We start from the raw sequence: 103,812 nt of genomic DNA, 5'->3' as shown, positions 1-103,812 counted from the left end.
CCAGCAAATATATAAACATGTATGCAAAATAGTCATCAAAGAAAGGCAAATGAAGCACAATGACAATGAACTGGATGGTGCCTGCTTAATATTACTGAATGTCCTGTATGGGAAACCTTGATCAAAAGAGGGGACGTGTAAAACAGAATTTCAAATTTTCATTAAATCCATACTTCTTAGAACCACTGAAGTGGAAGGAACTCCCCGAAACTATTGCCCTGGGATAATCTTTCAACTTACAACCAAAAAGTGTTCCTGGAGTCAGCGCTAAACCCAACAATAGTTTTGCTTAGTTAATAAAGAATGCCTACCTGGAACACTATGCTGTTGTTGTTGTTGTTTTCAAGTCACCCAGATGGAATTCAGTTGGCAAAGTCAACTTCTTCTAAAATAATAGCACCACAGATTTCCTTTGGAAACTCCCATCAGTTTCAGAAGAAGTATTTCAAATAGAATGTGACCCCCTACCCCACCTCCAGTAGTCAGAAGCAGACTCACAATGGTGACTTTGGGATGGGTAGAAAGCCCAAGCATGGGAACAATGGTGAGGGTGGCACAGGACATGGCAGAGTTAGGTCCACGGCACCTAACAACAACAACAAGCCAAGAAGAGGCATTCTTGGAACATTTGTGGAATTGGACAGGATACTGACGAGCAGGCCTTTCACTGTGACCAAGCTGGCTGCACAATCACCTTAAAAGCTTGAAGTTACAGGAGTGTCCTCTGTGACCACTGCTTGGTGGATGCTGCCTGGAAATGAAGCCAGTGCATAAGGCAGAACCAAGAGATGGAGAGGAATGGAGTTTTTGCCCCGAGCATGTATGCTCCTGGATCCAGCTGTGCCTGATGCCCGTGCAGTTCAAGGCTTTTCAAATGAATAACCGAGCATTCTCTCTTTTTCACTTAACCTGATTTGCATTTGATTTCTATCACCTGCAACTGGAGAGCCCTGAATAAGGCGGAAGAGAAGCAGAGGCCAAATCATGAAGCGCTTGAATGTGAGACCCATACTTGTATGTTTGGACCTTATTTGGGGGCAACTAGAAGCTAGTACCATGTTGTGCAGTTTTGTTTTAAAGTGTAACACATTTTTTCGTGTGGTAAATATAACCACCAAAAATTTTTTTTAACCCTTTTAAGGGTACAATTCAGTCACATTCACTACATTCATGGTGCACTTCCTTGACCACTATCCATTTCCAAAAGGTTTTCATCACCCCAAAGAGAAACCTTTAGAAGTAACTCCCCATGCCCCACCTTCACCCTCTGCCCTATGTAAATATGAATACAGTTTAGCCTCTCTGCACTTGCCTATTCTAGATATGGCAAATAGGTGGGTTCATACATTTTTTGCAACTGCTATATTCCACATCATCTCATGATACAATCATGTTACAGCATGTACCAGAATTTCACTTCTCTTTATAGCTGGATACCGTTTTTTTTTGTTTTGGTTTTGTTTTTTAACAATTTATTGGGGCTCATACAATTCTTATCACAGTTCATACATATACATACATCAATTGTATAAAGCACTTCTGTACAGTCTTTGCCCTAATCATTTTTTTCGCTGGATACCGTTTTATGACATGGATAGCCCACATGTTATTTATCCACTCATCTCCTGATGGGCACTTGAGTGGTCTCCACCTTTTGACTTTGAGGAATGATGTGACATTGAACACTGGTATCTATTGGAGTCTCTCCTTTGCATTGTGCTGTGTATTCAACCGAGAGTGGCGTTCTTAGAGGTCATACCACAATTCTCTGTCTTAAGGAACCACTGAATTTTGCACAGTGGCCGCACCATTTTGCATTCCAACCCAAGAAGGGTTTAATCAGGTGAAGACCTGAATAAAGGTCTACAGTGTGGGCACTGTTGTGGAATTTGAGGAACCAGTTCCTGTGTCCCTGGATAGACCCAAGTCAGACCCACCACATCTCATTTGGTTTGAAGCAGAACAGAACATCAGCCCCACCATTATCAACTTTATCAGAAGGAGACTAAGTCAAAAGAATTTAATGAGATTTCATACCCTATCCTTAACAGTACACAGAGCACGTATGGATTTATGTGGCACAAAGCAGCCCAGAGGGTGCTGTTGATTCGGCATTAGGTTATTAAGTGCACTGTCAGTGGTTCAAACCCACCAACCTCTGCACTGGAGAAAAATAGACGGTCTCTTAAGCCCTCTATAGGGTCTCTGAGTCAATTCCACAATCAATGCTCATGGAAACAGCAGTCAAGAAATCAAAGGACACATTATGTTAGGTCAATCTGCTGGACAAGACCTCTTTCATGTGTTGAAGAGCAAGGATGTTACTTTGAGGGCTGAGGTGTGGCTGATGCAAGCCATGGTATTTTCTATTGCCTCAGAGGCATGTAAAAGTTGGACATTGAATCAAGAAGACTGAAGAAAAATTGATGCATTTGAAGTGTGGTGCTGGAGAAGAATACGCTAAGTACCACGGACTGTCAAAAGAACAACCAAATCTGTCAACCACCAAATCTGTCAACCACCAAACCTGTCAACCACCAAATCTGTCAACCACCAAATCTGTCAACCACCAAATCTGTCAACCACCAAATCTGTCAACCACCAAATCTGTCAACCACCAAATCTGTCAACCACCAAATCTGTCAACCACCAAATCTGTCAACCACCAAACCTGTCAACCACCAAATCTGTCAACCACCAAACCTGTCAACCACCAAATCTGTCCTGCAAGAATTACGGACGGCAAGATAATAATAAATTATAAATGATCAGGGGTTCCTGAGGGAGGGAGGGGGAAAATGAGGAGCTGATACCAAGGGCTCAAGTAGAAAGAAAATGTTTTGAGAACGATGATGGCAACAAATGTACTAATGTGCTTGACACAATGGATAGATGTATGGACTATGGTAAGAGTTGTACGAGCCCTCAATAAAATGATAAAAAATAAATAAATAAGTATGGCCAAAGTGCTTCAAATCTTACAGGCAAGGATGGTGAGACTTCATCTTCCATACTTTGGATAATGTCACCAGGATAGACCAGTCCCTGGGGAAGGACCTCATGCTTGGTAGAGAGGAGGGAAAATGAGGAAGCCCCTCAAGGAGGTGGATTGGCACAGTAGATGCACCCATGGGCTCAAGCCTAAGAACAATTGTGAGCAAGTCAGAGGACCATGCATTGTTTGCTTCTATTGTGCATAGGCTCGTCATGCGTCATGACTCACAGACACCCAACAACACATGCGGATGAAACAAGCTTGCTTTGCTGAAAGTGAGGAGGACTTGAGGCACTTGTTGACAGAGATCATGGATGGTAGCCTGCAGTACGAATCACAAGTCAATGTCAAGAAGACCCAAGCTCCACCCCTGCAATCTGTTTAGGGAAAGACTAGGACCAAGAGAACCCTATGGCGCACGGCTCTCCGCGGACTCCCATGCGACCGCCATGATTTCGCGGTCATGTCAGGTTTCCGCGATGGTTTTCTCGGGTTCTTGCTTCTCAACGCTCAAAATTCGGCAGAAGCACGTTTTGTAAGTACCAGCAACCTTGATGAGGGAAAGGGAAGTGTCCGGTAGGACAGTCTCGGTACACGATAGTCTCCCAGGTAAGTGTGCAAGGCCTCATGGGGGAGGGGAGGAGTTCGAGAACGAAAATGGCTTGGTGGGGGCGGGGTGGGGTACAGAAAAAGCACGTGGAAAAGGACCGGAAAGAGGAGTCCAGAGACCCAAAACAGGCGTCCAGCCCTCAGTCTCTGCGGGTTGGCCCCGCCCACCCCGTGCGAGGGGGCGTGGTTGAGGACACTGGCCGTTCTTAGTGGCTGAGATCAGGACCATGGGTGACGTAGTGTGCGTGCCCAGGTAGGTGACCTTGGTCTGCGCATGCGCAGCTTTGGATGGGCCCCATAGGTGTCTAATGTGTGCCTGCTTTCTTTCCAACCCCTTTATTGCGGCATGGGCAGCGAATCTTTGTTTAGCATAGCAGGCGGGGGAGACAACCTCCGTTATCCCTCATCTTCCTGTCAGTAATTATGGAGAGGGGAATGTTTTTGTTGTGGCTACTTACTTTCAAAACGGTTCTTTGACTTTTTTGAAATAGGCAGTGGTTGACCAAGTCCCACAGTGCGGGGAGCAGCAGGCCCCTAAGCTTCCTTCACTCTTCTAACGGCGTTGAAATTGGCTGCCCTCCCACCCCTGCTCCTTGCTGGGGGTCCTAGAGGCCTTTCATGCCCCCTAGGGGACAGCCTGGGCTGCCCGGAAACGAGCATCTGAGGACTTCCGGCTGAAGGCCAGGACCCAGCTCTAGGCACAGGATGCAGGAAGGAACCCAGAAGCAAAGCCTCCTCCTGAAAGGGGTGGAGTCTTCCTTAGGAAAAGACCTTGGGAAAAGAGGAGTCCCCTTGGAGACTTGGCATGAGCTGGGTGAACCTGAGGGCAGGCAGGCAGGGCCAGAGGAGAAGCACCCATTAGAATGGCCTCCTTGTGAACGCTGGAGCCCCCATGTTTTTCCCACTTAAGACACTAGGGAATGTCTAAATGAACAGGAAGTGTAGCCTCTGGGCCCCTTTTAACGCAAATCCCTTCTAAGAACACTCTAAATCGGTGACACTAGCCTGAACGTTGTGTAAATTGCCCTCAAGAATATCCCGTCTGTGCAGAATAGAACGACTCCATAGAATTTTCAAGCCTGTGTCTCGGACTTGCCTTCAGAGGGACCTCTGGGTGGGTTCAAACAGCCAACCTTTCCAGCTACCGCACAGGAACCCCTCTTGGCATGCGCAGGAATCATCGATTGTGCTCCTTACAAGTACAGATTACTGGAACCTTCTAGGGATTCTGATTCAGTCGCAGAGTGGCCAGGTGTTACTGGCTTTGCAATTCAAAATAATTACCCCCTTAGCCTACTATTTTATCAATTCAGAGGAAGATACCTCTTCTTTTGGTATGCGTTTTGGAATGAGTTGTGCCCTGCTGGGGCCCCAAAATGTATGTTGGAAACCCAACCCCTCTCTTTGGGGATACAAGCTCCCCTTGGTGACCCAGGGGTTAAGCATTTACTTGTTAGCAGCTAGGTTGGAGGTTCTAACCCACTCAGTGCCTTTAAGGGAGAAGACCTGGCATTGTCTTCCTTAATGACTAGCTCAGAAAGCCTCCTGGGGTTGATCCACTCACTATGTCACCTGGGAGCACGGAGCATCATGGCCACTAAGGGCACCAACAGGCCTATGGATGTATCCACTGGGCCTACTGAGCTAGGGTCTGAGGGTCTTATTGTTATGTTAATGAACCAGGCTCAGTATAGGGTGTCCCTTCAAGGGCACCACCTTTGAGAAGCTGATCCAGCACAACAAACAAGAAAGCACAAATGGAAGGAAACAGGTGTCTGGTGGAGATACCGCCAAGGGGCAAAGAGAGAGCAACAGAAGCTGACATAAAGATATACCACCACCATCACACACACACACACACACACACACACACACACACACAGAGCAGGTGCTCTGACTTTAACTTCTGAACTGTAAGAATAAATTGCAGATCTCTAAAGTCATCTACATGTCTACATATGATCTACATGTGAAACCAGCACCAGGAACCTAAGATGGTACCTTTGAGAAACTCCCTCACTGCCACCCAGCCTTTTCTGACTCCTGTTGCTGCTGTTCGGTGCCCTCTAGTTGGTTCCGACTCACAGCAACCGTTTGTGAGACAAATTGAAACACCACCCAGTCCTGCACCATCCTCACAATTGAAGCCATTCGTGCAGCCACGGTGTGAATCCATTTTATGGAGTTCTTTCTTGTTTCGCTGCCCTTCTACTTTATCAAGCAGGATGTCCTTCTCCAGGGACTGGTCTCTCCAACAACACGTCCAAAGTACTTGAGATGGAGTCTCATCATTCTTGCTTCTGAGGAGCATTCTGGTTGTACTTCTTCCAAGACAGATTGGTCGGTTCTTTTGGTACTTTTAATATTCTTCGCCAAGGCCATAATTCAAATGCATCAACTCTTCATCAGTCTTCTTTGTTCAGTGTCCAACTGTCGCAGGCATACAAGTTTTGGGTCAGGCACACCGTAGTCCAAAGTCACAGCCTTGCTGTTCAATCAGCAGATTGACTCAATAGAATGTGTCCTTTCATATCTTGACTACTGCTTCCATTGATTGTGGATCCAAGCAAGAAAATGTCCTTGACAATTTCAGCATCTTCATTGATCATGATGTTACCTATTGGTCCAGTTGTGAGGATTGTGGTCTTCTTTACATTGAGTCGTCATCCAGACTGAAGGCTGCAATCTTTGCTCTTCATCAGCAAGCACTTCAAATGCTCCTCACCTTCAGGGAGCAAGGTTGTGTCATCTGCATACAGAGCATTGTTAATAAGCCTTCTTCCAATCCTGATACCAAAATTTTCCTCATATAATCCAGCTTCTCTGACTATTGGCTCAGGATGCAGATTAAATAAGTATTGTGAGAGGATACAACCCAGACGCTCACCTTTCATGATTTGGAAGTATCCCCTGGATCTGTTTGAATGACTGCCTCTTGGTCCATGCACAGGTTCTACCTGAGCACAACGAGGGGGGAAACAACTCACTGCCATTGAGTTAATGCCGACTCATAGAGACCCCGTGAGACAGGGGAGAACTTCTCTTGTGGGTTTCCAGGACTGTGACTCTTTACAGGTGTAGGAAGACCAGACTTCCTCCCTTGGAATGACTGATAGTTTCAAACTACAGACCTTGAGGATGGAAGCCCAATGCATAACCTCTATGCCACCAGGGCTCCTTGAAGTGCTGTGGAATTCCTATTCTTCTCAAGGTTACCCATGGCCTATTGTGGTCCACACAGTCGAATGTCTTTGCATATTTAATAAAATACAAGTAAACATCTTCCCTGTGTTCTCTGCTGTCAGCCAAGAGCCATCTGACATCAGCAATGCTATATCCCTTTTTCCACATGCTCTTCTGAGTCCGGCCTGAATGTCTGGCAGCTTCCTGCCAATGTACTGTTGAAACGACTGTTGGCTGATCTTCCATGAAGTTTTACAATTACATTGATATTAATGATATTATTCTATAACTTGAACACTCTGTTGGGTCACCTTTCTTTGGAATGAGTCAGTTGGCCAAGTAGCTGCCTTCCAAATTTCGTGGCATAGTTGAGTGAGGGCTTGCTGCTGCATCCGTTGGTTGAAACATTTCAGTTGGCATTCTACCAGTTCCTGGAGCTTGCCTTCAGGGCAGCTTGAACTTCTTCCTTCAATTCCATTGATTCTTGCTCGTATGCCACCTCTTGATATGGTTGAGTGTTGACTCGTTCTTTTTGGTACAGTGACTCTGTGCTTTCTTCTGGTCTTTTGATGCTTCCTGCATCGCTTACTATTTTGCCCACAAAATCTTACAGTATGACAACTCAAGGTTTGAATTGTTCCTTTAATTCTTTAAGCTATGCCGAGTGTACTCTTCCTTTCGGGTTTCTAACTCTAGGTCTTTGCACATTTCAGCATAACCTTTTCGTTGGTCTTCTTGATCTTCCCTTCGGAGTGTTCTGTTCAGCTTTGACTTCATCATCTTCCATGCTTAGTTATTCTACCATGAAGAGCAAATTTCAGAGCTTCTTCTAACATCCATTTTGATCTTTCCTTCCTGTCTTGATGTCTTCCCACAGCTCGCCAGTGTTCACCATCCGAGTCCAATGGTCAGATTTGTTCTTTTTTTTTTTTTTTTACATTTTATTAGGGGCTCATACAACTCTTATCACAATCCATACATATACATACATCAATTGTATAAAGCACATCCGTACATTCTTTGCCCTAATCATTTTCAAAGCATTTGCTCTCCACTTAAGCCCTTTGCATCAGGTCCTCTAGATTTGTTCTTGAGAATCAGGTGAGACAGACGCTGTGTTGTCTTCTGGCTCTCGTGGGCTTGTGTTAATCTTCAGCGTCACAAAAGAATTCAAGGAATTAGAGATGTCCCTTATCTTCCTCTTCTGTCCCGATGCTCAACTTCCCTCACCTACAGTGAGCATTTTGCTTGCCCGAGGTAAAGAAAACACCACAAATAAGTGTCAGAGTTCATTGAAGTAGAAACCCACGACACGATGCTTGTGTCTGGAGTTTGTACTTTAATCACCACATGAACCTATGGGACAGCATTGAGATACATTTCAAGGTAGGGAGCCTCCAGGTTCGAAGTCCCTGGATGCTGCACAGGGTTAAGCGCTCAGCTTAACCAGAAAAGTCGGTGGTGGGAATCTAACCCGAGGTGCCTTGGAAGAAAGAGCTGGCAAACGACTCTGGAAAGATCACAGCCGCTCGAAGCCCAGGAGGCACAGTTCTCCGGAACACGGAGACCACCACGAGTTGGAATCGGCTGGATAGCCACACACCTTGTTTTTAGCATCTACGTTGCGAGAGAATGTCAGGACCGATTAGACAGATGTGCCAGGGACAAGGGGATCAGGAAATGCAACCTGAAAAGTGTAAGCCACAAGCACAAAGAGTAGGGAAACTGGACCACATCAGGATTAAATGTGTTTGTGCTGCTGCCGATCCCATCAGGCAAGAGGGAAAAAACCAACCCAGATGAAGTAAGGGCAACCCACAGAATGGAAGACAAAATTTTCTGAGAGTTTTGTATCCAGAATATAAAGAACTCTTGACAACTCACTAATAAAAAGACCAAGATCCAAGTTTTGTTATGAGCAATGGATTTGAGTAGATATATTTCCAAAGGAGGTATACAAATGGCCAAGTGAGCACATGAAAAGATGTTTAGCATCAGTAGTAAATTAAGAAGATGCAAATAAAAATTAGTATGCCCTATTACTACTACACACCCACTTGTTATTGCTCGGTTCCGGGATAAGATGACTGTTTATGAGCTTTTTTTTTTTAATTGTATTCTTTTTGCTTATGAGCTTTTCAGACCCCTGGCATTTCTCACTGGAGTAGCATGTAGAAAATATTGTCTTTAGGAACTGTGTCATGCCAATTGACCTTGCTGTGCCCAGAAAATATCACCTTGAGCCCCAGGTCCAAAGATTCATTGTCTCAAGATGTTTGGTTATGATTTTTTTTTTTGGTTATGATTTTTAAAAAATTCCTAATAGCAGGTATGAAGAAGGCAAGCGGTCCCTGAAAACACAAGAAAGGAAGTAAAAAGCAACAGGATGTTGACCCCACCATCTGGCTGGAAGGAATCTGCTGGCCTCAACCAAGACCTAAGGACCAGGTGAGCTTGAGGGTTACGCAGCCTGTGGGAGGCACTTCTGGGTTCCTAATGAGTGTCTGAACTCAGGCATCTGACTGCTTGGAACTCTGGTGGCAGCTGTGGCAGATGCCAAAGCTCCAGCCTGCTCTCCAGCAGCCAGGGGTAGAGCCAGGGGTAGAGCCAGCCACAACTGCCTGCCCCCACCAACTGACAGGAATTTCCATCCTTCTCAAGGTTACCCATAGTGTGTTAGGATCCACATCGTCAAGTGCCTTGGCATAGTCAATTGAACATAAGTAAACATCTTTCTGGAATCCCTTGTTCAAGCCAAGATCCATGTGACATTGGCAAGGATCTCCCTGGTTCCGTGTCCTCTTGTGAATGCAGCCTGAACCCTGGGCAGCTCCCTGCCAAAGTTACTGCTGCAACTGTTGTTGGATAATCTTCTGCAAAAATTTTACTTGCAAGTAATCTTGTTCTATAGTTTGAGCTTCTGTTGAGTCAATCTTCTGTGGAATGGGTACAAATCTAGATTTCTTTCTTTTTTTTCAAAATCTTGACCCTGTTTATTGATCATTTTTTCTTCTTTTTAAAATCATTATATTTGGGGCTCATACAGTTCTTATTGCAATGCATACATGCATCCATTGTGTCAAGCACATTTGTACATTTGTTGTCATCGTTTTCTTTCTCTCTTTTTAAAAATCATTTTATTGAGGGCTCGTACAACTCTTATTACAATCCATCCATACAGCCACTGTGTCGAGTACATTTGTACATTGGTTGCCACCATCATTCTCCAAACATTTGCCTTCTGCTTGAGCCCTTGGTATCAGCTCCTGATACAAATCTGGATTTCTTGCACTTGGTTGGCCAAGTAGCTGTCTTCCAAATTTCCTGTCAGAGATGAGTCAGTGCTTCCAGCGCTTCATCAGCTTGTTGACACATTTCAGTTGGTGTTCCATCAGTCCTTGGAGCCTTGCTTTTGGCGAATGCTTTCACTGCAGCTTGAACTGTTTCCTTTAGCACCACTGGTTTTTTGTTTGTTTGTTTCTCAAATAGATTTATTTTTGGAAAGGAAAGGATTGTGAGGAAAGAAGAAAACATGAGGTGAGGCAAAGCGCGGAATAGAAAATGCATCCAAATGTAAGCCGTTTTGCTAATTCTATTGCTGTCCCTATAGGCTCATCAATCCTAGGTTTCAGCCGCTTATACTGAAAAACAGAAAACATATAATAAAAATTCAAGAGGGTGACCCCCCAAGGACATGACACATCATGATAAACTCCAATATGAACAAAAATAAAAAATACCAATATTGGTGAAAGCCAGATCAGGCCTAACATGCATCAGAGTGGGGGTCAACTGACAAGGTTTTAACCATTCAAGTCTGGTTTATTATTTTGATCTCTAGTCATATCTCCAGTACACTCTACTTCATAGCCACTTTTCTCCCATCCCTCTGATATGGCCAGAGGTAAGCCACAGGAGGATCATTTCCTGTGTAGATTCCACAATGGTATCTTGGGCTCCCACTGTCATCCAGATTCTCACAATTTAGGTTCTGATACTATTCCCTTGTTCAGCTTCAGAGTTTATGACTTACAATCCTTGGGTCACTGATATTGGTGTGCTTCTTTCATGTGGATTTAGTTGACGCCTCACTTAGATGACTGCTCGTTTGGAAACAAGCCTTTAAGGCCCCAGATACTATTTAATCTGATAGCTGGGCACCATCTAATTTCTTCACCACACTTTTTTTTTCCCACCACACTTTTCTATAGCACTCATATCTTCTGTGCTCCCTTCCTGAGGGGGAGTATTGAGCAGGGACATGAAGTAAGAATTAATTGTTCTAAAATTGGAGCTAGGATTTCATGAGCGCCCCAAACCCATTCCTGGACCTATGTTTGTTTGCCTTGGCTCCCTTTCACATCCTCCTTGTTGATTTATGGTAGAGAGTCTTATCGGATCATCCCTGGGGCATAAAGATCTTCCATTAATATTGTCTTTTATTAGACCCTGGCACTAATTTTTCAATGCACCGTTGAGAGAAGGATATTGGGCCAATGTTGACTAATTCCATATCGCAGTATCTGAATTATTCACTTGTACAGAATCAATCTAATAACACTATTGGTTCTTGCTCATATGCTACCTGAAAGGGGTGGAATGTGGACTGGTTCTTTTTGGCACGGTGACTCTGTATTCGTGCCATCTTCTTTGGATGCTTCTTGCATCATCCAATAGTTTGCACATAGAATCTTCCAATATTGCAGCTTGAAACTTCAGTTATTTTTCTTGACTTCAGTTTAAGATATGCTGAGCGTGTTCTTCCCTTTTGTTTTGTTGTTTTTTTAACTCTCGGTTTTTGCACATTTCATTATAGTTTTTGGCTTTGTCTCCTCGAGCAGCCCTTTGGAATTTTCTATTCAGCTCTTTGACTTCATCATTTCTCCCATTTGCTTTAGATACTCTGTGATCAAGGTCAAGTTTCCAGGTTTCTTCTGACATCTATTTGATCTTTTCTTTCTTGCCTGTCTTTTTAATGACCTCTTATTTTCTTCATGAATTATTGGTCTTGATGTCCTCCAACAGCTTATCAAATTTTCAGTCATTAGTGATCTCTGCGTCAAATCTGTTCTTCAATTTAAGTGGGACAGACTCAAGGTCATACTTTGGCTCCTGTGGATTTGTTTTAATTTTCTTCAGCTTTCTTCTGAATTTACGTATGAACAATGGCCTCTTCCACAGTTGGCTCCTGGCCTGGTTTTAGCTGCTGATATTGAGCTTCTCCAAGGTCTCTTCTCACAGAGGCAGTTAATTTGATGTCTCTGGATTCCATCTGGAGACGTCCATGTGAATAGTCGCCTTTGTGTTACTAAAAAAACGTATTTGCCGCGAGCAAGTCCTTGATTTTGTAAAAGTCTATCTCGAGCCTTATTTCTATCACCAAGGCCATTTTTTTCCAGTTACTGTTCCTTCAGCTTTGTTTTCCACTTTCGCATTCCAGTCACCAATAATTATCAATGCAAAAAAAAAAATAATTATCAATGCATCTTGATTGCATGTTTGACCAATTTCAGACAGAAGTCGTTGGTAGGATTATTCGATTTCTTCATCACTAGCTTTTGTGGTTAGAGCATAACTTTGAATAATAGTTGTATTTATTAGATTTCCTTGAAGATGGATATAACCCTCTCACAGACATCATTGCACTTTATGATGGATTTTGCAATGCGCTTTTTGACAATAAATGTCACACTATCTTGACCAGGGGTCCTCAAACTGTTTAAACAGGGGGCCAGTCCACTGTCCCTCAGACCTGTTGGAGGGCCAGCCTACAGTTAAAAAAAAAACTATGAACAAATTCCTATGCACACTGCACATATCTTATTTTGAATAAAAAACAAAACGGGGCAAAAACACCTGGCAGGCCAGATAAATGTCCTCAGCGGGCCACATGTGGCCCATTGGCCATAGTTTGAGGACCCCTCCTCTTGATGGTGTTATTCTGGGCATAGTAAATCATGATTCTTAAAATTCAAAATGGCCAATACCAGTTAATTTCCAGCTCACTAATGCCTAGGCTATTGATCTTTCTGCATGCCATTTCAATTTTGACCACTTCCAATTTTCCTAGATTCATACTGTGCACATTGGGAGTTCCCATCATTAGCAGAAGTTTGCAGCTGTTTCTCCTGACCTAGAGTTTTGCTCCTCAGCGAATGAAGACCTGGAAGGCTAGACTCCCGCAGGCTTTAGCCGACTCACATCACTGAAGTGGACAGCCAAGTCCTTCTCCATGAAATCTGTTCACATAGGGTGACCCTGCTGGCATTTGAAATACCAGTGGCATAGCTTCCAGCATCACAGCAACACACAGCCACCACGGTATGACAAGCTAGTGGTGCCTATTTTATGGTAATATGCCATTATCCTCCTTTTTATTTGCTGTGAGTTCCCTAGCCTGTATATGTTAAGGAAGCATTATTAGTGTTGGGTGTATCTGGGGTCACAACCATACCAGAGAGCATGACTCAAGTCACAACCTTAGTCAAGTCATACCCTCACCTTACTCTGATGTAAAAGAAGTTTCCTTTAAAGGGGGATATGCTTCCCATATAGAGAGATGTTCTGGCAAGACTCTCCCTTGCTTTGGATTTGGATTCAGCACCTGGCTCATCATCATCTGACCTCCAGTTCTTGGAGTTGCTAACAACCCATCGGACCTACCAGTTCTACAACTTGTCAACTTATGCAGCCCTGTGAGCCAGTAGCCTGCCATCTCAACTACCGGTTGTTGGGACTGGCCAACTTCTGAAACCCTGGGAGCCAATATTCTATTGTCTGTCTGGCTGACTGTGGCTTTTTCAGCTCCTGCCACCACATGTTTCAGAAGAAGCCTCCAGTTTAACATCTGACACACAGATGACTTGATAGCCTTCACAACCAGGTGATCCAGTTCCTTAAGAAATCCTTCTCTCTGTATCTATGTAGTGTGATAGCATGGGTTGTCCAGGGAAACAAAACCAGTGACAGGCATCTATGTGTAAGAAAAAACTTAATATCAGGAAGTAATTTTATGTCAAGAAGGCATCTCAGCCCCGTTCAAGTCCATGGGCCTGGTTCTAGTTGGAACTCTCTTTAAGACTCATGTAACAGCAGGCAGATGACAAAGCAGGGAAGTGGGAAGCAGGGAGAGCAGCGTCTGGTGGGTGGAGTCATGTAGATTCAAAGTAGGTGGGAGCATGGCAGGGCTCCAACAGTTCAGTCAGCTGTCAGCGGCCCACATGACTACACCTGGAGGCAGACACAGAATCCAAGCAAGGAACATGGAGAGGGCAAGAGAGAGGGGTTCCCAGTATGTCTCTTGTAAAAAGCCACATTCCCAAGGAAGCTGGTGGATAGGTTGGAAGCCATTCCTACTTCCAAAGAGACTCAAGTTGACAAAATCTAACCATCACATATATCTATATATAATATGTGCATACATATGTACACTAGCTTTGCTTCTCTGAAAAATACCACCCTAAGATAATAGTGTTCATTCTTTATTTTCTCTGTGAGTATAAACACAGAAACAAAAAATAAAGCACGACAATTATAAGCAATCAAAAAATTCATGAAAGTGGAATTAAAAGATAATGAATTGGGGAGAGGATAAAGAGGAACTGATAGAAAAGATTTCAAGATGAAAGAAAATGTTTGGAAACTTATTGTGGTAGCAACTGCACAATTATGCTTGTTCTAATTGAACCATGGAATGTTATATCTGTAAGAGCTCCCAATAAAATGATATTTTTTAAAAGAGAAAGAAATGAACAAAAAGATGGAATTTTTCCCATGAACTGTTTAGAAGTCCTCTCATGTTTGTGTTTCTATATTTAACATCTCAGAAAATGTTTACAGTTAATCGTCTTTATATCTCTTTTTTATGCTGCCCCCCCCCACACACACCATCATTTAATTATCCAGTTCATGCTGTCACATTGGTTATGTGAGGTGTTTGTTTCTACAATTTGTTCACTACGAGACTTCTGCTAGCTTTCGAGTAGCTATCAGTTCTCCATCTTTTCCACCAGGTACCGTGGATTACGGGCTGCTACCTCACCAGCCATTGCGTGGGAGACGATGAGATTGTGTCTGCTTCCTTAGTCTTGGAAACTACACTTTAACTCCATCTTATGTAGTGTGGCTGAGTTAGAATTTACTTGATGGCAGTGGGTTCGGGTTTCCTTTTATCACCATTCCCTCCTTCCTGTGAGGTGGAGTGAGCCAGGACACTCAAGTGAAGGAGAAACTGAATGGAGACTCTTGCCCATAAGCTTGGGTTTAGCGGTTGTCTTAGGTTTTTGGTGCTGCTGTTATCAAGAATACCACAAATATGTGGCTTTAACGAACAGAAATGTCTTTTCCTCCAGTTTCAAAGGCTAGATGCCTGGGCAAAGGAACCTCGCGGTTGACCTCTTTGGGAGACTCCATCATGGCGGTAAAAGCTCGCACATGAGGGGAACTGGGCTTGGGCTTCCAAGAGCTTGCTGTGTGACCTTGGGTAGGTCACAGGCTCTCTGCTCTTAAGTTCAGAGCCGGTCCTTATCGCAATTATGACTCACTCCGTAGCTCTTCCTCTTCGCATGGCCTTGTCCCGAAGGCTCTGCGATATTTTTTTGAAAGAATGGATGGGCCAGGCTAACGGCCTGACCAAACGTAACGAGCCCAAGGTCACAGGACAGGTAAACTAGAAAGAACCCAAACTCCTTTTTTTCCACGGCAAAGCCCCTCTTCGTTCTTCACACCGGACTCATTTCCCATCCTGCGCATTTTCCCACGGCGGAAGGATCCCTCCGGGAAACCGCTAGAAGCAACTCCGACCAAAATCCTGGTGGAGCTACAAGCGTTTTCAAGGCCAGCAAACAGGCCTAACTTGGTAACTCCGAGAAGGGCGCCCCGCCGGCTCTCGACACCCCACTCTCGGGGAAGGCTGGCGGTTCTTCTCCCTCATCGAGGAGTCGTGGCCAGAAGTCCTCCAGGAACCTTCCCGCCTCAGGCTGGTCCCGGGGATTCTAACGGAGTTGCCCTACGGGGGCGGAGCCAGGCCGAGGCGATGCACGATTGGCCAGGCCCAGTCGGGGGCGTGGCCTTCAAAGTGCAGGGGGCGGGGTTGGAAGTCGGCGACGTCCCATTGGCCGCGTGGGTTCGGGGGCGGGCCCGGGGCGGGCCGCCGGCGGGCGCCGACACGAGCCTCCATAAAAGGAAGCGGCGGGGGGCTGGGGCCCCGGATTGAGCCCTCCCCGCCCGGGGTCTCGGCGCGCCGCGGTCTCTGGAAGGCCTGGACGCGCTCGCCACAGGCCGGGCCGCCGAGCGGCCGCCGCGCTGAGGAGCCTGCGCGGGCGGGAGGCGGCGGCGAGGCCTGCACGCCCTCCTGCAGCGGCCCGTCCGCGCGCTCCCGGCCGCACCATGGCCCTGAAGGCCGACGGCGCCGCGCTCGACTGCTTCGAGGTGACGCTCAAGTGCGAGGACGGGGAGGACGAGGCGGAGGCCACGGTGGTGGCGGTCATCCCGCGGCCCGAGCCCATGCTCCGAGGTAAGAAAGGGGGAACCCCACTTCCGCGTCAGGGGCCGGGGCCCGGCCTTCCTCTTGCTCCGCCCCTACTGGGGTTTGGAATCTCGGGCCTCCCTGGGTCCTCCCTGCCCCCACGCGCGCCAGTCAGGAGCCTGTGTTCCTCACCCCGGATCTTCCGGTGCCCAGCGCCCCCACCCCGGTCCCAGCCCCGGAGCCAGGCTCCTGGGTGCCCGCTGCAGGCAGGGGGCCCGGCAGGGTGTGGGGCCGAGGGACCCCGAGGCCCACAGGTCCGAGACTGGGTGCGGCATGCAGGTGTGCGGAGCGCTCGGTGGATCTGAGGATGGTTTGTGCGGGCGCCTGGGGCTTCCCCTGCCTGGGCGTTGAGCTTCCTCAAGCCACAGGTGTCGGGTTCTACTGCCTTGGGGCGAATGGAACGGTGCACCTCCTCTGCGTGGTGAGGTGCTTCCCGGCGGGGGCCTCGGCCACCCACGGAGGATGGCCTTGGGAGAGACTCCAGGAACCATCTGGAAATCCTAGCTTTCCCCTCCCCCCTGCCCTTCACCATTTCTTTGGACCCCGGGCTCTTGAGAACCAGAAGCAAACAAAGGGCATCCTTTGGGGGAAGACTTAATCGCTATAAAAATGCAAATAGCTTGATATTGTCCACTTACCTTTTCCCTTAGGGGGTATAGTACCTAAATGGGAGCCGCGCCTTGGAACAGTGGGAAGGCTGAGAGGGACACCACCGGTTCATTCATGTATATATTCCTTTAACCTCAGCCTGGCACTGTGGCCTGCCGACCCTGGACTGCCTTTCCATTCTTTTTGGAATCTAGCCTTATAAGCTATATGGGGTAGCACTGTGGGCAAAACATTGGGCTTCTAACCACAAGGTCAGTGGTTCAAACCTACCGGCCACGCTTGGAGAGAAAGCTGAGGCTGGCTACCCCCAGAAAGATTGCCAGTCCCAGAAACGACATAGGGTGACTGAGTCAAAACTGAGTGGGTGGCAGGCGGTCTGATATTGATTTCCATCTACATCCCAGCAGCCCAGAGGGGAAGCACTTGACTCCTAGCCTAAAGGTTTGAACCAACCCAGGGATGGGATGTCTGTGCGGAAAGGTTTGGTGATGGGACCTGGTACAAGGTCACAGCTTTGAAAACCCAGTGGAGCAGTTCCACTCCTCCGCAAACTCAGGGACACCGGGCGTTGGCATCATTCAATGGCATGGTTCTTCTCTTGCTTAAAAATAAAAGGACGCTATACCAGGCTGTTTGAGATGGGATGCATGCTAATGGCAACAACCCAAGTAGACAAGACCTTTCTCGGAAGCAGGGGTCAGACAGGGTTTTCTCCACACACCAGCCTTCCCTCCCTGGGTACCGGCCTTCAGTGATTGGTTTGCTAATCTGCTGCAATAGCCAGAGAACTCAACTGAACAATGCTTAGGACTGTGGAATCTTTTAGGGAAGTTCACAGCTTACAATTCAGGATGGGAAACAGCCTTCAGGGCTCTGCTCTCTCTGCGGCCAAGGCCCAGGCAAGTGTTTACAAAGCTGCTATCTCCCCACCAGCAAACCAATTCCCATCTTGTAAGCCTGGGTAGAAGTGCCCCTGTGGGTGTCTGAGACGAACTCTTTACCTGAAAAAGAAGCCTAGTCTTTGTCCTGGGGTGCAGCTGGTGGTTTCGGCTGCTGGTCTTGGCGGTTAGTATCAGTGAGTCACCACTGTGCTAGCCTGGGTCCCTGTTCACAGCTCCTTGTAGTTCTGCTGATAAATGTCCAAGGGCACACCACTCTGCCATAAGCCTCGGCACACAGGCTCTCGATAAAGGGTGGGTACCTGGGGGCAACCTACTCTGCTAGGCAGGGATCTTTAAGCTCTGCTCTGTGCCCTTGGTGCCACTGCTTCTCCATCACTTCTCCCTGGTTCACCATCTTTGGTGCCCCAGCTCTGTCTTCTGGACCGAGGAGATTCCGTGCAGGGATCTCGGGGTCCAAAGGACATGCTTCACTTCTGGCTCGCTCTTGATGGTGATCAGTTCCCCCATCCTGCTTCTGAGGCGGCTCAATTTAAGCCTAGCAGCGTGGCAGAACTGACGACTTGCCTCATTAAAGTCCCGTCCACCCTCAGAGCCAGTCCTTTGGTGGAAGTGGCAAAGACTGACTCAAGAGTGATGCAATGCGCTGCGTGAACCGTGGGAAAGGTGACTGCGACTTGTCACGGGAAGTGGAGGAAAGCCCAAGGAAGGTGGTACTCTGGAAGCCAGTGGAATGGGCCATCAAGTGAGGGAGTTTGTGAGCTGACCACACTGGGGTGAGCATCCGTGGCCCTGCTGTGAATTGGGAGGGGTGGGGAGGGGACAAAAGCCTGGCTGGAACTGGAAGGCCGGCCTCACAGACCATGGTCACAGAGTGAGTACGTAGAACGTAAGTTGGACCTAGATCTTTGGATGCCAAGCTACTACTTGCATCCATATCACATGCCACCTCTTCCATGCAGCCTTCCCAACTCCTCCCAATGGAAAGCGAGCCCTGCTCCCAGATTTTGAGCAAAGGGGCTTAAAATCAGTGGAGAAATGGGATTAAGAGAAACTGCCATCTTTTCGAGGAAGGGCTCCTGGTGGCATAGTGGTTATGTGGTTATGCATCAGGTCACTCACTAACTGCAAGGTTAGCACTTTGAAACTACCAGCTGCCGTGGTAGGTCAGCCATGGGGGCCATCACCTGGAAGGTGTCTTGGGCCAAGCCATGAAAGAAGGGGAGGACCCTTACAGGGGTGCCTGCACTGACTGCCTGTGCGTGACAGCTGGAGGCAAGCAGGATCACCTCCCGCAACTGCTGTCGAGTCGACTACGACTCAGAGCAACACTGCAGGACAGAGTCACTGCCCCTGTGCATGCTTTTCTGAGGCTGTTTGCCTTTAAGTAGAAAGCCTCATTTTTTCTCCTGAGGAGCGGCTGCCGATTTCAAACTGCTGACCTGTGGTTATTAGCTCAGCACAACACCACTCCGCCACCAGGCTCCTTCCTTCCGTAAGAGAGATTTGTCTAAGGGAAAGAAAAACCCAGCATCTCGCTGTGGTCCTGGCCTTGATGGAGAGATGTACGGGTGTGGGCTGGGGCTGCTCTCCACGAGGCCAAGGCCAGCACTGCAAGGCCATCAGTGGCTCCCAGGGAGAGAGATGCCAAGTCTTATTCTTTTGAAGAAGCAGTTTAACCCTGTGCTACAGGGTCCCTATTAGTCGGAACATAGCTCTGGTGGTATAGTGCTTACGCATTGGGCTGCGATCCACACGGTCGGCAGTTCAAAATTACCAACAGCTTCCTCAGGAGAAAGACTGGGTTTCTACTCCCCCAAACAAGTGCCATTTCAGAAACCTCCAGGGGGTCCTGCATTGACTTCCATGTCAGTGAGTGAGTGAGTAGTCAGAAGGACTCAGTGCAGAAGCTAATCAAAAGGTTGGCAGTTCAAACCCAGTGACCTGTAAAGATAACTGCCCCGAAACCCCCATGGGGCGGGTCCTGTCTCGTCACTTGGGTGGTTATGAGTCTGGGCGGAGTTGGGGCGCACTGCCGCCCCAGCAGGAGGGAAAGACTGCACAAGGATGGGCCGTTCCCCTAACAACACACACACCCTGCCCAGCTTGAGGGGTTGTGTTGTAATCCTCAGCTGAGGACACCTCTCCTGATACCGCCCCTCCTGTCCTCACCCTCCACAGTGGCCCAGCAGGAGAAGACCCCGCTGCCTAGGCCAGGCTTTCTGGATGCCATCAGAGATGTCGCTGAGGAGCCCAACCAGCAGATGTCCTGGGAGCAGGAGTTCCTGGTGGGGAACAGCCCTGGGGGCAGTGGCCGGGCGCTGTGCATGGTGTGTGGGGCTGAGATCCGCCACCCCTCTGCGGACACGGCACGCGCCCACATCATGGAACAGCATCCCCACACCCTGGACCTGAGCCGGGCTGAGAAGAGCAACATCCTGGAGGCCTGGAGTGAGGGCCTGGCCTTCTTGCATGAAGTCCACGAGGTGCAGCCTTCTCCAGCCCACTCAGGTAGTTGGGTCTGGGGGGAGGTCAGGTGCGGCAGTGGGTACTGGAGGACTACCAGGCTCAGGGGCACTTGTCCCTTTTCATGTTTAGGCCGGGATATGGATGTAGACCCGGATCTTAACCCAGACCCTGCCAGGGTACCAGCTGAGATTGTTGTTCTCCTGGACTCTGAGGATAACCCCTCCCTCTCAACCTTCCCTAAAAGGATCCGGCCCAGGGGACTCCGCCCCCTTGATATTCCAGGTCAGTCTCCTGGGAAGTTGGGTTCCTGTGGCTGGGTGGCAATCGGAATAGAGCCTTGGGCGTGGGGTGGAGAAAGGCTGCAGGGCAGATACCTGCAGAAGTCCTGGAGGGTCCATGTTCCCACCTGGCTCCAGTCTCCGTGTTTCTGATTGCAGCTGTCCCCGCCACGGAACCAGCAAGTAGGAAATCCCGTGGTCAGAGGTGGAAGGAGCCCCCTGAGGAAGAGCCTGTTAGAAAGAAAAAGGGCAAATTTATGACCAAAAACGTAGACCCCATCCCAGGTAAGGGGGGTAATCTGGGCAGAAGCCATGGTACTTGGAACCCTCCTGAGGCTGGGTTCTCACCCCAGTGTGGTTGAGGGGCCCAGGCTCCTACCCTCACACTTCTTTTAACTCTCCCCCTTTCCAGATCCCCCGTTGTCGTTGTCACCTGACTTGCCCACGGAAACTTTTGAAGCCCCACCCGAGGTGCGCAGCTTCACTGATGGCAGCTTCCCCCCAGGCTTTGTCCTCCAGCTCTTCTCCCACACCCGGCTCAGGGCCTCCAAGAGCAGAGGCTCGCCCACAGAAGGTGACCCCACAAGAGACCTCAGCCAGCTGAAGAGCCCCTCTGCAGGTGAGCTCTCCCAAGGTCCCATCCCAGGACTCCATCCCTCTGAACCCTCCTCCCCAAAAGGGCTCAGGAGACTTCACATTCCTGGGCCCAACCTCAGCAAGGCTGCTCAAGGTGGGTGTCCAGGTCCCTGGGAGACAGGCAAGGCAAAGGAGCTTTTGTGAGACTTGTTAGGGAGTATCTTTGCATGGTTCATTAGGCTGGGCTGGGCCTTGGCTTCCCAAAAGCCTGCCATCTAGCTCCACCCACAGCCTGAGAGGCCCCTGCTTGGTGGGGGGGGGGGAGCACACCATTGATCTGTATTGAGAGTAGACCAATGAAGATCAGGAACCAAGCCCTCCTGGAGCTTGCTAATAAGGCACCTAGGGAAAGCAGGAGTGGCTTGTCTGTCTTTCCTGCCTTGTGCTACTGAATAGAATACACAGTTCATTTGGTCCTCAGGCGTACAGTTTTAAAAATAAAGACAGTAGCGTGTCAGAGTAGAACTGTACACCATAGGGAAACTACATATGCACATACGTGTATGAGTACACATGGGTTGTGCTCAAAAGCCCAAGGCAGGACTAGCCATCCAATTCATTTGGGTTGCAAACACAATCACACGCAACACTTGAAGACTAGTTTTATTTGTAAGCCATATACAGGCAGAGATTTGAGGTGAATTGGGCCCCTCTTCCCTACAGAGTCCTTAATGTCTCAAAGCAACCCAGTATGAGCCCAAATTTGTAAAATACACGTGAACCGGAATAATAGCCGGAACAGGAAGATCTGTCTGCCTTAGAATACGAGGGCAACCCTGTGTGCTCCAGGGAAGTGGAACCTCTTGAGCAGCCGGGTCAGAATCAGTGGGACCTGGTTCTGAAATGGTAGCTGCCCCCCCTTTGTATAACCACTCCTACAGTCTACCAATAATACAGCCTCCCCTGTGTTCCCGTAGGGGCTCCCTTCGCCTCCCAAGCCAGACCTTCAACCCATAATCCTTCCCCTCCCCCCTCTGGAGAGTATTCTGCTTTATTTGGATTTTTTAAAATTGGGGTCTGTTCCAAGTTTGCTATGGCTGGTGCAAACCCTCCTTCGTTTTCTTTTTCTTCTAAACAGTTTTTTTGGCTCTTAATCCACATAACACAATTCCATAGTTTCATCATAACAAGAAGAGTTGTACAACCGTTACACAATCAACTTTATGTTTTTAAATTTATTTTTGGATCTGTTTGGTGTTTTTATTTTTTAAACATTTACTTTTAAAAATAATGTCATGATTTCATCCAGTAGAATCGTGATTATAATGTCTGAGAGTAAAGCTGCTCAAGGCCCTGGCCTGTGGCTAGAGGGGATCTGCTGGCATCTTAATATGACTACCGTAGATGCTCTGCAGATAGGTTTGGGGCGCCCGCTGCCCCCCACAGCCTTCTACAAATTGTGTGTGGGCCATTTGGACTCTTGATACCTTTCCCTTTGTCCTTCTTGAATTTGGTTACTGTCGTCTTTGGATCACTCAAGCTTCTTCCATGAGGACTTAGTTGACTCCTTGCTTAGATGGCTGCTTGTTTGAATACTAGCCTTTAAGATACCAGACACTATTTCAATTGGTAGCTGAAAACTCTCCCTCTGGACAGCTTTTCTTGGCTAGGTCTGTCCCTGGTGCTTGCTGGTCCAGCTGTCAACCAGCAGCTTTGGGTCAGTTCTTGGCCAGCGCCAGGGTTAAGCCAGAGTTATGACAGCTCTCAAGGGCAAACTGTTTTAATGGGCACCCTCTCAGCCTTAGAGTTAAAGCTCTTACTTAGCACAGCTGGGGCAGCTGCCGTTGCCAAAGGCCAGCTGTGCCCCAGGCTGCCACTTGGTCTGTGACTACTTCCCCTTTATGGGGCAACCTGTTCTGATGGGGACCTCCTGTCTGGAGGACCCCAAGTCTACCACATGGGTTGACTGTTCACTCACTGCCACCCCCATCATCTCTGGGGCCCTACTTACCCATGGCCATTGTCGCTGGTCTTGTAGCTCCTCAGCCTCCATCACCTCCCCTGTTTGCTGTGCTGTCTTGGTCTTCAGTGTTCCCAGCTCTCCCCGGGGCTTAGGAGGTTCTGAGCATGGACACCCTGATTTCAGAAACACTCTCCTCCAAGCCCCTGGTGATCCCTCAGTCATCTGAGACTGACCCCTTAGACTGGGCAACTCCTTGTCAGTCTCAATTCATGCCTTTCTTAAACTGACCAATCCCTTAGGTCAACTGTCAACTAGGCAATCGTGGTGAGTGAAGTGCAAACCAATTATGTAGACAGCAAACTGGTCAGTCATTGAAGCCTCTGGGTTGCGAACCAGCTGATCCTCTGGCAGATTGGGGCTCAAGCAATCATTTTGGGAGGATTACAAACCCAGAAAGGCCACATAGAAGAAAGTTAATGTTTTCAGCGGGCCTCTCTTTGAAATGCCTTAGGGTAGACTTGAACTCCCAGCCGGTCAGTTAACAGCCAAAAGAGCATTCCTTTGCTCCATCCATGCACACCCTTCAAACCCTGCCTTATAACAACTAGGGGAAAGCCCCATAGTCTCACCACCATGGACCTGATTCCAACAGTCTTGTGCCCATCCTGGGACCAGAAGGTGTCCCACAGGCAGAAGCTGAGCCTGGCCCTTCCTTGAATGCTGCTGACCGCAGCCCAGGGCTTCGGGAAGGAATGAGTGAGAGACCTGGGGGCGCCTGTTTTCTGTCCCAGCGCACCTACATCGAGCATTGGGGTTCGGGGCCCCATAGAAACAGGGCAGGGCTCTTGCGTGAAGGCAGGGGGGTTGATAAGGAGCCCCTCTGATCCGAATCAACCCACCAGTCTTCACAGAAGACTTCCTACAAAGCTCTTCTTCTTTTTAAATCATTTTATTGAGGACTTGTACAACTCTTTCATCACAATCCATACATACATCCACTGTGTCAAGCACATTTGTACATTTGTGCCATCATCACTCTCAAAATACTTGATTTCTACTTGAGCCCTTGGTATCAACTCCTCATTTTCCCCCTCCCTCCCTGTCCCCCTCATGAGCCCTTGATAATTTTATAAATTGTTATTATTTTGTCACGTCTACACTATCTGACATCTCCCTTCACTCACTTTTCTGTTGTCTGTCCCCCAGGGAGTGGGTTATATGTAGATCCTTGTAAACGGTTCCCCCTTTCTACCCCACCTTCCCTCCACCCTCCTGATATAACCACTCTCACCACTGGTCCTGAAGGGTTCATCTGTCCTGGATTCCCTGTGTTTCCAGCTCTTATCTGTACCAATGTACATCCTCTGGTCCAGTCAGATTTGTAAGGTAGAATTGGGATTATGATAGTGGGGGGCAGGGGAAGCATTAAAAAACTTGAGGAAAATTGTATGTTTCATCGTTGCTACCCTGCACCCCGACTGGCTCGTCTTCTCCCCGCGTATGAGCAACCCCTCTTGAGATTTTGTCTTCCCACAGTGGCCTCTGCTTTTCTACTCCGCAACCAAGCGCCACCCGCTGCCTCTGAGCCCAGATTGAACCCACTGAGTATCTGCATATGTGGCCTCCTCTTCCCTCCCCCACACCCGCCATCTCCCGAGGGGGTCTGTGTTTGGCAGGGACTTGAGTATTTCCTGAGGCGCCTCATCCCCTGCTCTAGATGGCCGGCCCCTTCCGCTGTTCAGTGCAGGGGCGGGGAACATTTTTATGCCAAGGGCGGTTTGGACATTCATAACTTCATTTGTGGGCCCTACTGGCCACACAGTGAATTAACTCAGCCCTAGTGTGGCTGGAACTGCTGGCTGAGGGGGGCGTGTGATGTGAGCTGCTATTGACGATGTCCGCCCCTGCGTGAGTGGGTCTGCTGCTCCCGTTTTGGGAAGGGAACCTTCATTCTGAGGTCTGAGCCCTGTGCCCGAGCTCCCGGACCTGGCGCCCTCGGGAGATGAGACGCTGGGCGGGTTTGGAGTGAGTGGGTGAGAACGAGTTGGCTGGGTGGAGGGGAGCCTTCTGAGCAGAGTTGGGACTTAGCCTTTGTGGAGCTGGCCTGGAAGACTGCAGGAGACCCCAGACGATCCAGCAGCCCCCAGTGTCCCTGAGGGAAGCAGTGCAGAACATTAAGCTAAGGCAGCTGTAGTCTCCAAGATGCCCATGGAGGACAGGTCAGTTAGGCGGTGAAGCAAATGAAGGGTGGAGGGGCAGAGCCTGGGCTCTAGGCCAGTGCTCTGCCTAGTTCAAGAACCCACATTTGAGCAAGGGCTTCAGAAGCCTCCTCACCTCCCTCAACTCTTGCCAGGATGCCCAGATCTTGTCACTGTACGGTGAGAAGTCAAGTCGGGATGTCTTAAATAGGAAGGAGACAGCTTCCCCCCAAAATGTTAAAGGCCCGGGGTTTAGAAGTTGTAAACCGTCAGTCCAGGTGAGAGGCAATGAGGGAAGTCTCGTAGAACTTTGTACGGGCCTCGCAGCATGAGAGTGGAGGAAGGGGGTCCTGGGCTGGGAGAGGTGTGTCCTAAGGGCCCCCTCACGAACGTTGAGAACAACAACTACTATCTCCCTGGGGCTGCAGTAGAGTCGGCCCCAGAGACCTGGCATGGGTCCTTGACCAGGCCCAGGCTGTTCCCACAAAGGGTGCGTTTGCCCGCATGCCGCTTCCAGTCTGTCTGTCCCCTGCTGTGCAGTCAATGTCCAGCATCCTCAGTGAGGACCGATTGGAATGGCGGGTGACTAGTAGCTGCCTTCACTGGTCTCTTTCCTGGTGACCTCCTAGCCCTTCCTCTGACGCAGGTCTTGGGGAAAAGGGGCGGTGGTCTCCATCTACCCCAGCTGCAGAAGGACCAGTGAACTTACATGTGGTAGGAAGGAGGCTGTTGCCTGGGCAAGGACACACCCACTGGGCCAGGGCTCTGGCCTCCTCACGGTCGGTGGTCCCGTTTCACAGATGCACCTCAGATAGCTCAGGAAGCCTGGGCGTGTCCACCTGCTGGGGGCCCCCAAACTGGTTGGCCACCAGAGACCAGCCTTCAGCCCTCTCGCTGGAGTCCCTTCCCCCTGTGAACACTGGACATTGCAGATCTTTCGTATCCACTTTCTCATGGCTTTTCTTTCTCTCTTTGGCCCCTTCCCCTTCTCTAGCCACCATTCCACTTGTCCCCTGGACCCTGTCAGCTCAGGGGGAGAGCGCTTCTATACCAACTGTCTCCGATTTCTCTGGAATCTGCTTGAGTCAGACGTTGCCCTTGCCCCCATGCTGAAATTGCTGTGGTCGATGTGCAGTCCCTTCCCCGCTGGATCTGGCAGTTGGGGTGGACCTCCCCAGGGACGCACTGCCTTTGGCCACCTTGCTGGGTGATTATTCCTGCCCTCCTGGCCCCTGCTTTCCCCATTCTCCTAGGTCACGAGCACAGTCACAGATGGCCCCACTAGTTGGAAGTATCTGGCTTCCACGGTTTGCAGTGTGAACCCCTTTGGGTTGAGTCAGGAGGGGAGCTTGTCCCTTTTACTGCCTCATCCCCGACCCCAGCACAAGTGTCTGGCCCCAGTGGATGCTGCTTAAGGGGCAGGCTCAGCATTGGGCTGCTCACTGCAGCTGTACCTTGGGAGAAAGACGGTAATCTCAAAGACAGCCCAGAAACCCTGCAGAGCCGTTCTGCTCTGTCCTGCAGGGTCGGCTTGAGTCAGTGGGTTCTGACTGGGTTCACCGAGCTGGATGAAGGCGTGGGTGAGTCCCTTGCCTGCCGCGGGCCAGGCCCATCCTCCTTCCCGGGTGGGCACATCCTGAGTCACAGTTGCAGTGCCTTGGGTGCGTTTCCCAGCCTCGTAGACAGTCTCCTCGGCCCTCAGTGTCGGAAGTGGAATCACCCGGCATGGGGGGAGGGAACTCGGTACTGGGCATTGTCTTCTGTGTGAGGAGCTGTGAGCCCGACATCTTGGGTGTGGTGACCCTGACTCTGCTCTCTCCCCCACCCCTGCCCAGCTCCCCCTCCGGGGCTCCGCGGGACACTGGACCTCCAGGTTATTCGGGTGCGGATGGAGCAGCCTATTCAAATGCAGAAGGAACAGCCACCAGCCACTGCTGTCAGCTTCCTGCGGGACTGGCCTGCAGTCCTAACAGAATCTAGCACCCTGGGGCTTGGGGAGCCCAAGGCCAAGGGTGGGGTGTAGGTGCTGCTGTCTTGGGAGAGAGAGAGAAGGCGGCATCCTCTTTGGATTCAAGTTTGGAGCTACCCCGCTTGGCTGCCTGGTGCAGAGTGAAAGGTGCCTGGGCAGGGGTGGCTGGAGCAGTCAGAGCTGGGCGTTGGGTGGGTTGAGAACATCCAGTAATCCTTTTGTGTACCCAGACCTCCCTCTGTCCCAGTCATGCCCTCTGCCCCTGTAGACCCCCACCAGAAATTCTCCCTTGGCACAGTGCCTTACAGAAGAGGTGGTCTCGGGGTTTGAACTGAATTCCACTACCTCGAAGGACGCCTCTTTCCCCTCTCGGGTAGGCTCCATTACCTCTTCCCACTTCATCCCAGCAGGAAGTGAAGACCCGCCCCCTGGGCTCCCCTCACTCCCCTCCTGAGCTCCCCCTCAGTCCCTTCACTCCCATTGTATATATCTTCTTTGTTGACAATAAATTATTTTTTTTTTATTAAGAGCTCGCGATGGACCCTCCTTGGGAAGGAGTTTGGGACAGAAGAGTTGCGTGTGCCGTTGCTCGGGGGAGGGTGGAATAGGGTAGATGGGCTGGTAGCTCCCCTGGAGCCACTAGCAGGGAGAAACAGCAGCGGGACTTAGCCTGGCACACCTGGGCCTGTCTCCAGGAGAGAGCTCCAGGGGTGCTCACACCAAGGTGCCAAGAAGGAATGGATCCTTCGAAGTGAAATGTTTGCACTGCTTCACTGTCAGTTTGTGGTACTGTGATCACTTGCGAATTGCTGTGAAGCTGGAAGCTGTGTCACTGGTATTTGAAATACTGGCAAGGTCACCCAAGGTGAACAGGTTTCAGCAGTGCTTCCAGACTAAACAGTGTGGAGGAATGGGCTGTGCAGGTCTGAGGAGTGAACGCATCATTTTTTTTTTCCATTTCTTTTTAAATTTTTTTTTATTTTAACAATTTATTAGGGGCTCATACAATTCTTATCACAGTTCATACATATACATACATCAATTGTATAAAGCACATCTTTACAGTCTTTGCCCTAATCACTTTTTTCTCCTCTTTTCTTTTTTTACATTTTATTAGGGACTCATACAACTCTTATCACCACCCATACATATACATACATCAATTGTATAAAGCACATCCATACATTCCCTGCCCCATGAACACATCATTTTAAGGACAGTAGAACCTTGTCAGATACTGAAAACCTAACACCAAAATTCTCACACCTGGAGCAGCATCCCACATGATGAAGGGAGAAGAGAGATTGTCCAGCATTTGATCTTGCGGGATCCACCATCCGCGAGAACAACGTAAGAACAATCGGGAGGCCAGAGGACCTGTTGCATTAGGTTAGCCTGCGGCACAAGGTCCCTTTTACTGTGTCCATGAGCAACGCTATCACTTTGAAGACGAAGGTGCTCCTGGTCCGAGCCGTGGTGTTTTCGATCTCATCTGCGTGTGACAGTCATTGAATGCAGAGGCCCGAAGAAGGAGTGCATGGGAAGCATGGTGCTGGCGGAGAAGAGGGAGCATTCTTTGAGCGGCCAGAACAAACAGCTGACTTGGAAGAAGGTAGCAGAATGCTTCTTGGCAGCAAGGACGGCCAGTCTGAGCAGGGCTCAAGCTTGGCAATTGTGGGGGAGGGGGCAGTGAAAGAGAAGACCCTTGACAAGCTAGATGGGCACAGGGGCTGCACAGGTGGGCTCATAACACCGGTGAGGGTGGTGCCAGGCGTGGTCGTTCGCTCTTTTTGATGAAGGGCTGCCGGGAGCAAGAACTGACACTGACAACCACCGCCCCTTAGGAGGATGGCTGGTATCCGAGTGACATCAGAAAGGGTGGCACCTGACTCCCCTCGCAGCAGTAGTGGGCTCCAGCCTTTGGGAGGCTGGCGCAAACCAGTTTGGTAGGTTGTTCGAGGGGTTGCCGAGTGCAGGACCACCTTGATGGCACCTAGTAATAACAAGAACAGGTGGGAGGTTTGGTGCCTGCCAGCCTGCGAGGAGCAGCCCATAGGGGTCTTAGGGTCAGGCTGGCCTGCTCCACCCTTCTGACTCAGTCCTCACCTGGGCTTCACTCCCAGAGCAGCCTGACCGTCCCCATTTCCTGAGCCATGACAACCCATTTGGGTCTCGTTGGTGATCCCTTGCCCTCTTTTTCAACATGAGCCCCCAGGTCAAGTCCGTGTGGGGTTTACCACCCCCACTTTGAAGATAGTGATTGGGGTCCCTGGGGGCAGAATGGCTCAAGCACTTGGGTGCTAATTGAAAGGTCCGCAGTAGGAACACACCAGCCACTCTGAACTCTAAGGGACCCCGGGCTCCCATGGCACCTTCCGAGTCCAGGAGCAGAGGTGAGTAATGCAGTGGGCCTTTAGCAACTGGGCTGCCTCACTGGGGGAGCAGGGTGCCAGGCAGCTGCTCCCCCACAGATGCAGCTCTCAGATGCGACACTACTGCAGCCAGAGGTGTGAGGTTGCCCAGCAGCCCTCTGTTACTTCAGGCCTGGGCATGGCCCCAGTGTTTTGTGGGCTTACCTGTGCTGATGCCACCATGGCCCAGCTGTGTCCAAACCAGGTGTGAGGGACCACATAGTCCAGGGGGCTCCTGTGAGTTGGTCCTATCTCCCTATCTGACCAGCTTGAGGGGTAAAAGTCCCTAAGCACATGTGGCATGCCTTTCTAGAGAAGGTAAAGAGGAAAATGTTGAACATTTTGATCAAAGATTCTGTAGCAGATCTTGGTCAAGCAGCAGAAAGTGCAGAATGGAGTTTCACATTTGTACACGAATCCAGACTTTCTGGAGCCAAGGAAGCTGGATGTGCCACCCAAACCAGGGCCCGCAGAGCACCTGAAGGGTTACCCAGCCATCTCCCTGAAACCGCCTGAAAACCTAACAGTAGAGTAGCGTCGCTGGTCAAGGATGTCCACCCTGTGCGACTGCCTCGCACCTGTGGATGAACTGGAGTTAAGGACGGAGAAGGAACCAGACTCAGGAAACGGCGGGAGAAAGGAAGCCGTGATGCGCAGGCTGCACTGAGTTGAAATAAACTGAATTGTTGAATGTAAAGCTGAAGATCTGCCGCAAACCTAAATTGATTAGAAAGCACTGCATGTGCGCGCGGCATCACCTTGGTGGTGTGGTTTTGTGTTGGGCTGTCATCCAAAAGGTCAGCAGTCGAAGCCCCTGTTCCTCCCTCCTGTGCTTCCTACTCCCATGGAGAGTTGAGTCTCCTAACTTCACAGGGCAGGCCTTCCCAGTCCAACAGGGTCCCCGTGAGCCGGCACTGACTGGATGGCAGGGAGGCTGGTTTGGGGAAGTGGGATTGAATTAACAGCCACTGAGACATCTGCTTGAGAATGCAGGGTGATGACAAATCGATGCAGGAGGAACCATTGGAAAAGGCTGGTGGAGACAGTTGGACAACATGAAAAGGGGATCGGTGGCTGTGTGGACATTGTTGAGTTGGCGTGTGGTCTCTTGTATAGTCTCAACAATGAAAGACACTGCGAAGATGCAGCAGCCAGATACTAGGCTAGAGCAGCGGTTCTCAACCTGGGGATCGCGACCCCTTTGGGGATCGAAAGACCCTTTCACGGGGGTCGCCTAAGATTACAACAGAAACATTGACCAGCACCACAGACACTTCAATTGGGTCAGCTTAGGCAATCCTGAGGGGAAAACTAACCAGGTGCAGACTCTGGGTTCTGAGCGGTCACACCCTGGCCAGATGGAGAGAACAGAGCTGTCACGGCCACTGCACACAAGAAGGCCCAAGATCCTGAGACATTTCTGTGAATCACTGTAGCAGGTGAACCATGGCTTCGCCAGTACCAAAAAGGACCCTCCGCCAGGGGGAAGTAGTACAGTCAAAACAAAAGCAGGCCAGTTAAGAGCCAAGGTCGTGGTGATGGGTTTGGGGGCATGTTCAAGGCATCGCCTTTCTGGAGAGCCACCGAATGGTAGCCTGTGTCTTGAGAAAGCCGGAATTTGAACTGATAAACAACCAAGAAACACTTCCCCCGGAGCCCTCATCACCACTATTCTCAGACAAGCCATTGGATGAGCCTTGCAAAGGGAAAGCACTAGACCCCCACCTTATACTCTCATTTGGCTCCCTTTGACGTCGTTTTGTTTTCTATTGTAAAAAGAAGAGGGGAAAAGAAAAATCTTCAAATGGCATTCAGTTATTCATTGGGCTCCTAACCACACGGTCAGCAATTCGAAACCACCAGCCCCTCTGAATAAGAAAAATGAGGCTTTCTACTGTTGTAAAGGCGATTTAATGGTGGGGGTGGGAGAGGGAATGCGGAGAGGGAAACAAAAGTTCTGAAGTTGATTGTAGTAATGATTATACAATTCTTGATATAATTGAACTATTAAATTGTGTGATATGTGGATTAAGTGCCAATACAACTGTTTAAGAAAAGAATTACCTTTCAGGAAACCCACGGCGGTAGTTCTACCCTGTCCTGTAGGCTGTAGGGAGTGAGTCGGAATCAACTCCGGGGCTGTGAGTTTTGGTGAGCACTGACAATTCAAATCCCAGGACCCTCAGTTCTCGAGAGGTGGCCTAAATGGCTGGTATGATTGCTTACAAGTGTGTCTTTGCCTTTGTGGAACTGACCTTGAGAATAAGATTCCTATTTTTAATTTTTGTCTTGGAATTCCATTTTCCCCATGAACTCTTTGAGGGCCCCTTGTACACAGCAAAACACGACATCTTCGTAATTTCTACACGGACAGTTCAGTGATGCCGGTGCCATGCTTCCATCGCTGCACTCATTCTTGCCATCATCCATTTGCAAATCATTCCGCCCCCACTGAAATAAACTAGGGCGAAGATAAAGCTTACGAGCTGAGCTGTTGATAGGGGTGAACTTGGGTGCAATGGAAGATATGGTTGGGTGCCATTGGGTCGGTTCTGACCCATAGCAACCCTCTGTAAGAACAAAATACCGCCTGGGCCCGCACCTGCTTCACATCCTGGTTGAGCCCATTGTTGCCACCATCATGTCGCTCTATCTCCTTGAAACCCTTCTTCTGTTTCACTGCCGCTCCACCAAGCGCGATGTCCTCCTCCAGGGATGGGGCTCCTGGCCAGGTGTCCAATGTACACACGATGAAGCAACATCCTCCTTGCCTCTAAGGAGTATTCTGACGGTACATCTTCCAAAATAGATGGGTTTGTTCTTTTGGTAGACCATGGTACTTTGAAGATTCTTCACCAACACCATAATGCAAATGCATCTCTTCATCCGCGGTCTTCCTTATTCAGTGTCCAGCTTTCACATGCATATGAGTCCATGGAAGATACTGTAGCTTGGGACAGACACGCCTTAGTCCTCAAAGGCGCATCCTTGCTCTGAACTGCAAGGTCAGCAGTTCAAACTCATCAGCTGTTCTCAGTGAAGAAGATGTGGGTTAATATTCCCATAAAGACTTAGCCTCAGAACCCTATGGGCAGTTCTACCTTGTTCCATGGGTCTCTATGAGTCAGAATCGACTCAATGGTAGTGAGAAATGGAAGACAGGAGCCCACACAAGGACGAGGAGAAGTCAAGGGTAAACGATTGGAGAAGTTTGATCAGTAGTTTAAACTGAATTAAACATGATAATCTGAAGGATAAGCCCCCACCTAATGTACAGTTAAAAATAAGCCAAAACACTCAAGGCCTCCCATGCAAAAATTCCCCATTTCGTCTTCACTTCCAGGAACCATTAGTCATCTCTGCTTGCTTTTCTTTTTTGTCTCTGCTCTCTACACACTTGCCTATTTCATAGACGTGAGCTCAGACAGGGTTTGTCCTTTTGTGACTGACATGTCATTCAACCTGATGCTTCCAGGACCCCCCATTTGTCACAGTTTAACTCTTTTTCCTTGCATCTTTTCTTTCTTTGAAGAATGACTCTTCTGAAGACAGCTGCCTACTTTCTGAATTGGGCTCACAGTGTCATTTAGTTTTTTCCTGGAGAGCTGCAGATTTGAGGTGGGATGGAGTTCTGTTTTGTTTTACATTTTTATTTCATTTGCTTTTGTTATCGTGGAATGTATACACAGCAAAACATACACGTCACTTCAAGAGTTTCCACTGTGCAATTCCATGGTGACCTTGGTGACCATCTTTGGGGTGGACGCCCATTTCCACCCGCCTCTTCCCGAGTTACTCTCCCAGGGAAACATCCACTCACTGCCCACTAAGCTTCCTGTCTAATCTGACTTGCTATTGTCATTGTTGATTCCTTTGAGGTAGAGCTTTAAAAAGCATCATGCTCAAGACAGACATTTTGTGCTAGTGAAGCCCAACTGTCATCTGGTTTCAAGTAGGCGTCAGGGGACTTAATTTTGGATGGAGGTTTAGAGATGATCTTAAGACAGTCATTCAAAGGTTCATTCAACCCTCCATGGTTCCAGAAGTCTGGCTTCTAGGAGCATTTGACAATTTGTTCTGGATCTTCCTCCTTTGGGTCAAGATTCTCCTTTGGAATCTGATCAAAATGCTCAGCAACGGGAGACAGGCACCATTCAGTTCTGGTCTCACAGCAAAGGAAGTAGTTGTTTATGGAGGCCGTGAGCCACACAGTCCCTAAGCTCTTCCCATTCCTGACTCTTCTTCTTCCTCTCTTGTCCAGGCAAATAGAGACTGAATGTTATGCCTTGCTTGGCCAGTTGCAAGATTTTAAGACTCCCAGACACAACACATCAATCTAGAAGGCATTAAACAGGCCAGTTAACTGGGATGTCCCATGCCACCATGACCCGAAGCTTCCACATCAAGGAATTAAATCCCACAGGATGTGTGGCTATATATAAGCAATCTTAGCATCTACTGTTTTTTAATGTCACTGTAAATACAAGGGGTCTTCAAAAACTTTGTGGTAAAATTATTTTGCCATTTCAACTTTTTTTTAAATTCAACTTTTTACACGAATCACAATTTATCAATAGGAACCAACTGTGTACCCTACCCTCAATACACATTTTCTATCATTGTCTTCCTTGTCACCCCCTTTCCTTCCTGCCTCCCTCCCTCTGTCCCTTCCACCTCTGGTAACCATTAATAAACTTTGGTCTCTATACATCTGCCTTTTCTTGTGTTTTTGTAGAAACGAATCATACAATAATGTATGTCCTTTTGTGACTTATTTCACTTCATTTCATGTCCCCAAGCTTCATCCATACTGTATTCATTTCGGGAAAGTGATTAAAATTAAAAGATGCATGATAATAATGAGTCAAATGGACTCAGTCAAATGGATGATGAAAACATCAGTCTCCACAACCCCAAGACCAGAAGAACTAGATGGTGCCTGGCTACCACTCCTGACTGCTCTGAAGAGGACCCCCATTTAGAAAGTCCTTGAGGGAGAGAAAAATGTGGAAGAGAGCGCGCAACATCAAAAAAGAAACCAAGTTTCCTGGTCACTTTGTTTAGAAGTGGTGGGACATCCTCCACCCCCAAGACAATGGCTTTTATCCTTTAGATCTTAATTCACCTCTATATTAGAATAATCATCCCGTTTCAGAGCAAAAGGGCAGCATTTGCCTAAGGACAAGGTTCAGAGGATTATAAAAGATGGAGAAACGGAAATAGGAACCAGGAAGGAAATTAAATAAGTGGTGATATAAATAAATATATGGAGGAAATGGCAATGGGTGAGTTGAATCAGAATGTATATGAATTGTTGCATATCAAGCTAAGATCTGCTCTGAAAACCTTCCCCTAATTCACAATAGAACGCTGAAAACAACAACAAATCAAACCAAACAACAAACTCCCCACCCATTTTCCCCTCTTAGCTGAGTAGTATCCCATTGTCTATCTGTTGCACATATTTTTTTATCCATTATTCTGTTGATGGATGTCTAGGTTACTTCAACATTTTTGGCTGGTGACTTGGGCTGGGTTCTCTAGAGAAGCCAAACCACTGAAGTTCTAGGAAGGGGCTTCAAAAAGTTCGTGGAAAATGGAAAGGACGTATTATGGGCTTTCCCATGAACTTTCTGAAACTCCCATGTATATACAGGGAAAGATTTAACTCCAGAAATGGTTCATGGGATTGCAGACGCTGACAAGACCCATGCTCCCCACCAACCCCCCCACCCCCCAGACTAGAGGCTTCTGCCTGCAGGGGTTGACGAACCCAGATTAGCAGGTGTGACTGCAGGCTGCTGGTTCACAGGCTGTGGACAGGCTGACAAATTCCAAGATTCACAAGCAATATGGCAGGCCACTGGTTCAAGTCCCAAGAACCAGGGGTTAGATGATGCAAACCAGAGGTGGGATTCAGAGGGAGCAAACAGCTAGAGTTTTTCCAGAAAGTGCATACCTAGTGGAAGCAGGCCACATCACTGACGAAACTCTCAAATGATTGACTGCTCATCACGGGGGTCAGCTAAATGACACCCAATCTTAACCATCACACTGGAGAGGGCTTTTCTTCTTCTCCTTCTCCTTCTCCTCCTCCTCCTCCTCCTTCTTTAATGAGGTGCCATTTAAGTGAGATTCCAATGAAGCGAGGGATCACCTCACACAGTTTAACCTGGAAAGGCAGTTCTGTGCCTCAGGGAACAGCAAGTACCCAAGCCCAGAGGCTTCCATCTCTTAGCGATTTGAGGACAGCCTGCCAGGCACCAAGCACTGTTCTAAGCACTGAGCAATGCAATGAACTAGATTGTATCCTTGCTCTCCATGGCTGGTCTCCTGGAGGTGAGCCTCCTTGGGAAATTGCCCCTTCACCCCTTGCACCCTTTTCCTAGCTGAGCTGGTGCCCACTGGGCAGGAAGGGGATGTTGTGGACTTGGAACCGGCCTGCCTTTGCTATTGTGTGATCCATCTCCTTGTTAAAAGCCTCTCTGTTTAAATCTGTGCAGGAGAAAGATAGGGCTTCCCCCCCTCCCCCGGAGTTACAGTCCTGGAAACCCACAGGGGGCAGTTCGACCCTGTCCCATGGGGTCACTCTAAGTCAGAATGCCTCCATGCCATGGGGTGAGTTTGGGTGTGGGGTAACTATGCATATATAAGCTGCACTAGTTTGACTTCTCTGGAGAACCCGGCCTCAGGCGGAACTGCGCTGGGACCAGGATGGGCGCTCTTACTTTAGAGCTGGTGGTGTGGTGAGAACACAGGCACAGATCATGGCACAGCCCACACAAAGCGCCAGCCATGCACCAGCCTCTGTCTAAACAGGTTCTACAGATTCACGTGTGAGGTCAGAACTACTGTCATCCCATTTAACAGATGGGGGGACTAAGGTGCAGAGAGATGAATGGTTTCCTTACGATCACAAAGCCAAGCCGTAGGGTCTGTGCATTGCTCTACCTTGACCTTCACTGTCAGGGGTGGGGTTGGGGGCGGGGGACCATTCCCTTCCACCAGATTCCCACCCCCACTACAGGGGCTGGGCCTTCTCTAAACTTTGACTTCCTTCTTTGTAAACCAGGATAAATCACAAAGTCTCTCTGCTCATTGCGTGAGAATGAAAGGTGAAACTGCCCAGACAATGCTCTTTTTTCTCAGCACTCAGTCCGTGTTAGCAAAAGTGAATAAAGGAGGCCCTTGTAGCATACAGAGTCCTGGTGACTGGTGGCGTACTGGTTATGCATTGGACTGTGGTCTGCAAGGTCAGCAGTTCAAAACCACCAACTGCTCCATGTGGGGGAGGGCAGGGCTTTGTACTCCCATAAAGAGGGACAGTCTCAGAAACTCACAGGGGCAGTTCGACCCTGCCCTATGGGTTTGCTGTGACTCGATGGCGGTGATCTATTTATTTGTTGGTTTGAATTTTCCTAGTGATGGCTGGGGAGATGGAGCAGCAGGAGGAGGGAGTAAATGAACGTACTCTACTTCACCAATTCCTAGGACAAACATTTACTTTTCCATCTCGACATCTCTGGAAGTGGGGTGGATCATACAGTTAGGGATGTCAGGTCCCTGGTGGGATACAGTTCGAGTCCGTGGTCAAGAAGAGCAGGGTGATGCTCAGTGGGCCATGACAAGTCCAAGGGCATCAGCGGAACTTGTGGACAAGAGCAAACCAGCTTCCCATCCAGCAGTTCGTACACATGTTGGGTCATGGTCATGGTCATGGTCGGATTGCCATCCCTGCCACGGACCCTTTGCTTCTTCCTCACTGGGCTGCTCATATAGTTCCATTCACCTTTCTGGTCTCTCCCTTCCTGCCTTCTGAGCTTTCTCCTTGGGAAAATGCTGCCCATTTTTTGAAACAAAAATAAACTTTATAATTTTTCATAGATAACCAGGAAAAAGCATGCAATGGAAATTTTGTTTCCAATGGCTTTATGGGCATATAATTCACCTATCTTCCAATTCAATATTTCCATCACAACAAAAAGAGTTGTACAATCGTCACCACCACCCCATCGGTTTTAGACCATGTTCTTCATTTTTGTACTCATCATCACCTCCCCACTCCCCACCCCCCCATTCCCCCCTTCCTTCCCTGCCATACCCCCAAGGAGCCATGAAGGAATCAGTAATCCAGTGTCTGTCTCTACAGATTTGCCTATCCTGGATCCCAGCAGTGAGTGGGGACGATGTGTTTCTAGGTGTCACTCACTGCCCACAGCTGGGCAAAGAAGCACGTGGATTGCCTAATCGCCGCGTGCATTTCAGGCCGTGGTATAACAGAACTATTATGCGTGCCCTTCGGTTCTTGAGATGCCTCGGCTTTTGCACCTTTTTGCTCAAGTCAAAAAGTTTTTTCTCACATATCTCCGACCCGGTCCACCCATCCCATCCTTCCTGCTGCCTGCCCTTTCCAAACAGATCCCACATTCGACCACGTTCTTATTGCTTGGCTACCCTCTGGGCCAACGACTCGGTAGAGTAATAGCAAAAGCCTCCTCTGCCTCTGCAGGCTTCTGCTCCTTTCCTGCTCTCCCAGTCCAGTCTCAACCTAGCAGAGCATGGCCCCTCAAGACTCCAGTCTCCCGCTGCACAGAAGCCAAAGCAAGGCCCCCCCATGCCTAGCTCCCCATCATTTCTTTCCCCTCACCTCCTATGACTCACCTCCTTATTCACCTGACTCTAGTCCAGGGGTTCTCCACCTTCCTCATGCCGTGACCTGTTAATACAGTTTCTCATGTGCTGGTGACCCCCAGCCATAACATTATTTTCGTTGCTACTTCATCACTGTCATTTTGCTACTGTGATGAATCGGGCGACCCCTGTGAAAGGGTCAGGACCCACAGGTTGAGAACCACTGCTCTAGTCTTACCAGACTCTTAGTGTCTCAAAAGAGAATAGATTGGCTCCTGCAGTGGGGCCTTTGCACTGTTCCCTCTCCCTGAACTGCTTTTCCCTTGGACTCCCTCCCTCACCCTTTTCAAATCTTCTCAGGGATACCCAGGCTGACCGCCTTCAGACTACATACAGCCTGTTTGTTCTCCACCCCCTGCTTTCCTGATCCCCACCATCTAGCTCTCTGAGTACTGCCCGCCCCGCGCCCCCCCCCCCCCCCGCAGCTCCTCTCCTGTGTTTGTGTTTGTGTTCCCTTTACGGGCAGTGTAGAGCTCCCCTTGGGCGGAGAACGTCCTCTGGCTTGCTATACCAGAAGAGCCTGTAACACTGCCTTGTATGGAGGAGGCGCTCAGAAGAGATTTATTCAATGAATGAATCACTCTGCAACACCGAGTTGGTACACGTGTGGCCATAATTCATCTGTGAGCAGAGATCGACGAATTTCAGGAATTTGAAAAGGCGCCGTTTAACCTGGACCTTTAGTGCACCTGGGAGCTGGGATTGGTGATAAGCAGTCCAGGTGGAGAAGTCAGGCTGCATAGAGGCACACTAGGTGATAGGGCAGCAGGAAGGGGAGGGATCAATCAATCATTGCTGGCTGGAGGGCTGCTCAGCTAGGTATGAGGAGGTCAGGTGGTGGGAAGCTTTGAATGCAGCCTACAGGTGCTCTCCTGCAGCTGGGACCAGCCACATAATTTGTGGGTGCCAGTTTCAAATGTCGAGATGATGATGAGGGCCCACACCCACGGCCATCGCGTCAATTCTGACCCATAGTGAACCCACGTAGGGTGTTTGGCTCAACTCGCAAATCAGAGTGGGGCTAACCTATAGCCAAGATTGATCTTGATGGGAGCAGATAACCTCAGCTCTCTCCTACAGACCAGCTGACCTGGCAGCCAGGAGTTGGACGCTTACCTGACAGCACCACCAGCACACCTTGAAATGATGCAGCAAAGCCAAGTCCATCTGGTTCCTCAAAACAAATTCACGGCCGCCAGTAAGTCGATTCCAACCTCTGGCAACCTTGTAGGGCAGGGCAGAACCCCTCTGCGGGTTTGCCAGACAGTAAATCTTGTCTTTTAAAAAATCATTTTATTGGGGGCTCGTACAACTCTTATCACAATCCATCCATCCATGGTATCAAGCACATTTGTACATTTGTTGCCACCATCATTTTCAAAACATTTTCAAGACAAAAATATGGGAGTAGAAAGCCTCATCTTTAGCCTGGGAAGCAGCTGGTGGTTTTGAACTGCTGACCTTGTGGTCAGCTACCCAATGGGTAGTCACTACACCACCAGCGCTCCTGAAGCTAACTAAGTACAAGGTCTCCTAAAAGCCTGTACCGATCACACACACGCAGCCATGAAGCCAGCCCAGCCTCTAGAACACACGGGACCTAGTGGTGGTCTTCTAGGAGGGCAGAGATGGGACTTGAGGTGGGACTGTGGGATGACTCTTCTGGCACAGCTGATGGGCCAGGCAGGAGGTTCTGAGCTGAGCCCAAGAGGGGGCAGGTGGCGGGGTGGGGGAGGGCTGGCAGTCAGAGGGCAAAGGGGAGGCAGGGGTTGCAGCTTATCTAAATAGATGTGTGGAGTGGGTAGAGTTGGGTCCCCACTTCCTTTGCTCCTCCAATCTCTCCTTTTTCCTGCCCCAGCCCTTAGAGGTGTTCTCAGGCATGGGGAACAGCGCGTGTCGCCCTCTAGCCACCAGGGGGCGGATCATTCTCACAGATTTTCCTGAGGAATTTGGGGTAGGGGGAGTGGGATGCACCGTGTCCTCTCTTCACCTCGTTCCCCTCACCTGCCTCCTTCAGTACCAACTTCCTCAGTGGTTGGATGGGTGCCTGGATGGAGCCAGGGTGGGCCACGGAGAGGTGTCCAAGCTGCCCAAGTGTTTGCTAAGCTTCTGGCTTGTGCCTGTTGCTTTAAGAAGTGCTCCCACATCTTTGCTCTGATTGATATGGCTAAGGGCTCTCTTCAAGACGCTCCACCTGGTATTACACGCCAACGTCAGAGGTCGAACCAACTTCACCTGGGTGGTTGTAAGTCCAACGTCAGGGGTCCAACTAGCACCTTCCCCCATAACTGCTGGGGCTTCCTCTGCACCTGTACCTCGGGCCACTTGTTGCTTGAGCCTGGTGTCAGGTTCCTGCCCACTGTTGACTGCTCTTGAGTTCCGGAGGGCAGGGGGGGGGGTGGTGGTGGAGGAGGAAGGGTGCAGGACGAGATCCAACACGTCTTGGGTGTGATGGGTGGGGGCAGCTTGTAGCCAAAGAGATCAGACCCTGGCCCTCACTGTCTCTCTCTAGTGAAATAGTCCAGGGGGATGCAGGGCGGGCTCAAGCTGCCCACAGGGGTTTTCTGGTATTGAAGCCGGGAGGCACCTCAGAGCTCCAGAATACAATGCCCTGACTTTAAGGATGGGGACAATGAGAAGCTCCTGGGAAGGAAGGGGACTTCCTCAGGTGCCCGTGCTTTGTGGCCACGCTGAATCATCGTCATTTTGAACCAGTTTCTATTTTCCACGAGTTTCTCTGCGGGAGGCGGGACACTGGAGAAGCGGGTTAGGAGGAGAACGTCTCTTCCTGCTGTCTTTGCTGTGGCACTTTAAACGGGTAAATGGAATGCAAAGACCTTACGGAGCATGTCAATGTTGAGACAGAAGCAGGGATGGACCTCCGTTTAGGGATGTGGCGCTTTGGCTCAGAGCTGTTCTGTGATCTGTCCAATATCACACAGCAGTTTCACTCGGCAGAGCTGGGGCAGCGACAGGGGCAGGGGTCTCCTCTGTCCCTAGTATTCGGTGGAGAGACCTCTGGGTCCTCCCGCAGCTGGCTGTGAAGGACGCTGACCTGGGGACCAGAGGATCCCTGAAGGCTAGATGTGGGATGGACATGACATGATGGGAGGTCACGGAGGGCAGACAGGCAGGTAGTGGACGATCACCGGGTCTGGCAAGTAAATCACAAATTGATAGCTTGGATCCGAAGATGGATTTCATGAGCGGACTGACTGACTGACAGACGCACGGGCTTGCAGACCGGCCAATCGCAGAAATGGTTAACAGCCTTATTTTCCAGTTAGTCAACTAATAAAGCGCGCACCGGTGCCCACGCTCCTCGTTCTAGCTTCGAAAATACCCGAAAACTGACGGAAAGAAACGAAGAGTCAGACTTGAGTACCACCCCAGGCCGCCGCCGGGCGCTCGCCGGGCCTCGGGTGTTGCCGGAAATGGCCGACGACAGCCCTCGGCTGAGGGGCGGAACGGGGGCGTGACCCTCTCGCAGCACGCGGAGCCCCTTCGGGTGTTTCCGGAAACTACCGAACGCCAGGTTGAAGGGGGCGGAGAAAAGTCGGTGGGCGTGGTTGAACGGCTCTGGAGCTCTCCGAGTCCCTTCGTGGATTTCCGTAAACAGAGCCGAAACTTGGGTATTGGACTCGTGGAGTCGCGCGTGCCCCGGGGGGTTACCTTCTTCGGGTGTTTCCGGAACTCACCCGTAGTGTGTGGTCCGGACGCAGGAGGCCCGCCCCCCTCCCGTTCCAGGCCGCTTCGGATGTTTCCGGCTGTTGCCGGCGGAAAGAGCCGAGGGCCGGCGGTGGTGGCGGCCATGTTGGGAGCAGCAGGTCCGGCGGCGGCTGCCTGTGTGCCGGGCGCGGAGCAGTGCCGCTGAGGGCAGGGGAGGAGCGAGGCAGGCGGCCGGCTGCGGCGGCAGAGAGTAGGCGGAGCGGCGCGGCCCGGCCGAAAGGCGGCACAGCCCAGCCGGGGGTCGGGGGGGGTGCGGTCCGGAGCCGCTCGGAGCCGGCGCGGCCTAGCCCGAGCGGCGCATCCCCGGGCTGGCGTGAGCGGCTGCCCGGCCTCCCCGCACCCCCGGCCGGGGCCCATGCGGCGGGTGCCCCTGCTGTGAGAAGCCCCGCCCGGCCGGGCTCCGCGCCTTCCCTTCCCTCCCTTCCTCCAAGCTTCTGGGTTCCCTCCCCTGAGATACCGGCGCCATGTCCAGCGCCCGGACCCCCCTGCCCACGCTGAACGAGAGGGACACGGAGCAGGTAAGGAGCCCCGAGGGCTCCCCGGCTTCTCTGGCCGGGCCCCTGCACCTGGCGGAGCCTCCTCCCTCCTCTGTTTTCCTCGTGCCCCTGCTGCCATCCCGCAAGCTCGGCCGCCCTGTCATCGGGCCCCGAGCCCTGTCCTGGGACCCACGGCGTCCCGACTCCAGGCTGCACACTTGACTCACTGCCAGCCCCCCTCGCCCTCCCCGCCCTCCTGCGCTCCTCCGTGTCACCTCCCCGGCTTCCCCTTCTCCTCGCCGGGGCCTTTCTGGTCTTCCTCCACCCACGCCGCGAACAGCCACCCTCCCGCTCGTCGACGAGCACCCCGCGGTTTGTCACGGCTTGTCCACCACTTCCTCCGGCCTGCGGTCCCCCTCGGTGCCGGCTGCCCCCTCGGGCTGGAGGGGGCCCCAGCCCGCGCCCCGAGCCCTCGCACCTCCCCGGCTGCTTCCGCCCTGGCTGCTCCCCTCTCGATTGCAGCCCACCAGCTCCACCCTCAAAACCTTTCCCCACCGGTCGCCCACTCTTTGCTCATCACTTTCCCTTTTCTCCCGGAGCGCCCCGCTTCCCGGCGCTGGCATGTGTTGCTTCCGTGTTTCGCATCCAGCTGTCATGCGCAGTTGCCCCACAGGTTGTCTTTTCGGGGGTGGGGATGGGGGCCGGTGTTCCAGCCCTCGGCCCCCGGTGAGGGTGTGGATCCCGCGGGTTCTCCTCCCTGGGCTCGGGCTTTTCCGGTTTTCCGCAGCCCTGGTCGGGTCGGGGCCCTTCCCGCTTGGCTTTTCGGCCCCACCGGATCACCGCGTCAACACAACCTGTTGCTCAGTCGGCTGCTGCTGCAGCTGCAGCTGCACCCAGCGCGGCCTGCTGTTGCCATCCACAGCAACGCAAGTCCTGGTGCCTCCCTGCCCCTGCAGCGTTCTCCTGGGGCTTCCCGCTGGCTCCTAGCTTCCCCCAGCCCCTCCTTGCCCCTCTTCCTCGCCCCTCCATCACATGGCCTGCCATCTCCAGCACAGTTTCTGGCCTGCTTCCCATCCTGTTTCATTCCCCCACTCGGGGCCTCTCTCCATCCCCTGCTTATTGGCTGACGGTCGCGCCTCCCAGCCCAGGAATTGTGCCGGCTACTTCCAGCCTCAGGACCCCACGCTCTGGCTCTCTCCCTCCTCCTAGCAGAGCAATTGCGGCTGTCTTTGGCCACCCAAGCCTTAGTCCTTTCTGAGCCCTCTCACCTTTGAGCCCTGGGGTGACCGCTTCTCACCCGGCCCTGCTCTTTCGCCATCTCCGGTGGCCCTGGGTGGCCAGTCAACTGCAGAGTCCCCTGCCTGTCACACCCTTCCTGGCGGAGAACTTTACTAGGCCAAAAACTTGACCAGAAAAAAGGAACTCCGTGCCTTGGGGGCTGCTTTCTGCATCCTCTCCTCACTTTCCTCCTCAAGGCTCCCTCCTGGGCCTCCCTTTCTTCACCCCCTGCCGGTATTAATCAGGACCGTTTTCTGTTCTGTTTGCCTTTCGCTTGCTCACTTTAGCTGGGCAGTTAAGAACTCAGGAGGAGTTGTGTTGTACTGGGCCAGCTTGTCCTCTGCCATGGTTGTGGTTCACACACGCACATACACACAATGTTGAAGCATTACAATACAACCTAGTGTCGCAGGGAGAGGGCCTGATGGATGGGTCCCTTCCCTTTGGGGGTGGTGGGGGTGGTGGCACAGGTGCTGAGAGGGAGGGGTGGTGGGTTCCCACTTCCTCATCGGGCTTGGCAGCTGCTGCTACCTGGTCTCGGGGTCTTGGGAAGCAGAGACTCATTGCCTGGTCTTTCTGCCCCTGACTGACCAGCTATTTTTCTCCACTCACGGGCAGCATGTTTTCTTGCCCCTCTTTCCCCGCCTTTGTTCTAGCAGGTTGGCCCTGCTGTCCCTGAGAACTTTCCCAGACTGTTGATGAGGAGTTGGTAGGAGGAGGCCCGGGGACAGACTGGCACCCTCAGGCATGTGGAGGGTGGTGATGGAGCCCCTCCTATCTCCATAAGGCTGAGGGCCCGGGTGCCCTGTGCCAGGGGAGTAGCAGCCTGCCCCAGGGCGACTTCTTTGGGCCACTCACTCACTGGGAATGCCATTGCTGCCAGTCTTTAAACCAAGAGGACCGGGAGGGGCTGCTCTAAGGGACCCAGGCAGGGGATGCTAGGAGCCTCAGCCTGCTTTAGACTACATTGGACCACCAGGTATGAGTAAGAAACCTTGTAATCCTGTTGTGATTCTGGCAAAAATTGTCATGGGAACTCCAGGCTTACACCGCTACTCAGTGTTACGGAAAGAAAAGCAGGGAGTTGCTTGGGCTGAGGCGTCCCTACCCCCGACGTCCCAGAGCACCTCCTTTGGATTTCAACGACTTAGCCTGGTCTCACCGCAAACAAGTTAACACACTCACTGGTTGTCTTCAAACTCCAGTCAGTTTTCTTGCTTTTTCTTTCCTCACTTAAAAAAAATGTGACAGAGGGGCAGCCGTCTCTGGGAGCCCTTGGACCACATTTGGAATTTTTGGAACACACACAGATGTTGAAGCGTAACAGTCCACCTGGTGTCGCAGGGAGAGGACCTGCTGGCTGTGGACTCTGTTGTACAAGTTCAAGGTAGAAAGGAAAGTCCAGGTCTGTGATGAAGCTGGTGACACCTGCTGCCAGACATGCTGCTTCAGAGCCCCCACCTCCCCTGCCTTGGGTTCTGAGTCAAGGCCGGTGGGTCAGGGCATTGATTCGTGGTGGGACAATGGAGCTTTCCGTTGGCTGCTTCTCCCAAGTGGCTCACCTGAGTCGGAGGCTTGGCCACAGGGAAAGCTGTCAGCAGGTTGACTATCCACTGGCCGCCTAGCCTGCAGCACCCAGAGGAGAGCTGGCAAGTGGGGGCGGCTCCAGCTTGGTGACACCTGGGAGAGCTGCAGGGCTTCAGATGGCCCAGCCATGGGGTTGGCGAGAGGGCCCCGCAAAGAGAGCGAGCTCGTTTGTGTTGTCAGGGGGCACGGGAGAGGGTTACTGCCCTTTTGCTGGGCACAGCTGGTTTTAGAGAGAGGTGTTTGGAAGTCTTGGCTCAGCTTCTAGGATGCTGAAGTCAACCACTGCCGATGCACTTCCTCTGGACCCCCCAGGCCTTGGTGGGAAGGTCCGTGCTGAAATCGAGAGTTGATTCTGGCTAAATCTTGCACAGAATCATTGTTCTGTGCTGTTCTCTAGGTCGGTTGGCTTGGCTATCTATCATTTCACTCCCCACTCCATGAGCTGGGTATGCTGACTGGCACGGCACGTGCCTTGACTCTAGCCAGGGATGTAGGTGGACTTGTGGTCATCTGGTCTCCCTTTCTGCTTGACCTTAGAGATTGGGGCAGGGCCACCGGGCCACTGTGAGGTAGTGAGCTTGGTTTAGGAGGAGTCCCTGGCATTTCATGTTGTTAGGCACTGTCTAGTCCCTTCCCGGTCCTGCACTATCGTCACATTGCTGTCTCAGCCCTTTGTCCACCCATGTTGCCGAGGGTCTGGAACCCAGTAAGAGAAATGGTGGGAAATGCCTAGTAGGTGTGATAACTCCTCCCTGGCCTGTGGGCTGTGCGTCTTGGGCTGTTTTGGGTTGAATCCTGCACACACAGCGCTTCAGGGAATCCACTTGTGCACAGAGGTCGCACAGGAGAGTTACAACGTGCCTTAGCAACGCTGATGCCAGGGAGGTAGGGAAAGATGGAAGCTTTGTGTGCCCAAGAGCTTTGCACGCTTTGATCTTTGGGGAGTCGAAACCTCAGCCTAGACTTTCCCCTCAGACGGGGCAGCACAGCCCAGGCCTCGATGGGCACTAGGCTGGGATGGACTTGTGCTGTCGTGAACTCTTTCCCAGTGAGCACTTAGCCACCTGGCTGGCATTTCTCTTTTCCCAGGAGCTTCCAGAACATCCCTACATATGTATTATGTTGACGTGGATGAATATTTTATACCTAGAGTGCAGCTAAGCCTCAGACGTTGCGGCCCATTATCAACCCGCAGGGCGGGGGCTGGGCGCCACCTTTGGCCCCTCGCTAACAGCTCTGCTAAATGGACCCCCTACGAGCACTCTGAAGCCCATTAGTGGGTTGGAATGAAGTCACCTCAGCAGATGGAAAGGGCCAGGAGGAGGAAGGACTGACGGATGTCCTCCTCCTCCCTCCTTCCGTCCCTGCACCCTCTTCAAGCTCTCTCCTGTGGTCACAGGGCCAGCCCTGACGCCTCCACTTGGTTAAGTTGTAGAGGGTGGCCGCAAGGGGAGCAGGTAGGCAAGGCTCTGATGTTGTTTTAGCCCGGGCGGTTGCTTTCCCATCAAACCAGGCCTGGAGAGGGCTCTTGGGAGAGGGTGGGTGGAGCTTAAACCTGGGTCTTCCTCCTTCCTGGGAAGTTCAGCAAACTGACAAACCAGATAGATGGCCGGGTTGCCTTCCCTCGCCAGGCCATTCCTGTCCATGCGTATTTTGCACTGGAAGCTTGGGCGCCGCACGCTTTCTCCTAGCCTTCATCCCACCTGGTGAGTGGCGGAAGTGTTACCTGGGCTTTGTCCCCTCACTCTCAGCGCTGGGAAGAGAAGGACAGTAAGCCATTACCCACATCTGGCCGCGGAAGGGGCAGAGTGTCTGCCTGGTACACGCAGAACGGGAACTCTTGGGGTCAGCCTCTGGCTGCCAGCCTTTATCTTTCAGACCAGGAGATAGTGCGTCTGATTTGGAGCCTCCAGTGAGGGAGAGGGGAGCCCGTCTCCTGGTCTCCAGCTGTCTCGCAGAGGAGACTGGGCCCAAGGAGTTGTAATGGTGCTGCCTCTTGCCAGTAGGCTAGCCTCCCTTTGGAGGTTTCGGGCTAGACCCTTTTATCTGCGTGTCTGTTTCCCTCTAGAACAGTCCTTGTGAGTTCTCTCCACAGCTGGCTGCCTGTGGGTTGGCACTCATCACCCCTGCTTCCAATTACTCTTTATGTGAAGCATTTGAAAGTGAACTAGAAGGAGGCAGAGATTTCACCCCCCAACTCTTCCCCACTATCACCCCCCCCCCCCCCCCCGTCTTTGCCTCCTGGGCACCAGACAGTTGGTTTTAGACTTCTAGAACCCTTTCCTCAGAAGATTTGGGCCAAGAGAGGGTGAGAGGGACATGGCTCTGGGTGGCTAGGTGGATCCCGTGGGACCGCAGTGAGTGAAAGAGAGGAGGGGTGTATGTTCAATGACTGGCTCCACGCCACCTCTTTGGTCTTTTTCTTCTTTAACAAAAGGAAGGCGGAGCACACCAGGGGCTTCACTGCAGAACCAGTCAGGCTGGTTCTGAGCCGAGGCGGCCTATTTTCCTCTGTGCTCATTGGGAAGTTGGCAGTACAAAGGTCTGCCTCCTCTGGGGCTGTGCTCATTGAGGCGTGAGTTTGGAGAGGTCTGTAAACAAGCCCTATCCCCTAAATCCTGCATGAGTGGTCTTTCCACCCTGGTGCTGAACCCCACAGCACCTCTGGTGTGCCTGCCATTCCCTGGGAAGCTCTTAAACACAGCGTGGCCAGGAGAAGGGACTGAGTGTGAGTGGCTGGGAAGCAGGACACCTGACCCCTGGCTTCAGAGTCCATTTAGGCCCCGGGTCTTTGGTTTTAGTGCTTGGCGAGTGGGTGGCGGGGATGGGGGGTGGGGAGGGCTAGTGTTGGACATTGGCAGCTCAGCAGGTGCTCCTCTGTGGGACAGTTGGAGTTTCTTTCTGCCTGAGGTCCCTTGGGTTGGGGTGGGGTGGGGGAGACCCCCATGGGTTCCATAAACAGCCCTGATGGGTTTATTTCTCAGGGAGTAGGACTTGGCGGGATACTCCGTCACCTGGCCCCTTGTTGGTGCTGCTAATGGAGCTGCTTTCCCTGGTTCAGCCAGGGGAAGGTCCAGCTTCACAAGTTTGGGAGGGAGGGACCACCTGCAGGGAGAACCCCTGCCTGGGCCCTGCTCTGTGGGGCAGCCTGTGCCTACTGCTGCCACAGTGACCTGAGCGTGGCTTTCCTGGGGGCTTGATCACTACATGCAGTGGGACCTCCGCCTTCCTCCACTCCTCCTCACACCGCCTCACCTCCTCTACAGCTGGCCCTCGGCTGCTGTCGCTGTCTGTGCCTAGGGTGTCGACCGAGGCCCTTGTGGCTTGTTGTTTTGTCTTTTGCCCACAGCAGCTTGTTCTCCAGTCACAGGAAGTGGGGTCTCCCAGGCCCGGGTGCGCGAACCCAGCATGCTCACTGGGTTAGGAGTATGGCAGAGGTGACTTCCGTGAATCCTGGTGGTGACATGTGCGCAGGACCCTGCTCTGCTCGGTGGTGACCTGGGCCGCGGTGCCTTCTCTGCCAATGGGAGGAACCCTAGGAGCGCGCTGTTCTGGGAAGGTCAGCAGAGCCTAGAATGAGGGCTGCAGTTGAACACCCTGGAGGCTTCTTTTTGAGCCTCACACAATTCTGGGTCCTTGGCAGGAATGCAGCTTGCAGGCTCTGAAATCACTTCAGGAACGTGGCACTCGCCGGCCTCTTCCACCCCAGGAGGGCCTTTTCTGGTCCCCTACCCCCTTCACTTGTTTATTTGTTTATGATCAACCATCAGAGATTCAGGCACAGCTGGAGAGCACTTTTAATAATAGTTCCTTCATTTATAAAACATCAATATTAGGAGCTTTTTTTTTTTATTGATTAAAGGAAAAACACTGCCGCCTGCTGATAGTCCTGTGGCCGTAAGGGGTGAGCAGCCTGGCCACTGGCTGGGCAGCCACATAGCTAGCGCCCCCCACATGCCCCCTTGTAGCCAGGGCAGGCACCTTCTGAGTGCTGGGGCCCAGTGTTGGTGTTGAGGAACCGGAGGGATTGAGAATCAATCCCACACAGTCCCAGTGCCGGGAGTTCGGAAGATTTTTCCTCCTCCTCTCAACACTGTCCTTAATTCAAGGGCAGCATTTACCCTTGGACGACAGAGAAAGCGAGCTCACTGTTTCCTGGTATAGACCCTATGGGGATCAAGCTGCAAAGGATTTGGGGCTCTTTTTCACCTGCAGAGGGGCCCTCAAGGGCAAGTTTGAGTTCCCTCTTGTTGGCTTGGAAGGGACAGTACCACGTCTCAGTGGACTCTCAGTCCCTGTGCGTTTGGGGCCTCTGGCGGGATTGCTGTGATCGTCTCTATCTGTAGCTTCCTCTTCCTCTCGGGCCCCTCTTGGAGCCCAGATGCCCTCTCAGAACCCTGGCAAAGTGCTTCTTGTCTTTGCATTGAACCTGGTGCGGGAGCCAGGCGGCAGCCTCCGTGTTCTTCCGGACCTTTCGCTCTCTGCTTTCTCCTTCCTTGTTGGCCTCTGCTTGCTGGCCTCACTTCCCTTTTCAGGCACTTGGTTCTTTGAGCTCTTTTATCATCATCACCGGCAGCCTCAGGTTTCCCCTTGGCCCCACTCACCCTCCTTGTGCCCCTGCCCCGCATGGCATGGCTCAGGAGCGGATTCTTCAGACGGGCTGGGGGCTGGGGGGTCTTCATGTTCAGATCCAGGGCCACCCCGTCTTTTCCTACTTTCTCAGACGACTTTTCTGTACTGCTAAGGATTTGTTGCTTTAGAAAACTTGGCCCGCCCTCCGCCCCCCTTCCTCAGGAAAGTCAGGTTTGGCAACCTGACAGCTTCTTAAGACAGCATCCCAGTTTCCCTGGTGACAGGGTCTTAGCCAGTTCTGAGCTGAGCTGTTTCCTGTGACCTGTCAGGAATGCTGGGAGTGTAGACCCTGCCTTGGGGGGAGAGGGGTAAGCAGGTACTTGTTCGCTTTGAACAGTGAGCTTGGCGTTCAAAGCATGTTTTGAAGCCCCTCTCTGGTGGTGCGGAAAGTCAGCCACTGCCTTTAGAGGGACTTCTCCGAGGGCTGAATGCGATGTCGTGACGTCATCGCTCTGGGCTTGTGAGCTGTGTGCTTGTGTGTGGTTTTCCTAGAATTTCCAGGGTGCTGCTTTAGGTGCAAATGTGGAAGTTCGCCATGTGGAGCTTGGTTTGTTCCCTGTCCATCCGCTGTGCCCGTGCTACCTGTCTCCACGTATACCTGCTCATCTCTGTAACCGCACTAGTGCCCAATAAATGGTTATTGTGAAGTCCTGGTGTTTTGCTGGTGCCCGGGTGGGGAGGGGGAAGGGGGGACACAGGAAGTGAGTACGACCTCTCAAATGTACTTCTGAGAACATTGGGCAAAGCTGCCTAATTCTCTGCAGGCTATATTTGCAACAGACTTTCTTTAGCATTCTGTTCTGTTTTATTTCCAAGTATTTGTAATGTCTCTATATACAGAGGGGCTTCAAAAGGCTCATGGAAAAATAGAATGAAAAGATAGTGGAATTTTCCCACACATTTTTAAAGTTGCCCCTCCCTCAACCACCGAGTTGGTTCCCACTCCAGGCCACAGGAGCACTGTTTGCAGAGTCTGTGAGTCTGTGAAGCCTTCTCCCCAGGATGAACTGCTGAGCTTTCACTCAGTGCCTCTGCCTGAGAAGACTTGCTGCTCAGAGCACAGCTTCAGCCTTCACTGTCGACCTGGCCACAAGCGAAGGGGAGGAGTCGGCTACAGAGGAACTTGGGGCAACTGTACTCTCTTTCCCCCGAGACTCTCGATGGCACGCTGGCCAGTCTCCTGTGACGGCGTGCATGCTCCTATAGTGGGTAGGTTGCAGCCACAATTTGAGAAAAAGGAATTGACTATTGCCAAGGGTGTACACACTGCATACTTGAAAACAAAACCCCCCAAACCAGATTGCCCCAGCTTTGCACACTGGAACTGGAAAAGTTGCTGACTTACAGGTGATTTGTTCCTTGGTGTCGTGCCTAGGGAAGCCCCACCCCGGGGCAGAGAGACAGGCGAGCCTTCTAACGACAGCTGATGTTGCCGTGTGCCCCCGGAGGAAAAGCCTGCAGATAAAATCCGGACAGTGCCACTTCCAGTGTGACTGTGACTCGTCGAATTAAAGGTGTCGCTGCCCACACGAAGACTGAGCTTGTATCTTGTTTCTAGAATTTGACTTTCTTCTTAGAAAGGAGCAGACCTACGGGCCTGGCTGGACTTGTGGGATCAGTACCAACTACTCTCAGTGGAAGGACGGATGCTCCATCTCGTGTGGGTGCTCAGATAGCCAAAGGGTCTCCTACCGTGTTTGCCTCTCCGGGGTTATCCAGGGACAGCTTGGTTCACATGTGCACTGTTGGTGCAAAAGCTGTGGCAGAGAACACTGCTGGCACCGCGTAGCCTGAATCAAGGGAGTGGCACCAATCAAGTAGCCATAATGCCCCTCCTTGTGCCACGTATTTGTGGTTACTAAAGGCCTGCTTCATTTAAAGAGTGCCCTGGTGACGCGCTCGGCATGATTGGGTTTATTCCCTTTGAGAACCATCGTCTTACTGTTCCGAGTGATGAAACGCAGGTGTCCGTGAAGTCCAGCCGCTCCCAACGACACAGCCTGGTGCCCGTCTTGAGGAACAGCATGTGTGTGGTTGAGCCAGAACTGGCTGCATGAAACAGCATTTTTACTTGAATGCACAACCGACAGATAAACTAGGGTTTTCTTGAAAATGAACCAAGCGAGCACCTGACACTCTTACCAGTTAATACAATTCAGGTGCTCTGTGAAAATCCAAATCTTGGAAAACTTGTCTTTTGAATGCTTAAAGTCATTTCTGATGACATCAGTGTGAAATTAAGGTGAGGTGTATACACACACAATACCTCATTTGGAAATCTGCATAACAGTTAAGGCATCTTTTCCAAATTGCCACTGGGCAGAAGAGCCATTCAAAGTGCAATATGGCCAGTGGATTTCAATATAAAAAGGTTGGTGGGTACGACTCCAGACTCCCATGTTGCAGTGATGTGGTGACTGTGAAAAGCTGCCACTCGCTGGGTCTCCTCAGCGTCGGGAAGGTTTTCACATTTTGTTTTCAAACCAGAGGTCTGTGAGAAATGAGGTTTCTTCTTATGTGCCCACCCAAACAGCCTATTGGAGCATTGAACGGCACTGGGTGTGGAAGCAGATGCGAGAATTCGGCTGTCCTTCATTGAGGCCATGACTTTAAAGCCAAGTACAAGAATGTAGAACAATACACCTCTTCTCTGAAATGTCTTTTTGTTTTGGAAAAGCTAGTGTATATGCACATATTTACATGTAATTAAAGTGAAAGCGTAATGATAGTTACTTGTATAAATAGTAGTGTTATTTTGAGTGAATTAATAGATCTCTTCTACAACGATAATTCAATTTCTAATAAAGTCATGGTTAATAACAATGATCCATGTCAAAGTTCTTTGAGATCCTCGATAAGTTTTAATAGATAGAGGATTCTTAAGACAAGAAATCGAGAACTCCGTAGTCATAGACAAAACTTAGGGTGATTGTCGCTGGTCTTGGTGGGCTGGTTTCGTGCTGCGGCTTCATGAGGGCCTTTGTTGGGCAGTTTCCAGCGTTTGTGCCGGACTGGGCATTAGCTGCAGAGGCACTTGATACTCTGCTCAGGACAGCCGCCTCAGGCACTTTGACCCGAGCTAGCATATTTTTTTTCTAATACATGCAGCATTCCCTGTTGGATCTTTGTGTTTTGCTTGTTTATTTTGATCTATGATTTGCTGACAAATCCCCCACCCCCTTTTTCCTTTTTTTTTTGCATGGTGTATCTTTTTCATTTTTATTTTCCCTCTTATTTAAAATTTAGTTTGTTAGTACTTCTTTCTTTTTTTTAAATGTTAGCGGTATATTCTGACCACAGAGCTAAGTTTTGTTGAGCTCGACTTCCTTGTAAAGTTGTGGTTCGATGTAGTTTTTCATTAGAAACAGGCTACATGCAATGAGGTTAAGTGAATTAATTCATATTTGTATCTTTTCTCCTTTGAGATTTTATTGTGGTGACTAGTGATAAATCTAATCCATGTGTACAAGCTTTTTGAGGGCCCCTTTTTAAGGCGGGAGTACAGAAGTTTCTGAAACCAAGAAGTGTGAGACTGGCTGCTGTTGACAAACCTGGCTTGGTCGTCCCTGCCTTTGATTGGCTGGTGAGTTGCTGTGACTTCACAATGAGCCTTTGTCTGGCCCTTCCCAGCCCCCAGTTAGCCCTGTCTGGGCCTCAGGGAGACACTCGCTGGGGCTGCAGTCCTTCTAGCTGAGGAAGCTGGTCCTCAGTGACCCAAGGGACTTTGACCAATCTTGACTTGGTTCCTTCTTCTCTAAACATCACTGTGTAAAGTGATTTTTTTTGTTGTTGTTTTGTTATTTTTAAGTACGTCTTTATGTATTTAATTTTGAGATCATTTTAAAATGCCGGAAGAGCTACAAAAATAGCCCAAGAGTTTCTGTATATTCTTTATCCCGCCCTCCCTTATAGCAAGCTCTTACACAACCATAGGACTGGGATCAAAACTAGGAATTAGTCTTGGGACACTAGTGTCAGTCGAAGTATGCAAATTCAGATTTCATCGGTTCTCCCCCTGGCAGATCTTTTCTTCTCCAGTATCCCGCATTGCACTTCATTGTCACACCTCCACAGTCTCTTCCAGTCTCCAAACGAGGCTCTGTTTTTCTGAGTCTTACATGTTGTTGGCCATTTTCAAGGATTCTGGTAGTTGTAGAACGTACGGTCCTCGGTGTGGCCTAGAATTTTAGCCTGGACTTCTGCTTTATCACTTTACAGGCAAGCTGACTGAGACATCACCATGATGCGTACTAAGTTGGTACTCTGGAAAGTATTTTTCATTAAAAGATGCCATGTTATGAGTGATGGATTTACTTGAGATGAATGTTAACATTCCTCAGCTGTAAATTTTAACGTGGTAAATATCAATAACTAGCCCACACAAACAAAAGCTGTTGGAGAAACAGTCCTTGGGAATGGCACAGTGTCTTCCAGACCATGTGGGAACCCGTGTTGACAAAAGCAGGGTTGGCCGTCCTTATTTTGATTGGTTGGTTGGTGATTTGCTCTGACCTCACAGTGAGCCTTTGTCTGGTCATCCCAGCCTCGGTGTGGTCCTGCGGGGGCCTTGGAGAGACAGTCCACTCCCTGGGGCTGCAGTCCTTCTAGCTGAGGAAGCTGGTTCTCAGTGACCCAAGGGACTTTGACCAGCTTTGGCTTGGCTCCTTTATAGCGTTGGCTTTTTCTTTTTTTCATTAAAAAGATAATTTGGCTTACTTGGATTTCATTATGACAGTAGTTTTTTTTTTTAAGCTATATCTTGGCTATTGGTCAATTCCAAATCTGAAAACTGCAAAGCTTGCATAGCCTCTGTCCTTGAAGAACCTCGGTGCCCACAGTGGCTGAGACTGGACCAGAATGCCTCGGAGGGGAGGCTGTGCCTTGCTCGCCTCGGAGGCTACAAGGTGTGCTCCGGAGACTACTGTTTTACCCTCGCTGCCATACAATTCACACTTCATAGAACTCAGTAGTTCCATCACGTCACACGGCGTGTGGCATCGCTGCGATCGGTTAATGAAACCTGTCTACCACATCTCCCCGTGAAGTCCGCTCCGACTCATGCAATTCCGTCCATGTCACAGTAGAACTTGTCTCTACCTGGGGGTCGTGACCCCTTTCACAGGGGTCACCCGACCCATAACAGCAGCAAACTGACAGTTGTGGATTAGCAATGAAAATAATTTTATGGTTGGGGCTCACCACCACACAAAGAACTGTATGAAAGAGTCTCGGCAGAGGCCGGTTGAGAACCACTGCCATAGAATTTTCAGTGCTTGACTTCCCTGCTGAGGAACCTCCGGGTGGACCTGGGAATCTCCAGCCTTTTGGTTCTTTCCTCTAAATCCCATCGATTCCTCTTCATAGGGATCCTACGGGACAAAGTCAAATTCACCCCTGTAGGATTTCCACATCTTTCTCCTGTGGAGACACTGGGACGGACAAGTGTGACTCCTTGACCTTTGGATGACAGGCCAGGCGCTTCACAACTGTACTGCAGGGCTACTTTCTCCTGGGAGGGGTTTGGAGAGTGTTTGAAATGGGATGAGTTTTGTCTCTTGATAAGGCTTACAGAGGCAGGTGGCATTGTGGTAGGTAGGTAGTTCCTAACCTATGTAACTCCACCCTGTGTCTTTTTGTCTCATCTCCAGTTTCGGTAGTGCCTCTACCTTTAAAAGCATCCCTTACTACCACAGACGGTGGGCCTTGAGCCTCTCTTAATAGGCACTTGGACCAACTTTAATGACTTTTATTTTATTTTTTTAAAACACTTAAAAAAAGCTCAGGCCATTTGCTTTGGAATCACATTTCAGAATCATAATAAAGATTCAAAACAATCTGTTTAATCAAGTATTTAATGTTTTCTGGTCGACATACAGACCCATCTCTCAGCTAGTTCTATAAACCTCTGCTCTCCCTCCTCTCCCCAAGTAAACATGTGCCTTTAATTACTATTTCAAAATAGAACTTGATTTGCTATTCTCTCTCTTTTCAGCCACTGGTCTGTATAGCAAATTGTTTTCCACCCCTCACATAAAGTTTAGTGATGTTGACTACATTCTTTGAGTTGTGCTTGTACTCCCTCCCTCCCTCCCCCAGTCGTTTTTGTCTTAGTTACCTAGTGCTGCTAAAACAGAACTATCCCACATGGGTGGATGACTTATTCTCTCACAGCTCAGGAAGTTCGGAGTCTGACTCTAGGAAGGCTTTATCTCTGTCTGCTCTCACGTAGGTCCTTGTCTTCTAGCTTCAGGGGCCCAGTGTTAGTCAGAGGTCTCCAAGTGTCGTGGCCTCAGTCTGCCCTTGGGTCTAGGAAGTTCTCAGCCCAGGGGCCTTGGGCCCAAAGGACTTGGCTCTGCTTCTGACTCTTGTTTCTTGGTGCTAATAGGTCCTTCTCTCTTTGCTTACTTTTCTCCCTTTCTCTCTCATAAGAGAGAAGACAATACAGGGCTGAGACCCAATAAGGGCGCTGCATTTCCACCCCAAACCCTTGGTAGTTAGTGAACTGACCGCATTATGGGGGATGGTACAGTGCATGGCTGCCAAGTCACTGGGAATCATAGCTTAGCCAAATTAACTACCTAATTTTGGGGGGACACATCCAATCCATGATACTCCTTCATTCATATATACTCCGTGCTCCCTCAGGTCCCTATCTAATCTTTCTAGTGATGCTGTCAGTTGATCCCATATCAATGGTTCTTAAGAAGAGCGTATAATACATAGGCAAACCTTTTTATTTTTTTTTTTTGAGTTAAGCTAAATAGTGTTTGGTTTTAAGAAGACTAGAAGACTTCAGGGTTTGACTTAAGTTTTAGAGCAGTGGTTCTCAACCTTCCTAATGCCACGACCCTTTCATATAGTTTCTCATATTGTGGTGACCCACCCATAACATTATTTTCGTTGCTACTTCATAACTGTAATTTTGCTACTGGTGTGATTCTTGCGACCCCCGTGAAAGGGGTGGTGACCCCAGGTTGAGCACCGCTGGTTTAAAGAATCTCTCGGGGCACTAGTTTCAGGGGCTCATTCACCCTCTGTGACTTGAGAAAGTCTAGAGCCCAGGAGAATTTGAATTTCTGTGTTGGGTTTTCCCCCTTTTTATCTATCTATTTATTTATTTACTTAGGATTTTCCCCATTATGATCAGGTTTCTTCTTTGGATTTTTTAAATCAAAAAGTGAAGCAATGGTAGCCAGGTACCATTCAGTTCTGATCTCAAGGAGGGAGTTGTTCATGGGGGCAATTGGCCACACGTTCCATATCCTCCTCTACTCCTGACTCTCCAGCCAAATAGAGACCAATTGCAGGCTTTTAGGACTCCAGGCACGACCGATCCATGAAACTGGGCAGTAGAAGAGAGGCGTTAAACTTGTTTAACGGCCAGTTAACCTGGCTGTCCCATGAAAACATGGTTCGAAACTGAGTCCCACAAAGTGCTCCTTCCGTGGTCCCTAAGCTACCTCAGCTCCGCGGCAGCCCCTCCATACAGTTGTTGTGACTCCATCACACAACTTTTGACAGGTTTTAGCTTATAATTATTTTTCCCATTACTCTGCACTCCACTTTTTCTCCCTCCCTCTTGCCCCTGCTAACCAGTCATAAACTTTGCTCTCTCCATTTGCCTTTTCTTGTTTTGTTAGGTAGGTGACGTCATGCGAGGTTTGTTCTTTTGTGATGAACTTCCTTGATCCCACTCAGCGTGGCGTCCCCGGCTCCGGCCAGAGTGGAGCAGGTGTCCGTGCGTCATTTCCCCTACTGGGGCGTGGCGTTCCATCACCTTTCCCGACCATGTTTTGCTAGCCCAGTCCTCTCTTGGTGGGCACTTAAGTGCTTCCACCTGTTGGCTGCTGTGAGCATGTGGCTGTGGACATGGGGGTCCCGGTCTCTGAGGCAGAGGCTTGGAGTGGGGTTGCTGGGTCATGTGCGTTGGTTCCATTTTGAGTGTTTTGAGCAAACTGCTGCGCTGTTGTCCACAACGTCCCGACTTATTTCGTATTGCCACCAGCAACAGGTCAGCGGTCTAGTTTCCCCTCCTCCTCACCACACACAGGCACCTACGCATTCCAAGATTTCTTCACTTTGCTTAGCTGAGGCCACCACTCCCTCCTGGTTGGCCTGGGAAGCACATGGCGGGCTTCGGCCAAGGTTGTTGGGACCACCGTTCTTACAGAGAATGGGTTTCAGACTTCCAAGTGAGATTAGCACCCTGTCCATTTTCAGGAAGTTGGCTGAGGTGAGGCCTCTTTAACAGTGGCCATGACTCTAGCCCGCAGTGGCGTGCTGGCAGTGCCCTGCGCACACTTTGCACTCCGGAATTCATTTTGTCTTCACAGGTGAGGAAACAGAAGCCCAGAAGTACTGAGTGGCTTGTTGTTGTAGATGATTCTAGAGTGCGTGTCCTTGTCCGAACAGGCTGCCTGGCGGGCTCGGCAGGACCTTGTGCCCCAGCTGCGATTGTGTCTGTCTACAGGAGATAGTTGGTTACAGTGACCTTCTGGTCCATGTAGGACAGAGGCTCTCCTAGATGGAGTTAGCGTCGAACTTGCCTGTCATAAAGTGGCCAAGGTGGTGGGTATGCGGGCAGGTGTGTTTTGCACACACCTCGTTGCTAGACTGAGCACTGTGTGGGAGACTATAAGTCTTACTTAATGCTGCGTCCCCAGGCCCCTCTTTTATCTCTTCCCACCTTCTTTAGGTTCAAGAACCTGTTTTAGACCAAAACAGCCCCGAGAGCCCACATTAGGGTCCACATTACAGCTAACTGCCTGGAAGCTGGAGCAGCTTGGGTTCCAGATGTGCAACACAGGGGTCAGTCGAGAGCCGCTTTTATACAGAACAACAGCAGTCTTGATGTGGTGGCTCTTCACTGTACACTTCGTCCGTGTGAAACAAACTGACGGGCACCCTCTCCTCCGTTGATTATGTGCCACTTACACTCCCAGAGGCACCGACCCACGGCCTTTTGGCCTTGACTGCCAGGGGCATGGGTCCTGTAGCTGGTGGTGCCAGGCCTCTCCTCTGTGCTGCTTGGGACTTGCCAGCTCTGCCCTGGGAGGAGCTGAGTGCGGCCCTGCTGCTTGGTCTCCGTCCGGTTGCTTGAGTAACACACCTCTAGTTCTTGCTTGCCTTTGATATTTCTCTGGGTCACCTCACTTTCTGCAGGGGCTCCTGCTTGAGATCTGCCACTGTGTGCCCCTCTGTGGAGTTGGGGTTCACTGTGAATTTGGGCTTATGATTTGATTAGCTTGCTTGGCAGCAGCCTTCGCTTTTATCCTGTTAGCAGAGGTCTGAGTATTTAGTAGCAAAGTCCTCCAGTTTTGAGCCTCTTTCGAGATGCCACATGGAGCAAAGGGGTGGACTGCTACCCTTGCTTGGTTCAAGTCTCAGTAGGCTCGAGGGAGGAGGGGCTGGGCTGCACTGCTGTTGATGTTTGTGTTCTAGGCTGGACACTGAGTCTCGCCTGTGTGTGCCACTTCTCGGTAACTCTAGCACCTTTGGAAAATCCAAGGTCCGCCTAAATGATTTTTTGAGAAGCGCAAGCCCCTGGTTTCCTTGCGTATGACTCTCCCCGTCCCCCAAGACTGTCCCTGTGGAGGTAGCTGTTCACGCACAGGTGTTCACTTTGTAGGATTCGGGCCACCGCTTCCCGAGGGAGAGCCGCAGTGTTCACCTGACTAATGAAAAGGCTGTCATAATGGGTTAGGCCCACAGGGGCCCTGCCCTTCTGTACTTGAATTCCCTGAGAGAAAACGCTCTACCTTAATTACCGTCATCACACTGGCAGAGAGGTGTGGCTGCTAATTGATTAGGTGGCAGTCTTTTGCATTGATGTGGAACTGTTGGTTTTTGTTTTGTTTTTAATTTAAAAGAAACAAATCAATGCGGTCCAGGTAGGTTTCCTTCAGAGAGGCAGAGGTCTGTGCTGATGTCTCTTCGTCACCTCATGTCTCCGGTTCTGTTGCTGCATCCTGGTTTGATGAGCCGCAGTCAGAACCACGCTGTGGACCTCACTTGTCACAGGGCGCGTGCGTGGCCGAGTCTGGTGGCCCCAGATCCCTTTATTTATCAGGCCTAGATTTCCTTCCCTCCTTCTGTCTTAGAATGGTTAAACTCTGTTCTGAAATGTATGTATCTGTCTAAGATGGTATGTAAGAGCAAACACCCTGCCCTTCTTGAGACCACAGAGGCTGTTTGTGAAACAGCCGCCAGCATCCAGACTGTCAGACACTGATGCTGAGCCTTCACCATGAACTCCCAGTTCCATGTTCGGGAGCCTTGCATTCTGAACGTCTTCATGGCAAACCGGTTACCGGAGCGCCGCCAGGAGCTTGTTCTGGTATCAACTGTACAGAAGTGGTTTGAAACCGACTCCCATCGCCCCCTTTCCACCTTAAAAAAAGTAACTCCAAGAAGTGATTTCTTTTTAGGTAACTTGGACCGAGCTTCTCTATAGGTTTAGCTGTATTTAAGACCTGAGAGAAGCTAGTTTCACATTCTCCCAATGGAAGACTCCGGCCTTTGTCTTTCTCCCCTGGGTCTGAATGAATGGACTTGGCTTTTTTTAGATGATAAAGAACCGTCTCTCTGTGCGTGGTGGGAATTCTATTTCTGAGCATCTCCAAGAAAGAGCACACGTTCTTCTCCATCGTCTTTCTGAAGAGCGCCGAAACCACCGGAGGGCTGGGAGAAGGCGTGCATCAGGGCCGACCAGAGCAGCGCCAACCAAAGGGGGGAGGAGGAAGGGAGAACGAGTCCACAACCAGCGGGTGGAAGTCAGAGGAAGACTGTACAACGCTGCCTCCTGAGTCTGGCCCGCCACGGAGCTGGGTTCTTGCTTCAGGTCTTCTCCATGATCACCACCTCCCGCTAAAGGCTTTTTCTGGCTTCCTCCATGCCCACAAGCCTCGAGCAACTTTCCCTTCCCATAGGAGCTCTGGTGGCTTCGAGCTGATGCACTGGGCTGTGAACTGCGAGGTCAGCATTACGAAACCACCTGCGCGCCGCTGGAGAAAGACGGAGCTTTCTACTCTTCTAAAGAGTTTCTGTCTGGGAAACTCAGCAGGCAGTTCTGGCCTGGCTTGGCCTGTTGGGTCTTTATTACTGGCTCGGAGGTAGAGAGGTTGCTTTGGTTTTTGGAAGCTCTTCTCACACCCTCCTGACTTCTTTATTGGGTGAGTCCTGTTGTCTTTCTATCTGAGGCTGCCGTTCATCTTTACCTCTTCCTCCTGCCCACTCGGCCATTGCACTCGTGTCACCAGGGACTTGTGGGTGGAGCCCTGCGGGACTCTTGGGGCCAGCTAGACTCGAGACCTGGGCTCTCGGGAGCCCCCTTAGCCCATGGGCCTCTGCAGAAGAATCCAGGCCTCCAAGCTCTCGTGAAGTTCCTGGATCTGCTCGCTCACACGCTGGCTGGTGTGATTTGTGCTTATCTCTGCTGTTAGATTAGCCGCTCCTTTGAAGCCTGGGCTGTATTTTGCCCTTTCTGTATCCTTTTCTCTCCCAGAGCCCATTAGAGGGCTTTGCACGTGGTCATTGCTCTGTAAATTATTTGTGAAATAAAATTCAGAAGAATGATAATATGGGGCATTGTTGTCCCCATTACAACTGCCCTTGGGGCAGTCTGTCCATCAGGTTCGCTCAGGGCGTGAGGACAGGGAAGGTTGACACTCTCGCTGGATTGCTCTCAGGACTCCTGAGCGAGGAAGCCCTGTCTGACCTCCCCGAGTCAGAACCAGAACCAGCAACCCCAGCACTCTGACCTTGCTGAGTCTGAGTTCTCACCCTACCACTTTGCAGATTACCCTGGGCTCTGCCGCTGTTGCTCTGGTTGTGTTGGCCGCATCCCTCTCTCGGTTTCCTAGTGGGTGAGCAGGGTACACCGGTGTTGGGAGTTTTGTCCAGAACTGGCGTGATCATGTGGCCTATGTCAGGAGGCCGGAGCTATTTATAGTGGGAGAAACAGCTCAGAAACAGGGCTCAGGAAGCGCGGATTTCACACCACCTCAACGCTTGGGGATGGTGAGGGCCCAAAATTTCCCCTAAGCATCTTGGGAAATGGTTGGCTCTTCTGAACTGACCAAGAGCTCTGGGGCGATAAGAGATCCCGTTAGCCAAGACCACTGTGGGTCGGGCAAGAGTGGAAAAGATGAGCGCTTTCTCCCCGTTCCCTTCATGAGTGCGTCCTGAGTGAGGACTCTGAGTGAGTTGTAAAAGCTGCCCTTTGGAATCTCCTGGTTGGAAGGTTGGGTCGGTGGTGGAGTCGCCTGGGACCTGTTAGACGGGTCGCCTTGTGCTTCCCTCCCTGCCGCCCCCCAGCAGGGAGAATGAAACTACCGCCGGCTTTGCAAACTCAGTTCTCCTCCTGCATTATCTGTCGTTGGCGGGCGGGCAGAGCGCGCAGAGGGCTCAGGTGCGATGGGAATGGGGTGCAGGCGGGACAGGCACCAGGCGGGAGCCGTCTGCTTTCTTCTCTGCACAGCATCTGTTCAAGGGGCTCAGTCAAGGGCTGCCCCCTGGGGCCCACTGGAAATAGACTCCGAGACCTTGGTGGCCCAGTGGATGCAAGGTCAGCGGGTCAGACTCACCCGCGCTCACGGGGTCACTCCCAGTTAGTCTGTTCACCGCCGGTGGTTGGATTTGGGCTTGTTGGTTTTTTTGGCGGGGATGGGGGTGGTGGTGTTGGTGTTGGTAGGTAGCGAGGAGGCGAGGGCAGTCTGGGAAGCTCACAGGGGCGGTTGGACTGTGTCATAGAGGCTCGCTTTGAGTCTGCTTGGACAGCATGATGATGAGTTTGGTGGTGGTTTTGGCTGAGAGGTGAGAAGCTTGTAAACTGGGGGAAACAGAAGTCTAGGGGAGAGAAGCTCTTTCTCTTGGGCACCCTGAGCAGAGGGTGAGCATGTTTCTAGGTCCTGTCACTTAGGTAACACGTCAGTTTTCCCACCTAGGAGGGGAAGTTTCCCAGCTTGGGGACCTGGCACCCAGAACTTGTTAGGTGAGACTTGCTGATGGAGCCTGCCCCTTCAGCAGGCTGATCAATGTAAGCCAAGGTCAGGAAATGGTCTGCAGACATGCAAACAATCCCCACTTCCTGTGGCCCTGCCTCCCTGTGGTGTTGGGAGGCTCAAGAGCCCAGAGCCACTGTGCCTCTGCCCTCCACCCAGGTTGGACAGAGCCTGTGTCCCCTTCCATCCCTGCTTTACAGCTTGGGAAGCACATCTGGAGAGGGTGGTTGGCTTGTTCAGGTAGAGAACGTGTCTGAGCAGGATTGGATGGAGAACAGAGCGCATGGAGCCACATCCCCAGATGCAGGACTGCTGCTGAGAGGGCCTGAGTGTCAGACCTAAAGCAGGAGGGAGGCTGGGAAAGGACCCATGGAAAGGCAGCCTCCACTCCAAACCCTGGGTCTGCCCGAGACTGTGCCCACAGAACAGTCTGTAGGCGCCCCAGGGCCCTGCCCCTGCCCTGGCTGAAGCCCACTCTCTGACTGTCGTCTTGAAACAGGAAAGGCTTCCCCGAGGGCCTTACTAGTTGTCCAGAGTCCTGGTGGTACAGTGGTTCAAAGAGCGCTCGTTCACGTACCCAAAAGCCTGGGTTCTGACCCCACCAGCATGTGGCAGTCTGCTTCATAAAGGCCTCACCGGCTCGGAAACCCTGTGACTTGGAAACCTGCTCTGGCTCAGTCCGGTGGTACTCAGTTCTCAGTGGTACTGGTTCTTCGCTTCTGTTAGGTGCCCACACGGAGCTTGGACACGGAGGTAGCACATGTCCACTCCCCACGTGGGCCACACTGAGCGAGAGGATTTCCCAGGTGGTGGGAGGAACCCAGGCCTTGCAGCCAGCAGCAAAGCCTGAGCAGAGTTCCTCTAGGGCAGCGGGTTGAGACCCCTTTGGGGGTTGAACGACCCTTTCACGGTAGCAAAATGACTGTGATGATATAACAATGAAAATAATGTTGTGGTGGGGGGTGTCACCGCCACATGAGGAGCTGTGTGAAAGGGTCGTGGCATGAGGCAGGTTGAGAACCCGTGCTCTAAGGAGCACCTGGCGTGGCATGGCCTGGGACCCTGTGAGGTGAGGAAGATGATGCTTGAGGAGCTTCCTGGAGGCAGGGACGGCAGAATAAAGGCCTGGACGGGTTGAGGCAGATAACAGCCCTTAGTAAGACTTAAGGAGAAGTTGGGGGGCGGGAGGCTGGAGCTTCAGGTGTAGGAAAAAACTCCAGAACCCAGGTTGTTCTTAGCGTGAAGATGTCTCTCTGTTGGTGGTGGCGGTCAGTGCTGGTTGTAAAGGAGAGTCCTGACTGTGTCGGGCGCCTCCAGAGTGTGCAGGAGGGACAGGTTTTCCTTGGCGCAGACCAGGGCACAGAGAAGGGCGGTCCGAGGCTGCTGTGCAGCTTCGTTAGGCCCAGGGGACCGCTGCCTTTCCTGGTGGCGAGTGAGTGGGCGATGGCAGCCACCGGAGGCTTTGCAAGCCTGAGAGGCCCCTTGTGTGGAGACAGAGGCAGCCAGTGGGGAGAAAGGGCATACCGGGCATCCAGCCCTCCCCGGCGGCCACTCCTTGACTAGCGTTCCTGCCGTCAAACAGCACCTCTCTGTGGCAGCCTTGGTCTCTGCTCTGGAAACCTGGGGGAGGAGCCGGTGGCTGTGGCTTCGGCACTGCCCTTGGTCACAGTGACCTGCCCCTTGAGCCTGTCATTGGCGCCCGTGGCACAAGTAGCTGTAGGGGCAGACCTTCACTTATGGGGAAGTCAGAAAGGACGGCAGCAAAGCTCTGAAAGCAGGGAAGCCTCAGGCTTCCTGGGACTGCGATAGGGGACAGGCTCTAGTTCCCGTCCTGACTTTCCCAGATACTAGAAACCTGCTCCTCCCCTGGTGGTCCAGTTCTGATAGGACCATTCACAGTTCCTGGCATGAGGCCAGCCCCTCCTCAGCCCAGCTTGCTGGATTTGCATGCTCCCGGATTCCGCCCTGTGCAGCTGGCCGCCTCTGTCTGAGGGCCTGAGATTGGAGGCTCCTGCTACGGGAACCCAGCTGCTCCCTCCCTGGTTTTGGGGGGCGGGGCTTGAAAATAGAGAATCATAATCTCCCTTCCTCCTCCTCGTCCTCTCCTCCTTCCCCCACCCTTGCCAAGCAAACTGGAGTGACCGGCTCAGAGCAGGACTCAGCCCGCCTTACTGCTCTGCATGACAGCCGCGATCTGGAGGAAGATTAATGGACGCGTGAGTATGAGCGTGCCCAGCACGCTGGTGGCCCTCGCAGCCCCTGCTGGCGCTCACGGAGGTGTGGCAGGTGTGGGCTCCTGGCATCCAGGAGCTCAGGGCCCCTCACAGGAGGCAATGGCGACCCTGCCAGGTTCTCTGCTGCCCGAGGGAAATGGCAGGCGCTTCTGAACACTCTGCTCTTCAGAAGAGCTGGGTGGGTGGTTTGGGAGGTTATTCCTGGAATCCCTTGCAGTACAGCGTCCCACCCCCCCACCCGCCAAGCCAGGTTCATTGGTTCCTAAGCTCCCTCCGTTCTCTCATTCCTGACTTCAGAGGACAGATCTTCACTGGCCTCGGCCAGCCTGGGCTGGGAATGAGTGGGTTGAAAAGTGGCGGTGGCTATGCTGCTTAGGAAAGGGAGCACATCTGGCCAGCAGGTGTGTCGTCTCCTCCTACCCTACCGTGCGCACCCCCCTCCCCTGCAAGCTTGGCCATACCAAGCCACCCCAGCCTGGTTAGTTAGGGGCTGTGAGAAACTACTTTGCAGAGACCCAAGGGAGGAAGAGTCTTAATTTCTCAGAGCTGTGGGGCCTACACTGCTTGGAGCTGAGGGCTCAGGTGCTCACCGCCTCCCTCCCCACTGCCTCCTGTGTCTGGTGGCCCAGGCTGACTAGCTAGAAAGGGGTGACCCTGACCTGGTCTTCACACTCCATGCCCCCTGCTCCCCTCATCCCTGGGGCTACACTTGAAGTTCCCACGGGGGTGAGGAGTGGACACAGGCAGTGCCATCCTCATGACTGGCCTTCTTTCTGCCTGAGAGCTTGGGCACAGGGCATGGGCTTTCTCCCAGGGAACCATCAAAGCACCCCCTTTCTTACACCTGGGCACACATTTCTCAGCAAGACTTTGCTCAGTTCCCAACTGGGGACTCTTGAGGGGACCCCAAGCGGCCCCTCCCTTTAACCATTCACTGCTGTCGAGACATTTCCAACTCACAGTGACTCAACCCACCCCCAACAAAGCAAGATCCCCCCCCCCCCATGAACCTTTTATACCAAGAATATTGGAAAAACTGAGCCGTGGTTCAAGGTCACTTGACCGTAAGTGGTATTTGGCATAGTTAGCTGGTCTGGCATTTGGTAAGAGATTTCTGCTTTATATTTGAGCAAAAGACTTTTTGGCTGGCAGCCTCTGTGCCGTGTTCCCAGTGCTTGCCCTGTGCACACGTTCACCCCCTCCCGTTCCCACCTCTCTTGGCCAGCTTCTTGTAATCCTCTTGCCTCTAAACAACGGCAGCAGAACATGATGCCCCCCCACCCCATGACCTTGGTATCGATTCCTGGGCTCGCTGGCCTCAATGGCAGATACCACAGCCACTGGACATGGTGGAGCGGTTCTGGTGGCCTGAGAGCTGGGCCCAGCAGCTGTGAGAAGACAAGTGCCGAGGGTAGTTCCTTGTTGAGCTGCGGTGATACCAGTCAGGCCTAGTTCTGGCATCTCATTTCTCTCCTGCCCTGGTCTCCAATCCTGTCTGCAGGGGCCTAGCACACGCCGCTGCTTCAGGAACCTAGCCCTAGCACAGAGGCCGGTTCATGGGATGCAAGCCAAACACCCAGATCCCCAACAGGGAACCTGTTCTGCTGGGTGAAAGACAGCTGGCAAGAGGACCCTCGCCACCACTTGTGTCTCCCTTCAAGCTAGAGACCCACAGGAGCTGGACCTGCAGCTTAGTTTTCCCTCATCCACAGCTCAGGAGGTGGATTTCAGCTTGAGGGGGTATAGCCCACTGCTGTGGGTTCTGACCCACCAACCCTGGAGGACACAGTGGAACTGCTCCTTCGAGTCCCTGAGACCGACTCTCTATGGGAGCAGGTGGCCGCATCTTTTCCTGAGGAGTCGCGGGTGGACTTAAACCCCCAACCTTGGGGTTAGCAGCCCAGCCCTTAACTCCCAGTGCCTTCGGGACTGGTCCCAGGGGCTGTGCAGGTGTGCCTCTGAAACAGTGGTCAGCTTCCCTTTTGAGACGATTGGCTCCAAGTGTTTTCCAGCCCTTAGACCTAGGAGGTCTGAGCAGGACTGCTGGCCTGGCGTGTACTCTGTGTGCTCCTCTGGAGGGGTGTGGATGTCTGAAGGGCTTTTTATCAGGGGGACCTAACGGGGAGTGGCCTTTTAGGGAAGAGGTGAGCTGCTTGCAGCCCTTCCAGACCCCATAGGAAGCCCTGCCCAAGCTGAGCAGGGAGAGGGGGTGGTCTCAACCTGGCTGGCTCTCTTAGAGCTGTTTTTGTGATGTGTCCTGTGCTGGGTAAAGCCGCTCAACCAGGGGACACCCTCAGAAGACACTTGGGGAAGCTGATGGCCATGCAGCAGTAGTAAGGGCTTGTGTGTCGTGGCCGAGGTTTTGGAGATTGGGGAGTGGTGCCTCTTGTTTGCCAGGCCTGGTTGGGACCCTTTTACAGTGCTAGGGTTCTTTGCCCTTGATGGCCAACATGGACTCTACACAGTAACAGAACCTGCGCCGCAGCCTGCTGCAGTCCAGCGAATTTCGTCAGGCGGTCTCCCGGGTGGGCTTTCTCTCCTAATCTCCAGGTCTTTGTTTAAGCAGCAGGCTACTGGCAGTTCGCACTGCCCTCTCAGAGTGAGTTTGGAGGTGGATAGCTAGAGATTTGGCTGCTTGCCTGCGTCGGAACAAACCAGCATTCTCTTGTTTGCAGTCTGTGTAATAGCACGTGCAGCAGTGCCCAAAGCTGCTCCCCTTCCTCCCAAGCCCACCTGTTAATTGGTGGTTCTGGTTCCTGAGGGCTTCCACCTGCACATGAGCTAGTCTGTACCCTGGTCCTGCTCCCAGGCTGTCGCAGGGGCTGGAAAGCTCAGAACCTCAAGTCTGACCCCAGGTCCCCTGCTGCCGCTGCTGGGGCAAATCAGCTCTTCTGGGGGCCCTGCCCTTTACTGGGAAAGCAGTGTGTTCGGGCTGTCTCCCTGGACCCTGAACAGATGAATTGACTATAAAATGTGCGTTTTAACAAGCACTTGTAGGTAGATGGCTACCATCTGGTTTGCTGTACTCCTAGGCCACTGCCAGGAGAAAGACAAAGCTTTCTACTCCCTTACAGAGTTACAGTATTGGAAACCCAATAGAGGCAGTTCTGCCTGTCTTAGAGGGTTGCTGGGATCCGGAATCAACTCGATGACCGTGAGTTTGACCAGCAGCCGTAGAGCGGGCATACTGTGGCCAGTGAGCGAAGACGGGCATCGTAGTCGCAAAGCCACACACGGACAGGTCCTCTGGCAGACACACACTTAGCCATCTGACCAGTGAACTCTCCTCCATTTCTCTGCCGCTTGAGCCAAGGCACCTGCCCAGCCATGTCTGCCCTCAGCCAGGTCCAGCAAGCCCAGAAAGGTAGAGATGAGGCAAATTTCCTGCTTCAGCCACCTTGGAGCTGGTAGCTGGGATACTTCCATAGAGCTTGCTCCCCCCGCCACCCCTTCCCCGCACATCTGTGCACTGTCTCTGGCCCCCTTTTCTTCTCTAGCCGGAAGTTTTCAACCTGGTTTTTCTGATCCTACCTTCTATATGGTAGTAACCATTCCACTTTACCCTCCACCAGCCTCCTTCCTCATCACCACTGGTTCCCTCTCCAAATGCCCATGTCTTACCTTCCCCCCCCTCCCCCGTGTCAGTTTTGTTTCAAGACCTCCTCCAAGGTACATGGAGAGCAAAGACAGCTTGTGTGTCCATGTTTCTGCCTGGCCAGTGAGTTAGAGCTCCTGGTTTAGTGCATGGCTCTGTGAGACAGGTTTCTGTGGGAATCCATCCTCCTCGGATGGGCCTTTGGTGTCCGGTAGGGCTTTCTTTCAAGTTGGTACCACGTTTATTGTGATTCTGGCGGCAGTTTCTGGAGCAGATTCATTTCCCTTGCAGCGCTTCATACCCAGCTTGTTTGGTGACAGTGGTCTCCCTCTGTACCAGGACTCTCCTCTTCTTCATCCCTGGCTTCCTGTTCCCATTCGCCCATCTTTTCTGCCCTGCCTGCTTTCTCAACTTTGCTGTTGGGCAGGTGGTGCTCTCGGGTACCCTTCACTTTGTAGGCCTGTCTGTGTGATCGCTGGGAGGGGGGTGCATTCTAAGTGTGAAAGGTGCAGAGGGCCATCGTTCTGGGGCTCTTACCACACAGTCAGTTAGGTCTTCTTTGTGGATTTGAAATCTGTTCTACCTCCCCCCCCACTCTGTCCAGGCCCTCCTTGTCAGAGCAGTCAGGCGTGGTAGCCGGGCATCATCTAGGGTCTTCAGTGTCAGGCTAGGAAGGGTTGGGTTTACGTGGTCCAGTTGTTTCCATGCGTTCTTGGTTGTCTGCACTCTTGCAAAGGTAGGGTGTAGAGCATTGTCCTCGGGGACTGTATTCTGCCTGTACTTATTCTGGATAACCCATGAGGCCGTATGATTGTAAACTCTCAAGTCCATTGGTTCAACTCTGCAGGGTGTTTGGTTATGGCTAAGTCTTCATGACCGTGCCCACGTACCCGTCTCCTGTGTGCTCTGATGTATGTGTTTGCAGGACATAGGTGTGTGTGTAGAAATGTCTGTTACCCAGCTGTTCATGTGTGTACTCCTCTGTGTCATCCTCACCTGTTGGACTTGGGTCTCTTGGTAAATGGTGTGTACGTCTGTTTTTTCCTTTTGCAGGCTTATATAACCCAACCCTAACCCTAAAGCCCCTGTCCTCCCGGCAGTTATACCTGGAGGACAGTTATAGCGGCCTGATGGGACAGAATAGCAGTGCTTCCCTCCCCGGGATTTCTGAGGCTGTGTCATGGGAACACCCACCTCCCCACCTCATCTTTTTCCATCAGAGTGACTGGTAGGCTCAAACTACCAACCTTGTGATTAGCAGCCCAGTCCTGAACCCGCTGCGAAGTCAGGGCAGGATTGTGCATGCTGCAATCTAATCGTATTTACCAGTGTTGTGTGTTGCTTTTCTAGTGGGTTTCAAAACTTTCGATGGCTTCCTTTATCTCAGCCACTTTTTGCCGACTTCCGGGGGCGGGGGGTGGACTTGCCGTTCTGAGGGTGACGCTGTGGTACTCTGCACCCCTCAGGATGATAGCCTTGGGATCTGAATGTGGCAATGAGGCTCTGCCCTGCAGGGTCAGCTCACCAGCTGGGAGTGGGTTCCCCTAGTAGCTATTGCCTTTTCTTAAATTCAGGATCCTTTGACTAATATGCAGCAGTAGATTTATGTGTGCCTTGTGGAAGTGTTCTGCTAAGTAGCCTCATTGTCCCAGAAGTATGTCTCGCTAAAGTTAAGTCATCTTTCAGGGTGTCTAGGGAGTGTTAAAAGGAAACACAGGCCACATATGACTGGACTGGGGGTGGGGGCTCACACCCATCTGGAGAATTTGCTACAGACCTGCACTCACCTTCTGAGATGATCCTGAGGCCTAGGTGTGGCCGAGTTCTCTGGTTCAGTTGACTGGCTGGTAGCTGGGGAGCCTGGGAAATGGGCAGCCCCCACTCCTGGACTGGGCCGCAGGGCCCCGCCTGCCCAGGGTGCGTGGTGCGGGGTGGAAAGTGGGGGAGTTCCTTGGTCGGCTGGTTGAGGATGTAGCCCCAAGTCAGAGTGCCTGTCGGAAGAGCAGCCATTAGATGGCACAGCTGTGTTGCCGTCTGGCCCTCTGAGGCCAGGGTGGTTTCTTTCACTTCTCCTGAGGGAGTCCTGACCCCTGGCCACGGTGACTTGTGGGGCACGCAAACTTTGCCCAGTGCTTTTTTCCCTCCTGACATTTCCTCCTTCACCCCAGAAGATTCTTCCCCCTTTGCAAAGGGAGGATTGGGAAGGCAGCATTTTTCCCATGTCCAGACGGAGGTGCAGTGGAAAGAGGAACTGGGGTTTGTCCAGCACCCTGTGGCTGGGGCTGGAGTCGCCCCTCGCATGAGCCTTGTAGCAGGCGCCGTGGCAAAGGGGCCGAGTGGAAGGGTTAGGCTGGCGCCCAGGTAGCAAGGCTGTTGCGTAAGCGCTGAGAGGGCTGGGTCTTTTTTCTTTTACGGTCTTGTGCTGCTTTTTCACTTTGTGTTGGCAAAAACCCCAGGATAGATGGGAGATTCTGGGAGGAGACGATCACGCTGGTGAGTCAGCCGAGCTCCCCAGCTGCCGTTTTTAGTTCCTTTGCTTGTCTGCAACAGGAGGCCAGGCCATTTGGGGAGGGTGGAGAGTGCAGGCTTGTGCAGAAGGACAAGAGGCAGGTTTGTAAGGGTGAAGTTTGGGGACACACAAGGCCTGACAGGGCCCAGCGGTGAGTGCACTGGCTCAGGCAGGCAGGAGCCACAGGGGCAAGCAGAGCTCCAGAGTGGCAGATGTGGAAGAAATGTCTCCTCCGTGGGCACTGTTGCCGCCCCAAATCAGGACTGCTGGGAAGGGCTAGGGTTGTGTGGCCTGGCCGCAGCAAGGCCGGTGGTTCTGGCAGGAAAGCAAGGGAGCAGCATGTCGTCAGGCAGCGGAAGTGCCCTGCTCAGCAGCAGGGCCTGGCAGTGTCACTAGCACAGGAAGTTGGGAGGAGAGGGTGCCCCTCTGACAAAGGTAGGCCTGGGCCCAGGCTGCTGAGGGTGACCAGCCAGATCCCTCCCCGCTGTGCCTGGATTCCCCCGTCTGCAGCCTGTCCCTCAGGCTTTGTCTCAGAAGAGAACTCTTTGGGCCTTCTCGCCACGTGAGCTCATGTTCACGGAACCAACTTTCCGCAGATTGCACTCCTCCTTGGGAAGGCACTCTCGGGACCCACCGGCCTGAAGACATCCTGGCATGTTACTCACCTGTACAGAGGTGTGCAGTCAGCACCATGTGGATGTCCTGCTGGCCCTGGCTGCAGAGGAAGGCCGGACAGGCGTCCGCCACCAGCCAGTTCCCAGGGCCACCCACAAGTGCCTGAAAGGGGAAATGGGTCTCCCAGCAAGAGGTTCTTGTCCTCTTCCTTCCCCATGGCCTCCCTTACATGTGAGGCCACTGGCTCCTGGGAGCATCGCTGGGGCCAAAAAGGTGTGCTTGTTTCATCGCACGGGCAGTGTGCTGACATGGGCAGCTAGGTGCCAGGCACTGGGAGGCACCAAGGGCAGAGGAAAGTGAGCGAGTCACTGTCCCCGACCTTTCAGGGCCGCAAGGGAGTGAGGTGCAGGGACCCAGATTCATTAGAGATAAGCAGTTTCAGATAAAATACCGAGTCCAGGGCAGGGCTTGAGTTCTCCAGCTAAGGTTCTTGGGACAGGGACTGGGGATAAGTGAGGGCTAGGAGACCTGACTTGCCTACCACAGTCTCGTGAAAGAGGGGTTTATATGATGGATGGAGTGTGTGTTTGTGTGTCTGTGTAGCCCTTCATTCACAGTTCGAGGTCAGTCCCCACACCATAGTCAGACTGGTAGAGCTACGATTTGACCCCCATCTGCCCAGCTTCAGAGTAATACCTTCACCGTGACACTCCGTAGTACAGCTTGGCCTGGGACGAGCCCACAGTGCCCAAGCCCGGGGTCCAGAGAAGAGTGTGAAAAACTATTAGACAAAGACATTAGGGGTGGGGGATGCCCTGGTATCCCCCAGTTCCCACAATTCTCCATAAAGTGAGCCAAATCTTGATGCTGCTGCCTGCCTTCTTCTCCCCACCACCCCCAGCCTCCTGCTGGCAGGCTGGCTCTCCTGTGATGTGGAGGAACTCGTTGGTCTCCATGGTTACAGTAACCCACTGGTACGGGAGGAGCCAAATGGAGTGCCAGGCTGGCAGTGTGGGCTTCCCCCCAACTCTTGGCACCATGTGGAACTGATAGTTGGCTGTTTCTCTATCCCTCTTCTGGAAGGAAGGAGTTACAGGCTGGCCGGGGAGGGTGTGGCATGTGCCTTCTTGGGCCACTCCCCTCAGTGGGAACTAGGGCAGTGCCTGCAGCCCCTCTTAGTGGACATCTGACTTGTCCACTGCTGCTTGTCGCGCAGGTCCCCTCGGGGCCCAGAGAAGCCCTCGCTCGAGAGGGGAAACCAAGGTGCTGCCGAAACTTGTGAGGAGACATCATGGAGAACTCGATGGAGCCCTTTCTGTGTGCCAGGCGCCTCCTTTCCTCCCCTGGGCCCGGGCCCGGGCCATGGCTTCAGCTGCTGCCCACATGAGCTTCCCAGTGAGGAAACTGAGACTTGGCAAAGGTGGGGCTCCAGCCCAGGCTGTGTTACCCAGGCCCTGCCTCGCACACAGTGTTGGTGCTCACAGGAATCAACTGTGTGTTTCCATCAGTGAACTTTGCCACTAGCGCTCAACGAGGGTTGGTCTCAGCAGCAGCAGTAGGCAAGGCGTGAGAGAGACCAGGATGGTGGGGTGAAGGGATGCTTGGGCTTTCTGAACCCAGGGTGTATATTAGACCCCCCAGGTGTCAGGAGGGCCAGCATTCTGGGCGGCTTTGTAGGCAGCTCCGTGCCTTGACTTCCATGAAAGATGGGGACGGGCTATGGGAGCCCCGTGTTCAGATCCTCTCACCTGCCCCTCTCTTGCCTGCGTGTCTTCCCAGGCAGGCTCTGGCCCAGGCTGCAGTGCTGGGTCTCTCTGCCCTGGGGCAAGGGGAGAGTGCAGGTCGTTGGCAGCAGGGGCCATTGAGCCACCTTGTTCTTGGCCTTCTGCTGGAGTTATGGCCCCAGTGGTCTTTGTCAGGAAGGTTCCTGGCCTGACTGGGAGGGAACCAGCCCTTCAGCGGCGGTGTCTGGCCTCAGATGGCCCCTGTCGCAGAGGGCTGTGGGGGCCGTCACAGGTACTTCTGCAGTAAGGGCGGCCTGCGCCCAGCCTTGCCTCTGGACCGTGCTCACCGTAGCTGTACGAGCGCCCAGCGGCTGCTCCCATTTATTGGCTCTTGGCAGTTGCTCAGGCAGCGAGGAAGGCTCGGATGCAGACAAGCAAGAAAACTGGAGAAGAGCTGTCTGCACAACCAGAGGGCCCTGCCCTCCCCCAGCCTAGAGGGACTGAGATACTCCCGGCTGGGTGCTGCCTCCGGGTCAAGGCCCTTCGGCCTCCTGCCATTCGGATGTAGGCACCGTTCTGGGCCCCATTGCTTGCTCCGCCTCAGGGCCTGCCAGGACCATATTCTACTCAGTTCAGACTTTATCTGGGCCAGGCCTGAGAGCAGGACCAGCTCACTTGGGGTGGTGGTGGGTTGGCGAAGGAGAGCCCCTGGATGTGGCCTGCAAGCCTCCTGAGCACAGTCGTTGCTCCTCTTCAGACTGTGGTGGAGCCGCTGGCGCCATTCTCTTCGGGGTGGGGGTGGGGTGGGAGGGAAGCAGGGGGAGCAGGTGACGAAGCCCATCAGGGCACCAAGAGGGTCAGCAGTATGCCACGCTGAGGGCAGGAGCCCTGGGCGCCAGTCAGGCTCTGCACTCAGAGGCCCTGGGACTTCCGGCAAGTCTCCTAACTTGAAGTTCCGCTTTTTAGCTGTAAAGTAGGGGTGCCCTCTGCCCCCCCCCAATTATGAAGTGAATGCCAGGCCCTTGTGGGCATCAGGAAAGTTGAGTCTGGCAGCCCGAGCAAGGTGGTCTCCTGCACACATGTCTTAGGTATGCAACTGTCCCTGGCTGGCCATAACCACCTCCGAGGGGGCTTTCAGAGCCGCTGGATGGGGGAAGGAGGCGGGCCCTGAGTCCTGGGGCAGATGGAAACTAGAGCTAATGGCCCGAAGACAGGGTAAGAGCCAGACAAGCCTGGAGCTGGCTGGGGTCCAAAGGAGCCCCTCTCCTGGCTGAGGCAGCTGAGTCATGGGCTGGACCAGAGGAGGAGGTGGCAGCAGCCGCCTTGTAGCCCCAAGGCTTCAAGGTAGTAGGGTCCTTTGAGGAGGTAGGTGACTGGCCACGGGAGGTGCAGAAATCTAGGAGGAAATGCCCAGGATTGAGGCTGAAAGGTCTTTAGGCCCAGCCCTCCTCTCGCAGTGACAAGGGCTCTTGGTCTAGAGGGCTCAGGGGGCCCACCACCTTGTTGTTGGTTCTGCCGCATTCCCAGTGTTCTCCCCCCACCCCCATCCCCACCCTTTACTCTTCTTGTGAGTGGGGGCACTTGATTCCCCTCACCTCTGAGCTAACATAGGTGACCCATACATTGACCTCCCAGCTCTGGCCAAGCCCTTCTGATAGTGTTCTGTCCCTACCTGGGTTCCACCTGCCACAGGTGAGATAAAGGTTTTATGACAGCTCTGGTGAGAGAGTGTCCCTGCCCTCTCCAGCTGCTACCCTGTAAGGCACCTTGGGGAGGGTGTGGCAGCCCACTTCCGGGGAGGGGGAGGGGAGGAGGAAGTGGCTGTAAACCCGCCTCTTTCTGGCTCCCTTCCTTCCTGTTCCCCTCCTGCCCCTTTCCTCCCACCTTGCTCCTGGTGTGCTGTCCTGGGACTGCAGGCACTTCCTGGCCACCAGGCCCCAGCCCAGAGAGGCAGCGGTGGGGCTTTGTCCCTGTTGCTCTCTGTGCCAAGCCCAGTCTCTCTGCTAGTGGTAGTTTCGGTTGCGACACCGGCCAGGTTCCCAGGCAGGAGCCGCTCGCTCGGCCTGACTGCTTCGCTGCCTTTCAGTGAGGAGGTGGTGGAAGGTGTCGCCCGTTGCCGCTGAGTAAGGGTGGCTGGCTGAGCCGCCAGCCCCCGCCCTGGGCCTGGCTCTTCCCGGCCTCTGTACTTTGCCCTCGCTGCCTGACAGGTTCTGCTGTGGGCTCTGCTTGGATGGAAGACGCTGGTAGTCCTTGTCCCTTTCTCCAGCCGGGTATGTTTCCCCCCTTTGACTCTGGGATTGCCCACTTCACTCTCCACCTCCTGCCCCAGTGCAGAATCTTCAAGGAATTGCTAGAGGGTGCCAGGCAGTAGCATTGGGTAGCAAGATCCACGGGCGGGACTTCCAAGGGCCCAAAAGGCATTGACAAGGGAGGGGAGGGGGACAAGCATCAGAAGACTCCACCAGACAACCTGGGCAGGTGACAGCGGGGTGGCTGGAACCTGGGACCAGCCCCCAGAGGAGTGCCCCGGTCACTTCTCCCCTCACAGGACCTCGACATGCTCAGCCTCAGGCCAGGGAGTGCTGACCACTACCCCTCCCAGCCCTGGGAGAGCCTCAGGACACTGCAGGCCCAATGTCCGCTCTTCTCAGAGCTGTTGGTAGGAGCCTCCAGCCTTAGAGAAGGGGCCCTGCCTACCTGAGTCAGCTCCTGGCTCTGGGCGAGGCTGTCTTCCGGGCGGGCGGGCCTGGCAGTAGGCCTCAGCCAGCTCTGAGCTCCCCATAGTGGTTTGAGCCCTACTTCTGGACCAGGCCTGTGTCATTGCCATCTATCTGAAATGCTGCCTCACAGGGTGACCTATGACCCCTGATTTTCTGCGAAGACTGCCTGAGAGCCAGGAGGTCTACTTCCCAGGCCTCTGCTGGGGCCCCGCCTGGGGAGATATGTCGCCGGGTTTTGCAAATGGCTGGTGTTTGACTGTAGGACAGAGGCGGCGGGGAGAACCTGCTTCTAGCCAGACCCTGCTCCTCAGCCCCTCGCCTGAGCGGGCCCAGGCCCTGCTCACCTCCACCTCATCCTTCAGGATGCCGCCCCGTGGACGTGGTGGGGCTGCGACCCTGCCAACATTGTCTATGGAAGTCTCCTTTCTCTCCCCCAGCCCACGCACCCACTGTGGGTGTGACTGGAAGGGAGGCACAGGCTTCAGAGGCGCGCACTCGGGCTTTGGAGGGGAGTGAGCGGGCCGGAGCCTCCCTCTTCCCTGTCCTGGGTGACCCAGCTGCCTTCCTGGCTGTCCTCCTTCCTCTATTCCTAAAACCGAGGGCCTGGTGTCTCAGACCCCAGCCGGGAGGGACTTCTCCAGGGAGCAGGGCTCATAGCATTGCTTATAGGGGTCGCCATCTGGGCCACAGCTGGCTTAGGAGAGGCCGACTGAAGTCCAGAAAGTTACTCCCAGCAGGCGTTCAGATCTGAGACTAGTCATGTGTAGGGACGAAGGGAAATAGCCCCCACTCTTCAGGCTCAGTACTGTGAGTGGGCATCGGGGTCTGTCATTTACTGGTAGACAGTAGGGGATGTTTTCTAACCAGTGCAAAGAAGGGAACCCAGGTGACGTTAGCTCAGGGACTTTCCAGTGCCAGAGCCGGGACTCGAGCCCCTTCTGTTGAGCTGCAGAGCTCATCCACACACGTAGACCACCTCTCGGCACGGGCGTGTGTGCAACACCCCACTGCGCCTCTTTTGGTGGCTTCCTTCCCTCGTCATAATCTCCTTCTGACGGAGGGTGTTGAGAGTAACACAGTTAAGATGTGGCTAAGTAGCAGATTGAGGGATTGAACCACCCACCCTCTAATCATGACTGCTTTCACACTAAGAGATAGGGTGTGTGAGGGGACCTGCATGGCGGTGAATGTGCCATGGAGGCCTATGTGTTGCTGAGTGTGATTGTGGAATGCTGTCCTGCCGTGCTGCCCAGACTAGTCAGTCCCTGCAGCTAGAAGTCCCAGTCTATAGTGCCCAGATTTAGCCATAGAGGGAGGGACCACAAGAACAAAACCAAACTTAACTGCCATCAAGTCGATGCCAACTCCAAGGAACTCGAGAGGACAGGGTAGAACTAACCACCCCTGTGAGTTTCCGAGGCTGTCACTCTTTATGGGAGTAGAAAGCCCCTTTCTCCCACTGGTGGTTTCGAACTGCTCACTCGCAGTTGGCATCCAAGTGCAGAACCACTCCACCCCCAGGCCTCGGAGAGGGAGAGACAAAGGAGTGAGGCGCTGGATCCCAGTGCCGACTGCAAAGACTTCTGGAGCTGCTTCCTTAGGCTCAGCCTCTAGAAGAGAAAGTGAAGCCACACCCAAGGAGGAGAGTGAAGGCCACTCCTCTGGGAGTTGACTTACTCCTCCCCTTCAGGGAGGAGGAGGAGGCTGGGAGGAAGCCTGGCTGTATCCTCAGGGAGGATGGCCCAGAGGGGATAGATCCTGGAGAAGGCCCTTCTTTCCTTGGGTCTTGGGGGGTGGGTCCCCACGTTCTTTCTGAGGGAGACGAGCAGGTCTTTGAAAACCGACTTACCTGGTGAGCGTGGTTAGAGAGCCAAGGAGGCTCAGGTGAGCGCCTGCCCGGGGGCTGCAGGATGACTGAGTAGACCTGAGGGGTGGGGAGCACTAGGACTAGAGAAGGGAGATGGCTGAGCCCAAGGTGGAAAGCACCGTGGAATTTCAGGAATCTCCCCTTCAAAGTCTGCCACATGCATGGCTTCTTTTCCCTTCAAAGGCCCAACTCCAGGTGCTTCTGGGATCTGGGTCAAACCATCTTCATAAAAGCAGCCAGCAACTGCTGTGCCAAGGGACAGGAAGGGGCCTGTTAGTCACAATAGCCGAAGGGTGGACAGTCCAGGGTCCCTCAGCGGGTGAGAGGATGAAGAAGTCCAGTCCGTGCACACAACAGAGTGCTGCAGAGAGATGCCGGGCTGATAGGCACAGAGGGGAGCTGGACAATGCCAGGGTCAGGGCCCTGAGTCACACAAAGGACAGGCAGGGCAGGGCCTCACCTACATGAAATAGCTAGAACAGACAGCTGCACAGCCAGGGTCCCTCGTTTGGGCTGGGGCTGGGGGAGGACTGCGGAGTGAGTGCTCTTGGAGTGAGTGCTCGCAGGGTGCTAATAACGTTGATGGGAAGGAACGAGAAGTGGGGAGTAATGACGGACAGCATAGAGAATGTCATGCCTCTGAATTGTACCCTTCAAATGGTTCCAAAGGATGAATTATTTTATTGCATGTGATTTACCACAATACGTTTGTGATGAGAGAGAAAGAGGAAAGCCTTACATTGACACACTGAAGGACGGGAACGTGTCAGAATAATTAACTTTCATTATTACTCCTCTGCCTGAAAAGTATCTGGTTGGTTAAGCTTCTGGCCAGTGAACCCTGGGCCTCACCTACACACATGTGGACACACGCGCAGTCCTCAATGTCATTGACTGCGCAGCTTTACAGAGTAGAGAGCCCCGTCTTTCTCCTGAGGAGCGGCTGGGGGTTTCCAACTGCTGACCCCGGGGACTGTAGTCCAACGTGCAGCCATGATGCCACTAGGGCACCTCGTCTGAAGGGCATTTCTTCCCACTTAGAGCAGGAGGGGCTGTGGAAGGAAGAACTTGGCCTCAAACTGGACTGTCTCTGGAAATTTCCAAGGCTGCTCTGGGTGGTCCGGGCTGGGGTTCTGGCAGCACCTTGGTTCCCTGTATGCTGGAGGGGGTGACTTCATGTGTCCCTAGCGAATCTGGATCCAGCACCCAGCTTTATCGAAGTATATATTTAGATGGCATGACGTTCACCTCTTGTAAGTGGGTTTTAGTAAACTTGTGTTGTTGGGCACCCCAGTAGTCCTCTGCCCACCTGCGTCATCTTGACCAGGCCACCCCAGCTCCAGGCTACCTCTGAAACGTGGCCCCGCTGTCATACACAGGGGACCCTATGAAGTAGTCTTTTGTAGCCAGCTTCTACTTTCGGACAGAATATTTTGAGGTTCTTCCACCCTCTTAGTTCATTCATATCTGATATATAAACCCGCACCTACTTTACAATAATTTTTTTAAGAAGGGGAAAAATCAAAACAAAAATCTGATCTATAAACTCATCTAATTCACAATTTTAAAAGTTTGTAGATTTTTTTCCCCATTGCAATGCTTCCTTTGATCTCTCTTTCTCCCTGTCTGATGCTTTTTTCCGCAAAAACCAACCCAAACGAAACGTTTTATTGGCATATACCCCACCTGTCAGCTCAGTAGTTCGATCAGTCATGTAAAAGCTGTACAACGCAGAGCGCTGTCAGGGCTCCGGGGAACGGTGAGGAAGACCACCCGACACTGTCCGCATTCTCCCTGGCTGCCTGGCTTTTTTCTCCCTAAAATTAAGTCAGGAATTTAAAAATGTTAAAAGTGAAATTTTGCTAGCGCAGTAGTTATTTCTGTAATAGCAGTAAGAGGCTCGCTCCTTTTCACGTCTGAGTGCGTTCCGCGTGAGGACAGTTGGCGGACACTCGATTGTGTGGGGCCATCGGGAACGCGGCTGCTGTGAGCGATGCGGACAGGTCTCTAGCGACTTCGCTAAGATTGGTGTGTCGCGTCATCCGCCCAGTTAGCGCGAGCAGCTCCACGGTTTTAGTAAAGCCACAGTGCATGTGCATGTGCCACCAGTCAGAACCTGTTCAGCGCACACACAAAGCCCTGCTCCTTGTGACCCCACTTGGGCTAGCAGAGAGCACCCACTGATCCACTTCTGTCGATGGAATCAAATAGCGCCGGCTCCTTGAAGGCCGGTTCTTCCTATGAGCACGTTGTCCCACATCATGTTCCACAGGCTAGGTAAATCACACTTTGATGTCCTCCCACCCCTTGCTGCCCAGGGATTGCTTCTACCTTGGGGGCTGGGAACATTAGTCTCCCCCTTTGTCACCCCTCTTACTTCTCTGTGTCCTTGTCTGAGCTGCAAGCTGTCTAGGTGGGGCGGGGAGCAGGGCAGCATGCCGCTTGTCGTGCCCAGGCCCACTCAGCTCTCCCATCATTGGCCATCCACCAGAAAACTAGCCTCACTGCCAGCAGGTCCATGCCGACTCATAGCGACCCTGTAGGACAGAGAAGAACTGCCCCCCTGAGGATCCCAAGATTAACTCTTTACGGGAATAGAAAGCCCTGTTTCCTGAGGAGTTGCTGGTGGTTTTGAACTGCTGACCGTGCGGTTAGCAGCCCCATTTGTAAGCACTGCACCCTCAGGGCTCCTTCGGTCTCCATCTTGGGGCTGGGCTCGGTATCAGTGAATCGATGGTGGCCCCCTGCCCTCTGGGGTAGACAGATGTGTGCAGTGTCGGGCAGCCTTGTGGGCTCTGAAGTCGGTCTGACCCAGCTCTCCTGGGTGTGGGGTGCAGCCTTTCTCCCCGTGGGGAGCAGAGTGGAAGTAGTGGCTCTCGTATGTGACATGAAAGAACCCCTCCCTGCGTTACGAGTGGGGGAAGTGCATTGCCTGGCGTGGGGACGGTGACGGAACAGCTCGGGTCCTGAACTCGGATGCCCACAGTCATGGCAGCTGGCTCTTAGGTTGTGCCCGTTGCAGGGGACGTTCTCTTCTTTCTCTCTCTTGTTTTCTCCTTCCGTGGACTCCCTGTATGCCTCCCAGCCCTCCAGAGTCACCCGCTGCCCCTCAGCCTCCTAAGTGCAGGGCAGCATGCCTGAAGGGGTGTCTGTTTGGGTCCTCAGCCCACCGTGGGACACCTGGACTCCAAGCCCAGCAGTAAGTCCAGCATGTTGCGGGGTCGCAACTCGGCCCCCTCTGCCGACGAGCAGCCCCACATTGGCAACTACCGGCTCCTGAAGACCATTGGCAAGGGTAACTTCGCCAAGGTGAAGCTGGCCCGGCACATCCTGACTGGGAAGGAGGTGAGCTCTGGGGTGCCCGCACCTCCCAACCCTGTGGACACTGCAGCAGGTGGTGGTGCCCGCAGCCTCTTGAGATGAGATGAGACAGGAGAAGTGAGCCTGTGGGGGCGCGGAGGGTGGAAGGGGGGCATTCCGTGGCTGCAGCCTGGTCACGGAAGTAACCGGGGTTCTCTTCCCTCCCTTCCAGGTAGCTGTGAAGATCATTGATAAGACTCAGCTCAACTCCTCCAGCCTCCAGAAAGTAAGCTTGGGCAGCACCTGTCCTTGCCCACCTGCTCCCCGCTCAGTGGTCTGTTCCCCTGGGGACCTGGAGTTCCACACGAAAACCTCTGACCTTGTCTTGGCCCCGCACACCCCTCCCTGGACCTCTGACCCTTCCTGGGCTTTGCCTGGAGCCCCCAGGTGACTTTCTGGGCGGTTTCCTGGCACAGGGTCATTATTCGGCCACTTGCCCACCTTGCTACCCTGCTTCCTATATGGCAGTTTCCTGGCCTGTGGTCAGCCTGATATAAAAGCCCATTTGTATCCTTGACTAGAAACACGGGAACCTACTCTAAGGTGTGGTGCGGTCCCCAGGAGTGGCTCTAGAAAGACAAGGATAAAAAAAGAAAGACAAGGATTAAAAAAAAAAAAAGACAAGGATAAGAGGGGCAGGTTGTCTGCCAGCTGTCCTCCAGGTCTGCACAAGGGGCAGGCCAGGTGCCCCCGCTCTCTTGCCCGTCTCGGCTTCTCTTGGCTGGAGGGCACACAGGCATATGCAGAGTCTTCAGACGAGTCTGGACTTTGGACCCCTCCCTCGCTGTAGAAGCATCTCCAGGGCCCAGGTATCCCTGAAAAGCAGGCAGCGATATGCAAAGGAAGGCTGTGGAGCGCGGTTTGTGGAAAGCTGCTCTCAGTGACTGTGTGGTATGACGCTGGAGACACAAATCAGGTCTGCAATTTAACCACCTGACCTGGATTAACTTCCTTGCTGTCTGTTTTGTTTTGAGCTTTGTGTCAGGGGGCCCCTGTCTGAGTTGAGAGAGCCACAACCCGATGCTGATGGACAAATGCCACTGGAGGGGCTGGGCTGCTGGGCTGTCTTTGCTGGAGGTGCACACAGCATTAGAGGGCCAGAACCAAGGGGGTCTTTCTTTCAAAGGAAACCAGGCTACCTGGACCTCACCTGGCCCGCCCTCCCCCAACCCAGTTTCTAGGAGGAAGGGAAAGAGGCTAGCATATTTCCTGGCAGAGGCTACACAGGGATGGAGAAGCCAGCTTGGGATGGGCCATTTGGTCTCTGGAGCAGGCAGACTAGCTCTCTTCCTTCCAACTCCTCTCCTCCCTCTTTATCCTGCAAAGGACTAGCAGCCGTTTCAAACCCTTGGGCTGCTTGCTCAGCCTCATCACTGGTTAAATGTGGTTGCAGCCATGGAGACCCGAATCACCTCCAGGTTCTAGAGCAGCCCCAGGAAGCCGAGCTCTCCCCGGAGAGTAAAGGAGACAGGGCCTGTCCTCGGGCGGCCCCTCTGCACTGGGCAGACAGACCCCAGATAGATGTAATCTGTTGTAGGGGCAGATCTGCAAGGGTTGGGTGCCCCATCAGGCTCACTGACAATAGCCTCCTCACAATGTTCACCGGACAAACCCTGACTCGCTGCAGTCACACCAATGGGACCCCTGGTTTGGGCCCCGGGCTCCACTGCCTTCACCCAAGACAGGGAAGAAAGCAAGAAAAACCCAAGCCACGTCACAGTCGGCCTCCTGAAGATTGGAAGGCCTGTCTCCACTCCTCTTTCCAGCTTGTTAAAGGATAGGATGGGAAGTAGGGGGTTGCTATTTCCATAAGCCATGGCCTGAATTTTCCAGCTCCCATGTTTGTCTCTTCCCCCCACCCCCACCCCCCAAAAAAGCACCTGTCATAGGACCACCTCTGCTCTCTGCAGGTGGTGATGTCCCACATCCAGTCTCTGCCCCCCCCCCCCCAGGGGAAAGAGACCTTTTCTGTCGTTTCTCTGTATGGGAATGGATGGTTTATTCCCAAAGTGAGCGTGAGTGTGTGGAGGTGGATTTGATTAAAATTGGCACCAGCTATATATAGGAGTGGGTTCTTCTCTCAGCACCCCAGAGGCCCAAGAGGGGGGCTTCTCCCAGCCTTCCCCCGCCCCCCACCAGAGGCCCCGCAGCCAGGCAAGCACAGAGTTGCTGCACAGGAGCAGCAGCTCAGGTTTGGAGGAGTCCCCATAGGAAGCTGGGCCTGGCGGACGGGAGGGGTGCAGCTAGCTTGTGCACATGCCCAACCTGGGTGAGCAGGTCAGTAGGAGAATGTTCTAGTCCAGCTTCCAGCTGGCCTCTGCTCATCCTCTGTGTACCAGCCGAGCGAGCCACTGAGCCACGGGGAAGGGCCTTGGCCCCACCTAGTGTTCTTGGTGGAACCAGTGTTGCCCAGGGACTCTTTACTGGGGGCCAAGGGCCGAGCGGGCATCACCACCAGTGTTTTCTCTTCCAGCTATTCCGAGAAGTAAGAATAATGAAGGTTTTGAATCATCCCAACATAGGTGAGAGCCACTGCTGTCCACTGTCCAGCCTGCCCTCCTTTTGCCCGGGCCCCTGGCCATCTAGAGGGGCGGGGGTGCCCAAGGTGCCTCTGGGGAAGATCCCCTCAAAATGCTGCTGCCATCCCAGTCCTGATAGTTGGCTGGTATGAGAGGAACTCTGGGTGTAGGGGAGAGAAAAGATGCTTCCACCCCCTGGGATGGCCCTGTTGGGTTGGGCCCTACTGCTGCTTGAACTCAGCCTGGGCCTTTTCCCTTGCAGTTAAGTTATTTGAAGTGATTGAGACTGAGAAGACGCTCTACCTTGTCATGGAGTATGCCAGTGGAGGTAGGTGTGGGTGTGAGTCTGGGTCACCTCTTCCTGCCGTCAGCGCCCCAGCTCCCCAGCAGCTCAGGCCGAATTCTCTGCCCCTGTCTCTTTCAGGAGAGGTGTTTGATTACCTCGTGGCTCACGGCCGAATGAAAGAAAAAGAGGCACGAGCCAAATTCCGCCAGGTGACTGACTCCCTCCCTGCCTTCCCAGGTCTCTGAGCGACCTGTGGCTGTCTGTGCTGCAGCCTAGCCTCTGTGACCCGCTGCCAGGTGCCCTGCACTGACCCTTCTCCCTGCCTTGCAGATCGTGTCTGCTGTGCAATACTGTCACCAGAAGTTTATTGTTCACAGAGACTTAAAGGTGAGTGGGCGCTGGGATGGTCTCCCCATTCTCACCACACCCAGCCTCTCGTTTCTTTTTGAGACACACAGGAGGCACCTAGGACCACTTCTGATAGAGCCTTAGGACAGGATGCTGGGTCCCATGCCACCAGGGGAGTGGAAGGGTTTGTCACTTCAACGCTCAGAGCATCCTCTTCCGGTCCTTGCTAGCCTGGCGGGCGCCTCAGGCCTTGCTGGTCTGTCAGGCAGCAGGGGCAGACCGAGGGTAAATGTCTGACGCCTGTGTAGCTTGGGCTTTGCAGACACCACCTCCATGCTGCCTTGTGAGAGTCCGAGCCTGCCTACCCAGTGGGCCTCTGTAGACCCGCTCGAGCTCCGTTAGCCTGGGCGCAGGCTGGCGCTCGGGCTGCTTGCTGCTTCACGCCTCTTGGAGCCTTCAAGCCTCAGCTCTCTCTCACAGGCTGCTGGTGCCCTCGAAGCCAGGCCTTTTCAGACAGGACCTGCCTGGCAATGGGGGGTGGTGGGGTATTTTTAAGATGACTTCCTAGATGTTCCCCCTTTTCCCAAGCTCCTTCCTGTCCTTGCCCTAGTGTGGCCTGCCGACTCTGTCCTGCTGATGTTGTCACCTTACTTCCCAGGCAGAAAATCTGCTCTTGGATGCCGATATGAACATTAAGATTGCAGACTTCGGCTTCAGCAACGAGTTCACCTTTGGGAACAAGCTGGATACCTTCTGTGGCAGTCCCCCCTATGCTGCCCCAGAACTCTTCCAGGGCAAGAAGTACGATGGGCCTGAGGTGGATGTGTGGAGCCTGGGCGTCATCCTGTACACACTGGTCAGCGGCTCCCTGCCCTTTGATGGGCAGAACCTCAAGGTAGGATGATTTCTCATCTCCTCTCGTCTTAGCCCTGACCTCTCACCTTTGCCACCCCTCCCCATTTGTCCCAAGTCAGAGCTTCAGAGAGGGGCTTGCTCACCGGAGCAACAGGTCAAAGGTGCTCTGCCCTCTCCTGACTTGGTGTTGCGCATGACTGCGTCGGTCCTCCCGGCCTGCTGTGTGTGGTTGAGTTGACCCTCCCGGCTTATTGGTGTTGGTGCCATGGAGGCGGTTTCTGTCCTGTAGCATCCTCAAACTTGTCCCTTTCCTGAGGGCTTTCCTCTTCCTCACTGCCCCTCTGTGATATCAAACATGATGCCCTTTTCTGGGGACTGGTCTCTCCCAATACCACGTCCAAAGTGTGTGAGATGAAGTCTCACCATTTTTGCCTCTAAGGAGCACTCTGGCCGCACTTCTTCCCAGGGCCGGTTGGTTTTTGATCTTCTTCTCTGGCACCACCATCCCATGTGCCCGTTCTCCTCCAGTCTTCCTTACTCCATGGCCAGCTGTCGTCTCCATGGGGGCAGTTGGAAATACCAAGGCTTAGGTCAGGCTCAAAGTAACAAAGTAACGTTTCAGTACTTGAGAGAGGTCTTATGCAGCAGGCTGACCTGCTGCCGTGTGTTGCTGGGTCTCTCACTGCTGCTTCCATGAGCACCGAGGTTTCCAAGCAGGGAAAAGCCCTTGACAGCTTCAACCTTGCGTCCATTTGTCGTGACGCTGCCACCTATGAGCCTCGTTGTGTGGCGTCTGGTCTTCGCTACATAGCTATGAAAGGCAGGCTGGGTCAGTACTCCTGTCCTGGCATGTTGGTGTCGTGTGGCTGGGTTCGTTCTGGGTGCTTGGGCGGAGCTGCCCCATAGGGCTTTCTGAGCTGTCCTCTCTCTGGGAACAGATGACTGGGTCTTCTTGCCATGGAGCAGTTGGGTAGGTTTGAATTGCCGACCTGACCTTTTGGTTTACACCATTAGGGCTCCCAGCTTCACCTCGCTGCTAGAGTCAATCACTGTGTGATAGAGACTGTCACTCTAAGGCAGCGGTTCCCAACCTGTGGGTCGAGACCCCTTGGGGAGTCGTCAAACAACCCTTTCACAGTCGCCCAATTCATCACAGTAGCAAAATGACAGTGATGAAGGAGCAGTGGAAATCATTTGATGGCTGTGGGGTCACCACAACATGAGGCACTGCATGAAAGGGTCGAGGCATGAGGAAGGTTGAGAACCTCTGTGCTAAGAGGACATGAAAGCCTCGTCTTTGTTCCTAGGATCAGCCTGTGGTTTCAAACTGCTGACTTTGAGGTTAGCAGCCCAATGTGTAAGCCGTGACGCCCCTGGGGCTCCCAATTTAGTGACCTCCGTTTCTTTTTAAAGAGCTGGGCCGAGCTTGTACGAGCGCTCACTGCTCCGAGGCTGGCTCTGCCTCCCTGCCGGCCCTGCCTCCCTCGGGACCTGCACTGCCCCAGGCCACCTCCTCCTCCCGCCATACTTCCCGAGGTCAGCCTGGCCAGTCCTGGGCCCCAAGGATCCTAGAGGTTCCCTTATTTCCCTTGGCCTTTGGCTCATTGCGCTTGCCTAACTCCAGAACCCCCCTCTAGGAGCTGCGGGAGCGAGTATTGCGGGGGAAATACCGTATTCCGTTCTACATGTCCACCGACTGTGAAAACCTGCTCAAGAAATTTCTCATCCTCAATCCCAGCAAGAGAGGCACTTTAGAGGTGAGCCACCTGGGCAGCTGCCCCGAGGGCCCTGGGTTCCCTTGGGGCTCTCCCAGCTGAGCTGTCCCTTCCTGTGTTCACACTCCAGCAAATCATGAAAGACCGGTGGATGAACGTGGGTCACGAAGATGATGAGCTGAAGCCTTACGTGGAGCCAGTCCCTGACTACAAGGACCCACGACGGACAGGTGAGATCGTGCTGGGCTGTGGGGTTGGGCTGCCACAGGGTCAGTACCAGCCTAACCCTGCCCCGCTGTGCAGAGCTGATGGTGTCCATGGGCTACACCCGGGAAGAGATCCAGGACTCGCTGGTGGGCCAGAGGTACAACGAGGTGATGGCCACTTACCTGCTCCTGGGCTACAAGAACTCTGAGGTGCGTGCCTTGCTCACCTGCCTAGCCCATCTCCGAGGAGGCGTGCTCTCTGCACCAGCCCTCAGCTCCGCTCAGACGCTCCGGTTCTCTAGCCCTTGCTGGGCTCCTCTTCACTGGGGGCGGCTGGAGGGGCTGGTCTTGACCTTATGTGTGATTCTGGTTCAGTTCTGTGCTGGCGAGACCAGTTCTAGATCTGTGTGTCTGGGTCTTCCGCTCTCTGGCACTGCCCCTCAATCCTGGGCATCTGTGCATGGGATTCTGTGGGCTTGACTTTCTCGCTGCATTGGTAAGTGTGCAGCTTTGTGTGAGCATGTGTGTGTGTCTGGGTCTAGGTGTGTGAGTGTGTCCACTGTCCATCTCTGGTCCCTCTGGGGAACCAGACTGTGAAGGGGTGGGGCCCAGGAATATCTGTCTATCCGTGTCTCCCTGGGGCTACTGGGCTCCATCCCATGGTGTGTGCCTTCACCTTCCCTTGACGTGATGCCTGGGGGAGCCTGTGCCGGTTGTCAGGGGTTTCGGGCTGGGTAGATGTTCTTTGGGGGTCGGTGTGCCTGTGTGCGGTTGCTGGACCTATGGTAGGGCATACAGGCCTCCATGGTCTTGAGGGATGGGGTGTTGGGGTGTCGGGATTTTTACATAACTTCTGCTCTTCCTGGATACCAAGTGCCTTCTTGTTGCAGCTGGAGGGCGACTCCATTTCCTTGAAGCCACGGCCTTCAGCTGATCTGACCAATAACAGTGCCCCGTCCCCCTCCCACAAGGTACAGCGCAGTGTCTCAGCCAACCCCAAGCAGCGGCGCTTCAGCGATCAGGGTGAGTGTGCCTCTGCAGAGAAGGCACAGCCCTGAGTTTCAGCCGTTGTTGCGTGGCCTTAGCCTACGGCGAGCATGTGCACTGTGGGCCTGACCTTACCTGTGCTCTGGCCCTCTGACCCCACAGCTGGTCCTGCCATTCCCACGTCCAATTCCTATTCGAAGAAGACTCAGAGTAACAATGCAGAGAACAAGCGGCCTGAGGAAGACAGGGAGTCGGGCCGGAAGGCCAGCAGCACAGCCAAAGTGCCCGCCAGCCCCCTGCCTGGTCTGGAGAGGAAGAAAACCACCACTAGTCCCTCCACGGTACGTTATGCCAGGCCCTCCCTGCTTGTCAGGACACCTGTCCACCAAGCTGCTCTTCTACTGCCAGACCTGCATCCTTTCCTCCTGGGCCGCCATGCTCTGAGCTGCTGGCCGTGGTGCTCGGCGTAAAAGCGGGCTACCTGGCTGGCCTAGACTTGGATTTCCCTCACTTGCCCCTCGCTCATCTATCCCCACAGAACAGTGTCCTCTCCACCAGCACAAACCGAAGCAGGAATTCCCCACTTCTGGAGAGGACCAGCCTTGGCCAGGCCTCCATCCAGAATGGCAAAGACAGGTGAGCAGGCCTGCATCGCCGGCTGCCCTCCCGAGGAGCGGCACCACCTCTGTCAGCCTCTCCCAGCTGGAGCACTACTCCTGCTCTGTTGAGTCCAGCTGTCCACTCACCCACCTCCCCCCTTGCTTCCCCATCTGTTCCCCACTCCACTACCCTGCACTGGACTGAGGGGGCTCTCGGTGGTCCACTGCAGCCAGAGCCTGGCAGCTGCTCACCTCTGGCGGTCAAATTCAAGAGGAGCCTATCTGAAGGCTACACATCCAAGGTGGCCCCGGTCAGGCCTTCTCTGCCAGAAAGGCACAGCTTCCCTGACGGTCAGGCCGTGGGGGTGGGCCGAATTCCCAGGTGGAAGCTTGCCTGTGCCGTGGAGTGCCCTGGGGACCAATGCAGCGCACGCAGGCAGTGGCTCCTGGTGCCTGTGCTCTTGGTGGCCTGCCTTCTGCTCCCACACCTTCGCATTCTGCTCCTTACCTCTGGCCCTTTGCCGCCCCTGCGGCTGCCTGTCCTACCCCCTAACCCAGGCCTCTCCGCTGCTTGTGTCTCCTAGCCTAACCATGCCGGGGTCCCGGGCCTCCACGGCTTCCGCTTCCGCCGCAGTCTCCGCGGCCCGGCCCCGCCAGCACCAGAAATCCATGTCGGCCTCCATGCACCCCAACAAAGCCTCTGGGTTGCCCCCCACGGAGAGTAACTGTGAGGTGCCGCGGCCCAGGCAAGTGTGCTGGGAGGCTGGTGCATCTGCTGCCTTCAGCCTGCTCCCCCCAACCCCTTAGTTTCTCCTTTCCACCTCGGGGTGCGATTCTGTACCCCCTGCAGCCAGAAAGCAAGGGATCCAGTAACAGCCAAGGGCCACACCCTCCTTCCCAGAGCGAAGAAGGGGTTTGAGGACCCAGAGGGAGCCCCCTCTCTCAGCCTCCTGGACTCCCTTAGCACATGGCCAGGGGCTGGGAAGCCTGTCCAGTGAGAGGCCAGTCGCCAGGAGCCCTTTCTCTCCAGCCTGTACTGCCTCCTTCCCCAGCCATCTCCTCCGTGTGTCCTCAGAAGTCACCCCTTCCTTCTGTGTTCAGTGTGATGGCTGCCTCTGGTCTGGTCTGGCCTCCCCTCCCTGTCCCTCCCACTTCAGGACGCCCAGGCTCTTTCCAGGCGTTGATCCCTTCCCCCCCACCCTCTTTTCCCACAGCACAGCCCCCCAGCGTGTCCCTGTCGCCTCCCCCTCCGCCCATAACATCAGCAGTGGTGGTGCCCCAGACCGAACCCACTTCCCCCGGGGCGTGTCGAGTCGAAGCACCTTCCATGCTGGGCAGCTCCGACAGGTGCGGGACCAGCAGAATCTTCCCTACGGTGTCACCCCAGCCTCCCCCTCCGGCAACAGCCAGGGCCGGCGGGGGGCCTCCGGAAGCATCTTCAGCAAATTCACCTCCAAGTTTGTACGCAGGTGAGAAGGGAGGCAAGTGGGTGAGGCAGCGGAGGCCAGGCCTGCCTGCTTCTGGGGCCTGGGGAGGCTTCGGGAGCCTAAGAAACTGGGCCCCACCTGGGGGTGGTTATGGTTCTTATCAACACTGTCTCTGCCCACCCATCCCCTCTTGGGCCTCTCCCCAACTCTACACACCCCTGTTCTCTGGTCCCCAGCAGATGGCCGCCACCGCCTCCTCTCTAGGAGGGTGTGAACTCGGATGCTAAAATAAAAGCCCCCTCTTCCCGCCTGGGTTCCCATGGAAACTTATATTTGGTGACGCAGCTGCAAAGTCAGGAGGCATGAGCCAGGCTGGGCCAGCAAGGAACACATGCCGCTCACCCGTGGTTGTGGTTCTCTCCGTCCAGCGGGGAGGGCCTGCCTGCAGGGAGCTTTCCCGACTGAAAGGAGCAAGGGCCCTGGAGGCTCTCCTGATGTGCCCCCTGGGTTGGGGCTCAGGTGGGCATCTGGAGAGCTTTGATTCTTGAGGTGTACCTAGGAGCTCAGCCTTTTGGGGTGCACCTTTCCCCTTCCCACTCCTTCCTCCCACTGCTGTGGAGCAGGGGCTCAGGAAGGAAGAGAGGGCTTTGAGGGAGCAGGCTTCCCTGCCCCGCCCTTGCCCCCCACTCCACTCTGCCAGAGGGCCCAGGGACCCAGGTGGCAGAGGGTGCAGTGGGCAGGCGGGGACAGGAGCAGATCTGGACAGCTCTGACTCTAGTCTCGCTGAGCGGCTCTTCCAAACCAGAGGTGACCCCCAAACCTGGAAAGCCCATTCCCCACCTGCTTATCCACATACCGTCTTGTTGGTTGTTTTTTTGTTTGTTTGTTTTTTTATTTCTTTTTTTATTTTGTCTTTTTTTGTTTGTTTTTTTAGAAATCTGTCTTTCAGATTTGCCAGAAGGTAGGCGTTGAGCCCACTGGGGGTGTGTGTCTGTCCTGTGTCCTGCCTCCATCACTAACCCCCATCTTCCGGCTCCTGCTCCTCCTGCACCTGCTAACCGTGCCTGTGTGGCGTCCTCTGTATGCCATCTTAAAGGGATGAAGAGGGACTCGGGCTTTGAGATGAGGGGCCTTGGGCCCACCCAGCAAGAGGGGTCTGCTTGGGGAATTCTCCCTTTAAGATCAGCTTGCTTCCCTGAGGGTTTGGGTCGCCCTGTTGGGCTCCGGTCCTGTCCCTCAGCCCTCCGTGTGCATGCTCTGTGAGGAGCCTTGCTGGGTGAAAGGACATCTGGGCTCTCCTGGACACCTCCCCACGCCCCTCCGCCCAGGGTACACCAGGGCTGCCTGACCTCTCACTCTGCCCTGTGGGATGGCTGGACTCTGAAATGACCACCAGCCCAGGTGGCGGTCTGGGACGAGCCTTGCTCATGAGTGGAGCGCAGCGCCCCCTTCTGGCAGCTCCTGCAGAGCTAGACAGCCGTCCCAGCCTCACTGCCTGCAGCTGCCAGTGGATGAAATCCCCTATCTGACTGTATTCACTTGCCATGGTCTTGGGGGCAGGCGTGGGGTGGGGAGGTGCAGCCCCAGGAGGTGGTTGGGCCATCTGCCCCATGTCCTGAGAGGAGCTAGGTACTGCCCTCCCTCCATTGGGGCTGGACCGCCTGGCAGTCCCACCAGTGCCTGCCTGTTTGGACAAGCTGTCAAGCCGAGTCTCAGGGTGGCCCCCTCCACCCACCCCACCCCCCAGCCTGTCACTGCATGTCTGTCTGCTGCACAGGGTCCGGGGGTGGGAGGGCTGCCCTGTAGGGGTGGGGGTGCTCTGTTTCTCTAGCAGGGCTGGAGAGAGCAACTGGGGGCTCCTGCCTGCACCGACCAGCCGCTGCAGAGCTCGCCCTCGCCCTCGTCGCCACTGTCTGTCCTTTACATGTGCTGCCACTGCTGCCCTCCTCTTCCTCTCTCTGCCTCTTCCTCCGCCCACCTGCCCTCCAGCCCTGCCCTTCCTGCTGCCAGGCACCCACCTTCCGGCCCGGAGCTGGAGAAGCCGCTCAGCGGGGCCAGACCTCTTCCCCACCCTCCCTGCCCTGGACCTCGACCTCCTTTCTGCCCCAGCAGATGGCTGACAGGCGGGCAGTTAGGGAGGGGCAGCCTCTCCCTCCCCACAGCCAGGTCTCAGGGTCCAGACCCTCCCGTGAAGGATCCCCAAACACACAGCAGCACCTTCCCTCTGCAGTCCAGGACAGCCACCGCCACCCCCCACCCCAAGCCAGGCAGAAGGCCCCCTCCCTATCCCTGTGCCCAGCAGTCCTCCGAGACTGTGGGAGGACAGGAGGACAGAGAGGGACAGTTGAGCTGCCAGCAAGAGGGGCCGCAGAGCTGTGTTGGCCTGCCAGGTGATGGGCAGGTGGCCTGTGGGCGGGGGTCCTGTCCACCCACCAGTGGCACCCACCTTGGGTCTGTGGTGGCGGAAGGAGCGAGCAAGCGGCCCCAGCACTAAACTGTACCTCGCTCTGTTTTTTGAGGAACCTGAATGAACCTGAAAGCAAAGACCGGGTGGAGACGCTCAGGTGAGAGGGTGGAGCCAGCGCCGGCCCCGCCCCAGCCACCAGCTCTCCTCTGCCTGCTCCTGCTCCTGCCCCTGCTCCACTCTCCCTCTGCCACTGCTCTCCCTCTGGGTTCCTTGCCCCTGCCCTCTCTCAGACCAGCCCACAGCGGCCCTGCTCAGGCCCTCTGTCTTCTGGAAGGAGCTGCCCTGGGCTGGGCTGCTGGGGCTCTGGTGTCTCACCTGGTGCCTAGCTTGCCTCGAGACCTCAGCTCGTCCCTCCTGGGTAGACAGTCTGTGAACTGCCCCGGACCTCTGAGCTCAACTCCCACAAGTCGCCCTGCCCTCCCCTTGTCCTAGAAAAGAGACTGCATGGAGCCGTCGTCCCCTCTCAGGGGCTGCCCCTTGCCCTCCTTTGGCTGGGGCCTCGTAAGCTCCTGCCATCCTCTTCCTGCCCCGACCTCAGGGCCTTGCCTGCTTTGCCTGCCTGCCAGGGGGGCTGTCCCGGATAGGGTGCCTGGGCCGCCACCTGACGGCACCTGTGCCCTCTCGCAGACCTCATGTGGTGGGCGGTGGCGGCAACGACAAGGAGAAGGAGGACTTCCGCGAAGCCAAACCCCGCTCGCTGCGCTTCACGTGGAGCATGAAGACCACGAGCTCAATGGAGCCCAACGAGATGATGCGGGAGATCCGCAAGGTGCTGGACGCCAACGGCTGCCAGAGCGAGCTGCACGAGAGGTACATGCTGCTGTGCGTGCACGGCGCGCCGGGCCACGAGGACTTCGTGCAGTGGGAGATGGAGGTCTGCAAACTGCCGCGGCTCTCCCTCAACGGCGTGCGCTTTAAGCGGATATCGGGCACCTCCATGGCCTTCAAAAACATTGCCTCCAAAATCGCCAACGAGCTCAAGCTTTAACAGGCCCCAAGTGGGGGGCGCGGGAGGCCCGCTGGACTTCGCTGCTGGGGCCGCCCCCCGCCCTGGGCGGGCCAGACTGCAGACTGGACTCTGTTGTCGCCCCCTGCTGGCCTGTCTCCTCGACGCCTCGGTTCCTCCCGTCGGTGGGCGCGGGTGGGGGGCGAAGCTCTTTCCCCCCCCCCCACGTTCAGCCCTGCCTCTCCCCCTCCCCTGGCCCCCGGCGGAGGGCGGGGGGGGGGGGGGGGCGGCCAGTGGGGCGGCCCCTTGGCACTGCGGTCGCACAGAGTATTTCGCCTAAACCACAAATTTTTTTTATTACCAAAAAGAAAAAAGAAAAAAAAAAATCCCAGCAGCCACCTTTCCTCGCTGCCCCGATGGGACAGTTGAGACTGGATCTCTGGGGTCTCCCGGGAGGGTGGCTCCGGGCTGGAACACTCTCAGGCAAGAGTGGTGGGGTCCCCGCCAGGCCCTCTGCCAGGCCCACTTTGGGCTGCTCGGCGCCCCTTCCCTCCAAGTGAACCACCAGAGGTGGCCTTCCCCTGACTTCGGGCCCGGGCAGCTGGGGAGGGGGCTGCCGGGGGAGGCTGGAGGCACTGGCTCCCTCACACTGTATCCTCACCCACCCTGCTGCCCCCGAGCCGGCCACTTCCTTCCACAAGCTGCTGTGGGGGCATCCATTCCCCTCCTAGTCTGTGCCATCTTCCCCACCCTCTCCCCACTAGGAGGGGTGGACCCCAGGATGGGGGCAGAGGGCTCCTCCGCCCTTTGTCTGCAAGCACACCCCACCTGGCCCTGCCTCCCACCACTTCCCTCCGTTGGCATTAATCTGGGCACCAGCTAGCCCACAGCAGTGACTCCTCATGCTCCCATTCGGCCCTGCCTTTTCTTCCTGACACTGTCCCCCCTCCCGCAGGAGGCACTGCCCTGGGCCTCCCTAGTGGGGACAGCCTGGTGAAGCAGCTCCCAGCTCACCTTCGGGTGGGGGTGGGGTGGGGGTTATGGCGCTTGGCTGGTGGTGGCCAGTGCATCCCTTAATTTATTTCTCTGCTGTTTCTGTTCTTGAGAATTGGGGGCGGGGTCCTACAGAGGCTGCCCCATCCTCACCTGAGTTGTACATTTTTTTGTGATGGGTTTTATTTTTTATTTTTTGATTTATGATGACTCCACTCCTGTCCATCACCCCCACTCCCCCAGGCCGGCTCAGTGGCAAGTGGAGCCCTTGGGTCCCCAGAAGGGGCCCTGCCCACCTCAGCCCTCCTGCTCCACGCCCCCAACTTCAGGCTCCAGCTCAGACCAAGGGCTCCCCCTCCGCCCCTGCGGACAGCCCGGGTGCTCTGAGGGGGCCAGGAGGGCATGACTTGGCCCCCAAAGGGGTGGGGGCCAGGGGCCCCCAGGCAAGGTGGCCCCTCCCCGCCCAGCCCCCTCCTGCACTTAGTCTCTCCTCTGGATCAAAACTCGTAATAAAGAGAATGTTTGGAATCTGAGCCGCGCTTCCCATTGATTACTTCACCCACCCGGCAGCAGGGTAGGGACCCAGTCCCTGAGGGCAAGACTGGGTTGAGCCTGATGGAGAACTTGGCCTGGGTGGGCCTGCCCTTCCCCTGGGCACAGAGAGATGGAAGCCATGCCTAGGGCCCTTCAACAGACAGCGAGGTCAGCTTGGGAGCTTTTATTTGTTTTCTAAAAATGTTGAAAAATAGACCCAGGTCTGGTGAAGTTCCCAACCCCGCCCCTTTTCTCCCCCTCAAACGTGGGCACTTAACTTGCCCTTTCCTCCATTCCCCACAAGTACCCCCCTCCCAGCTCACCCCAGACTTATTGCTAAAAGAAGGCAAAGAGGAAGGAGAACAGTCAACACCAGCGACTCCCCACCCCAGGCCCCCACTAAGGTCGCTACCCACACACAGCGCAGGGTCCAGCGACCCAGCCCCAGCAGCCATCCAGGTCCCTCCATGGACGGAGCAGAAAGCGGAAATAGGCCCCACAGGGCAGTTTTTCAGGCCTTGGCCTGGGAGGTGGGTCTGGGCTGGGGGTCACATGCAGCGCCACAAAGTCCAGACTTGTGCCCATGACCCATAGGGGAGCTCTGGTCAGAGCCCTTTGTCCCTCCCTCCTGTCCTCCGTGTCCCCTGAGGTTCCCGGGGATGTGTGGCAGAGGGGTCCAGAGCCTCTGGTCGGTGACAGAGCTCAGAGGGAGGGTGCTGGGGGTTCCAGGGGGGCTCCGATCAGGGCTGGTGGGGGCTGGGGACCTGAACGGGCACTGTGGCGGGAGGCGGCCAGAGCGGGGCGGATGAGTGGTGGCGGTGGCTGGTTGGGGGCCAGCCGAGGCTGCAGGAATCGGCCCTGCTGCAGGGGTGGGGGCTGGCGAAGCAGGGTGGGTGCCGTTGGCAGGGGTGGCCTTAGCAGCGGGGGTGGCTGGGACAAGGAGGTGGGTGGGGGCGGGGGGGGCGGTGCAGGGGCCACCCCTCGAGGCACAGCTGTGGAGACAGACGTGATCTGGACCTGAGGGGAGAAAAGCAGGTCAGAGCCAGGCGGACCGACGCCCTCGGCCCAGTCTGGGCATCTCCTCTCTGCTCTGAGGGGCAGCTCTCTCGCCCCCCCTCCTCACCTCATCATCCTCCTCTAGGGCTGGGGCTGGCAAGGGAGCCCCTCTCCTAGCCTCCTCCAGGGGGCCCGGGGCACCAGGGGCCCCATCCTGCTCGGCCTCCCATTCCTGCAGCACCTCCTCCAGATTGAAGCGGCGCCGGTAGCTCACAAAGAAGGTCTTCACCTGGGTCAGAGTCTTGTTCCCAATCACCTCTGCAATAGCCCCAAAGTCTTTGCCATACCTACGGATGGCTGTAAGGGTCAAAAGGGCAGAGCGTGAACACCCCTCAGAACTAGTCCCTTTTGCTGGTCCTTCCCCTCTGCCCCCAGCTCCTCAGAGGGCGGAGTAATCGACGTGGGGGGGGGGGGCATCTGCTCTCCCCGTGGTCCAACTGACCTTGTACAGCCAAAAGCTGCTCATCTGTGGTCCAGCGGGAGTTGAACTTGGTGTTAGCCTGAAGAGCCAAAGGGTTTGTCCTTGAGGCTCCGGACTGGGAAGTGGAAGCCCCACTCCCCGCCAGCGTACCCTTCTCCGCCCTACCTCCTCCAGAGAACCCCATTTCCGCACCCAAACCCACCTCAGGGGGGCGGAGTGGGTCAATGCCGCCCTCCAGGGCCTGGCGGAGGCTGCTATTGGTCTGCTTCATGCTCTGCACCTGGGCACCACGCAGACACAAGAGGGACCATTAACATTAGCAGAGACCGCCTCTATTCCCCGTACCGCGGCTCAGAGGCAGCAAACCTCCTATAATCCTGCAGGCCGGGTACATGCACCTTCTCCCTCAGACCTCCGCCGCCACAGCCCCCCACCGCCGAGACTTCGTCCCGGGGTGCTGACACACCCTCCCGTGCCCCGCCCCAGCCCCTCCCAAGGCCCTCCTTTTCTCAAGCCTCAACCTGGCGCTTGAGGGAGATGAGCTGGGCGTCCAGGCCCCGAAGTGTGAGGTTGGCAAGGTCTGGGCTGCCCGACACGGCGGTGAGGCCCTCGGGACTCAGGTACATGCCCTTGGGTGGGCGGCGCCGTGTCCGCAGGGGGTGGTGGCGGTACTGGGACGCCTGGACCTCCTTCTTCCCAGGGCCTGGGCGGGCATTCAGGGGCCGAGAGGGCAGAGGCTGCAGGGAGAGAGGAGAGGAGATGGGGGTGGTACGGAGGTAAGGGGGGGTGGGCAGGCAGGACCGATGGGCTGTGGAGCCTCACCTCTCTCTTGGGGTCTCCAGCTTCTGGCTCTCCCTCACCCACTGCTCCCCGGGCCTCGTCAGGTTCGTCGCTGCTGACACAGGAGTCGAGGGGGCAAAATGAGGCTGGAGCCTGGGCCCACCGCCCAAGTCTTGTCTGTGCCCCCACACTCAGACCCAGACGCCCACCTGTCTTCTTTGTCCTTGCGGCCCCCCAGTCGCCGGGCCTGCCTGTCCATGACACTGGTCCGGCTGCGGGTCTTCTTCCAGGAGTAGTAATACTTCACCAGGCTGGGGATCAGCTTGTCAGGCAACTGGGTGGGCAACAGCAGCAGCGGTTGAGGGCCCTTCCAAGTCCCACCGACCAGGCACCCCCGACACACACACACACACACACACACACACACACACACTCCATCGCTGGGGCAGCAGCAGAGGGGATTTACCATCTGCTGGATCCGCTGAAAGCATTTGCCATGGAAGCCAAAGGCCTGTTCAAACAGCACCTTGTCCTCCACAGTCCACTCGTCGGGGAACGGGGTGAAGTTGGCCAGGTCGGCCAGCGACTTCTCCACATCATGCTTGTGCCACAACAGCATGCCCAGCGCCTGCAGCAGGACAGAGGCAGCTCAGCCCGATCGTCCCAGAGGTTCCGTCCCAAGGCCCGCCTCTGCCGGGCCTCACCTGCTCTATGTTGTACCCATGCTTCTCCTTGGCCATGGCGATGTACTTGTCAACTGCAGGGGCGGGAGGGAGGGAGTCTTGGAGGCGGAAGTTAAGGGCAGCCCCTAGCCCAGGCTTTGCTCAAGAGCTGGGGTCACCCAGCTCCAGGGGAAGGGCGGAAGAAGCCATAGCGCTCTGCCTTCAACCCCTTTCTGAGCAGAGCTGGCCAATGACTGGCACCAGCCCAGCAAGCCACCCAGCTCAGGGCTCCGCCCACTCACGCTTGGCATCTGACACACAGTGGTTGGGAGACCACACCAGCATGCCCTTCAGCTCCTTGTTGCTGTAGCGAGCCGGGCTCTCTGGAAGGTGGAAAGCAGAGGCGGGCAGGTCAGCCTGGGACACCGGTGCTGGAGTGGGGCCTCCGAGGTGAGGCTCAGAAGGGAAGGAGGGCCAGAGACAGCAGCAGACAGGCGGGCAGAGTGGGAAAGCAGAGCCCTGCCGCAGGGCAGGGCCACCCCAGTCCGCCTGCCCGTCCTGCCATGGGAGCAGGCCAGGGTTCCCCAGGTGGGGCTCCGGGCCAAGCCAGAGGTCCTCTGCTCCCGGCTCCCCGCTCCCTTCCCTGCCACTCACCGGGCTTGCATTCTGGAATCACCGCCTGGTAATTGGTTCCAACACGGATCATGCTGTCTGTGGAGCGGGTGGGGAAGTGGTTGGCCCAGCGCCCCCCTTCCCTGACTACCCAGGGCCCCCTCCTTCCACTGGGCTCTCTTTCCTAACCTTCGCCTGTGGCCACAGGAGCCCAGAGTGGGGCGGGGGTAGGATGGGGGCAGAGTAAGGGGACAGTGTCAGAGCCCAGGCCAAGCAGAGCCCTTTGTTCTGGCTGGAGGTGGGGGGCTGCCCCCAGACCTGGGCCACAACCCTTCAGGGCACCCAAGGCTCCGCCCCCCTCCATGAGCCTCCCAGCGTCCTGGGAGGACAGTCTTGCAGCCCCTGCACCTAAGACCTCAGGGCCCTGCAAAGTAGCATGTTTTAAGGGGCCCAGTATGAAGCTGGGAAGGGTGCCTCCTGGGGGTCCCTTCTGGTCCTGGGAGCAGTCGCCGGGCTGAGGGCTTGGCACCGGCGGGCACCGCTGCCCAGGCTGCAGACTCCCTGTGCTGGCGGCCCCAGGCTTAGGGGAGCTATCAGGCAGAAGCCTCATCCAGGGCAAGGGAACTGGAGCCTCAACAGAATAAACGCAAGGTCGGAATCTCCAACCCCACTAGCCACACCGTCACCGCCGCGTCCCCCGGGTCACCGGCCTCACCGTGCGAGTGCTCCTCCTCGCTGCTGTCATCCTCCGAGTGGGGCTGGCCGCCGTTGGGCGCCGTCTTTGCCCGGCTGCGGGACAGGATCCCGGAGCCCGCGCTCGGCTTCTCCATCACCGAAGGCATTACTCCGCCCAGCTGCCCCGGGGGCCGAGGGAGCCTACGGAGGGCGCCGGCGCCGGCGCTCGCCCCGGGTGCCGTGCCCGGCCCGGCCTGGAGAGGTCGCCACTGAGGCAGCGAGAGGCAGGAGGTTAGCGTGGCTGGGGTCCGGCGGGGCGGGCGCCCAGTGGGCACCCCCAGCTCTCTCGGCGACCCCCACGGGCAAGGGCGTCAAAAAAAGTTTGTGCAGAAGTGGGGTGCGCGGGGGACGAGCGCAGGGTCGGAGGCGGCTGGGGCGCACTCGATCAGTCCGCCCCGCGGGCTGGGGGCACCCGCCGAGAAGTCGGGCGCCCTGCCCTCGAGGCGCCCGGGAGCCCCCGGCCCGCCAGTCCACGCCGCGCAGTGGGCGGGCGCTGCAGCGCAACGTGCGCCCCCGCGCCTCTCGGCTGCGCCCGGGATGCTGGGCTTGCCGGGCAGGGACCCTGACCCGATCAGCACTCTGCCTGCGACGGCAGCCGGCGGGGCCCCGGCGGGGGCGGCGGGGGCGGCGGCGCGCGCGGCGCGGAGGCAGAGTTGCCTGGAGGCGGGCGGAGCGCGGCGCAGCGCAGCGGCGAGCGCCGCCTCGCACCCTCCCCGGCGCGCTCTCCCCACCGCTCGGGCTGCGGCTGGCCGGCCCCGCTCCGCCGCCGCTCCTCGCGCACACAATGAAGCTGCTGGCAGGGAAGTAGTGCCGGCTGCGGCCTCAGCACCCCTCCCCCAGCCGATGCCTCCGCCAGCTGAACATCTGGCCCTGGGGTGGGTGGGAGGGAGGGCCCTGGGGTGGGTGGGAGGGAGGGAGGGAGGGAGGGCCGGGGGCGGGGCCTGGGCCGGGGCTAGACCTCAGGGGGTGGGGTCAGCAGCCGGGTGGGGAGCGCTCCCTCTGCGGGCCCCCTCGCGTCTCGGGGATCCCAGACGTACCCCTAGGGAAGACCCCGCTGCCCCCCAGAGTAATTGGGGGTCAGCCCCACCCACGCGCACACGGGTCCCTAAACATCAGCGGGCTCGGGTTACCACCGCCTGCCCTGGGGGCCCTTGAGGCCGCCCGCCCGGGTGGAGCCCAGCTTTTCCTTCCATTTCTCTTCCTGCCAAGGAACTCCCTGCCCCCGTCTTCCGCAGGGGGACCCCCCCTCTTCACGCGCCCTTGGGGGCCCGAGCGGATGGGAGGCCGGACCGGGCGAGGAAAGCATTCCTCCAAAAGCTACCGGGCCAAAGCCAAGCTTCTGTTGGCCCGGTGGGGCCCCAAGGGTCACCCTAAATCCCGTGTCAACTGCTGCAGTGTGCACCCTAAAATGATCGATGGGGAGTGGAAAGTGCAGGAGGACTGCACCACAGGGATCCTCCCCACTGGGTACACGGTCACCCCAGCTGAGGAGCAGCATCCTTCCCCCCCACCCCGCCTACCGCCACCACCAGCTCGGGCAGAGTGACAGACTGGGAAGCGGGTAGAGCGGCACAGACGGAGATGGGGGAGGGGGTGGGTAGAGACTTTCAAAGCTAGACCCAGCCACCCTGCCAGGCACACAAAGAGCCCGCGCACGCACCGGCGGCGCCTAGGAGCCGGAGCTGCGCCCGTGCCTGTCCCCGCAGCCCCGGGCACGTGCTGCGGCGCACACAGGCCGAAGCCCCCACCCCCACCCGCTGCCCCTCCTAGCCCAGAATCGGAGCCTCCTGGACACACCTCCGGCGGGCACACCCCGCTGTGCCCAGACGGAGCTCAGCCTGTACCCGCGTCTCCCTTGCCTTCCCGGCCACTCCGTAATCAGATTCCTAAATTTAGAAGCAGCCCTGGGCCTAGCCAGGGCACCCCGCCCCCACCCGCTGCCTGTGGCCAGCCGGCCGGGGGCTGCGGTCGGTCGGGCTGCGACCCGGCGGGGCAGCCTGATCCGGGGGGCTCCTGAGGTCCGCAGACCCAGGCAGACACGACCCCACCCGGCTGCGGTGCTCTCAGGCCGCACGGGGCCACCCTCTGGCCACCTAGACTCCGGCCACGTTGCCCCTGCACACCTCGGGCCAGGGCCCCGGGGCCTTTCTCCTAGTCAATCAAGGATTGGGCACCAAGCCCCAGGGTGGGGAGGTCTGGACAAAAGAGGCGCGCAAGTGGGCCAAGGGTAGGTCTCAGCTAAAGGGGGGCTGCTCCAAGGTGACCCCTCCAGAGAGGCAGGGTGCCATCCCACCCCTTGTCCTTAGAGGCTCCCATCTCTGTTCTCTCCTGCCTGGCAGGCAGCCTTCCAGCACTCCCGCCCCCCTCTCAGGATGAAGTCCTCCATCTTACCCAGCCCCCACCCCGACCCCACTCCCAAGAGGCCGGGCCTCCTTGGCTCACCCCCACCTCCCTCCAGTCTTACCTTGGGGCCAGGGCCTAGGCGCCCTGCCCCTCCCCCAGCGTCTGCACCCAGCGCTTTTCTTGCCTCCCTCCTGGACTGCCCCAGAAGGCCTATCCCCTGGTGCCCTCCTGCACACCCAGCCCCTGCCCACCTCCACACCCCATGGACCCTAACTCTGCGCTCATTTCTCCCCAGAGCCAGATGCTCTGGCACCAAAGATTCTGGAATTAGGAACAGGGAGAGGTCTATTCCTTTGTGTGTGTCTGGGGGGTGGTGGCGCTGGGCCCTGGTGTGCTGAGGCTTCTAAGAGATAGGCCCCAGGAGGGGTGTCCTAGCAGCCTGGGCGCGTCTAAGGGGGCCACAAGGTCCAGAGTGGAGACATGTTCCCGGTGAGCACCCCCCCTCCCCAAGGGGTAATGGTGCAGGGCTGGAGGGGGAGGGGCATGGCCCCACCCCTCCCACCTGCTGCAGCCGCCCCCTCCCCAGCTGGCCCCCTCTTTTGTGCAAAGCTACACAAAGGACAAGGGGCCCCGGCCGGCCTGGCCATCTGCTCCCAGCAGCCTGAAGGCTCTTAAAGGGACAGCACCCCCTCCCTGCCGCCCTGGGGCTGGCGGGCACAGCCCAGCGGAGGCTTCTCCACAGGAGGTGGACTCAGTAGTATGCCCAAATCCCTCCCACCTGCCCCTGGCTCCCCAAGCCCCCAGGCCAGGCACCATTCTCTCCCGGGCCTAGGGCTAAGAGGTGCCATGTGGTCAAGAAAATGGGGGTGTGGCAGGGGAAAGGAGAGGCAGCCTGGGGACCAGCCCCTCCTCCCCTTCTGCACGAGGCAGCAGCAGGGGCCTGGGAAGCCCTGTGGCGCGGCCTGAGAACTGGGGTCTCTCCGCTCCCACCTCTACCCCCCAGGAGGCCCCCTCAGAACCGGACGAGAGCAGCTGGCCGCCCAGGAATGCCCTCCAGCCCTGAGCGCCCCGATGCTCGCTTCTCTCCTTCCACCGTGAGGGAGCCCCGCAGCCACCCCGGACTTAGGGCGCACTCCTGTCCATCCTTTCACAGAGGGGGAAACTGAGGCTTGGCGCAAAGGCGGGCCCTGTGCCTGGAGCCTGCTGTCCTCCCCGGGGCCGGGGCCTCCCGGGCGCGGCGCTGGACAGGCGGTGCTGCTCCCGGACGTACATTTGCATTGTATGCCTGTGTGCTTATTGCTCCCGGCTGAGCGCCCAGCTTCGCGCAGCGGGGTTTGTGTCCGCCTGCTTTTCTGCGCGCATGCTGCAGACAGTAGGCGCTCAGTGTTTGTTGAGTGAATCAATGCCGGCCTTCTAAGGGACTCTTCCTCTTCTCCCAGGCTCCTCTGCCCTCTACGGGCTGCACATCTCGCCCCCTCCTCCAGCCTCAAGGTGAGGCAGGAGGGACAAAGGTCGGCAGGGGATGCTGGGAAAGAAAGGAGAGTGACCTTGGGCCCCCGCCACCGGCCTCCCTTCTCCACTCCCTCCTCCCCACGGCTGGGGCAGCTCCAGCCAATCC

The 103,812-nt window shown here is 54.3% G+C and overlaps 3 protein-coding genes across 11 annotated transcripts; 2 read left to right on the top strand and 1 right to left on the bottom strand.

Moving 5' to 3' along the window:
* Window positions 1-15,960: 15,960 nt before the first annotated feature.
* On the top strand, window positions 15,961-27,801 carry SPINDOC (spindlin interactor and repressor of chromatin binding). Of its 4 annotated transcripts, none has more exons than XM_075545560.1 (7): window positions 15,963-16,301; window positions 20,003-20,332; window positions 20,420-20,572; window positions 20,728-20,853; window positions 20,981-21,187; window positions 26,830-26,885; window positions 27,141-27,277. In XM_075545560.1, the coding sequence occupies exons 1-6, from the start codon at window positions 16,175-16,177 to the stop codon at window positions 26,838-26,840; spliced, it is 954 nt and encodes a 317-aa protein (XP_075401675.1). In that variant the 5' UTR covers window positions 15,963-16,174; the 3' UTR covers window positions 26,841-26,885; window positions 27,141-27,277. The 4 variants fall into 4 exon arrangements, with proteins under 4 accessions (XP_075401674.1, XP_075401675.1, XP_075401673.1 ...); XM_075545561.1 differs by lacking the exon at window positions 26,830-26,885 and adding an exon at window positions 18,415-18,597 and having other exon boundaries at window positions 16,175-16,301; window positions 27,141-27,801; XM_075545559.1 differs by lacking the exon at window positions 26,830-26,885 and having other exon boundaries at window positions 15,961-16,301; window positions 27,179-27,801.
* Window positions 27,802-42,081: 14,280 nt separating this feature from the next.
* Window positions 42,082-95,584, top strand: MARK2 (microtubule affinity regulating kinase 2). Of its 5 annotated transcripts, none has more exons than XM_075545552.1 (19): window positions 42,082-42,623; window positions 81,509-81,688; window positions 81,876-81,929; window positions 84,177-84,225; window positions 84,485-84,550; window positions 84,647-84,717; window positions 84,839-84,895; window positions 85,515-85,751; window positions 87,349-87,468; window positions 87,557-87,656; window positions 87,730-87,842; window positions 88,523-88,655; window positions 88,782-88,960; window positions 89,158-89,255; window positions 89,803-89,964; window positions 90,433-90,687; window positions 91,580-91,606; window positions 93,165-93,209; window positions 93,740-95,584. In XM_075545552.1, exons 1-19 carry the CDS (start codon window positions 42,570-42,572, stop codon window positions 94,098-94,100), a joined length of 2,361 nt encoding a protein of 786 aa, XP_075401667.1. In that variant the 5' UTR covers window positions 42,082-42,569; the 3' UTR covers window positions 94,101-95,584. The 5 variants fall into 5 exon arrangements, with proteins under 5 accessions (XP_075401667.1, XP_075401669.1, XP_075401671.1 ...); XM_075545555.1 differs by lacking the exon at window positions 42,082-42,623 and adding an exon at window positions 75,766-76,026; XM_075545554.1 differs by lacking the exon at window positions 91,580-91,606 and having other exon boundaries at window positions 42,086-42,623.
* Window positions 95,585-96,150: 566 nt separating this feature from the next.
* RCOR2 (REST corepressor 2) lies at window positions 96,151-100,623 on the bottom strand. Of its 2 annotated transcripts, none has more exons than XM_075548022.1 (12): window positions 99,832-100,623; window positions 99,159-99,215; window positions 98,807-98,887; window positions 98,547-98,599; window positions 98,309-98,470; window positions 98,052-98,176; window positions 97,885-97,957; window positions 97,584-97,799; window positions 97,265-97,342; window positions 97,084-97,141; window positions 96,709-96,938; window positions 96,151-96,602 (listed from the first exon to the last, which is right to left on the bottom strand). In XM_075548022.1, exons 1-12 carry the CDS (start codon window positions 99,956-99,958, stop codon window positions 96,288-96,290), a joined length of 1,575 nt encoding a protein of 524 aa, XP_075404137.1. In that variant the 5' UTR covers window positions 99,959-100,623; the 3' UTR covers window positions 96,151-96,287. The 2 variants fall into 2 exon arrangements, with proteins under 2 accessions (XP_075404137.1, XP_075404140.1); XM_075548025.1 differs by having other exon boundaries at window positions 97,885-97,954; window positions 99,832-100,620.
* Window positions 100,624-103,812: the final 3,189 nt, after the last annotated feature.

This window comes from Tenrec ecaudatus, chromosome 4 (assembly GCF_050624435.1).
Source record: "Tenrec ecaudatus isolate mTenEca1 chromosome 4, mTenEca1.hap1, whole genome shotgun sequence".
Taxonomy (NCBI): domain Eukaryota; kingdom Metazoa; phylum Chordata; class Mammalia; order Afrosoricida; family Tenrecidae; genus Tenrec; species Tenrec ecaudatus.
Note: the sequence above shows the minus strand (reverse complement) of the source record. Positions and strands in the feature narration are given on the sequence as shown.

Bases quoted from the DNA above. Each gene is read 5' to 3' on its own strand.
- SPINDOC (XM_075545558.1), top strand. From the start codon at position 16,175: ATGGCCCTGAAGGCCGACGGCGCCGCGCTCGACTGCTTCGAGGTGACG. The intron at 20,333-20,419 runs GTAGTTGGGTCT...TTTCATGTTTAG, and splicing joins GCCTTCTCCAGCCCACTCAG to GCCGGGATATGGATGTAGAC. The intron at 21,188-27,140 runs GTGAGCTCTCCC...ACCCCTGCCCAG, and splicing joins GCTGAAGAGCCCCTCTGCAG to CTCCCCCTCCGGGGCTCCGC.
- MARK2 (XM_075545552.1), top strand. From the start codon at position 42,570: ATGTCCAGCGCCCGGACCCCCCTGCCCACGCTGAACGAGAGGGACACG. The intron at 85,752-87,348 runs GTAGGATGATTT...ACCCCCCTCTAG, and splicing joins TTGATGGGCAGAACCTCAAG to GAGCTGCGGGAGCGAGTATT. The intron at 89,256-89,802 runs GTGAGCAGGCCT...TGTGTCTCCTAG, and splicing joins ATCCAGAATGGCAAAGACAG to CCTAACCATGCCGGGGTCCC.
- RCOR2 (XM_075548022.1), bottom strand. From the start codon at position 99,958: ATGCCTTCGGTGATGGAGAAGCCGAGCGCGGGCTCCGGGATCCTGTCC. The intron at 98,888-99,158 runs GTGAGTGGCAGG...TCCACCTTCCAG, and splicing joins GATTCCAGAATGCAAGCCCG to AGAGCCCGGCTCGCTACAGC. The intron at 97,142-97,264 runs GTGGGTTTGGGT...TTGGCTCTTCAG, and splicing joins ACCCACTCCGCCCCCCTGAG to GCTAACACCAAGTTCAACTC.